This window comes from Rhipicephalus microplus, chromosome 2 (genome assembly GCF_043290135.1).
Source record: "Rhipicephalus microplus isolate Deutch F79 chromosome 2, USDA_Rmic, whole genome shotgun sequence".
Classification (NCBI taxonomy): domain Eukaryota; kingdom Metazoa; phylum Arthropoda; class Arachnida; order Ixodida; family Ixodidae; genus Rhipicephalus; species Rhipicephalus microplus.
The window spans coordinates 133,841,961-133,980,822 of record NC_134701.1 but is presented as its reverse complement, the minus strand read 5'-3'; the positions used below and the strand labels follow the sequence as shown (position 1 = coordinate 133,980,822).

General features: G+C 47.5%; 1 protein-coding gene and 41 non-coding genes across 42 annotated transcripts; all 42 read left to right on the top strand.

The window, feature by feature from the left end:
- The first annotated feature begins 68,865 nt into the window (after positions 1–68,865).
- On the top strand, positions 68,866–68,984 carry TRNAL-CAA (transfer RNA leucine (anticodon CAA)). The gene is made up of 2 exons: positions 68,866–68,903; positions 68,939–68,984. It is a non-coding gene; the product is annotated as a tRNA-Leu (tRNA).
- A 611-nt stretch (positions 68,985–69,595) lies between these two features.
- TRNAL-CAA (transfer RNA leucine (anticodon CAA)) lies at positions 69,596–69,713 on the top strand. The gene is made up of 2 exons: positions 69,596–69,633; positions 69,668–69,713. It is a non-coding gene; the product is annotated as a tRNA-Leu (tRNA).
- Positions 69,714–70,141: 428 nt separating this feature from the next.
- TRNAL-CAA (transfer RNA leucine (anticodon CAA)) lies at positions 70,142–70,260 on the top strand. The gene is made up of 2 exons: positions 70,142–70,179; positions 70,215–70,260. It is a non-coding gene; the product is annotated as a tRNA-Leu (tRNA).
- Positions 70,261–71,056: 796 nt separating this feature from the next.
- Positions 71,057–71,175, top strand: TRNAL-CAA (transfer RNA leucine (anticodon CAA)). The gene is made up of 2 exons: positions 71,057–71,094; positions 71,130–71,175. It is a non-coding gene; the product is annotated as a tRNA-Leu (tRNA).
- A 1,896-nt stretch (positions 71,176–73,071) lies between these two features.
- Positions 73,072–73,190, top strand: TRNAL-CAA (transfer RNA leucine (anticodon CAA)). The gene is made up of 2 exons: positions 73,072–73,109; positions 73,145–73,190. It is a non-coding gene; the product is annotated as a tRNA-Leu (tRNA).
- Positions 73,191–73,986: 796 nt separating this feature from the next.
- Positions 73,987–74,105, top strand: TRNAL-CAA (transfer RNA leucine (anticodon CAA)). Its single transcript has 2 exons — positions 73,987–74,024; positions 74,060–74,105. It is a non-coding gene; the product is annotated as a tRNA-Leu (tRNA).
- A 1,712-nt stretch (positions 74,106–75,817) lies between these two features.
- TRNAL-CAA (transfer RNA leucine (anticodon CAA)) lies at positions 75,818–75,936 on the top strand. Its single transcript has 2 exons — positions 75,818–75,855; positions 75,891–75,936. It is a non-coding gene; the product is annotated as a tRNA-Leu (tRNA).
- Positions 75,937–77,467: 1,531 nt separating this feature from the next.
- TRNAL-CAA (transfer RNA leucine (anticodon CAA)) lies at positions 77,468–77,586 on the top strand. Its single transcript has 2 exons — positions 77,468–77,505; positions 77,541–77,586. It is a non-coding gene; the product is annotated as a tRNA-Leu (tRNA).
- A 64-nt stretch (positions 77,587–77,650) lies between these two features.
- On the top strand, positions 77,651–77,769 carry TRNAL-CAA (transfer RNA leucine (anticodon CAA)). Its single transcript has 2 exons — positions 77,651–77,688; positions 77,724–77,769. It is a non-coding gene; the product is annotated as a tRNA-Leu (tRNA).
- Positions 77,770–78,197: 428 nt separating this feature from the next.
- Positions 78,198–78,316, top strand: TRNAL-UAA (transfer RNA leucine (anticodon UAA)). The gene is made up of 2 exons: positions 78,198–78,235; positions 78,271–78,316. It is a non-coding gene; the product is annotated as a tRNA-Leu (tRNA).
- Positions 78,317–81,498: 3,182 nt separating this feature from the next.
- On the top strand, positions 81,499–81,617 carry TRNAL-CAA (transfer RNA leucine (anticodon CAA)). Its single transcript has 2 exons — positions 81,499–81,536; positions 81,572–81,617. It is a non-coding gene; the product is annotated as a tRNA-Leu (tRNA).
- A 64-nt stretch (positions 81,618–81,681) lies between these two features.
- TRNAL-CAA (transfer RNA leucine (anticodon CAA)) lies at positions 81,682–81,800 on the top strand. Its single transcript has 2 exons — positions 81,682–81,719; positions 81,755–81,800. It is a non-coding gene; the product is annotated as a tRNA-Leu (tRNA).
- A 428-nt stretch (positions 81,801–82,228) lies between these two features.
- Positions 82,229–82,347, top strand: TRNAL-UAA (transfer RNA leucine (anticodon UAA)). The gene is made up of 2 exons: positions 82,229–82,266; positions 82,302–82,347. It is a non-coding gene; the product is annotated as a tRNA-Leu (tRNA).
- A 2,442-nt stretch (positions 82,348–84,789) lies between these two features.
- TRNAL-CAA (transfer RNA leucine (anticodon CAA)) lies at positions 84,790–84,908 on the top strand. The gene is made up of 2 exons: positions 84,790–84,827; positions 84,863–84,908. It is a non-coding gene; the product is annotated as a tRNA-Leu (tRNA).
- Positions 84,909–85,155: 247 nt separating this feature from the next.
- Positions 85,156–85,274, top strand: TRNAL-UAA (transfer RNA leucine (anticodon UAA)). Its single transcript has 2 exons — positions 85,156–85,193; positions 85,229–85,274. It is a non-coding gene; the product is annotated as a tRNA-Leu (tRNA).
- A 64-nt stretch (positions 85,275–85,338) lies between these two features.
- On the top strand, positions 85,339–85,457 carry TRNAL-CAA (transfer RNA leucine (anticodon CAA)). Its single transcript has 2 exons — positions 85,339–85,376; positions 85,412–85,457. It is a non-coding gene; the product is annotated as a tRNA-Leu (tRNA).
- Positions 85,458–85,884: 427 nt separating this feature from the next.
- Positions 85,885–86,003, top strand: TRNAL-CAA (transfer RNA leucine (anticodon CAA)). The gene is made up of 2 exons: positions 85,885–85,922; positions 85,958–86,003. It is a non-coding gene; the product is annotated as a tRNA-Leu (tRNA).
- A 247-nt stretch (positions 86,004–86,250) lies between these two features.
- On the top strand, positions 86,251–86,369 carry TRNAL-UAA (transfer RNA leucine (anticodon UAA)). The gene is made up of 2 exons: positions 86,251–86,288; positions 86,324–86,369. It is a non-coding gene; the product is annotated as a tRNA-Leu (tRNA).
- A 428-nt stretch (positions 86,370–86,797) lies between these two features.
- Positions 86,798–86,916, top strand: TRNAL-CAA (transfer RNA leucine (anticodon CAA)). Its single transcript has 2 exons — positions 86,798–86,835; positions 86,871–86,916. It is a non-coding gene; the product is annotated as a tRNA-Leu (tRNA).
- Positions 86,917–88,609: 1,693 nt separating this feature from the next.
- Positions 88,610–88,728, top strand: TRNAL-CAA (transfer RNA leucine (anticodon CAA)). The gene is made up of 2 exons: positions 88,610–88,647; positions 88,683–88,728. It is a non-coding gene; the product is annotated as a tRNA-Leu (tRNA).
- A 247-nt stretch (positions 88,729–88,975) lies between these two features.
- TRNAL-UAA (transfer RNA leucine (anticodon UAA)) lies at positions 88,976–89,094 on the top strand. Its single transcript has 2 exons — positions 88,976–89,013; positions 89,049–89,094. It is a non-coding gene; the product is annotated as a tRNA-Leu (tRNA).
- Positions 89,095–89,522: 428 nt separating this feature from the next.
- On the top strand, positions 89,523–89,641 carry TRNAL-CAA (transfer RNA leucine (anticodon CAA)). The gene is made up of 2 exons: positions 89,523–89,560; positions 89,596–89,641. It is a non-coding gene; the product is annotated as a tRNA-Leu (tRNA).
- A 780-nt stretch (positions 89,642–90,421) lies between these two features.
- TRNAL-UAA (transfer RNA leucine (anticodon UAA)) lies at positions 90,422–90,722 on the top strand. The gene is made up of 2 exons: positions 90,422–90,459; positions 90,677–90,722. It is a non-coding gene; the product is annotated as a tRNA-Leu (tRNA).
- A 4,259-nt stretch (positions 90,723–94,981) lies between these two features.
- TRNAL-CAA (transfer RNA leucine (anticodon CAA)) lies at positions 94,982–95,100 on the top strand. Its single transcript has 2 exons — positions 94,982–95,019; positions 95,055–95,100. It is a non-coding gene; the product is annotated as a tRNA-Leu (tRNA).
- Positions 95,101–95,528: 428 nt separating this feature from the next.
- On the top strand, positions 95,529–95,647 carry TRNAL-UAA (transfer RNA leucine (anticodon UAA)). The gene is made up of 2 exons: positions 95,529–95,566; positions 95,602–95,647. It is a non-coding gene; the product is annotated as a tRNA-Leu (tRNA).
- A 1,159-nt stretch (positions 95,648–96,806) lies between these two features.
- TRNAL-CAA (transfer RNA leucine (anticodon CAA)) lies at positions 96,807–96,925 on the top strand. Its single transcript has 2 exons — positions 96,807–96,844; positions 96,880–96,925. It is a non-coding gene; the product is annotated as a tRNA-Leu (tRNA).
- Positions 96,926–96,989: 64 nt separating this feature from the next.
- Positions 96,990–97,108, top strand: TRNAL-CAA (transfer RNA leucine (anticodon CAA)). Its single transcript has 2 exons — positions 96,990–97,027; positions 97,063–97,108. It is a non-coding gene; the product is annotated as a tRNA-Leu (tRNA).
- A 5,915-nt stretch (positions 97,109–103,023) lies between these two features.
- TRNAL-CAA (transfer RNA leucine (anticodon CAA)) lies at positions 103,024–103,142 on the top strand. The gene is made up of 2 exons: positions 103,024–103,061; positions 103,097–103,142. It is a non-coding gene; the product is annotated as a tRNA-Leu (tRNA).
- Positions 103,143–103,206: 64 nt separating this feature from the next.
- Positions 103,207–103,325, top strand: TRNAL-CAA (transfer RNA leucine (anticodon CAA)). The gene is made up of 2 exons: positions 103,207–103,244; positions 103,280–103,325. It is a non-coding gene; the product is annotated as a tRNA-Leu (tRNA).
- Positions 103,326–108,330: 5,005 nt separating this feature from the next.
- TRNAL-UAA (transfer RNA leucine (anticodon UAA)) lies at positions 108,331–108,449 on the top strand. Its single transcript has 2 exons — positions 108,331–108,368; positions 108,404–108,449. It is a non-coding gene; the product is annotated as a tRNA-Leu (tRNA).
- A 612-nt stretch (positions 108,450–109,061) lies between these two features.
- TRNAL-UAA (transfer RNA leucine (anticodon UAA)) lies at positions 109,062–109,180 on the top strand. The gene is made up of 2 exons: positions 109,062–109,099; positions 109,135–109,180. It is a non-coding gene; the product is annotated as a tRNA-Leu (tRNA).
- Positions 109,181–110,527: 1,347 nt separating this feature from the next.
- Positions 110,528–110,645, top strand: TRNAL-CAA (transfer RNA leucine (anticodon CAA)). The gene is made up of 2 exons: positions 110,528–110,564; positions 110,600–110,645. It is a non-coding gene; the product is annotated as a tRNA-Leu (tRNA).
- Positions 110,646–111,436: 791 nt separating this feature from the next.
- Positions 111,437–111,555, top strand: TRNAL-UAA (transfer RNA leucine (anticodon UAA)). The gene is made up of 2 exons: positions 111,437–111,474; positions 111,510–111,555. It is a non-coding gene; the product is annotated as a tRNA-Leu (tRNA).
- A 4,172-nt stretch (positions 111,556–115,727) lies between these two features.
- Positions 115,728–115,846, top strand: TRNAL-UAA (transfer RNA leucine (anticodon UAA)). The gene is made up of 2 exons: positions 115,728–115,765; positions 115,801–115,846. It is a non-coding gene; the product is annotated as a tRNA-Leu (tRNA).
- Positions 115,847–117,560: 1,714 nt separating this feature from the next.
- TRNAL-CAA (transfer RNA leucine (anticodon CAA)) lies at positions 117,561–117,679 on the top strand. Its single transcript has 2 exons — positions 117,561–117,598; positions 117,634–117,679. It is a non-coding gene; the product is annotated as a tRNA-Leu (tRNA).
- Positions 117,680–118,661: 982 nt separating this feature from the next.
- TRNAL-CAA (transfer RNA leucine (anticodon CAA)) lies at positions 118,662–118,780 on the top strand. The gene is made up of 2 exons: positions 118,662–118,699; positions 118,735–118,780. It is a non-coding gene; the product is annotated as a tRNA-Leu (tRNA).
- Positions 118,781–121,038: 2,258 nt separating this feature from the next.
- Positions 121,039–121,157, top strand: TRNAL-UAA (transfer RNA leucine (anticodon UAA)). Its single transcript has 2 exons — positions 121,039–121,076; positions 121,112–121,157. It is a non-coding gene; the product is annotated as a tRNA-Leu (tRNA).
- Positions 121,158–126,421: 5,264 nt separating this feature from the next.
- TRNAL-UAA (transfer RNA leucine (anticodon UAA)) lies at positions 126,422–126,540 on the top strand. The gene is made up of 2 exons: positions 126,422–126,459; positions 126,495–126,540. It is a non-coding gene; the product is annotated as a tRNA-Leu (tRNA).
- A 1,708-nt stretch (positions 126,541–128,248) lies between these two features.
- TRNAL-CAA (transfer RNA leucine (anticodon CAA)) lies at positions 128,249–128,367 on the top strand. The gene is made up of 2 exons: positions 128,249–128,286; positions 128,322–128,367. It is a non-coding gene; the product is annotated as a tRNA-Leu (tRNA).
- A 64-nt stretch (positions 128,368–128,431) lies between these two features.
- Positions 128,432–128,550, top strand: TRNAL-CAA (transfer RNA leucine (anticodon CAA)). Its single transcript has 2 exons — positions 128,432–128,469; positions 128,505–128,550. It is a non-coding gene; the product is annotated as a tRNA-Leu (tRNA).
- Positions 128,551–131,539: 2,989 nt separating this feature from the next.
- TRNAL-UAA (transfer RNA leucine (anticodon UAA)) lies at positions 131,540–131,658 on the top strand. Its single transcript has 2 exons — positions 131,540–131,577; positions 131,613–131,658. It is a non-coding gene; the product is annotated as a tRNA-Leu (tRNA).
- Positions 131,659–134,318: 2,660 nt separating this feature from the next.
- On the top strand, positions 134,319–135,780 carry LOC142786299 (uncharacterized). The gene has a single exon (XM_075883926.1). The coding sequence runs from the start codon at positions 134,337–134,339 to the stop codon at positions 135,522–135,524; it is 1,188 nt and encodes a 395-aa protein (XP_075740041.1). The 5' UTR covers positions 134,319–134,336; the 3' UTR covers positions 135,525–135,780.
- The last annotated feature ends 3,082 nt before the right edge of the window (positions 135,781–138,862 follow it).

Genomic DNA, 138,862 nt, shown 5'->3' with positions numbered 1-138,862 from the left:
AACGACAGGAGAAGAAAAAGGCGCCGCCAGGCTCTGCACACGAGGTTCTAGTCATCGGTGATGGCAATGCACCTCGAATCGCGGGCGCTCTTCGACGAATATGGGACAATACTGTGATTGTGAAGCAAAGGTCCGAACGCAAGGCGACCGCCGACAGGCTACAGCGTCTGTTCCGACGACGCAGTGGAGGCGAAAACCACGGAGCAGGGCTGGTGGTCCTACACGCTGGTATACAGGATGCCCTTAATGTGGCCCCATTTACGAAGAAGCTGGTCATATGATCAGCCCCCGAAGTTGCAACTAGACGCAAAGCAATGCGGGCAAAAGCAATGCTACTTAACACTGAGCTTAGGAAGCTATGTGGAGCTCTAAAGGGGACGTTTGTTGACCTATCCGATACACTGGCAGGCGAAAAGCGACTAGCCCAGGACGGGATCCACTACCTGTCAGCTACAACGCGCCAAGTCGCGACCCAACTGGCCCAAGCGATACGCCCTTTTTTAGGACTACAGAGGCCTCGAAGGAGCAGAGACAAGTCCAACCGCACACCTCGGTGGAAGTCAGACCCAAATGTCTCCTCGCCTACCTCGGAGACGCCAGCCACGCCCCCGCCACCGCAACCTCTTGGAATGGCAACCGTGACTCACAATACGTCACACAGGGAGTTCAGAGACAACACCCAGGACCTCCCCCACCCGATGTACTTGATGAACACGGCACTTCTACCGACCCAAAGCACACAACCATGCCCACCGAGGGCGAGCCCAGCTCCGCAGACATAGATACCACACGAGGGCACCACCCACCCTGCAATGGTCCCATGGCGACCACCCAGCCCCGGTGCGCACCCAGAACTCTTCCACATGATGGGGGACATTGTCCGCCAACAGATAGCTGTACAATGGCCACAGATGGTCAAACACGCTATGCTCCCAAACTAAACACAATGAAGAGACGTTGCCGCCGCCACCGGAAAAAAAAAGAGGCCAATGCGAATGTCGGCTTCCTCAATATTCATGGAGGGCGGAAACGTAGCAAATGGGAGGAGCTGTACCAGATGCTCGAAACCGAGAAGATGACACTATTCGCAGTCGCGGAGACTCATCTCCTCGGGCTAACGGAGCCACCGGCACACCCAAATTGGCAATGAGCAGGTAACAACAGAGAGCCCGGCTCCCGCAAAGGAGGCGGATTAGGTGCCTTGTGGCGACACGGCATAGAAAGCAAATGGAAGAAACTGGAGGGCTCCTGCAAGGAACACATGTGGATGACGGGTGCTATCTTGGGCATGCCAGTGCTTTTGCAGTCCTATACTTCAGCGTTGATCCAGGGCAAAATGCTGAAAACAGATGCATCGCCCAATGTATCGCGGAAGACACTCAACGCTGGGGCTCCAACAGAGAGATCCTACTCATGGGAGACATCAATGGACATGTCCACAGCATCGATGGTTTCCAGGACCATAACGGTGCACTTATGCTGTAGCTAACAGAAACGTTCTCCCTTGAAGTCGCCAACCTCCGTCCCGACTGCATAGGCGAGACTACATGGAGCGCCAGAAATAGTCGATCTTGCATCGACTATATCCTCACATCGCCTAATGTAGCGGCACACCTGACAAGAATGAATGTGGATGAGAGTGGGCGCTATAGTTTGGGTAGTGACCACAATCGCTTCGCCCTGACATTCTCTACCTCTGTCCATCCGAATCGTCGGACACAATGCCGCAAGTCAGCTCGACGTTACCTACCGGCAACATCCTTTGAACGAGTGGCGGAGGACTTCGAAGAGAATGCCATACATGCACAGCAAACCACATACGAGGAGTTCGTGGGAGAGCTTTTACGCTCTATGTGTCACTATGACAAGCGAGCACAATCCCGAGGAGGCGCCAGACCAAAGGCCTGGTGGGAGCAGCAGGTGAAAACGGCACCTTAAGCGCGACGTAAGGCCAACAGAGCTCACCGACACGCAGTAAAGCACCTCTCGATTGAGGAATGCCAACAGGCGTGGCAGGAGTTCTTGCGAACCAAGAGAGACATGCAACAGATGGTCCAGCAGAAAATCGCGGAAAGCAATAAAAAACAACTGCGTGCAATTACAGAAGCGGGCAACAACGGGCCGTGCAAATTCTGGACATATATCTCGTCGCTCAACCACGAGGCCCCCATTCCAACTCTCCGACACGCAACAGGTCAAGCTGTCACTGACCTTGCGGAACACCTGACAAGCCACATGCAGCGAATGTATGACAACCCGTCGCCAGAACAACAGGGAGTGTCGTACCAGCCTCGCGGAAAAAGATGTGAGATGGACAATGGCACCACGGCGGAGTGCGAATGGAAGGTGTCCCGTGTGGCAATCGACCGAGCCATGTCCAACATTGGAGCCCACAGCGCCAAAGGACTGGATGAAATTCCACCTGGGCTAGTGAAACGGCTTGGAAGGAATGCAAGAAAGACCTTGGCGTCCATCTTCACCGGCATTATTAATGGTGACCCCATCGCAGAGGACTGGCGCCGCGGCAAGGTGTGCCTGGTGCCCAAGAGGGGAGTCAACAGTGACCAACTGCAACCACTCACGGTCACCAGAATGGAAAACGTCACTTGTGACTTTTATCCCTAAAGCAGGCAAAGCCGTGAATACGGAAAATCTGCGGCCCATATTACTGACTTCGTGCGCGGGCAAGCTTATGGAGACGATGGTACGGGATCGCCTCTCGCCATACCTTGAGGGCAAGGGCTTCTTTGCAGACACCATGTTTGGGTTTAGCCCACACATGTCTGCACAGGACGTCCTTCTCCAGCTCCATAGGGCCGTCATACAGCCCATCACTATGTAACACAATGATAAAGGCATCCTCGCCCTTGATCTGAAGGGGGCTTTCGACAATGTTAAACACAGCAGCATCCTGGCTAACTTGAGTTCCACCGATTGTGGGGCTAAGGCCTTTGCATATGTCGGAGATTTTCTCTCTAAACGCCAGGCACTTCTTCGGATCGAGGACGAGGAATATGGCCCGTACATTACGGGAACACGGGGAACCCCACAGGGAGCAGTGTTATCACCGCTCCTTTTCAACATTGCTATGATGCGCCTTCCAAGCGAATTGGCCAGGGTGGAAGGCACACAACACGCAGTATATGCCGATGATATTACAATCTGGACCACTGAAGGGAGCCTTGGTGAAATGCAGGAACGCCTTCAGTAGGCCGCATCCATAGTCGAGGCGTATGCCAACGATTGTGGACTCCAATGTGCTCCAAAAAAATCAGAGCTTCTGCACGTTAGAGCGAAGCCAAGAGATAAGTCAGCCATACACATCTCCCTGTCTGGGGTTCACATCAGAGAGGTGGAGGAGCTCCGGATTCTGGGCCTGTTCATTCACCACAGACTCAGACCGGACTCCACTATAGCGAAACTCAAGAGTATAGGCGAACAGGTAGGGCGCATGATCCACCGCGTTTCCAACAAGCGGGGTGGTCTGCGGGGCAGGGATGCGCTTCGGCTCGCCCATGCCTTCATGACTAGCCGGATCCTCTACGCCGTCCCATAACTTCGCACTAACAAGCAAGAAGACGAAATAATAGATGTCATCATTCGTAAGGCTACTAAACGAGCTCTGGATCTCCCGGTGGTCACTTCCAACGCCAAACTGAGGGCGTTAGGTGTGCTCAACTCCTACCAGGAGTTGCGGGAGGCCCACCTTATGAATCAATATACGCGGCTCGTGCAGACGTCTCCCGGGCGCCGCCTGCTGAACCGCTTACATATAGTACAGCACACTTGCACTGCAGAGGAGGCGGAGCGTATTCCGGAACTGTGGTGGCATATGCTCTCGGTCTCTCCACTCCCCAGTAACATGGATAAGCACACGCACGAAAGCAGAAGACAGGCACGGGCTCGGACGCTTGAGAGGCAACACGGCTCCCAACCTGGTGTATTCTACGTAGATATAGCAGGGCCTTCTCCCACGGAATTTTACACGGTTTGTGTAGTTCACCGGGAAAAGCATGTCAATGGGCTCTCGTTCCGAGCACAAAATCCAGAGCACGCTGAGGAAGTCGCGATAGCGCTTGCTGCTGCGGACCCCAACTCGAAAGTCATCATCATGGACTCCCGCAAAGCATGTGCTCATTACTTGGTAGGAGAGATATCCCCCCTAGCCGGCCAAATTCTAAAACGGGCTCTCGCTGATCTAGCCCCGAAACGCATCGTATGGGCTCCTGGCCATCAGGGCTTACGAGGTAATGAGGCCGCTGACGCGGCCGCCCGAGCGCTTACCCACCGGGCTCCTCACCTTAGCTCTTATGACTCGGAGGCCAATACACCACTGCTGCGGTTCAAAGAAATTCTGACCTATTATCGCGACACTCACCGCCTTTACCCGGCTCCTGCAAAGGGGCTGAGTAAGGCGGAAGAGCGAACTCTAAGGCTCCTGCAGACAGGTACTCTACTCTGTCTTGCAATCCTAAAACATTTCGATGCGAACACAGATGGGCGGTGCCCACACTGTGGGGAGACGTGTGATATCTCCACATGGTGTGGGCATGTCCGAAAAATTTCCACCTACCCCCTTCCCCTACCGCTTCCCGAGAGGCATGGGAGACTGCCCTCCTCAACTGCTCATCACTAGAGTCTCAACAGGCTCTGGTGAGACGGGCGCGAGTAGGGGCCTCGTCATGCGGTGTCCCGGACTAAGGACGCCGACCATGAAGCGGGGTCATGCTTTGGCCCCGTACCTCTCTCTTTTATAATAAATGTTTTTCAGCATCATCACCGTCACCAGTGTGCTGTATGGACTTTTCATACAGGTCATCAAGAGATGGATGAGTGGGTGGGCGGAAACGCAGGGACCACTTACTGAGCTGCAAAATGGCTTCCGTCGGAATCGGTGAGGAGAGGACAATCTCTTTGTGCTCCTACAGAGCATCAAAATCGCACGCAGGGAATCTCGCGGGCTAATCGCCTGCTTTCCAGACGTGGCCAAGGCGTACGATAGCGTGCCACACGGGCACCTTCTTTCTCGGATGGAAGAACTCAATATGCCGCCTGTGTGGATCGAACTACTGCACAGACTCTACACTGGCAACACACTTGAAACCACCTTTGGTGGAACCCGCACGCGCCCAGTAACAGTACAGCGGGGACTGAAACAAGGCTGCCCTCTCTCCCCATTGCTCTATATGTTATACACAGCGGGTCTCGAACATGCCCTCCTGGATTCAGGTGTGGGGTTCAAGCTCAATGGGTTCTACGACGGCACCCCAACGACTTGGACACTCCCCGGCCTTGTTTTCGCGGATGACCTCGTGCTGCTGGCCGAAAATACGACACAACTGCAGCATCTGAGAAGAGTGGCAGCTTGGGCTAGTTGGTATGGCATGACGATAGTTATAGCGCGAGAACAAAACGACGACACAGAGACTTTCGTGTCCTTCTTGTCTCTGTGTCGTCGTTTTGTTCTCGCGCTATAACTATCGTCATGCAGCATCTGGTCGAGACATCAGCCAACCACCTGGACACCCTAGGCCTGGCCTTCGATCCGAAGAAGTCAGCGGTGCTCCAGTTCTCTGGTGATTGTGCTGAGGCTGCTCTGGTACTACCAAATGGCGAGGAGCTTCTAAGACTGGAGGAATACCGCTATCTAGGCGTGTTAGTGTCCACCTCAGACAAGCTCATAGTGGAGCATGAAACCCACTTGAAACAAGTGGCACAGCAAGCCAGCAGCATACTGCGTCGACAATGCCTGTGGGGCTGCAGCCGATACCACATGGTGCGCGACCTGTGGAAAGCCGTACATGTACCTGGACATACCTACGCTAACTCGGCCATATGTCTCTCAGCCCCAACACGGGATTGGCTGGAACGCCCGCAACGAGAGGTGGGCCGCATAGCCTTGGGATGCCATGGCCGCGTCGCCGTGGAGGCTATCCAGGGGGATGTCGGATGGTCCACGTTCGAGGCTCGAGAGGCCCGCAGCAAAATCTCGTTCGAATGTCGGCTACGGACCACGAATGACAACAGGTGGGCACGCAGGCTCTTTCGATATATTTACATCAAGGGCATCCGCAATCAATGGAGGTCCAGAGTAAAGTTCTTGAGGCGGAAATACGGCCTCCTCGACTATATCGAAAAGGGACCTCAGCGAGAGACTGCAAAGGGCATTCGTGACCGTGTTCGTGAGGCAGAGGGAGAAATGTGGCATTTAGCCATGCTCCCTAAGACTACCCTCAACATTTACCGGGAAAGCAAAAGAGCTATTGCGATGGAGCCAGCGCTGTACGACATCAGCTGTGGTGGTGCCCTCCTCTTCGAGGCTCAGGTGGGCGCGCTGCACACTCTCGACTATCGAAGCCGTTATGATTGCGCCCCTCAGACGCGCACGGCGGTGTGCAGGTCCTGCGGTGGCGAGCGGGAGACTATCGAGCACTTGCTCCTACGATGTTCGAAGTTGACTCCCCCTACGGTAGAGGGCACCACCCTGCCGCAAGCTCTCGGATTTCTTTATGCGGAGGGAAACCACTGTGGCAAAAGTGTGCGCACCACGAAAGCTCGCCTCGAAGTGTGGTGGAGGGACACAAGACTGTCACCCACGGCGGACACACACGTTGCCGGAAGTGTGTGACTTGTGAACTCTGACGTGTGTGTTTTTTAACTCATGTTTTCTTTCGTGTTTTTTTTATTCTTTTTTTACAATATGGCTAGGACACTTCATTGAGTCCGCCCGTTGCAAAGGGTACTTGGCCACATTATCTATTTATCTATCTATCTATCTATCTATCTATCTATCTATCTATCTATCTATCTATCTATCTATCTATCTATCTACTGAAGATCTCAGAAGCGTCTGCATTGGGAGCCCGCGCGAGTAGCCCGTGAAAGGATGTATTTGCTTGTTTTTATTGCGTTCAATGCATTTCGGAGCCTTTATCAGTGTATGCACACCTTTTAGGCGCAATATTGCACGAGTAAACATGCAGTCACGCCGAAATCGCGTCGGGACATTCACTGTTTCAAGAGCCTGCTGACAAAAAAAAAAGAAGAGATGTACAATCAAAATTTGCACGGATCCGCCTAGCTTTTCACTCAAGCAGCGCTTTGAGTGGTGCTACATCATAAGTGGTTACTGGCGTGGTACAAAGAAAAAAGTATCAAAAGCGCGCTCGTATAAGTCCCCATATAAGTCCACATGCGCTAAATTGTTTTATGAGGAACCCGATTATAAGTAAAGATGTCAGAACATTTATATCGGTGACGATTTAGTTTTATCATCCCAGTTTTGTGGAAGATAATAATTATTGATTTCTGAAAGGCTTTCTTGTTTCAACCGCGTGCTTTCGCACTCAATTTGCTTCTTTTATGCAAGCTCCAGGAGGCCGAGCCTGGGAGCTGATCTGAAAGAACGCCTATACCTCCTAGTCAAGAACTATGTGTGAAAAAGGTTATCTTAAACGTATTAAAGAGTTCCAGCTGTATAGTATACATAGCCCGTCTGTTCCTCTGCGCAAATTCACTGTAATGAGTTCAAATTTTGTATCGACAGCTTAAATATTACTGCTATCCTAATATTATATATGCATAACGCCCTTGCATGCGAGAAAATTTATGGCGATGTTTAGTATCATAGGTGTAGTTCTTTTATTATTTGGCAAAAGTGTAGGCAGGCGTTGGGGAAACATTTTAGGCGTTGGTGAAACAAAAACTTTTCACATAAAAGCATTTTTCACATAAAAGTGTACAGATGTTGGTGAAACAAAAGTGAAACATATTGCCGCTTACTCGCATCCCTAGTAAGCGGCAATATGTTTCACCTTTTCCTTGGTCGCCTCCTCTGGCGGCGCGTCTTGTCTAGCCCTAGAGCAGCCGCTTTTTTACGCCATGTATTTTTTTGTCCAACTACGTTAGACTTGAACTAGTTTTGAGACCTCAAACTGTCGCAAGGTGAAATTTACGGTGCGCATTAGTACAAAGGCACGCTATATTCAGCTTCACCAACTGTAAACCTTTGCCACTAGACTACCCAGGATTTTTTTTCTCTTTTTAGGGGGGAGTAACTTTGGTAATTGGTGGTCACTGTGAATACGTGTAAATATTTTAGTATACCGTGAAAAGTTAAATTACGAAAACATTTCGCGGTGTAGGGGGTTAAGATTCCCTGCCTGACCCCTCTCTACTTACGGCCTCCTGGTTCTGCGTGCGTTTGACACGGTGTTTTTTTTTTTTCATCTCACAGCTTTCTGAGCGCCGCTAACTTCCGATAAATCGACTCAGTTATTATCAATATTGTAGACGCCTGCTCAGCGAAAAAGAGTTGAGAGAACTCAGAATAAGACACGCCCTTTCTAAATAATTTTCGATCTCTCACAAGGACATTTATGGAGCTCAAATTCAGTAGATTATCGTGTCATACTTCAAGGGTTATGACATCAGGTGCTAGACATGAATGATGGGAAGGTAATAAGAAATCTGCATCAAAAAAGCGCACCGGAGGCATCGGAGCGCATTGCAGTTCCAGTGCGCAGCGTGCGGCTCTTTCAGTACTAATGGACTGCAGCGCCGCCGCTACGGGCAACGCGGAAGGCATCAGGCGGCGAGGCGTGGTCACGCCACTCAACACTTTTAGTACACTCTAACACGGTATGCAGTGCATGTGGAAAGGAGGAAAAACTGCCAAACACTTGATAATGTTCTGTAAAGGGCTTCACCCTATAGTTCAGGATGATGGCACAGAGTTTTTCAAAGCACTGGGGTCTAGAGACAGGGAGGGCAAAATAGACTTTAAGCGGGTAGAATTAACTAGACGAAGGTTGTCTGATTGGTGGCTAAAGTCAAAGCACGAGTGAAAATTCAACCCTTCACTGCAAAGTACCAGTCCTCAACTTTACTATTTAAAGGCAAAAAAGGGATAATTCTAGTGGTTAGTTCACTAAATATTATGGCTAGGTGGCGTTAGCCGCCGCCCGATCTAAAGGGTACAGCCACATCCATCCATCGTCTATGGCCGCGTGGACGCATGGTCCCAGCGATTTAGTGACGCATGTGCTTGGGGTACCGCTGCCCCAACGTCCTGGGAACGCAAGCCGCTTGGGTATCCAGCACTAAAACTCTTTACTGACCAAGGTACTAGAGAGTTTTAGTGCTGGGTACGCAAGCTCTTGGGGCGTTGCGGGCGCGCGGCGTTGCGTGCCCAACCCATACCCAACTGGAATGCCTTATAGAGGTGCGCACGCAAACGCAAGCCGCACGAAGGTCACACGCGCTCGCAGCGCCATAGCGTCCTAATTGTCCCGTAAGTATTATTTATTATGTTTACGATTTAAAGTGTTAAATTAAACTTACATAGTCACATGAAATAAACTAATTTTAATAAATCATTTTTAAATAATATGACAGTTATCAACACGGAAAAAAACTTTTTCGTATGCGCCACACTTGCGACTGAATCCGGCACCGTCGATGCCGAGCAATCCAGACGACCGGTCGTAGTTCAACAAGCACGACGACAGAGCAACAGTGTAACGTGTAACTTTGTGTAACTTGTAGCTTGAACGTATACTTCTTTACGTTAACGTGTTACTGGATACCAGTTTGCGTTTACCGTCCTACCGGAACGTGCCTCTACCCAACGTTTCTAGAACTAGGTAAGTTGCCAAACTGAGCAATGTTGCGCGGCGCTGCCGCTGCCAGCGACAAATGGGGCGCTACTGTCGCATCCGGATTCACTCACTGCATGCTCGCTTGTGTCACACCCGTAACCTCCGTCGGCTGTGCATGTTGCAGTACGTCGATATTCATGGATGCTTGTTTCTGCGTTAACAGTTTTGTGCTTCAGCGTGCCCTGTTCTGCTTTGTATTTGTTGCGTGTTTTAATCATGCCCAGATGTTGCGTTCCTGGCTGTACGAGTGGCTACAGGAAATGAGAGACACCACGACATTTTTTTTTGTGCCCCGCGTGTACTTGAGCAGTGAGAGGCATGGGACCACGCTATTCCTCGTGCGGATTAGAAAACGCCCAGCACATCACGTGTGTGTGACATGCACTTTCTTGTGGAGGGCATCCTGAAGACTTTCACGCACATCATCAAGAGTAAGAAGGTACAAATCGCCAGAAGAAAGTGGGACCTCGTCGAAGGATGCGTTCCGCTGATATTCCCGAATTCGCCCACTTACTTTTTAAAAGCCGCATAAAGAAGTGAAAGCTGCCCGATAGGAGCGGGGTACTTTCCAGAATATTATCGGCAAAAACGAATAGACTATCTCTGAGCACTGAGCTCGAAGACAGTGAAATTGTCCCGACTTGCCGTCAATGAGTGGCGTCATTTCGCTTCAAGACATAAAAAACGTTTGTTTGCTTGCTGCATGCTGGCGGAAAGTTGTTGAGAATAAGACGTGGTGTTTCTAGTGCTCAAAGAAGAAAAAAGAGCGCTATTTGTGGAGAAATGCGTTGTCGTCGCAGATGACATGACAGTCACCATTAGTCGCCGTCATCATCGCGTAGGCAAGTCGCCCGGCAATACAGATACCATCACCCAATTGGCCGAACTTCACGAGGCTGAAAGTGTGTTCATTCTGTCCCAATGCGTCAGCAGGCAACCTCGTGAGTAATGACACAGTCCCTTAATACCGTTCTGGTCACGAAACTTCTCCGTCACTCTATGGGAGAGCTTGATATGGTGCCAAGAGCGGCCGCTACGCGGCGCAAGCCGTCCTAGGGGGGCCATCGCCCCGCTGCGCCCGGCGGAACGCACTGGCCGCGGCGGCATCCCGAAGGCGTTGTGTGGTGGCAGCTCGCGGTTTCTGCATCAGCGAAACGTGAACTTCATGTGCGAGTGCACCGTGCTCAAGGTGGACGGCATAAAAATTCGAATGAACAATGCCTAAGACGTGCTGTGTGACGGGTTGCAGCTCCGGATACCGAAGCAACAAAGAAAAGGCGTCGCTCTTCTGTTTCCCAAGTAGCGCCGAACTCCGAGAGAAATGGAAGCGAGCTATACCGCGGTTGGAAACTGGCGGTTTCAGCTTCGAAAGTAAGAACGTTCGGGTGTGCGAAAAGCATTTTGATGCTAGCGACGTTGTGAGAACCGACGAGCACATCGTGAACGGGGTGGTCGTGTCGCTTCAGCGAGTGCAGCTCGCTGAAGCGACATTAACAGCTGCACTCTGCTGAGGCAGAGTGCAGCTGTTAATGAAACAAAATACACATTGTACAGTAGATTCACAGATTGTGTAACATTGCTCAGAACAGCTGCAATAGTTTCTAGTGCTTTTCTTCTCCAAAGTGTTGTTCTCAGTGTATTTTGTGTAAATAAATGTTTTCCAACTTTCTCCCCATTACATGCACCATATGTGAATCTCCCAATTATAAGTACACACCTGACTACTAGGCGGCGTATCATTAGCACCAAGTTTAAGATTTATTGCATGTCTTAAATCATAACCGCCCTTCCCCCCCTCCAGCCCAAAAAATAAAAACAAATGTGTGATGAGGTACCTCGGTAGTGGCAGAGGCGGCCAAGCGGCTAGCACTGGCATCAAAAGGAACTTCCAGATTAGGCTGCTGTACTTCCGTTCCCGGAGAAATCATGGGTTGTCGGCCGGTAAATAATAATGCCCTAAACAGTAAACACAAGGAAACGTCAAGCGGTGGGTGTCCCGTGTAAACTGCGTGGAAAGAAGTGATCAATCAAATGCTGGGCACGTTTAGAGCGGTCGCGAAAGCCCTCGGCATCGAAAGTCCCCACGTCAAAAAAGCGATCGGCGCTCACAAACGTGTGCCCAAAACAACTGCGCATTTGGGTATAAACTCAATTGAAAGGTCTGGAATAAAACTTCTGGCTCAACCATTCAGTTCATTTGAATACTTGGGTAGTAGCGCGCGAGAGGCGAGCCGGATATAAACCAATGTGATTGCTCCTGTACTACCCAGTCGTGTTTCATTTCGTTCACCTTCCTCCCCCTATTAGCGACCCTACTAGAATATAAAGCTCACCTACCGCATAAACATAATCGCCCTTTGGCCGGGCGCAAATACAAACATGTTGTCGAGCAGATCAAGCAGTAGCTGCTCGCATCAAGAGCATGGAGCATAAGCATTGTCTTTCAACACTTGCGAGCTATAGCTCGCAAGTACCGCTTCGAGGCATCGTAAGTATGCGTATAATTGGGCTATGAGACAATTATTGACACAATGCGTTATCGCGCGGTGTGAGAACACTTTTAATGCGCTGCTGTTTATAAGGTGGGCCCGCACTTCCAAGTAAACTACGCGTGCGTTTCAAAGTAAACAGCTCTCATTCGTCGTCGACACTGGATCCCGTTTCAACTTATTTATCTGGTGGCATTGATGCGTTCAGAGACGTTTAAAAAAGGTAACAGGAAGAACAGCACGCGCATAATCGCGTCGAAACGTCGGCCGCAGTGCGCATACAAGCCCAGCAGTGGCGGCGGCTTGTGGCCCCCATACGACGGGTGGCGCCTCTAGCGACAGATTTTGTCCCTATATCAACCTTCGGGCGGAGTTTCGTGACCAGAAAAGCATTGAAGGACTCTGGTAATGACTACGAAGTGCTCATCGATGCCCCAAAGTGCGGTCCCTGCTCGAAGCTTTGACAGCAGCTGTGTTAACAGGTTTCATTAGAGGAACTCCAGAAGCAGCAGAGGGAAGACGTGCTCAAGAAAAGGGCCACACGCGCAGCTTTTAGACGGTCTAAGTTGCTAAAGAATGTTACTTACATGAAAAAAAAAAGCTGACTACGTAACCAGACAAAAGCCACGCTATTGCGCCACATAGTTGTAATTTATTTTCAGGCACGAAAAACACAGTCACAAGAGACGATATAAGACATTGTAATTGGGTTTTTCGCGTCTAAAATCAATTGTGAATGTACACCAACTAGCAACTAATGGACATACTCGTATGTTATGCTATATATATATAGCATCGTTTATCGTGGGCAGTTCAGAAAGCCTAAACTATACTGTATTTGCCTTACACCGCTAAATATTACGCAGTATTAAGTTTCTGCAGCAACACAACGAATCCCGATAATATACTGTTGGCAAAACTCTTTCAGAATGGCCGACCCGGCGTCTTGCCACGACGACTACGAGTTTTCGTCTGCTAGCGGAAGCTTGTTGCTCCGCCAGCGCCACCGAACCGGAAGCTGTACCGGCGCCGTGTGACGAGTAGTCTAACGTGGGCAGTTTTGCAACTTACCTATTCTAGAAACGTTGCCTCTACCAACGTTTTGAGCTTATCACACGTAAATATGTATGCCTTTACGTTTTCGCAAACCATAAATGGTGATGCTAACTGAATTCAAACTGCATTTAACTTACGTAGGAATTAATCACCGTTGCTGCAAAATCACGAGACTTTTTTATCGCAAAAAGGTGAAAAATACAATGTTGCTGTTACGATAGTGTCGACATCTTGTAAAGCTTCGTGCAACCACAGTCATGAACATGTTGGCTTACGCGTAATGTTTTTGATGTGAAAATGAATAAAAAGGTTACTAATTTGTAATAAGGCCGCTGCACGGTTTTCGCACCAGACGTACAATGCACACTGTTTCTGCAATAACAATGTTGTCAATGTCTGGCTCACTACGACCGCGCTTGATGGCGCCACCTATTTATCTCGTCGGAGGGCTGGCATACTTTTAGTTTTTACGTTCCCGGCCATTCTAGCTTTGGTAATCTGGCTGAAACAATGTAATCGCTATTTGTGCTCGCACTTTGACTTATGTTAACTAGACGGCTAGAGTATCCGCAGTGCGGATACCGTCAGTTCCTGCGAAGGTGGACCTTACAAGGTGGCCGATCCATGCTGTCCGAGATTTGGTGCCATTGTGCCATGATACTTGTATAGTGGCTATCCACTATAATATTTGTGCTTAAAACTTATAAGTGATAGTGGTGGCGCTGGCCAGCCTAGGCTTTGCTCACCGTGAAGGTGAGTGACATCACGGGTAACATGATGCTCCAGGGCAGCTTATCTCCGCTAGGAGGCCAGTGGTGGCAGCGTTGTTTATGGCCGCGCGGACGCATCACCCCAACGATCTTGCGACGCATCTGTTTGGGGTTTCGCGCATGCGCAATACCGCCGCCCCAACGTCCTGGGTACGCAAGCCACTTGGGTACCCAGCACTAAAACTCCCTACTTACGAGGCACTGGGGATTGTGTGCAGAAGCGACACAGAGCCACCCGCAGGTGATGGAGCGGCTGGTGCAGGCAACTATGCAGCATTCCGCACCACCGAAACAAAGCTAACGCAGTGATGGCTTGCAACGTTTTAACAGTGATTTACGTGGACGAAAATACAAGGTGTGCACACAGAGTATACGAACTGATGCGGGGTGCGTGTGCTTGTGAATGTTTTATTTTTTAGTTTTTAGGTGCATTTGTTTTTTTTTGTCTGGCCAGGACAACCTAATTCTGCCCGTTTGATACGAAAGCATCGTCTCAAATATTCATCATCATCAAGTGGGGAAGAATGAAAATATAACCAAAAGTAAATTATACGTTTCGTCAAATAAATAAAACAAGCTGATGATGACGGTGGCCACAATTATGGTTACGATGAAATTTGTACCCAAGGTAATTTCAATCATTATTGCACTTTCGCCATTTCATAATTTCTACAACATGAAACTCGTTGTATATGTTTTCTTTTGTTTCTTTATTATATCGCACAGAATACAGTACGAAATTATGGTCATTTTGTACTTCGTGTAATTTTATTTCTGCCCGTTCACAGCAGGTTATTATGATTACGGATGCGCTTAGCTCAGAAACAAACTTACAAAGCTGTCAGAAGAAGCTTACGAGAATTTTATTGCAATCACTATCCAGTCTTACAGCACGATGACATCGAGCACGTAGTTGCAACTACATTCCAGAAAGCTGAAAAATGTATCACTCCAACACTCACTCGTAAAATTCAACGTGCTCGTAGCGACATCGCTGTCAAAGGAGTGTAATTTACGAACTATTGCAAACAAAAATACTGCAAATACATTTCCAGTGCCCCGGAATTGTCAACCACCTGAGGTTCCTTTAATGAGAATCTAAGTCAAAGTACACGAGCCTCGAATATTTTCGCCTCCATCGAAAATGCGGCGGCCGCTGCCGGGATTCGGTCTCGCGACCTTCGTGATAGCAGTCGAGTGTCATAACGACTAGATCACCGCGATGGGGCATCAAATAAACGAGAACACACCGGCAAACTCAAGACGCTACTAAGGACTGACAAAGCTGCATTCGCACAACAAGCTCACCAGAACAATCAGCTAAAGGCAACTCTGCATCAAGGTGAAAACAAAAACAAAAAACTGACGCAGGAATGGCAATGAAGTATTGTTCGTCGGCACAAACACCCTCCCAAACTTCGACGTGCTGCACAAAGAGAGACAACAATTGTGAACAATTGTGAAGCAAAAACATTCAAAAGGCGTTCACCTTCGTGAAAGGCTACGAACTGATTAAAAAGCCCCCGGATCTAATTAGCAGCACAGGAAGGGATGATTTGACCTTTGGATTGAGAGCCAATATGTCGGGAAGCTTGTTCGATTTGAACTGTATGCGTCAGGATATATTTTACATATACGCGCACGCAATCTCTGCAGTCATAGCCTAAACAAACGGCAAAGCTCAAACTCATCGTCAAACCACACAGAAAACAGGTACGACGTTAAAACAAAAACCCGCACCTATATTTAATCCAGGATGTCGCCCACCTTCAGATATTTCCTGATGTGCATCCAACAGTCATGATTCAGGTCGACCAATTGCTTCTTACCATCGGCGCGTTTGTCACAAACCACACTGCACTTCACGACTCCTGCCAGACACATGAATTCATCCAAGTCGGAGAAGCTCTTAAGGCTTCTCGCAATCAGCGACACAGCCTCGTTTTCATCGACCAGCGCCAGTTCCTGCACTTTCTTCACCAGTCCGGAGCTGAACTGCACCAGCTCGGCGGCGGCCGCACAGTATTTGTGCCTCTTCCCCAGCACGAAGTTGGCCCCGCGTGTCACTAATGATAAGTTGCGACGCACGACGTCCTCGACGGCGAAGAATTCGATGCAGTATTCCACACACCTGTATGCTTTGATGCTCAGAAGAGTGTAGTTGCTTGCGAAGTCTGCAGACAGCTTCCGGATCAGCCGGTTTGACGACCCGTGGCTGCACGGGAAAGAAGACAGATGGCATAGCGATCTACTTGAATGAAGGATGCCCACCATCATATTAATTTCGGTGTCGTCAAAGCAGATGCCATCAATTGACAGCCTTCGTATGAGCTTGTTGTTGGACAATGCCTTTAACAACGTCCTGTGAGGCCTTTTGAGAGGGTCGGTGATGTCCCGTGCCGTATTGCGGAAGAATGTGAGATCCACCTCCCTAAGCGCCGTCGTGTTCGCGAAGTACTCAGCAATGAAGATGCTCAACTGGCTATCCAACGACTCCGCGGCAATACTGAGACAAAGCAACTTCACGTGGCTGCATGTCGGCAGCAGGTACACTGTGCTGTGCAGTGATTGGGTTTCGAAAGGTACACAGCACGCTACGCTGATGCAGGTAAGCTCAGTGCACTCTAGGAGCTCCGAACCAGTATACAGGTGGCGGGGCTTCACGATGGAAAAACGCTCCGGCACTCCGGTATCCTGCAGGGCACGGCAGATCTTGGTCATATCGTCGTCACTTGTGGCCTGCAAGATGACCTTTTTCAGTGAAGAGTTCTGAGCGAGCGCCTTGAATAAGTGACTATAATCAGCCGGCTTGATGATCCCCGACAACTTCAGGTGAAGCTCTCTCAGCGTCTTGTTATTTTTAAGCGCCACCAACCACAAAGACTCGCTCCGGATGGAATGTAGCTCGGCTTCCACGTTGGAGTAGAGCAGAGACGGACACCTAATACCTGAGCAATCAACCATGCGGAAGCGCCTGAGAGTCTTGTTCACGACTAGCATGTCGGTGATGACGCGATTGCTCTGGACATTCAAAAGCAGACCAATCAGGTTCAGCTCGAATAGGGTGGTGTTATGGGACAGCGCCCCCATTGTCGGACGAAGATCGGCGAATCCAGTGAGAAACGATGAAGTCACAGTCAGCGTACGAAGTGTCTTGTTCCATCTGATGTAGCCAGAGAACATCATGCCACACTGAGACGAGTCTAGACTCAGCAGACTTGCGTTGACAGACAGCGTTGTGATTGTAGTGTTCCGTTTGAGTCCGTGAATGACGATGACCGCGTGTTCACTCTCCAATTCCTGGTCGGTTATGATGAGCGTAGTCAGCGACCGGGTGGTTGTCAGGAAATCCGAAAAGGCCTCCACGGATGCGCGGTCGAAAGGCACGTGACCGAGCTCGAGATCTCGCAGCTGAGTGAGATGCGGCAGCGCCTCAGCGAAGCTCTGCGACTGCCTGATAGCTGAGTGTCGCAGGCTCAACTTCAGCTTTCTAAGGCTCAGACTTTTGCGAAGTGCCTCACGTATGAGTTCGTGATGGTCCTCCATCATGTCGGCATTGATTTCCACCACACAGAAACAGCGGTGATGAGTCAACAAATGTTGCAGGAGCATGATGGCGTTCTTCTGCAGTTCCTTCAGGAATGGGTGGCTCACGTCTCGCAGCTTGACGAGAGACAGCTTGCCTGGGGAAAGTTCCTTCAATTGCATGCCAACCCGCCAGAATAATTCGTTCCACACGGGGAGGTCTCCGAAGATGTTGCATAGATGACCCTCGCGGCTCGAGCACGGGGCCCTGTCGGTAGGCATGAAGCGGAAGAAGCAATATTTCTCCAAGGTCATTTTTTTGCAGTGCTCACTCATTTTTTTTTTCTCGTGAACCACCACGATTGAAGAGGAATGAGAATCTGATGTACACAACGATGAAGGATACTAAGTCTGATGGCACCTAGGAAACATTCGATACCACAGCACAGCACAGTCGAGCCGGCCGCCCGCTGTCAAGGTTTTGCAGCAATGGTGGTGGTCGTTAAAAGAAGGCGCCTAGCCGGATTGTGAGCGCGGTGCAGTGCCTACAGCAATGAATGACAGACGGAAAGGAGAGGTTGAGGAAGAGAGAGCTGGTCTTGCAGTGGGTGGCTCTGAAAAGGCGGTTGCTCCGCGCATGCGCCGCACGGTATCTGCAGGCGCGCTTGAAGCAAGGCATGCATTCGCCCTCGCCACTTCCAATTTCAGCCGTCTCTCTCTTGTTTTTCTCTCCCACAGACTAGTCTTACGAGTTCCGTCCGCCACTGGCCACGCGCTTCTCCCCTTCACGATTTAGAAGTTCTTTTTTTCTTTCTCTTTTTTGTATATAGATACATTTTCTCTCCTTTCTCACTGCCTCTTTTATTCCCATCCCCCGCGAGTGTTTTCACTGAGACCATTATCCTACATTCGTCCCCCATTTCCCTACATTTCTCCTCCAACAATCTTCTTTCTTTCTTTCCTTTTTTTTATTGAAGATTCATCACGACTTCCATACGTTCTGTTCAAACACTACCTGCTTCGCTCCGAATGTAATACCCTGACCATGTTCCAGCCAACGTGCTAAATTCTAGAGCTTACTTCTTCAAAAAAAAGTGCACCGGCGTCACGAGTTTGGCAGACTACTGCACCCGTTGGTGGGTCGGGGGGATGCGGCATTGTCGTGCACTGTGACACAGACAAACAGGCTGCCGTTGTACGTGGAAAAAGCTACGGGTAAAGCTACCGCAGAACTCTCCCCTTCTCACCATCTTGACTTCTCGGTAAACTATGCTCGCACTGCACGTGTTTTTGCTGGGTTTGTGTCTCGCGGTATGCGCGCAAAGCCTTCTTTCGTCGCTGGAGAAATTGTGGTGAAAGGGTAGCGTCGGTTCAGCCGTGTTGGCCGCGCACGCATTCTGCGATTTTTGTCGAGCTTGTCTACGTTGACTGAGAAAAGGGGCGTTTTTTTGTCGTAAAAGTAATGCTTCAGAAAAAATTACTTACAACCTTCTCTTTGTTACAATAGCCCAATAATCTACGTATCTGATCATTTCTGGCTGCTCGACAGAGGAAGAGAAATTATTATGGCAGCAAAGCTGAGAGGTTGACCAGAATCTGCTTTTTGGCCTTCTCTACAGTGTTACAAAATACAATAGCATACCGTTATTTACTTCTAGCTTGCTTCAATCCAGTGCGCAAATCCCGCCACTTCCATAGCGCTAATCGGTTGTCCTGCTTCATTGAATACTTTCTGTGTGGATTCAAAGTATACAATAATTCAATCTTTTTTCAAGGTAGCTTTCTACTTAATTGCCAAGCAATATGATTGGTGCAATTTTATGTCTGCCCTGTTGAGTGGCTGGTAGCACTGCAATGCGCACTGCTTAGTTTCAAGGGAATTTTACTTATGCCAAGGTTTGCATCAGATAATTACAATGTAGGATCACAAGTGCAATGTCACCTTTTACAGCTCTTTTTGGGAGCCCAATGATACGCGCAAAAGTTGCATGTGCATTTGGACCATGCATGTTTTCTGCAGCAGCGTGTTTCATTTCGGATGTGTTGCATGTAGCTCGGGCGAGTTAGTCATCCATCAACTTAGCTACTAGCTTTCTCTGTACGTCAGTGCAGTGTTTCTTTCATATAAGTACCGCGTTAACACAAGCTAAGCTTATTGCAATAATATCAATGTTTGATCACACGCGTTCGCTGATTTGAATATTACTTTGGTTATTTTAACCGCTGACTTGGCCAGCATCATAATAGGCAATACCCACTGGAATCGCGCGTGTTTATGATTACCCCAAGATTTCTCCCGGTTGATAATCGATCTGATTTCGCAAAATCAAGGAACATTTAATTGTCGCCTTGGTTTTTCTTCAAGCTCGTTTCCAAAGCGGCACTTGTATATCGACCACGGCTCTGGCGCATGCAAGTTTTCACTATTTGACGTGGTGAAATCATCATATCATCAAAAGGCACGGCGGGTTTGGGGGCTTTGGATTTATTTCGGCCACCTGTGGTTCTTTGAAGTTCACTTTGGTCTAAGTACATGAGTGTTAGTTCATTTCACTCCCATTGAAATGCAAGTGCCGTATGCGCGAATTGATGCCACGACATCGATCTTAGCAGCGCAGCACCTCTGCCTGCCAAGCGATCACGGCGTGTTGTATGCAGAGCCAATAAAAACGCTCAGTGCAATCTTGCAGCTTAGTTCTGCTTACCTTGAGTGACGACGGGGAATGTGCCATCATCAGTTGAATAAACTTTTAGATGCGAAACGGCGGGAAGCCGGAGTGGTGACGTTTGGTGACGCATCAACGAATTGCACTGCCGCGTCGCCTATCCGACTTGCATCGAACCAGCCAGATATTTCCGGAGCCGCGTCGAACCGTCACATCACACAAAAAATATCGCCAAGAGCGTCAATAGGCAACATATAAGTTCGACTCACACACAATAAGCTCGCTCTTTGCATTCACGCATGTGGTTGCCGGCCTTTGTTAAAGATTGCAATCATTGTTGGTCGGCATAAAAAGGAGATGACTCGTTTGATCGTGGAGGCCGAACTGATTGGCGCTCTTGACGATGTTTATATCAGCAAGCCTTCGATTGCATTGTCACCCAAGGAGCTGGGAGCTTATACGCGATGATACATGATTTTGTCTGTGATGTTTTTTTCTTTTTTCTTTTACGGAGATGACATTGTCACGCATTTATCTGAGTGAGTCGACGAGCTTATCTGTCTGCCTGACGATTATGGCTTAAAAGTGGCTTGGTGTTCGAAAATAAACATGGTGTTAGTAGACAGCACAGCTCTTTCCTCTCAGTCTTTCCCTCCCTTCCTGTTTTCGTGTTACGCCTCGCACTACAAAAGTTATTTCAATTTTTTTATTGAAAAGTACCGTTAAAGCACATTCAACAAGAGGACCAAATCATCCAATGTAAAAAGCCACCCAATGTAAAAAGTTGGTGTGCATCAGCCAATGTCTGAAAAAAAAGAAAATTGTGAACCATTTTAAAAGATTTCATGTTTTGTTCCTCTGATACTTTCAAAGCAAACGTCGTCCAAGTTAGCATAATATCCATCAATACACACAAGTTTGTTTATTACCTGTATGAGGAGTGATTTAGGCATGGCCTAGATTATAGAAACTGTTGGTATTCTTTCTTTTCACCTTTGGTTAGTGCAAACTTGCAGAAGAAGCAGGGGGCCGGGATCTGAAGTCATGTGCTCCTTTGATGCACACACAGTCGTGTTCCTTCAGTCTTTATGCTGATTCCGCACTCTCCTTGCTGGACAGTGGCTCCCAAAAAGGAGAGAGAGAGAAGTTTATTTACAGAAAGACAGAGAGGTCGGCCAGAGCGATAGCTTGCTCTAGCCTGCTACAAAAAGGAGAGCGCCGTCAGTTTCTATTATAGCAATGGTTACTGGCACATTGCCCGCAATTCTTAAGAGCATGCAATGCGCGCCACATGCTGGACATCCCCCTTCTCCACATGACACCAGGTGACTAGAAACAACAATATTATAATTAACATTTGTGTAATAATATCTGGAGCGTTGTGTCCCAAAAGGACATTGTACTTATGAAAGACGCCGTATTGGAAGTCTTCGAAAATTTCGACCATCGGTTGTTATACAACGTGGACTGACTTCAGAGTACATGAGGCTCTACCATTTTGCCTCCATCGTGACCACCACGGCCTGAATCAAACCCATGACCTTCGGACCAGTAGCTCAGCACCATAACCACTACTGCGCCATGGTGGCCCAACTGTTCTTCAGTGACCATACTTAGCATTTCACGTGGAGCTTGAATACGTTTTCCCTAATTGTTTTCTTCAAAGGGTGTGTATTCTTGACAGTTCATATTCCCGGCTGCACCTAACGTTAGTCATATTGGCGTCTAGAAGTTTCCAATCTGCCTGACAGGAAACATTAACAGCATGCTTCAGGCAAGTTGTATTCTGTAAACAGTTTCAACGCAAAACACGAATTCTGGCAAAAGTAAAAGACGTAGCTTTGCCACAATGGCGAAGCTATGTGCGTGAGGAACGTGCCCAACGTTTCTCACGCACAAATGACACACGAAACGTACTCACAGGTACAAATGACCGCAAGTAGGCATCTCTGTTTTCACTTCGATGTGTCTTAAAAGCGAGCCCACTTCGCAAACGGAGATTGTGCAACGAGTGCAGTCACCTTTGTGCGCCCGGTAACTAAATAGAATCATTCCAAGGAAAGCCGAAGTCCCCACCGCGAAATAAGCGAGCGCACGCGTGTGCGTCCCCTCTCCGCGGGCCAAAGTACGCGTGGAAGATAAGAGCACACGCCACCGCGTCGTGACGATATGGCGACGCGCACTCATTGCGTCATCTCGCTGTAATGCTGAAAACACGACAGTTCCCTCGAGATGCCCATAGCAAGCGGTAAGTGGTAGATATAAATAGCTTACCGTTCGAACGTTCAAGGAGGTGATCGTTCATGGCTTACTGACTAACATCTCGCACTCCCAAACTCCCAATTCAGCGGTAGGACGTTTGATTACGCGCACCGGTGTTTTTTTCTGGATCATTTTTCTGTCTAGCGTTTTCGTATATACAGATACGTATACATATAAGGTAAATGACGGTGGCGGTGACGGGAAAAAAACCAGTCGAAACTGTTCATATATCTGCTATCGAAATTAAAAATAATTTCTGCAACGTACCTTTAATCATTCCGGCGTTGACAGTTGTATAACATATTATAACAGCCACACATGTAAGAAACGCCACCCATTTCGTTCAGCGTATGTCGGAGGTGACATTCGGCAGTGTCGAGAGCCTCGTGTGTTTCGATGTGGTTTCTCTGTTCACGAGTGTGCTCGTACCCCTCATGGTCTCAGTTCCCTGGACCGCCCTGGACCGGGATGACAACCTTAGTGAGAGGATGACTAACCTCAGCACGGATGAACTGTGCCATTTGGTAGAATTCTGTCTCAAAGCGACATAGTCTTCTGTCTCAGGTGATTTCTACCAAAAAACAAGTGAAACCCTCATGGGAGCCGCCATTTCAGCTATAGGGGTCAACTTGACGATGGAGCACATCGGTACACGAGCTTTGGGCACCGATTCATTGGTTCGCCGAGCCACCAAAAATATTTTTTTAGATATGTGGATGACGTCTTTTGCGTGATCAAGGATTCTAACATCGACAGTCTTCTGGCAAACTTAAATTTGATCTAGCCGGCAATTCAATTCACCGTGTAACGTGAAAAAAAACAACGTTCTTCCTTTCATGGATGTGCTATTGTAAAGCCAAAAAACGGGAAGTTGGGGTGGACATTTGAGCTTCTCCGTGTACCGAAAACATATGCACACCAGATGGTATCTTCAGTTCACTCCTAACCACCCAACCGCACACAAAACATCAGTGGTCAAGGCACTCCTCAATCACGCAGGGGTCATCTGCAGCTCCAAAAAATGCGAAAAAAAAGAAGCGATCACCGCCGACCTCCTGGACAGTGCTTACCTGAAAAACTTTATTTGTTGAGTACGCCAGCGACTTGGCGACCCCAAAACTGTTCCTTACCTGCCTTCTGCAAAGGGTGACGTTAGCAATGAGGCCGATCCAAAACATTCCTAACGCATATCTGTCCGATACGTGCCGGGAATCCTATTTGGCATTGCTGGCCCCGCATCGCATGAAAGAGGGAAAAGAAAGAGTGCGAGGAGGACGCCAGCGCGAGCATCAGGACTGCTCGCGCGCTATCGGTTCCTCTTTGTAGGGTACGTGCACGCCTATTGGTGACGTGCTGGTGACGCAAGCACACGCCCGCGATGGAATGTGCGAAGTTTTTCCGGCTGTTCCATTGTAGGGAAGCACCCACAACCTGCCACCGCACTCTTTCTCTACCTTTCCCTTCTGCGGCAGCTTGGACTAGTTGGTATGGCATGACGATAGTTATAGCGCGAGAACAAAACGACGACATAGAGACAAGGAGACGTCTCCTTCTTGTCTCTGTGTCGTCGTTTTGTTTTCGCGCTATAACTATCGTCTTTGCTTCTGCCTTTCGGCATCCCTCTTTCTTTCTCCCTGTAAGGGCTGAGACGAACCATGCAACCCGGAAGAGTTGTAGAAGGGTGACTTTTTTGTTTTGTTTAATTCAATCAACCACTACATCATATACGCCACTGGTGGCATGGCCGACGCTAATGTGCGAATTAAAGTTCGAAATTACCAACTAACGTTCAATCACATGCATCCCACTTCTTTCACACACCATACCAGTTCCAACTGCCCTTGCAGAAACGCGATTCCGACTGTAATGGCAGACGCCCAGACGCTCACATCTGAATTACACGCCAACACGTCAAACGTGAAGCGTGTTTCAGTCAACGACGCAGTTCCGAATGACATGGAAGCTTCGCGCACTTTTACGTGCGAAAGAGACGCCAGTTCGGCCAGCCCATCTGACGTGAAGTGCCTCTTCGTCGACCTCTGCATGAATGGATGCGCACGAGTGCCTCGCCAGCTACAGCAAGGCAGCTAATACGACGATCCAGGTCGTATTGTTGGCATTGCTGCTGTCTGTGCTGAAGGCGTCGCGGAGGCTCTTCCCGTTGACAGCCGGAACCTCTTCGCTCATTGAAACCATCACCGTGCTATCGCCATCTTATCGAAATTCACTCGCTCGCGCCCTCGCCGCACGGTAGTTATCCATTCATCCAAGAAACCGAAGGGGCGAGGGTGCTTCGGCACGATGGAACAGCCGTAAACACTTCTCTGTTTCCGTGACTCCCCGACGACGACTGCCGGCGTGTCTTCGGGAGATCGGCGGCTGAGCGAATATTCGCTTCAAATGACCATGAAGCGGGCAATCTTGGGGGAGTTAACAATGCCCTCTCCCAGGCTTCCGTGGCGTCTGAATAGGTAGCTCGAGCACCCAACTGAAGTCTTTTCTTCGCTACCTTATTGTGTAACCCAGACCTCGGCCCTCGTTACCATGGATTATGGCGGGGATTGCGCCGCTTAGCCGCAGAGGGTCTATGGCAGAGCGGAGAGCATGGCTGATAATGAGGTGCAGGTGCGCAAGTTTAGTCGGTGTCGCTGCGTTACCAGCGTGCACGTCACCAACACGTCACTTCCAGAAGCGAACCAATAGCGCGCGAGCCATCCTGTGGCCTGCACTGGCATCCTCCTCGCACTCTTTCTTTTCCCTCTTTCTTGCGATGCGGGGCCAGCGATTCCAAATACGCTGCCGGGAATCGGCGAGCAACTATCCAGGGTGCTGGGAAAAGAGAGCATTCCTATGGCGTACAAGCCTGTCTCAACAATCGGGCAATTCTTGCCGCGACCAAAAAACCGACTGCCGAAAGAAAGGTTCCCTGGGCTGGTCTACAAAACTCCATGCACAGACAGTTCTGCCACCTGCGTCGGTAAGACCAAAAACTTCCCCGAAAGTATACAATAACATCGAAATGATGTGCGTAACCTGAATGCCACACAAAGCTCTCTGGCTGAACACAGCGAAAAGATGGACCACCGCATCAATTTCGACGACGCCCGGGTCATCGACACGGAGGGTAGCCACACAAAATGGCAGTTCTTAGAGTCCTGGCCTATCCAAACAAGGCCTGAAATTGTTAACCAAGAACCAGTTCAGAAAACACTGCAGCAACAAGAACGGTGGAAAGAAGGACGATGGGTAGGGCAACACCACCAAGAAAAATCACGAGCTTCAGAGCCGGCCGAGCAGTCACCCCTGAAGAAGGGACCGAATCGGTCCCGAAATGTCAGGTCAGTTCACAGTCCTTAACTTTTATCTTTGGACTATAGATCTTTTCTGAAACGGCTGCCTGGGCGCCACAATAGTCTTTTTGGGTTGCATATTTGGCGTGATCCCCCCCTCCCAAAAGCACTGTGGATTCTGTGCCTTAGCTTTTGTACTCCCGCGGGCAGCCCATCATAGTGGCGTTTCTTCCTCACCTGTAGTAAGTTGTATAACTTGGCTGAAGAGTTTATGTTATTAGTATACAACCTTTGTCAACTAAGTTCTACGCAAAAAAAAACGGACAAGAAGGAAGAGAGCACACATGGCACCTGTCTATAGGGGAGACCCGCTCAAGTTTGCCCGGCGACGCCAGCGCTTGCCTTTCCCCTGCCAGAAAAAGCACACAACAGTAGAGTCTTCCGACCCTTCCGCTCCCTTTGGCTTCCACGCGTTTGCGAAGCACGCGCTGCGCGTGAAACGTCCCTCGTTCCGCGATGTCACCCCACCAGAAAAGGGGGTGACATTGCTGCGTCGTCAACTGACACAATAGCCATGCAAACACGAATAGGTCGACTCCACCAGTGAAACTTTACCGATTCTTTAACCGATGGTACGAAACAAGCAGACGACAGAAATGGATTAAAGCAGTGCGTCGAAAAAGTGTGGAAACAATTTAAACAATTTTTTTCATAAAAATTAGCACGCGCACATTGCATTCAAAACTACGGGTGTTAATTCCTGCGTCACCGTTCCTCCAATCTATCCAGTTACTGGGAGATGCACGTCGCCATCTTAAAGGTATAAAATTTCAACGCCCGTCTTTAGAGCACTGTTAAAAAATAGCGAAGAAATACTTTATGCTGCTACTATTATTCGATATTGTTGGGGACGTAGTAGTTGAAGCTGTGTGCACATGTGGTATTGGTAATGTGTTTTGATATATTTTTAAATCTACGCAGCGCCGACGGAAGTGTGTGGTTGCCAAAAGCTTGGACAACTATGAAAAAAAGAAAAAAATGCATTAGCCGTTGTTGCACGTCCGTTGGCAGATACAGTGAACTAGTTGTTACTGAGTGTGCAGGGGAAGCCCGAACAACACGGTGCATTTTTGATACGTGACCAAGATAAAATGCCTTTATAGCAATGCGCTCTTCCCCTGCAGATTAGACGCACACAAAAAAGTTTCTCTGAAAGCTGGGCGCTCATCAGGATGGTACGGCACGCTGTTCGTGAACTCAAGGTACCCGCGATGAGAACGGTGATAATACAAGGAAAGACACGCGAGATAGATGTCAATTATTGTTGTGGGTCAGAAAGAAGCCCTAAATAGACCATTTATTTTTGAAGTGCTGTGTATATACCACACGATAACTTGGGTGGGTGCTAGTAAATTAAGGTATCCCAACTAATAGCAGTCACAGCGCAAGAACCGCTTAACCTAAAGCACGAGAAGCGGCCTTACCCATGCATCCAGCAACAAACATAGTGCATAGTACACAGAGTAAACCAAATAAAACAGGTATACAATTATGAACGTACAGAAAGTTTTATTCACCTCTAACATCGTAAACAGCGTCGTCTTTCACTTGCGAAACGCACTTCGCTCTCACGAGGACGGCGTCGTCTGCTACAACTTGCTTCGCTGCCCTTTTACGAAATTGCTGCCACGAAAAAAAAATCCTCAATTGCGGCATCCTATTAAATGCGGACAGAGCGCATACATCACAACCGCGCGCGACGCGAGACTCTCAAAAACACGTGCAAAACCCGTGCAGCGTACGAGCAAAGCAACGCATATTCAAACAGGTTGAATGGGACAGCCGAGAGGCCAACACTCGAGTAACCAGTTTTCTCCCCACATTGACTGACAGCGCCACGCTCCGCAACGCCTCCCTCCGCGTGGGTCTCCTCTATGCTCTCTTCCTTCTTGCTTTTTAGATGCTGCGCCGTGCTCCCTAATGGGCTGCAGAAATTAGGCGTCTCTTCCTTTCTTTAACCACCCCACCACTTTCTTGTCCATCTTCTTGTGCAAAGCGCGGTCAACAATGGAATACCCACTCGCCCTAGAACCTGTTCTGCCAAGCGACCCCTTTCTTTACGCATTCCTCGCCACTGGTCTCACCTTTCCTCACTCTTTCTTTTTTGTCCTTAAAGCACGACAACCCTCGAAGGGAATAATATTTCAAATTCCTCTTATAGAATACCAAACATTTAACCGAAATGAGTGCGTGTATTCATTCTAAATGTCAACACCAAGGAGTTGCTAAGCTCAAGTCACTACATGAATCAACGCTGACTTCAGTTATTCATGTTTCATTAGTAAATATTACATAATGTATCAAAATATTATATACGCAGTGGTAGACCTCGACCTGAACTTTGTTAATATGAAAAGCGGACAAGTATTACCGTTTATGTATAGGTGGAATTCACCTCCGAGCAGCCCTGGGCTCACGCAGCTTACACCTCAGCATTTACGTCAAACGTGCAGGTAATTAGGAAAAGGCACTACTTCCGGCTGCCATGACTAGGGCCTATGTGTTGTCGTTGATTATCACGCAGAGAAACACACAGGGTGAAAATAAAGTTGAGCCCATTTTTGTGCCCACCATCCATTAATAGGCTTGATTGTACCGTATTTGTGTGCAGCCATCGCACAAAATGGAAGGTGACGAGCCTGAGAACGTTATTCGTGGTCGAAGTAGCCGTATAGGCACCCGGAAATTCAGTTTACGAGATTTGATTGTAGCGCCAAAACACACAGCCTAACAAATAGGCGCAGCAATACCGAGTCTTCCAATGCGTAGCCTAGCGAGTAGACGCAGCAAAATCGGACTTGCACGTGTGTATCATTTTCTTTTTTTTTTTAGTTGTGAGCAGGATGTCACGGCTGATCATGTAAGCGCCCAGGAAGCATTCCTTGAAAACGTGCCAAAAAGGACACTGACACTTCAGCGTGTCACTGTGTTCTGGGAGCGTTTCATTTTCTTAGTATCCCTGGCGGTCGGTACCAACAATGCTGAGGCGGCCCAAAAAGCTTCGTCGCACCCTCTAGTCCACTATCGGGTGCCTATACTGGGGGTTGCTGCGAAGCGTCGCGACGAATGATTTAGCCGTCTTCACCAGGCTAACTATAACAGGGCTGTGGGGTGATTTTTTGAGAGTGGCTGCCCTGCGAATGTAAACTCAGTTGAGTTTAGATTCCGAAAGCTTTCAGTAACTCAGACATCTACGAAATACGAAAATAAAAAAATCGCAATAACACGTACAGTAAAAGCATTGAGTTTCAATGCTCTGGCAGAGACATCTGCGAAAAGTACAACACAGCACAGTACTACTCGTATTGATACATGCTGGGTACACTACGAGAAAAAAAGAGAGGCACACGCGTTGGTTTGTAACCAACGCGTGTGCCTCTCCTTGTGTGTTGTAAAGCACATATGGCTTGTAACCTTGGTCTGGTGAATGAATTTATGCTCCATACATTTTTTATTTGATTGATAAAAGCTGTGGGTACGCAAGAATACGTCTTGGCTGGCACCGAGCTTGCACTGGAACGAGTCTATTGTAGTTACGGGGTGCACAAAGGTCACTGCAATAGTTGCACAGCCTCCATTTGCGAAAAGAGCAGAGCTTTTCAGACACAGCGAAGTAACAACCGAGACGCCTACTCGCCTTCATCTGTACCTGTGAGTAAGTTTCGTGCGTCATTTGTGCGTGCGAAACGGGGGGCACGTTTGATTTGCTTGCCATTCTGCGCGTGACCTTCCAATTCGTTGCTATCGCGTTCATTGCTTCACCTTTGCGGCATAGCTATGACTTGTTTTTAGGAGATTGCTCCCTCTGCGGGGGGTCATCTCTCGTCGTTGTGCCGGTGTGTACGCAAGTGCTCATTGCTGCCGCTAGAGGCACAGCTGTGCTCTTCATTTATAGAGTACTCACTAGATGGCGTGCCGCCGCTCAGGCGACGCTCGATCCACTCTCGGTGCGTGCTCTATTTTGGTGAGACACTGCTAGGTGGCCGAGCCTATATGCAGCGCTCACTCTCGGCCCGGGCACGCTTCTTTTCTTTTTTCGCCTGACATCACTCAGTGCGCCTCGTTAGCGCTAGCCACTATGAATACCGCAGAAGCCAAGGTGGCGGAGCGGAGGGCTCGCAATGCTGCTGCAGTGCGGGTTTGCCGTCAGGGCCCCTCTCGAACTTTCCACTACATCCTATAATTGAAGATCCTCTGGCTTTGCACTTTAGGCATCGCAAAGCCATTATACTAAAAGGCAAACGTTCCTCCTAAGTTATGTGACCCATAAATACGCTGTTGAACAAAATGTATATACTACCTCAGTATGTAAATATCTGTATATAATACACTGATATGTAAATAGCAAACATTGTGTATATAACGTGTTTGTACAATCACACAACAACAATTATTATGTCACGTCGTTTTATGATGATGATTGACCTTATGCCCGATTTTCATGATTTACCGGATTCAACCCCTGGAGCAAGCTGCTTCATTATCATTCACTTCGTGGATACACGAGAATTTTTTTGTTTGGGTCACAAAACCTGTTCGTTTTCTTTTTTAATCAACCAGCCTTCTTTCACCCTTCGGTGTTTCACGACTGGAGCCGTTCATTAGTAGGGAAAGTACACCGTTCTAAGCAGTCTGTCACGCGTGCCGCATATACCATGCCACACCACACTTGTCTCAAGACACGTACAAGTATGTGTCACACGTGTATGGAGGGTTTGATGATGAACACGACATAATATTTACATTATTTTTGCATGACCTGACAGGCATATTATTCTAATATTATTATCCGCACGTGCGGATTCTTCGGCACGCCAAGTTCAGGACGCGATCACGACAGCAGCCAGGAGTACAGATAGAAAGACTACAGAAATATAGAAATGCTTAGAGTAGCCGTGGTTCACTAAGAAATACTTCGTATTCAATATAAACACTTAGGGCATGGCATCCCGAAGCAAAGACATGATTAAGCCTCTGTAGTGGAGAGCTCCGAAAATTTTGGGGCCTCGATAGAATATTCCCTCTATCTAAATGCGACTTTCGGGTCAGGAGTCAAGCCCCATAAGCACTGCACCACTAAAGCGGACATGAAGTACACTGGAAGCACTGCTGCTGCTGCTTTTTTATTTTTTGGCTTTTGCAGCTGAAGATTCAATATCGCTAACCGCTTTGGGTGGACATTTTAACCCCTCACTCAAAGTAAAATTGACATGTCTTGATGGCTCGCTCCCCGATAGGGACCAGAGGACGCGATGGAGCTCTTCGGCGCCGCCTCAGTATTGTTGGCACCGACAGCCAGGGATACCAAGAAAATGAAACGCTCCCTCGGCACGCTCAAGTGTTTTCCATTTGAATGCGAATCATTTTTAGTGAACTTTGGCGACTTTGAGCGTATCTATCTATCTATCTATCTATCTATCTATCTATCTATCTATCTTTCTATCTATCTATCTATCTATCTATCTATCTATCTATCTATATATATATATATATATATTGATAGTACACCTTTAGTGGTGAGCAGAAGAGACGTTTACTTTGTGGAAAACGTAGCGGTAGAACCGACCAGCTGTCAAGCGGAGCGAGCGCGAGCAGCAACAACACTCTTCCTTCTCTTCTTCAGCTGGCGTTCCGGCCTGTGCCAAATATCAATGCTACAAATCACTCCCCCCTCAGAAAAGGAGCCATCCTGGCGACCTATGGAACGGGTACGACGGGTGGGTCGTAGTGCGGCTTCAATCGATCTACGTGAACAGTCTCGCGGCCTCGATGCCGTCGGTCTGTTGATGGTTGAACCGGCTCAACAATATAGTTAACCGGTGAGGCCTGACGTAGGACTCGGTAGGGGCCTTCGTACTTCGGCAGTAGCTTGGTGGAAAGACCAGGAACAGATGAGGGAACCCGAAGCCATACCAAGGCGCCAGGCGAGTATGACTGCGAAGACAGGTTTTCGTCGTGACGGTTCTTCTGGTACGCTTGATCTTGGGCGGTTAAGGAACGCGCGAGTTGCCTGCATTCTTCTGCATAGGTGGCGACTTCAGATAGAGTTGTGGATTCCGAAGCGTCTGGATGATACAAGAGAATGGTGTCCATGAATGAGGAAGGTTCGCGCCCGTAAAGGAGGAAGAACGGAGAGAATCCTGTCGTAGACTGAGTGGCGCTGTTGTAAGCGTAAGTTACAAAGGGCAGTATGCGGTCCCAGTTGGTGTGATCAGCGGACACGTACATGGATAGCATGTCGCCCAGTGAGCGGTTAAACCGTTCGGTCATTCCATTCGTTTGCGGATGGTATGCGCTGGTTGTCCGATGCACAACGTTGCATTCGCGAAGAAGGGCTTGTACCGCTTCGGAGAGGAACGTACGGCCGCGGTCACTGAGTAGCTCACGAGGCGCGCCATGGCGTAGAATGAGATTGTGAAGGATAAATAAGCCAACTTCACGTGATGTGGCCTCTGGCAGCGCAGCAGTTTCAGCATAGCGTGTCAAGTGATCAATGGCGACAATCACCCAGCGGTTCCCGTTAGGCGTATAGGGAAGGGGACCGTACAAGTCAATTCCGATGCGGTCGAAAGGGCGGGAGGGGCAAGGCAACGGCTGCAGTTGTCCATTGGCTATGTGTGGTGGGCTTTTTCGGCGTTGACATTTGGAGCACGAACGCACGTACTGTCGGACAAAGCGGTACATTCCGCGCCAATAGTACCGCAGCCGGAGACGTGCATACGTTTTTATCACACCGGCGTGGCCGCATTGAGGATCCGCGTGAAAAGAGTCGCAAATGTCGGCACGTAGGTGGCGAGGAATCACAAGCAACCACTTGCGGCCGTCAGAAAGGTAGTTGCGACGGTACAGGAGTCCATCGCGGATGGTAAAGTGTCGAGCTGTGCGCTGCAGTGAACGATTGGGCGTAACTTGGGACGGCTGAGACAGTAACTCTATCATAGAGGCTATCCAAGCGTCTTGGCGCTGTTCATAGGGCATGTCCGCGTACGAAAGTGCCACAGCATCGAGGCTGGATACAGAAGTACTTCTGTGTTCATGGGGAAGTGGAGAGCGGGAGAGAGCGTCGGCATCTGAATGTTTGCGGCCTGACCTGTAGACGACACGGATATCATAGTCTTGGAGGCGTAACGCCCAACGAGCGAGACGGCCAGATGGGTCTTTTAGTGACGATAACCAGCAGAGGGCGTGGTGATCAGTCACGACGTCAAATGGACGGCCATAGACGTAGGGTCGAAATTTTGTGATTGCCCAGACGATGGCTAGACATTCTTTTTCTGTGACTGAATAATTCTGTTCAGCCCTAGTAAGAGTGCGACTGGCATAAGAAACGACGTACTCGTCGTATCCAGACTTGCGTTGAGCAAGAATAGCGCCAAGTCCGACTCCACTTGCGTCGGTGTGTATTTCTGTAGGGGCATCAGGATCAAAGTGACGGAGAATCGGTGGAGATGTCAGCAATTGACGTAGTTTCGCGAATGCCTTATCGCAATTGGAAGACCACGCCGAAATGCCCTCGGTGTCAGAAAGTAGCCGTGTTAAAGGGGCCATGACAGATGCAAAATTACGGACAAATCGGCGAAAGTATGATCATAAGCCGATAAAGCTCCGGAGTTCCTTAAGTGTCGATGGCTTCGGAAACTGGGCGACAGCACGGAGTTTTCCAGGATCAGGTAGAACGCCGTCCTTGCTGACAACATGCCCTAAGATGGTGAGCTTCCGGGCGGCAAAATGGCACTTTTTCAAATTTAGTTGGAGCCCAGCATGTGTAAGGCAATGCAGGACACTTGCGAGGCGCAGAAGATGGGTATCGAAGTCTTTTGAAAAAACGACGACGTCGTCCAAATAGCAAAGACACGTCTGCCATTTAAGGCCTCGAAGTATGTTGTCCATCAGACGCTCGAAGGTGGCTGGGGCGTTACAAAGGCCGAACGGCATCACGTTAAACTCGTACAAGCCGTCCGGAGTTACAAACGCAGTCTTGGCGCGGTCAGCTTCATCCATGGGTACCTGCCAGTATCCCGATCGAAGATCCAGCGAAGAAAAGAATTCTGCACCTTGCAAACAGTCGAGAGCGTCGTCAATTCTGGGGAGCGGATAAACATCTTTGCGCGTGATCTTGTTAAGGCGCCTGTAATCCACACAGAATCGGATGCCCCCGTCCTTCTTTTTGACCAGTACCACCGGGGAGGCCCACGGACTGTTAGACGGCTGTATAACGCCACGATTGAGCATATCAGACACTTGATCGTCTATAACTTGGCGTTCGGCGTGGGAGACCCGGTATGGACGCTGACGCAATGGTGCGTGGGTGCCAGTGTCAATACGATGGACAATTGCAGATGTTCGGCCCAGACTGGTTTGTTTGAAGTCGAACGATGAGCGGAAGTGGTCGAGAAGTGTCAAGAGTTGAGTTCGTTGGTCAACAGGAAGGTCAGGATCAATCGATGGAAGGAAGACGTCGAGGGAAGAGGTGGCGGATGTGAGAGCGGAACCTCCACCACTTGATAGTACACCTTTAGTGGTGAGCAGAAGAGACGTTTACTTTGTGGAAAACGTAGCGGTAGAACCGACCAGCTGTCAAGCGGAGCGAGCGCGAGCAGCAACAACACTCTTCCTTCTCTTCTTCAGCTGGCGTTCCGGCCTGTGCCAAATATCAATGCTACAATATATATATATATATATATATATATATATAAATATATCTACTTTCCCATGACTTTGATAATGGTATCAATACCAAACTTGTTATGGCATAACATGACTTTATCAGGAACACATTTGACTTGTCATAACATGAAAATATTGATATATTTGTCATGAATTTCATGATTTCCATTTTATGGTCCCGCAGCTCTTGCAGTAGTTTCGTTCCCATGACATGTTGCAAAACTGGCGTGGTATGGCATGATTGCATGGCAAAACAAGTGACACACCCTAACATGGAAATTATGACATGCGTGTCATGGAACAACATGACTACATGCCACACTCATGATGCGCTCGCGGCCGTTTCGCTAGCGTCACATTTACGAAGTTTGGTATTACAGTGCGTGAATGGATGACGAAGGTATGATACTGGTGCAAACATGATAAACGTGATATGCGTGTCATGTAACAAGATGACTACATACTACGCTCATGATGCGCTCGCGGCCGTTTTGCTAGCTTCACATGTACCTAACTCGGTATTACGCGACGCGAACGGACGACATAGGTATCATCTTCATCATCAGCCTGACTACGTCCACTGCAGGACAGAGGCCTCTCCCATGTTCCACCAGTTAACCCGGTCCTGTGCTTGCTGCTGCCAATTTATACCCGCAAACTTCTTAATCTCGTCTGCCCACCTAACCTTCTGTCTCCCCCTAACCCGCTTCCCTTCTCTGGGAATTCAGTTAGTTACCCTTAATGACCAGCGGTTATCCTGTCTACGCGCTACATGCCCGGCCCATGTCCATTTCCTCTTCTTTATTTCAACTATGATATCCTGCACCCCCGTTTGTCCCCTAATCCACTCTGCTTTCTTCTTGTCTCTTAAGGTTACACCTACCATTTTTCTTTCCATTGCTCGCTGCGTCGTCTTCAATTTAAGCTGAACCCTCTTAGTAAGTCTCCAGGTTTCTGCTTCGTAGCTAAGTACCGGCAAGATACAGCTGTTATATACCTTCCTCTTGAGGGATAGTGGCAATCTACCTGTCATAATTTGAGAGTGCTTGCCGAATGTGCTCCACCCCATTCTTATTCTTCTAGTTACTTCAATCTCGTGGTTCGGCTCTGTGGTTATTACGTGCCCTAAGTAGACATAGTATTTTACAACTTCAAGTGCACTATTACCTATCTTGAAGCGCTGCTCTTTTCCGAGGTTGTTGTACATTACTTTCGTTTTCTGCAGATTAATTTCAAGGCCCACGTTTCTGCTCTCCTTGTCTAACTCCGTAATAATGAGTTGCAATTCGTCCCCTGAGTTACTCAGCAATGCAACGTCATCGGCGAAGCGCAGGTTGCTAAGGTATTCTCCATTAACTCTTATCTCTAACTGTTCCCATTCTAGGCTTCTGAAAATCTCCTGTAAGCACGTGGTAAATAGCATTGGGGAGATTGTGTCCCCCTGTCTTACACCCTTCTTGAAACGCCAGAGGAGAGCTACTAGTAGAATTTGCAGAACGCAATAATTTACGGATATTGAATACCTTCTACCTAAAACTAGAAAACCGCAAGTGGACATCGAGGAGCCCTAATGGCGAAAATAAGAACGAAATAGACTTTATATTGAGTGCACACCCAGGAATCGTGCAGGATGTGGAAGTGGTTGGCAAGGTACGATGCAGTGACTATAGAATGGTACGGTCTCGAATTCGCCTAGACTTGAGAAAGGAACGACAGAAACTGATACGCAAGAAGCCAATCAATGAGCTAGCACTGAGAGGGAAAGTACAGGAATTGAGAGTGTCGCTGCAGAACAGGTACTCGGCTCAAGTACAACAGACAAATTGTCAAAATTTCAAGTAGAACAGACAAAATAGAACTGGCAGAGCTTTCGAAGTTGATTAACAGACGTAAACTATGCGATGTAAGAAGGTATAACATGGAGAGAATTGAACACGCTCTGAAAAACAGAGGAAGCGTCAAAGCAGTGAAGAGGAAACTTGTGATAGGCAAAAGTCGGATGTATGCACTAAGGGACAAAGAAGGCAAAATAACTACCAATATGGATAGGATAGTTAAAATAGCGGAGGAGTTTTACAGAGATCTGTACAGTACCCAAGACAACCACGACCTTAATACTATAAGAACTAGCAGTAACCCAGATGACACCCCACCAGTAATGATAGAAGGAGTCGGAAAAGCTTTGGAGAGCATGCAAAGAGGCAAAGCTGCTGGTGAGGATCAGGTAACATCAGATCTACTGAAAGATGGAGGACAGATTGTGTTAGAAAAACTAGTCACCCTGTTTACGAGGTGTCTCCTGACGGGAAGAGTACCAGAGTCTTGGAAGAACGCTAACATCATCTTAACACATAAGAAAGAAGATGACAAGGACTTGAAGAATTACAGGCCGATCAGCTTGTTCTCTGTAGTATACAAGCTATTTACAAAAGTAATTGCTAACAGAGTAAAGAAAACATTAGAATTCAATCAACCAAAGGAACAAGAAGGATTTCGAACAGGCTACTCAACAATTTACCACATTCATACTATCAATCAGGTAATAGAGAAATGCTCAGAGTATAACCAACCACTATACATAGCCTTCATAGATTACGAGAAGGCGTTTGATTCAGTAGAAATATCAGCCATCATGCAGACACTGCGGAATCAGGGCGGAGATAAAGTATATATCAACATTATGGATTCTGGAAGAGATCTACAGGGGATCAACTGCTACCATAGTGCTTCATAAAGAAAGCAACAGAATATATATATATATATATATATATATATATATATATATATATATATATATATATATATATATATATATATATATATATGTGTGTGTGTGTGTGTGTGTGTGTGTGTGCGTGCGTGCTACGTGTGTGTGTGCGTGTGTGTGTGTGTGTGTGTTGTGAAGAGTAGGATGTTGATGATTGCAGGTACAGCGGGTTTTCTCTAGGGTAGCTGGCAACCCGCCGTCGCCCGGATAGCCGATCTTCCCCAGTGAGCAGACGCGTTCGTAAGAGACTGAACGAATGGTTCATTTACAATATAGAAGAAAGATAAGAACTGTACATGGATTCAGGAGATCCCGCAATGTGTAGAACAGCGATTCAGTTCATGATTCAGCACATGATTTCACTCAGGGCTTCGGCTTTTATAGCCCGCCGTCTCCTTTACACCGAGATCCGAAGAAGGCGGCGGTAAGCCCTCTCGCCACAAATCAGGTGACGAAGTCTCAATGGTCCAATGGGAGCACGGGCGCACCACACAATGACGCACTCGGCCCCGCCATGAAGACGCCGCAGGGTGATGACGTAGAGTCTGGAGAGGGAAGGTTGAGCTCCTCCGGGGAGATGGCCGCTAACCCGAACGTCAGCAGCGGTCCATACTGCTTCATCTTCAGGCAGTCCAAACGCTCGATCCTGGGGTCGGCTTCTTCGACGTCTTCCCACGCTTCAGGAGTTACGGTGTTTTTGTGACGCTTCGGTGACGACAATGAGGTTGACTTAATGAGACCCGCCTCAGTGGCACCTCCCCCCCCCCCGCTGTTCGAGCCCGTTCAACAAGAGGCTTGTCTCGTGAAGCTTTCGTCTACAGGACAGCGTATTGCAGACTAGGCGCTGATGGGGTTGAAAGCCTCCCTAGTAGACCGGCTAACGCACCATGGCGTCTGCCCAAACAAATTGCCGGGCCAAATTTAACAGCTCTTCCGCCGCCCGGAAAATCTCGGCTGGCCAGCGCTCCCAACCGCTGGGCACGAAGAGAATGGTTGGTGACGAGGACGATGTCGTGGCTTCTAACCTTGAGCTGCGAGCTTGCAACCAACTACCAAACCACCTGACAATGAATGACAACAGCAAAACGAACCACAAAACACAATACCATGCTTCAGTCAAGCACATTGGACTCGCATAAAACCCTCCAGGCATCTCAAGAAACACAAACAAATTCTATTCTACAATATTGACAAACTTTTGTGCCACCAAAGTTACAACAATTATGGATGTGGAGATGCTTACTAAAGATGGAACAATCTGCCGTGCAAGAAAAGCACACCAAGGCATATACAATTTGGCCCCATATAACCATAATCACACTCTTTGAAAACTAGCTTTTTCCAGACATTCGCACTACTAATTTGTAACTTACATCTGCTAACTTCTCATTAACTTAATGAAACACAACTACTTATTTTCGCACAAACGCAGCCTGAACTCAACACAACGTAACTGTGCGCGTTGTTCATTCTCTAAGTACATACTTGCAAAGCGTAGTCGAAAGTACCTACTTGTAGGACACCCTTACGCCAATGAAAACACTCTCACAAAAAATCAAACTGCGTCTTATAACTACCTGAAACGTATCCCTAACGGTAACGTTGGCTAGAGCGCAACACTAAGCTCAAGAGATCACATGATCCCCGGGACCTCACTAAAATAATAAAATAAAGGGAATAAAGCTTTTGTACTACACGCTCATTTGCTGAGTGTAGCCTCATGTCAGCCCATGTTTTTAAAGAACGCACAGGACTTTGCTGTGCGCCCTAGCATACTCTCATACTCCCATCCAAAGAGCACTAGCATACTAATACATACCTAACCAAGGTCAGTCCCTAAAACCAAGGCACCACTAAACACGCATCTTAACGCAAATGTTCGCAAATAACAAAACGCAATTAAAAATAACTCTAGATGCCACACACTTCAGCAGCACCTAACAAAACTTGCGTAAGTTTTGTGCTAAAAACCCTGTACTGAATGTTTCTCAAACGTGAGCCTTTCGAAAATCGCATTTAGTTTTATTCGACAACCTTTCTTGAAATGCTCATTTACTCTTTAAGACGCTATAAAACTTCGCGATACACCAAGGGGCACAGGACATTCAAACTCCCGCTCCACTCGACAGCGCTACCGCGCTTTCAAAACTAGCGGGCGTACCATACGTCATATACGACTTACGTGCTCTTCTATAAGAGAGAAAAAAGTATCCAAGCAAACTGGTCATGGACATGACACATGCATACTACTCCAAAACAAAAAATAAGCAAACAAACGTGCTTTCGAAAGCATTTCTGTGTCCCTCTTTCTAGCCTACAGCTGTCCCTCGCTCTTCAATCGTACCCGTGGCGGTCGCGGTCTTGGTGGATTTTCAGAACGCGCGACACCACAACGGGCACGTCCTACATGCTGAACAGCGCTGTCATGCCTCATTCGCGACTTCGACGGGCTTCTGTTAGTCTGGCGGAGGGGGCCCGAGCAATGTGTGGGAAAGAGCAGCCATGCCTTCTTTAGGCTAGCTCCCGTGTGGGGCTTACCTTTCTTCTAGGTCCTCTTCGACACTCTTGCCCCTGCAGGGCCCGAAATCTCCACCGCACATTCCAGGTCCGTTCGATTCATCTGCACCAGTCGGAAGTGGTTTGTGGCTGTGCACGTGAAGTTCAGAAATTGGGCAGCGTGAGTTCAGCGGTGCAGCCACAGCACGACACCGAAAACGAACGACGATGTGTCGACAAGGTGCAGGCCTCATTTCTTTTCGCTTAATTTACACCATTCAGCACACACTGACCGATGGCGAATCAAACATGCGGACAGTTTATGAGGTGCAAACGTCTTCAAAAAACACAGCGCGTTTGTAGAGGCATGTACGGCGCCTAAGCCACCTACGCCCAAGTGCTGCGTCGTCTGCTCAGCTGCACGCGCGGCTGCACCAAGCCGGCACCGTCAGCGTAGGAGGTGCAGGAAAATCGTGAACCAGGGCTGCAACTCTTCTGCACCTTTCAGAACTAATGGTAGGGTTCAGAGGTCGTCAATGCTGCACCACTGAAACGAATGGCAAAGTGCAGAACCTCGTGAACTGGTTCACGTGGTGCAGGCGAATCGAACGGACCTTCCGTCACGAGGGTGCGCGCTGTGGACTACTATTTCACCGCTTGTGCCTTACTCATGCCACAGAGGCCTCTTCGTCAAACCAGCCGATAGCCTACCCTCTTTTCTCTCTCCCAGATGCTTGCTTTTTCCTTCTTGCCTTCGCTTGGTCGCGCGCGTACTCTTCACTCTTTTATGGTGGCGCTTGCGACCGACCCTTTTCTCACAACTAGGAAATTGACCTCGGGTTGCGTCAACGCTGTTTTACAGCCCAAGGGTGCTTCTGCACCACCTCCCATACTACTTCGGCTCTTCGATTTTTAGGCTCTGGCGCATTCTCGTGCCGATTCATCTGTGCTAACCCTGCACCCACACGCGCCCTAAAACGTTCGGGGAATAGCACAACGGGAGCACTGACGCCTTCCACGTGATTGCATCCGCGAAGTTCCTGTTTTAGGGGCGAAGCTCCTTAAGACCTCATGATGTCCGCCGTGTCCCATCTGTTCGTAACACCATGTAACCTTCAACTTTAAGCAACAGAGGGCGCTAGTGGTAACCATTTTGCATGTACCTTCAACTTATAAGCAACAGAGGGCGCTGTGGTTAACTGTATATGTGGCTGTACATAAAAAAAGATAGAAAGGCAGCTGCGAAATTTTGGAACCATCTAAACTCCCTAAGAAATGAGACGAGCCTAGAGCAGAGTTTTATATCTACAGCCCAATGTGCCAGGCTAGAAGGGGACGAAGCTATTGAATATATAAGAACAAGGGTGACAGAAAAATTTCAACAAAGAAGTACTTTATGCACCACAATAGACAAGGACGAATCAAGTGGTGCAATGGTTCCATTTTCACAACAAGAGTGGGAAAGGGCTGAGAAAAGGGTTCCTAGTAGTACATCAACAGGCCCAGATGGCATTGCAATTAGGCTGATAAAGACATTAGGTCCGAAGTCTAAGCAGGCTTTGAGAGAGGCAGTGAGCACAATAATAATCGATGGTGATGTTCCCGAAGAATGGAAACTTAGCAGGATGAGCATGATCTATAAAGGAAAGGGGGACAAAGCTGACATAAACAACTACCGTCCTATAACTGTGACATCAGTGGTCTACAGGCTGGCGATGCAGATTATAAAGGAAAGACTGCAGGCGTGGATAGAGGATGAGGGGGTGCTGGGGGAACTGCAGAATGGGTTTCGGAAACACAGGAGGTTGGAAGACAATCTGTTCTCACTGACGCAGTGCATCGAAATAGCAGAAAGGGAACACAGGCCCCTGTGGCTAGCATTTTTGGATATCAAGGGAGCGTACGATAGCGTGGTTCAAGAGGAATTGCGGGGAATACTGGACACACTAGGCGTGGAACATGTAGTCACTAATCTTTTAAAGGGTATCTATAAAGTTAACAAGGTGTTATAAAGTGGGAAAAACAGGTATCCAAGCCTGCAGAGGTAAAACGGGGGCTTAGGCAGGGGTGCCCCCTGTCACCCTTATTATTCATGATGTACCTACAAGGATTAGAGGCAAAATTAGAGGGAAGTGGACTGGGCTTCAACCTCTCTTTAGTCAAACAAGGAAAACTTATTGATCAGGCACTACCAGCAATAATGTACGCAGATGATATAGTGCTAATGGCCAACAACAAGGAAGATTTGCAGAGATTGATGGACATCTGCGGTAATGAGGGAGATAGGTTAGATTTTAGATTCAGTAAGGAAAAATCAGCAGTCATAATTTTCAATGACAATGAAGGTAGTGAGCTTAGAATACAGGATGTCATGCTAGAGATAACAGATAAATACAAATATCTGGGCGTATGGATGAGCAATGGGACCGAGTATCTGAGGGAACACGAAATATACGTGACGACTGAAGGTAACAGGAATGCAGCAGTCATGAAAAATAGGGCACTCTGGAATTACAATAGGTATGATGTTGTGAGAGGAATATGCAAAGGGGTCATGGTTCCTGGGCTGACGTTCGGCAATGCGGTCTTGTGCATGAGATCAGAAGTTCAAGCAAGATTAGAAATTAAGCAACGTGGAATAGGTAGGCTTGCTTTAGGAGCTCACGGGAATACACCAAATCAGGGAGTACAAGGTGATATGGGATGGACATCATTTGAGGGCAGGGAAGTTAGCAGCAAGATAAAATTTGAGAAGTGATTGAGAGAAATGGGGGAAGAGCGTTGGGCTAGGAAGGTTTTCAGCTACTTGTACATGAAGAATGTCGATACAAAATGGAGGAAGCGAACTAGGAAGTTGACTGGTAAATACTTAGAAAACAGCAGGTGGCCAAACCAAAAAGAACTATCGGTTAAGAAGAAAGTGAAGGAAACGGAGACTGACATGTGGAGAATGGGCATGATTAAGAAGTCCGCACTAGAGATCTATCGAACTTTTAAGCAGGAAATTGCCAAGGAAAGGATCTATGATAATACTCGGGGTAGTTCTCTACTTTTTGAGGCCAGGACGGGAGTACTGCGAACCAAGACATATCGGGCCAAATACGAAGGGGGAGACACAGTATGCAGTGCGTGTGGAGAGGAAGAAGAAACTGCCTAACACTTGATAATGTTCTGTAAAGGGCTTCACCCTATGGTTCAGGATGATGGCACAGAGTTTTTCAAAGCACTGGGGTTTAGGGACCGGGAGGGCAAAATAAACTTCAAGCGGGTAAACTTAACCAGAAGGAGGTTATCTGATTGGTGGCTAAAGTCAAGGCACGAGTGAAAATTAAACTCTTCACTGCAAAGTACGAATCCTCAAACTCACTTTCTAAGGGAAAAAAATAAATATAGTTTTTGGTTCATTAGGTATTACGGCTTGGTGGCGCTAGCCACCGCCCGATCTAAAGGGTACAACCATATCCATCCATCCATCCGATGTGATGGCGCTGCTATCAACGCTATATATATATATATATATATATATATATATATATATATATATATATATATATATATATATATATATATATATATATATATATATATATATATATATATATATATATATATATATATATATATATATATATATATATATATATATATATATATATAACCACGTTCCATACCACATTTCTCTTCTCTTATATGGACGAAGACGAACGCAAAAAAGAAGAGCGACGTGCTGAGTATCAGCGTCGCCGTCGACGGGAAGCTACCGCAGAGACAAATAAAAAGGAAGCGGGTGCAAAGCGGTGATGGCGACGACAAAGTTCTACAGCACAGACTAGGGCTAAGGAAGCAAAGGCTAAGCGGGAAAAACGCCAAGCTGAGCGCAGTTCAGACAACTTGAAGCGGATGCAAGGCGGCAATAGCGACAAGAAAATTCTACACCAGAGACGACAACTAATGAAGCTGTGATTATGATGTCAAAACGTAACCCGGAACTCGGAACCTCATATCAGCTATAAACAAGAATCGCCGCTATATCACCATCGGTCTCAGCACTATCTCTTTGAATAAAAAAATATATAAGTATCACAACCACAATCAGTCTCAGTACTATCTCAATTTAATCACAATAATCACCTCCGAAAATAAAAGTTTATCCAATAAAAAAATAAAAGTTTATCCAATAAAAAAATAAAAGTTTATCCAATAAAAAAATAAAAGTTTATCCAATCCAATCACCTCCGAAAGCTTCGCCTCATAAATATCTTCAAGCTGCTTGAAATGCAGTGATTTTTTAATTGACAATCGCACACGTATGAACGCTGCCTCTTGAGCAACATTGGTGGGCGCTGAGGGTGGGGTCGGCCGTTCGGGGTATCAGCTGGTGCTCTTTAGAGTACCCGGTTCGCGGTAGCAGTGGACAGACAGACAAATGTACAGGCAGACAATTATGTACACACAGACAGACAGACAGACAGACAGACAGACAGACAGACAGACAGACAGACCAAAGTTTTTGCCTCGAAGGTCGCCAAGAAATACTATCGTCTTTATTAAATAAAAGAATGGCCTATTCAAAAACCTGTTAAGACGCGGTGCTCAGCACAGCTGCGCAAGTGAACAACTCGCGTCCAAAACAACAACTGACATTTATTATCACCCTTCGTCTCGAAGATAACTTTCTCGTGCGGGCGCATGAACACACTGGCTATGGCGGGCGGCAGACTGCTGCCTACGTTGTGGTATTTCCTAAGGTCTGCGGTAATTCGTCTGGCTGCGAACTGAGATTTCACTTGTATGAACCAAAGTGCGAGGTCCGCAGTCGAAAAAGGGGGCAGCTTACTATCGACTGAGGAGACTGTCGGTGGGGCGTCAGTCGTGGACGTTTAATGAGTATTGCAGCTGGTTCAACACTCCGGTCGCTGTGTCTGTACTCCGGGTCACCAATGTTGAAACGAGGCGCTCGGCAGAGCTGCGCAAGTGAACTACTCGCGTCCCAAACAGCAACTGACTTTTACTATCACCCTTCGTCTCGAAGATAACTTTCTATAGTGCGGACACATGCACTCTCTGCCCCGCACACAGAAGCGCCGCTTTGCGTCGGCACAAACCATACCCTCGGTCGACATGACCAGGGTCATGTTTGATTGATGATTGATTGATTTGTGGGGTTTAACGCCCCAAAACCACCATTTGATTATGAGAGACGCCGTAGTGGAGGACTCCGGAAATTTTGACCACCTGGGGTTCTTTAACGTGCACCCAAATCTGAGTACACGGGCCTACAACATTTCCGCCTCCATCGGAAATGCAGCCGCCGCCGCCGGGAATCGAACCCGCGACCTGCGGGTCAGCAGCCGAGTACCTTAGCCACTAGACCACCGCGGCGGGGCAACCAGGGTCATGGGTCTGCTCATTGAAGCTAAGGACAATGATGGATAAATCCTGTTTAGAGAAGAAAAAATAAATAACAGAAAGGTAGGGAAGTTAACTAGACTAAGTCCAGTTTGCTACCCTTCATGGGGAGAGGGGAAGGATGGATAAAGTGAGATTAGGTTTAAGTTTCAGTTTCAGTTTATTATTCATTTCAAAAAAAGTAGTACAGTAATATAAATTTACAGACGGGGGTCCCAAAGTTAAAAACTGCCAGCATTGTGGGTGCTCCGTTGTGGGCACAGCTGGCAGCATTGTCGGTGAGGTGGTTCCCACCAATCCCACAGTGACCAGGCAATCATTGAAAGTTTTTGTCATCCCCTTTGCTAGTGGCGCGATGACAGATTTCATTGATTTTAGACACTATCTGATGGTAGTTCCCGCCTCATAGACTTCCCATACATTGAAGGGCTGCCTTGGAGAGGCAGAAGATAGCCAATTTACCAGGGAATTGTCACATAACAAATCCAATTGCGGCTAGAAGTGCGGTGAGCTCGGAGCCCGTAGAGGTTGTGACGTCTGAAGTCTTAAACTTTACGGTGATTGACCGCAATGGAATCGAACTTCCCGAGACTGAATCGTCCGTATATATAAGAGTTCCGTTTTCATATGATATACGCAAAATGTCCTATGAGATCTGCTTGAGGGCTGCAAAGGACAGGCTAGCCTTTTTGGTTATCCCCGGGACTTCAAGGAGTACAGGGGGTCTTTGTAGGCACAACTCCGGGCAAAGCGGTATGGTTGCCAGTGAGAATCTCCAGAAGATGGAATGCTGGTTAGCCGTCACAACTCTGGAGAATTATGCCTTCGGTCTTTCGATTGGCAGGCTAGCAAGGTGGTGGTTAGGCAGTCTAGATATATGACCATTGTGCGCCAGGAGTGTGTCGACAGTTATATAGGCCGTAATAAGGTGGTCTTTTGCAATGACCACCTGGTCGTTGCAACCGTGTTAGCAGACCTAGGCAATCCCAAGCATGTGCGAAGAACTTGACCTTGAATGCTTTGCAGGAGCCGAATGATGGTCTTTCCGGCATTTTAGAACACGGATGTGCTATACGAAAAATACCGCAAGAAGAGCGCTCTCTACAGTTCAAGCATGGCTGACACGGAAGTTCTTCAAGTTTTACTGGCGAGAAATTTCATTAGATGGGCGATAGAGCTGAGCCTCTTCAAGTCCACGATGTGACCCCTCAACGAAATATTTCTGTCAATATTGATGTCCAGGAATTGATGACGTCTTGTATACGAAATTCTGATATTCTCGATGGAAACGGTGTTCCAGAACATTTCGTTGCGAGTGAAAGGAACTAAGGCGCCTTTCTCGGGGGAAATTCTTACTCCTCGAGCACGAAGATACTTCGACGTTGTTGTCGCTGCTTTTTGGAGCCTCGCCCGTACCTGGGGTCTCGTGACTGCCGAAGCCCAGATGCAGATGTCATCTGCATACACAGAAAGGTTGAATGATCGAGGCAAAACTCGGGCAAGTCCAATAATCCCGAGGTTAGACAAAGTAAGGCTGAGAACCCCACCGTGTCGCCACGAACGGTGCAGCCTTCTGCAGTGTGCATGAAAAAGGTTCTCTTCGATAAGTAGGTCCAAATCCATTTAAATATTTCTCTACCGATTCCAATAATTTCCAAGGCATCGAGAATAGCGTCGAGCATTACGTTGTCGTAGTCCCTTTCACGTAGAGAAACATAGCAATAGATATGCGCTTGAGGAATTTCTGTTGTGGCACAAAGGTCACAAGGTCGATGACATTGTCTATAAAAGAACGGTCTCATCGAAAACCAGCCGTAGCCTCTGGGTATATATTGTAGCGCTCCATATACCGTTCGAGGCGTGTGTGGGCTATTTTTTTTTCGTTACTTTTCCACGCAGCTAGACAGCGAATAGGTCGGTATGATGCGAGGTCATGCGGCGATTTTCCAGGCTTGAGGATCGGTACCAAGTGGCTCGATTTCCACCTATCAGGAATGACACCATCAGTCCATGACTGGTTGTAGCTTTCCAGTAGCAGGTCCAGGTCCCGTCTTCCAAGATGGCATAACGCAGCATACGTGGTGCCATCCGGCCCAGGTAACGATGAACGCCTGCAAGTATCTAGGGCTGCGTCCAGTTCCTCGAGTCAGAAAAACACGTTTAGTTCAGGAACAGGCGCTGCAGGAGCGTCGCCGAGAACCTCATCACTCATGGTGACCACATCACCCGCAATGCTCACGCAGAAATGTTCGGCAATATCAACTTGCAGGCGGCCTTATTGGAGGACCAGTGTGCTCAATTAATGTCGTTGTTTTAGATCTTGAGACTACTGAACGCAACTGTAGCTCAAGTAATGAGGCTCATAAAAAGGGTATATTCAAACAACACTGTAGCATGAGAGAGGAAAACATGATCAGCTATATACAAGCTTTTATGATAAGCATAGTATACATAGCACTTGAACAGGCAAGTCGCGGGAAATATCAAATTAGACTGCATCATTCGGGAAATATTCACACTAGTCACAGGACTATTAATTGGCACAAGCACGAACGAACTGCTACAACTAGGCCTGCTCAATACCATAGATGAGCTCATTGAGGCGCAACGTACGGCACAATACGAACGTCTCTCTAAGGCACAAGCAGGAAGACATATCCTAGAGCGAATAGGCAAATGCACAAAACATGGCTTAAAGGTGGACATTCCAAGATAGACCAAGGAAATAATGATAATACCCCCTTGCCAAAAAAACATGCACCCTGAACACAATAAGGACACACGAGAGCAAAGGAGATACAGAAAAAGTTCGGTAATTGCAAGGACACACTTTTCGTAGACGCTGCTCGATACAAGCAATGGGTTCGTGGAAGCCGCAATCGAAAGCAACAAACATTGCATGGCGTGCGTGACGATACGCACTAGAAGCACCGAGACAGCGGAAGAGGTAGCCATAGCGCTCACAATATCTCCGACAAGCGCAACCGGGATGGTCAGTCACACTCAAACGGCTGTAAGAAACTTTGCCAACGGCCACATCTCCCTGGAGGCACTACGCATTCTTCTTGTAGGATGTCGAGCACACAAATGAAAGATATGCATTATTTGGACACATGATTACGCCTTCGTGGAGGACAGGAATGACGGGGTTGTACATGACGCAGCTCGAGGGCTTAACGACCAAGCTGCACTCTCATCTATCTATCTATCTATCTATCTATCTATCTATCTATCTATCTATCTATCTATCTATCTATCTATCTATCTATCTATCTATCTATCTATCTATCTATCTATCTATCTATCTATCTATCTATCTATCTATCTATCTATCTATCTATCTATCTATCTATCTATCTATCCATCTATCTATCTATCTATATATCTATCTATCTATCTATCTATCAGTCTACTTCCGAGTGGTCTCGTGACTGCCCCGTTAATTCAGGGTAAAACGAAACTTGTATGGAAAGGTAAGATGGTTTGACGAATATGGGTCGCTGGTCATGAGATAAATATGTCCACATCCCTTCGCGTAAGTTGTCAGACCCTTTCTGCCAAAGATGCGGTGCATACAACAAAAGAGAAAAAAATTACCAGAACCCACGTACCTTAGGAATTGATGTTATGCGAAGCATGCAGAGGAAAAGTGGCTGTGTTGTAATTTTTCTAGAAAGCCTAACGCAACTAAATGACGACAAAGATAAACACGAATGTCTTACGCACAGATAAATGTCAAACTGTCGCATGTTTACTGTTGCGTAACGATGCCCACAGCAACATGGCGGCTAACAATACCAGAAGTGGTAATGTGCTATGTAGCGCTCGTGCTTCTGAGAATGGCAGACCTTTACGCTGCTAGATAAATGAGCTTCCGTGGATGGCGCTTCACTAGAATTGTCGTTAATCTGACGTGACGGCTGTGTGATAAAAGTACGTATGTATGTATATATGAGACCGCATAGCCAGTACTGAATACACAATTGATTTTTCACGAACTCTGTGGTCTACTTAAAAAGTAGTTCCGAGACTTAGCGTAGCTCTGAGGTACAATACTTCATTCCCACGCAGATTACTGGGGTTCGATTCCTGCTGGGACCATGAGATTCATTGTATGCGTTCGTAAGGGCAACGCCAGCGATGAAAGCTTTTAGGGGCGAAAGTTTTTAGGGCTGATCCGGTTGGCGTCCATCACGCTCTAGAAAACCCTAACAGATACTGAACACCTGCACAACGAAAACGAAAACATATATGTAAACAACCGGCTTTATGTGTAATCAACTATATCACTATAACTATACTATAACTATAACTATTCCGATGTCTGTTCCCACCGTTCCTTGGTTCATATAAACTGTAAATCACCTTCAGTGCATTGCGCTTAACTACAGTTGATGTTAACACGGCGTGACGGCTGTATCGTAGAAGTACATACGTACTTTTTATAAAATTGATGAGTCATTGCCGCATCCCCAATTGACGCTTCACGAACATTACGATCGACTTGAAAAGCAGTTGCGAGATCTGGTGTGACTCTGTGGTAGAATACTGGGTTGCCACGCAAAAATGCTGGGTTTCAATTCCGGCAAGGACCCTGACATTTATTATTCACTTTAGTTAGCTCAATGCAGCCGGTGTCAGCTTTTTTAACACTCACGCGTTAAATTTACATATCCGTGTTCTCGTCGTTCTTGTGTAGATATGTGTCAATCACGTGTGACACATACCAACATGACCTAGAAAAACTCAAGGCCCCCCCACGGTGCCTTGACGTCACGCAAGTCAGATCGTCCTGGAAGTTGGCTTCACCTCGCCCAATCGCTAACTGTTAGTGGCGCGGTGTCGCGAAACTAACATTCGCTCGCTCATGTTGCGCACAACAACTAGATAACATGCCTCGTCTACAATTATGCACACAGCTTGGCCGGCAAAACTACCACAGATGGCAGCCTCATGGAGGCGCTATGTTTTCTGAATGATTGGGGGGGATTCATCTAAATTTCTTTCGTCAAGTGATCACTTTTTGACCCTGCTGTGATTGCTATATATTTAATACTTCTGGATGCTATATCCTGGTGTTTCAAAAGCTCTAACAGGTATATTTGAAAAATAGCATAATTTGACGTTACATGAAAGTAAAATATCAGCAGCTGAAAGTGAAAAAACAAACATACTCATGCTCATACATAAAATGACACTCATTTCTGCTCAGCAGAAGTAAAAGCTTGTTTAATACATACAGTGGTGACAGACTGCTCTATCCAGGACACATTAGTAAAACTGCACATGCGACTCAGCGTCTGGAAGAAGTAGGTACATTTCTGTGACAACAGGGCACGAATTGTTTCCTCAAACATGCAGGACACAGATGTGCAAGATTTTCGTGCAGAACAGAAAGATGGAGATTAGCAGCCCACTGACAAATGACAGGACGCGGGGTATTTTCTTTCTTTATTTATTTATTTGTTTATTTTGAACAAACAATGGTTTGTCCAAGGGGACACGGCTAAAGGTGAACATTGCCTGACTGGGCTGTGCCGCCCATACAGCAGCAGCAGCAGAAAGACGACATTTTGTACATAAAAACATACATGAAAAATAATCAACTACACTTGTTTCATATAAATGAGATGTACAATCAAAATTAAAAGCAAAGGCAATAAGAGAAAAAAGAAAAAAAACATCAATTTTATACAATTTAACAGGTTTTTAGCACAAAATGTAGACGCACAAATATAACAATTGATGCACGTGTAACTCTCGAGCAATAAAAAAAAGAACTGAACGACAACCAAGTACAACGTGATAGGGTTCGCGTGCCGCATGCGAAAAAAACAAAACAAAGAAAACATAACATTGATGCGGAATCATAGTCTTCATAGATTAATTTTCGTTTTGTCTTCTGAAAGCAATAATTCTCTTATCGTTTTTTTGAAATTCTTGCTTCATAATTCCAGAATTTAGGAGATCTGTGGTTAGGGCATAGTCGTTGAGGAGGTTAGGAATTAACTTGGCACTGATGAAAGCAAAAACATTACATTGAAAAACCATACTGTCAAAATAAGACTACCTAAAAGGCGCCTCAGCTTTCAACAGTTTCAAGTTTCAAGTTCTGGCTTTGCCTTTGTGGCAGCCAACTTTTCATTTGATATTTTTGTCTTTGTTGCAGACAACTTGTTGTTAGCTGTCTTGCACAAGTTGTTTAGAATGGTGTTTGCTGCAGCACTTAAAATGAAATGCATGACCTGTTGAGGAGCATGCCCATCAGCACACACATCCAGGTCCTCATTATCACTGAGGATGCCATACGCGAGAGCCACTAGTACTCCTCTCTGCTTAGTAAGTCCAAAGAACTGAGAGGCGAAGCGTCGACTCCTTGGCTTGTCGAGCACTATTTCTGTGGTAAGCACAGCATTTATAACAAGTTCACGGGGGCACTTAAACCCACCCCTGGTCATGCTCGTAATAAGGACAGTTTTGGAAATGTCTATCTCTGCATCATCCATTACCAGGTTTTCTTTGCATGATTGGCACAAAAGTTTCTTTGGTGCAGCATGAGCACAGTATTCCGCATCATATGTGACAGCTGGAAGCCTTGCCGCTTTATTCTCAATATCGCTGTCACTAACCGTGACATCGAACTGACTTAGCAATGAGCTGACACTAATGACAGGAATATCGCACAGCATGTCAACTTCTGGCAGATCAAGCACTTTCTGTAACCGCAACTTCATCTCGGACTCGTAAATCTGCCTAATTGACACATGATAGTGGGCACCAGACAACTGTCGGTACCGACCAAAACGATCTTCGAGAGAATATGTCTGAAACTTGCCCAGCAAAACGTGCATACCAAGCTCTTCAAGGCAGTAGATAGCGATCTCGTGGAGTGCGTGAGTTGTATGAAAATAAGGCTAAGTGTGTGGCCCTTGTCAATTGTCCTGCATCATGCTTCAAACTCTCCGAGTAGTCTAGCCACTGCATCATTTTCTCCAAAAACTCTAACTGAGTGCAAGATGCCGAGGTATTAGGCTTTTGCAGGTCACCTAAAAGCCTCTGGCCCTTTCGTGGAGTTTTAACATTAACAGTTTTCCACTATGTTAGCCCCATGTTGATGTACTGAGCTGTGCTATCAGCATGCTGAAGATTGTTATTACGAAGTGCTGCCTCTGTTGATGAATTGAAGATTCTCAAAGTCAACTTAACGCCTTGCCTCTCCATGTTAGACGGATTTAAAGCCTTCAACGAGAGTGTCGGAGCAATCTTCAAAAGCTCGTTTTGTTCAGACTACTGCAGCTCACCTAATGTCTTGAATGATGCTGTTAATATTTATATTTTGGGTGTGGCTTCTATGCTATTTGGATCTGGGAAGTACATGCATCTTCCTGCATTGCGTTGATTTAACCAGTTATTTCGGACACATTTTAACAAGTGAACAGGGTGCACGACAAAAACAAAGGTCGTGAATGGTCAGCTGGATGTCAGTAAACTATCTTTAGTCTCGGGGGGCTTGAAAACAACGCCATTGTTTTCCTGTTGATAGAATTGTTGTCCGAGATCACAGCAATCACTTTGAATCCAGTATGCTCAAGCTTGACAACTAGCATTCGCAAAAAATCATGCAAGCATTTCGCATCAATTGTAGCCACTGGCGAAATATGCACATCTTTGTGATAAGATAACAAACTCTGAGTCATAAAGACATATGCTTTTTTTTGCTGGGCTTGTGGTGTTGACTGCTGCACCTGTTATTGATCCAGCTTTCAAATCAAAGTATGACTGAATGTGGATTTCATCCATCATTAAAATTACTCTCTTTCCATGTTCTTTCATTGCGGCAACAACCTTCTTAGCATATGACAGAAAAGAGGAGTCTTGCTGTTTCATGACTGGGCTGACCTGTTGAGTGGAGCAGACACGTCGTATTGTTTCAGGATGAGGCAACTTTACTTTCAGTGATCCTCTGAGGAATCGGTACGCATGCGGCGAAATGGTGTAGAGGAGACTTGCAAATAGCAGCAGGTCTGGCGAGTAGCGTGCTGCGTTATTAAGGATGAGCTCCACTTGAGATTTAAGGAACTTCATGATTTCCGGATGCCATCCGTGAAGCTGATGCTGCTGATCATTGCATATCAGCTCCTCCAACAGTACCATCACAGACGTAAGCACTTTACGAGCCCACTGGACATTGTTGGAAGCATCAGGAATGCGCAGACGCTCAGCACGATGAAGGATGTCACACAATTGCCGCAAGTCCTGCAACTCCGCAGGCACACTGACACCATCAAGTTCCACAATGCGTGTTTTCCCAAAATACACTTCCCCACACATGCTATCTCGGACTATCACTGATGAACGCACAGAGGCGCCTCAATCAACAGTCAAATCCAGGAATAGAACCTTCGAGTCCATGTTAATCACAGACCAAAACGGTGAAGTGTTAAAGCTTGGCAGAGCATTACGGAATTCAGAAAAGCTTGTAACTTTGTTCTGCTTGTCTTGTTGTCGTTTTTCTTCCAGAGACTTTTCAATGACGATACGGAGTGATTCGTCTTCAAGACGCTTTCTTTTCTCCACCGGAGCCTCCCGAGTGCACGCATTTTGACGAGAGAGGTACTGAGGACAATTCAAAAACACACTCGGTATCGCATCCGGCTTCAGCCGGAAGACTTTCAGCGGCGCTTCAATAGTCTTCCCCGTCTTCAAGTCTGTGTACTTTGACGTTTTAACGTAGTCGCTGGCCAAAAAATGCTTCTCGCAGAGCTGAAACAACAACAACAAAAGGAAATTATGTGGGAACACGTTTCATACAGCCGAAAACAAGACGGTTGGGTTCGGCTTTCGATACAACAAATAAACTGTGAGCACGTTTCAGGCTCCAACAATGCAGGCTGGGCAATTTCGCTGGTGCTGGATACACTCAGCCACAAAAACGTGCATTGCATAAATAACAAGCACCCGTATCCAACCATAAAACAAACCTTACAACTGTGTTCTTCATAGGAGCGAAATCCTTTCGCGGAACCGCTCTTGTCCATGCCGCCCGCCGCACCGGGTCGTTGGGAAACACGTGCACTCGCACGCTCGGCTCTCCTGCGTAGTTCGACTTGCAGTTTGGAGCACAACAGCAGCCGGGCATCCTTCCGGTTCGTTCACACGCACAAACACCACACGGAATAAAGAATATACGTCTTCGAAACGTAAAAAAGACACACGCTCACATGCGAACGAGTGACTCCCACTGCTCCATTAGATTGCTTCGATCCCTGTGGTCAGCTAATGTGAAACGGAGTCCGAGCGAAGTGCGTTGGAATGTGGCTGCTTAATAATGTTTAAGCAATATGGTGTGCCGTTATTTGACAATGCGGTTGGCTGATTAAAACCGAATAGTTAAATACTGCAACCTTTGGCAACGTTCGCGCCTTAATTGCTACAAAACTAAAAAAAAATTGTTTCGGTACAAGCCAGAGTCAATGCGCAAGCCACGGCGAAGCATCTGTAGCTGTTCTTTTCCGGTTGTGCGTTCACGTGATACAGACGTTGGGCGATACTGTCGCCGAGCCATCCGAGTGGTGATCTGAGCTTGGTGACGTAAGCACTTGAGCGAGGAGGTGGCGCGGGGGCCTTCACTTTTTCTAGGTGGTGTTGCACATACCCTCATACCAGTTTCCCCTATGCACTTTACAGTGGCACATTCCCGCAGGCGGGTATGGGCCGCTGTCTAGCGAAAAGTGCTTGAGGACGTACGCGATGGGATTGTGGCGTTATTCATGTCATAACTAGCGATTCATATTCGTCGAATCATCTTACCTTCCCATACTAATATTGGTTTACCCCAAGTTGAAGGGGCGATAACAAAAGCACGCAGACGTGGGGGCATAGATAGATAGATAGATAGATAGATAGATAGATAGATAGATAGATACATAGGCAGACAGGCAGGCAGGCAGGCAGATAGATAGATAGATAGGCAGACAGGCAGATAGATAGATAGATAGATAGATAGATGGATAGATAGGCAGACAGGCAGATAGATAGATAGATAGATAGATAGATAGACAGACAGATAGATAGATAGATAGATAGATAGATAGATAGATAGATAGATAGATAGATAGATAGATAGATAGATAGACAGACAGGCAGGCTGGCAGGCAGATATATAGATAGATAGATAGATAGACAGATAGATAGATAGATAGATAAGCTCAAAGTCGCCGAAGTTCACTAAGAAATGCCTCGCATTCGAAGTAAAACAGAGGTGCTCACACTTGAAACTAATGATACATGCATGTACGTATGTTGCTGCGTTTTAAGGCATACATATGCGGACTGCTCGCACATTTATTGTTTCATTGGAAACGAGGCTGTCGGGCGAAAACTGAAACGTTCTGCTTTTATGTAAACATTCGGGGTCGGCTTTCATTGTAACGCCATGGGCTTGAAATAACAACCACAACAAGACGAGAGACAGAGATGAAAGTGCAATCAAGCTCTTGCAAAGCAGGGTAAGGCAAAAGGGATATATCTTGGTGGACTCCTTGGCATACATGTCTAGCGCCCCGACGTGCGGTACCGATAACGTTTACGTCTTTTTTCAGGATTATGTATTCTTCAAACTTTAGTAAACATGAAATGAAAGCAACACAGTGCTGTTAAAAAGCGAGAACACCGTGAAGCCGTCTTTATAACCCACGCACGCACGGACGGACGGACGGACGGACGGACGGATCCGGCTATGCGCTTTAAACTGGGTGGTGGCTCCCGCCATCTTGCCATAAGGTTAAGTACTATCGCTATGTGGTGAAGGATTGAATTTCACTCGCGCCTTGATTGGAGCCACCAATCAGTTAGCCTTCTCATGGTTATCTCTACCCGTTTAAAATATCGTTTTCTTTCACTGTCCCTAAACCCCAATGCTTTGTGAAATTCCGCGCCATTATCTTCGATTATAGGGTGGAGCCCCTTACAGGAAATTATCAAATATTCAGCCGTTTCCTCCTCCTTTCCGCACGCACTACATACTGTGTCTGTGGGTTCGTATTTGGCTCGGTACGTCTTGGTCCACAGTACTCCCGTTCTGGCCTCGAACAGCAGAGAACTGCCCCGAGAATCATCGTAATCTTTGCTTTTGAAGTTTCCTGCACTTTGGTGTGTCTCCAGTGATGATTTTCAAATCTTCCACATGTCTCTCTCTCGTTCCTTCATCTTCTTCTTAACCGATGTTTCCGTCTGGCTTGGTATTCTGCTGTTGTCTAAATACTGGCTTGACAATTTTCGAGTTTGTTTCCTTCATTTAGTATCAACATTCTTCATGTACAAGTAACTGAAAAATTCCTAGGTCAACGCTCCTCTTCCATTTTTCTCAATTGCTCCTCAAATTTTTTTCTTGCTGCTAGCTTCCATGCCCTCAAATGACGTCCATCGCATGTCTTCCTGCACCCCCTGATTTGGATTGGGGTATTCCCGTGTGTTGCCAAAACAAGTCTACCTACGCCACCTTATTTATTTTCCTATCTTGCTTGAACCTCTGATTTCATGCACAAGGCCACAATGCCGAACGTCGAACCCGGGACCATGACACCTTTCCAAATCCCTCTGCCAACGTCATACCTAATGTCGTTCCACAGTGCCCTATTTTTTCATTACAGCTGCATTCCTATTACCCTCAGTCATTGCGTATCTTTTGTACTCCCTTAGATACTCAGCCACGTTTTTTATCCATGCTTATTTATTTATTCATTCATTAAAAATGCCTGCAGCGCCCATGGGCATAATTGCACGGGGGAAATACACAACGTAAAATACGCTTACACAAATAGAACTATTCAAAAACAAGATGAACACAAAAACGGATCATAAAAAATGCTGCTATGACAGTAGTATTACGTCCATGAAAGATGCTTGATGTTGTCCTTGAAAAGTCTGCAACCTCCTGTGGAAGCCGATTCCACTGGAATATTGTGAGCGGAAAAAAAGAAGTATTGGGAAATGTTTGTTCTGCAAAAAAATTTCATTTTTAGGGGGTGGTCAATTTTATTAGATAAAAATGGGGAGTTTGAATGTAAGATTGTTTATCTATTTTGATCAACTTACGAAATATTTTGAATAGCATTTCTAATTTCAAGTGTTTCCTACGTGATACTAACAAATCCCATGCTAACCATAGTTAGGCGTGGTTACACTGACACTAATGTCATCGTTGCTAGTCCCAAAACGAGCTGCGCGGTTTTGTACAATCTGGAGCATATTAGACAAAGTTTTTGTTTGTGGGTCCCACACCACACAGGCGTACTCTAAGATAGGTCGGAAATTCAAAAAGTAGAGCAGTTTTCTGATTTTGGGAGGAGCTAACCGAAAGTTTTGTTTAACAAAGTTTAACATTCTGCAGGATCTCGCTGGGACATATTCAACGTACTTAGTCCAGGTAAGATTTGATGAAAAGTAAACGCCTAGGTATTTATACTCAGCTACTAGCGTTAGCTGAATGGTATCTAATGTGTAATAAAACAGGTATGGGTCGCATTTACGAGTGAGGGAGACAAACTGGCACTTCTTAGGGTTCAGATTCGTACGCCACTTATCACACCAGCGCATAATGCTGTCTTAATCACGTTGAAAGTAGTGATGGTCAAAGGTGGATTTATTACAGCAGTAAATCTCACAATAATCTCCATACAGACGTGCTTTTCATGACACATTCTGAGCAATATCGTTGATTTACACAAGAAACAGCAAAGGTACCAACACAGACCCCTGTGGAACTCCCGAAGTAACAGCAACATATTCAGGTTGGGAACCATTAATTACGACACGTTTCATCCGGTCTTGTAGGTACCACTCGATGCAATTAAGCAATGCGTGCATAATAAAGAGGGTTCAGAGGTTATGTAGCAGCAGAACATGGGGCACAGAATCAAACGCTTTCTGAAAGTCCAGCAATATGCAGTCCGTCAGCACCCCAAGGTCAAATGAGCAAAAAAGATCATTACTGAATTTGATGAGCTGTGTTGAACATGAAAGACCAGACCAAAATTTATGCTGAGATTCGGTAAAATAATGTTATTCTCTAAATGTTTCTTTTTGGCGATGTAGACTATGTGCTCTAATAATAGTTTTGCTGCACACACTTGTTAGAAAAATTGGTTTGTAGTTGGAGACAATATTTTTTGGCCACATTTACGTATTGGAACCACATTCGCGACATTCTATTTGCAAGGTAAACAAGAAGTACGCAATAATTTCTCAAAGATTATAACAAGGTAGTAGGAAATTACATCAGAGCAAGCCTTTAACACATAGGGTATACCATCAGGGCAATTTGCAGGAGAAGCCTTTATTTTGTCATGCAACATAAGTATATTACCATGTGTTACCACCGGCTCCGGCATAGGTTTAAAGACATTGTCAGGAATACACGGAACATCACTGTGACAAGGGTGCGTAAAAAAGCCTGAAAATAGTGATTGAAAGCAGAAGCTTTATCAGTATCATCAATTAAAAGTACACTACCACTGTTTATGCTCAAGTTGCCAATTTTTTATTTGCTGGTTGGTTTTAAACACTTCCATAGTTCTTTTGGGTTATTTTGTAATTTCGGGCCCATGCTATGAAATATTTTTCATCGGCAATCTTGCATTTTTATATCTTTTCCAAGTGACTTTAACACCATGATCACACCAGGATTGCGTTGCTTTCAATAAGAATTGAGGAGATAATGTCTCTTGTTGATCATTCGCTTGACTTCCGGAGTAACGCAAGGTTTATCACTACGTTATATGGCAGACAAATGTTTACTTGGAACATGTTTGCCTACTATCTGCTTTAGTGTGAAGCAGAATGTATCTCACAGGGTGTTGCAATTTGCGGACTGAGCTAAATGTTTTAATTCCCGCAGAAAAATAGCAAGCTCATTCAATGACAAAGCATACTTTCCTTTATAAAAAAGAGGTCTTTTACTTGCCGATCATGCGCACAAGAAAAGGGGACTATCAAAACGTGGGCCACACCACAGTCATGCTCACTAATCTCGGGAAAAACTGAGTTATCATGCACGAGCAACGGCTGATTTGAAAAGAGCAGATCTAAGACGGAATAACTATTGGGGCCACACCTAGTAGATTCACTAACGAACTGATACATGCCATTAACAATAATTGCCTCATGAACGCCGAATATAGGACAGGTGAATTACCGAGAACAGGTATGTTGTTCACCCACCTAGCGTGGGGCATTTTGAAATGGCCGCCTATAAGATAGTCAATGTTTATTGTAGAAAGAAACTTGGAAAGGGATCTGAAAGACTCAGGCGATACTTAGGTGTGGGGACGGTAAAAAGAACAAATTTTAAGAGACTACCCAATTCTAAAATTGATATTCAGACTCGTAACTCACTCGGAACAAACAAAAAGGGGTTGACATGGGAGACGACTAAGCACGAAAAACAAGAAGGAAGACGCCACCACCACGCGTTGTGATTAGAACGGTGAACGTGAAAACCAGGTGGAAAAACCTCTGCGTCAACAACAGATTCGTCAAGCCAGAATTCCGTGCCTATAATCACGTTAGGTTTCACTGAAAAGGTCAGAGAAGCAAATTCATCGCCCTCATTTTTTCTGCTTTGGCAGTTAACGACCAAAACGGTAAGCTAAGAAACTGGATGAGAGAACGTCTTCTGCCGCAAGAAAAGCAAGACGAACCATTCAGCGAAGCTGAAATACGGTATGCTCTACGGCAACTCAATGGCAGATCGGCGCCAGCCAGGCCCAGATGGCATCGAGAATAAACTATTACGGAATTTAGACGATAAAGCAATTGTAATCATTACAAAGAAGGTAAATGAGACATGGGAAATGGATACCGTGCCATAAGAATGGCGTAGTGCCAAGGTTTCGCTCATCCCGAAACCTAGAAAACCGCTGAGCATCGATAACTTAAGGCCCATATCGCTCACATCTTGCATTGGAAAAGTAGCTGAGCATGCAATACTCAACCGCATCATGGACCACATTGAAAGTAATGGGCTCTTTCGACACAACATTATTGGCTTCCGCAGGGCACTATCCACACAGGATGCCATGTTGATGTTAAGAGAACACATATGTTACGGCCTCCTCCACACGCCCAAAGCCACATTAGCCCTGGACCTTGCCAAGGCCTTTGACACCGTAAAACATGAACACATACAGGGTGAAATATAGCACATGAACCTAGGCGAGAAGTTTTACAACTACATTAAAGGCTTTCTGGCGAACCAAACCGCCACCATACGCATAGGACAGCAATGCGGTGAACCCGAACGACTCGGAAATATCGGCACCCCACAAGGGTCAGTGCTCTCGTCATTGATCTTTAATGTGGCGATGCACAGGTTGTCGGAGAAGCTCGCTCAAATCCCATCCGTGCACCATGCCATATACTCGGATGATATTTCCATATGGGTCCCTTGTGGCCACTCATATGGTGCCTTGGAAGGAGTCCTTCAACAAGCACTGACTACAACTGAAGAATTTCTTAAGCCAACTGGACTGGCACTCTCCCTCACTAAATCTACTCTAAAGCTCTTTCACCCTCGACGTAATTTGGGCGAAAAGGAGCAGCAAGTATTGCTCAAAGCTGAGAACAACCAAACGATGCCGCAAGTATATACGTCAAGGTACTAGGGCTAACGTTAAGCGCCAAGGAGGGCCACAACAAGGAAGCACTCAAGCGCCTTGAAAAAAGCACGAACAATTTTGCAAGAGGCATTGCTAGAATCGCCAACAAGAGAGCAGGCATCCTAGAAGACATCATCATGAAGGCGTATCACGCCTTTCTCGTAAGTCACGTAGCATACGCGTCCCCATTTCTGAAACTTACGAAGACTGAAATCAAAAAGGTCGACTCCATGCTCCGCGAGGGACTGAAAACGGCACTCGGCTTGCCCAATAACACGAGCAACGAGAAACTCGAGCAACTTGGTCTGCACAACACAGCTGAAGACATTTTTGAGGCTCATAGAGTGGCACAGATCACACGCCTGTCGTTGACGCAGGCACGCCATCTCATCCTACGAGACGCAGGCATTTGCCCAATTTTTCAACCAGAGAAAAGAACACAACTTGGTAATGACGTGAGGAAACACATTAGGGTGGAGCTAATCCCCCGCAATGTTCACCCTACTTTCAACAAAGGGCGAAGGAAGGACAGAGCAAGCGCGCTCATAAACAAGGCAAAAAACACAACACGCACGCGCTATTCGTAGATGCCGCCCGCTACTATGGCAGGGAGGCGTTTGCCATAGCGGTCGTTGATATAGACGGAAACCTCATGAACGCGGCAACCGTCCAAACAAGCCATGTCCACGAAGCAGAGAAATCGGCGATCGCGCTAGCCTTGCAAAGCTGCCAAGCCTACTCCAAAATATACACAGACTCTAAGACGGCGGCACGAACGTTCGCGGATAGCCTAGTAGCTAGAAGCACTGGAAAACTCACCGTCAACGCAATAAGAGAGCACGAGAGCAAAGAAACCCTTGTTAAAGAAGAGAAAGCTTAAATATACGTATCCTGGTTCCCAGCCCACATGGGACTGTTACTGGGACTCGACCACTGCAACCCCAACGAAGAGGTCAACAGCCTGGGGCGTGAGCTCACACGCCGTGCCGCGGACAACAACCCCTCGATGAGTGAGCAGTACGAGAATCTCTGCAGCCAGGACAAAGCACTCACATACCAAGAGATCACTTCACATTACCGGGGACAAAGACGTGCCTTCCCAGCACCGCACCCAAAACTTAACAAAGCACAAGCTCTAACTCTCAGAAGATTGCAAACACGTACGTACCTAACACCATCCACCTTACACAGAGTCGACCCCGACGCACCACCCACATGCTCCCTTTGCAACCATCCCTATTGTGATTTTGAGCACATGCTCTGGCTGTGCCCTACCCATAGCACAGCACAACTGAATACCCAAGAGGCTTGGCAGGAAGCCCTCAAGAGCAATCAATACAAGCAGAGACTACAGGCGGTGCAGAGGGCCCGGGACATCGCTACAAGCCTTCGGCTGCCAGCGCCATCCTGGGCGGAGCCTCCGGGTTGAATTAAGGGTCGGAATGGCCCTTTCTCAGCCTCCTCAGGATATGTTTAAATAAAGTCAATCTCTCTCTCTCTCTCTCTCTCTCTGCCGACACACCTACAGCTCTGAGGAAACATTGCTCGGGTACCACCCTTTTTTGCTATTTTTTCCATTCACTCAGGATATCCTGCGTGCTATCATACACGAAGCTCTTTTTATCAGCAAAGAGCTTATAGTATCCAAGTTTCACAGGGCATTTCAGCGCTCTTGCATGTTTCACAAGTTTAGATCGTGCAAGCCTGATGTCCGGGCTGAAATCCTCACGAATAGCGAAGCTAGTGCCCTTAAGCTTATTACCAGGAGATAGAAGGCGTTCCTTATCCTTGAAGTTAAGAAACTTAATGACAGGCTGGGTTTTTCTTTCGTGGAATATGCCAAGCCGATGACAGCGTTCTATATTCACTGCAGTAATCTGTTCACCCAGGTGACTTTGTAAGAAAAATAGCACTTTCTCCTCTGACTCTAACCACGTTTCAGTGTTTGCGTCATCTAAGCCAAAATTAATTAGGTTGTTTTTTCCGGATCGGTTGTTCTCACTATCGAACGACACGCTAAGCTTCACCACGTCTTGACGAAGGGCATCAAGAACGCACTCACTGGCGACGAAGGCGTGATCGGAAGCGATTCTATTGCGGAGGCACGAGTCTCTAAAGCATCAAACCTAGAATTGACAATTTCATGGAATTTCTGGATATCAGCCATATCTTGCGGTAAACGTATTTGATTGTAATTAACTCAGTAAGCATTTGAGTCACTGAATTTAAGTCAGCATCCGCAAAATCAGAATCGCCCGTCTCATCGGGAATGGACAAACCACGCAAACGAGTGCTAGTCTTGTTTAACTCAGGAGGCCCCGAGTTCAACTCTACATCGCCGGAGAAAAGAAGCTTGCTAACGCAGACTATAAACCAGAGCAAAAAGACAGAATATTAGAGATACGTACAAGGCAAATTGTGTGGGCGAGGCAACAGCAGCAGGAAGCGATTATCTGAACGAATGCACTTCACATTTGCAAGGTAACATACCCGCGTAAAAAGCAGAAAACGGTTCAGCATTCCCCTAGCGCTATTGTGAACTCGCCCACAGAATAAGAGAGGCGTCGACGATGTCCTTATGTGCTCTGCCGACGATGTCACTGATTCGGGTAGGTCTACGATTGGAGCAGTCGGGAAGTCGTCATCATAAATGAAGGCGCGTGGAACATCAGCTGACGAGGCAATGATCAGGCCTGAACTATCTCGAGTGAAGTGGATAGAGCCGATGACGCCACTAAGACGTGAGCTGTGCACATGCCGAAACTCAGTCAAAGAAGTGTGCTTTGTTCTATTGTTTTCCGGGCGAAGAAATTCGTATGAGTCAATGACAGGATCGGCATAGCAGGCCAAAAACTGCACAAAAAGCAGAAATGGTTATGGATTATGCTAGCGCTGCTGTGAACTGCATGTCATCAATTAAAATTACACCGCCATCTTTATGCCCGGGATGCCAATTTATTTTTGCTGATTGGTTTTAAAAACACTTTCACATTTCTTTTGGGTTATTTTGTAACTGTAATGCCGAAATATTTGTATTTGTTCACTATTTCTAGCGTGACTTCCTGTAGCTTATGCTCGATGAATTCGTTGTCATTAAAAATTATGATAGCCAATTTTTCCCCACTGAACTTCAAATTCAACTTATCTCCCTCTTGCCGCTGACGTCTATCAATCCCCGCAGATCTTCCTTGTTGTCGTCTGCTAACACTATATCATCTGCATGCATCAATGCTGGTAATGACTGTTCAACGTGCTTTCTTTGCTTGGCAAAAGAGGTGCCGAAGTCGAGTCAACTCCCCTCTAATTTGGCTTCTAGTCACTGTAGATGCAGCATAAATAACAAAGGTGACAAGGGACATTCCTGTCAAACCCCGCGTTGTATCTTTGTAAATTTGGATACTTGTTCTTCTTCTTTTATAACTACATTGTTTTTATAGATGTTTTTTAGAAGATTAGTTATTATATCTTCCACATGTACTGTGTTTAGTATCCTCCACAAGTGTTTCTTGAATCACACTATCGTAAGCTCCCTTGATGTCTAGAATTGCCAGCCACAGTGGCTTGTCTTCTTTTTACGCTAGTTCAATACACTGCATCAATGAAAACAGATTGTCCCCTCACCTCTTTCGTTTACGAAATCCATCTTGTAGTTTTCCCAGCATCGCCTCATTCTTCACTCATGACTGCAGTCTTTCTATATGCATAGGTTGGTAGTTGTTTGTATCAGCTTTGTCCCCGTTTTTGTTATAGGTCTTGTAGTGACAAATACGGGCTCTAAGAATGACGAAGAAGACGTTTGTCATGGCGGAGGCTCGTGCTGCTGCAGTTGCTGCTGAAACCGCTGGTTGCTGTCTTGGTCCTGTTAGGCCCAATAAACAGTTGCTCTACCCCGGCGTGCGTCTAGCAGTACTCTTACATTTGGTGGAGAGTGCTGGTTGTCTCCAACTGGAACTCCGTTCCCGGACTCTACCTCAGCCCCTCGCCTCGTCAATGCCTGACAACATGACCCAGCCCCCTGCAGTGACAATCCCATCTGTCACATCTTCCGGAATGCCACGACAGCGAGATCCAGTGATTTTCAACGCGACCGACGACCAAGACGCTGAAGACTGGCTGTCGCAGTATGAAGCGGTAAGCGCTCACAATGAGTGGGATGACACAGACAAGCTCGCTCACCTCAATTTCTATCTCGCGGGTGTGGCAGAACTGTGTTTTAACAACCACAAAGCGGAAATACACTTTTGGCCTACCTTCAAGACGTGCTTCGCAGAAGTCTTTGACCGACCCGCTGTTCGCAAGCTCCGCGCCGAACAGCGCCTGCGCTGCCGCGCACAGCACTCAGGCGAGACCTTTACCTCGTATATTGAGGATGTTTTAGACCTCTGCCGTCGTATCAATTCAGAAATGTCTGACACTGACAAAATACGGCACATCATGAAAGGTATTGAGGACGATGCCTTTCACATGCTCGTTGCGGAAAACCCGCAAACCGTCGCCCAGCTTATTCAGCACTGTCAGAGTTTCGACGAGCTGCGGAGAGAGCGGATTTCTACTCGACGTCCAAACCTCGACAAGACCTCTACATCTGGGTTAACCATTGGCGCTGTTTCCTCCGAACAAACCACGTTAATGCAGCAAATCCAGCAGTTTGTCCGAGAAGAAGTTTCGTGCTAATTGTCTTTTGTGCCGTACGTCCCGACCAGTGACCACATGCTGACCCCAACGCTCCGCAAGGCAATCGAAGAGCAAGTGTCTGACGCCCTGTCTCCCACATACAATCCTCCGCCTATCTCCGCCCCTATCACTTACGCTGAGGCGGCCAGACGATCGCCGCCGTCGCTACCAACCGTCACGGATCTTGCTAGACAGCCTCGTCCCCTCTACACAGCAAGTCCTCCTACGTCGCCACCCACATCCTGTTCGCCACCCCACACCACCATCAACAAACCCTTGGTGCACTCCAGACAATAGGCAAATTGCTTTTTCTGCCAGCTTCCTGGTCATGTAGCACGCTACTGCCGTCGTCGGGATTACAACCCAACTGCTGGTGAGGCGACTTACGACTCCTATCGTCCAGAGCCACCACAGCCATCTTCGTTCCACCCCACGTCGTATCAGTCGCGGCCACGTCGCCGCGGCTTCGACAGGAATCGGTCGCCCTCACCACGTCGCCGCTCTATTTCTCCGATGCTTCCTCGATCACCACCCGCCCAAACGGAAAACTGACCATCGCAGTTCCCGAGGCAAGGGCTGCACATATATTGAAATCTTCAAGGCCTCCGTTTTTACCTGCTAATGAAATAACTGTGCATATTGATGGCGTACCTGCGAAAGCGCTCGTTGATACTGGTGCTGCCGTGTCTGTGTTAAGTGGTGAATTGTGCCGCAAGTTGAAGAAGCTTACGCTGCCGCTTACCGATGTCTCTCTCCGCACAGCCACTGCGCATCACATCCAACCTTCTGCGGCGTGCACAGCTCGACTGGTCATCCAAAATATTTTGTATGTAGTCGAATTTGTCGTGTTTTCCCCATGTTCACACGATATCATCTTAGGCTGGGACTTCCTCTGCGCTTACCATGCCGTCGTTCACTGTGCGCGTGCCGAACTAGAGTTGTCCACGACGTGTGAACTGCCCCTGTGTGAAGCGCCGACGTCTGAAGGACCTTCTTTCAAGCCGCTATCTTCCCGAGTCACCGTAGCCGCGGACACTCACATCCCTCCTCTATCATGTGTTCATGTGCCACTCTTCTGCGACGACACACCCTCTGTCACCACCCTCTTTATCCCCTCCGACACCTTCGGCTCTCGCAAAAGCTTCCTTCTCCCGTTCGCAGTTGTCACCGGAGAAAACTAACGTGGCTCCATTTATATAACGAACTCGCTTCCTTCCCCGGCCATATTATTCCGTGGCGAACTCCTCGGTCACATTGAGGAATTCGATTCTGTTTCATCCAGTCACCTACCTGATGATTTGTCATCATCTCACTTAAACACCACTACCTCTGATACCACCCCCACTTCATCTACGGAGGATTTTTCCCCATCCATTGACCCTAAACTTCCCGTTGCTCAGCGCACCCAACTCCTGGCTTTACTCGATCGCTTCAAGATGTGATTTGACCATAGCCAACCTTCTTTGGGTCGCACGTCTGCCATCGTTCACAAAATCGACACCGGTAGCCATGCACCTTTGCGCCAGCGCCCATATCGAGTTTCTCACACTGAACGCCGTGCCATTGTTGATCAGGTGAACGATATGCTTCGACGTGGTGTGATAAAACCTTCAAACAGCCCTTGGGCCTCTCCGGTTGCACTGGTGAAAAAAAGGATGGCGGCATCAGATTTTGCGTTGATTACAGGCGTCTTAACAAGATCACCAGAAAAGATGTTTATCCGCTGCCCAGAATCGATGACGCCCTCGATTGCCTGCAAGGAGCAGAGTTCTTTTCTTCTTTAGATCTTCGATCCAGCTACTGGCAGGTCCCTATGAATGAAGCCGACCGCTCCAAGACTGCGTTTGTAACGCCTGACGGATTGTACGAGTTTAACTTCATGCCATTCGGCCTTTGTAATGCGCCTGCCACCTTCGAGCATCTCATGGACAACATCCTTAGAGGCTTTAAATGGAACACATGCCTGTGCTATTTGGACGACGTCGTCGTTTTTTCGAGGGACTCCTACCTCAGCCGTCTAGCAAGCGTCCTGACTTGTCTTTCGAACGCTGGACCGCAGCTGAATTTGAAGAAATGCCACTTCGCTGCCCGCCAGCTTACCATCTTAGGGCATGTTGTTAGCAAGCATGGTGTCCGTCCTGATTTAGCAAAGCTTCGCGCTGTCGCCGACTTTCCCAGGCCGGCTACACTAAAAGAACTCCGCAGCTTCATCGGGCTCTGCTCATATTTTCGCCGTTTTGTGCGCAATTTCGCCCCATAATCGCACCCCTGACGCAGCTACTTGCCGACAACCAAGACCTCTCGGCGTGGTCCCCAGCATGCGACGAAGCATTCACGTTTTTACGCCATCTTCTGACATCACCACCTATCCTACGCCACTTTGATCCAGACGCTCCAACCGAAATCTATACGGACGCTAATGGAGTTGGCCTCGGTGCTATTCTTGCTCAGCGTAAATCTGCCTTCGATGAGTATGTTGTGTCCTACGCTAGTCGCACCCTCACTAAAGCGGAAAAGAACTATTCAGTCATCGAGAAAGAATGCCTTGCCATTGTTTGGGCAATCACAAAATTCTGACCTTACGTATGTGGCCGCCCATTTGACGTCGTGACTGATCACCACGCATTGTGTTGGTTGTCGTGATTAAAAGACCCATCTGGTCGCCTAGCTCGCTGGGCACTACGTCTCCAAGATTACGATATTCGTGTAATTCATCGGTCAGGCTGCAAGCATTCGGACGCCGACGCTCTTTCTCGCTCGCCACTTCCCCACGATTATGTTGCAGCACCTGTTTCCAGCTGCGAATGTTCTTCACTTGAACAGGCCGACATGTCCGCTGAGCAACGCCAGGATCCATGGATAGCGTCTCTCTTAGAGTACCTGTCTCAGACGTCTCCACGTACCGACAACCGTTTACTTCGACGAACTGCTCGCCATTTTACCATCCGTGATGGTCTTCTGTACCGGCGAAACTACCTAACTGATAGCCGCAAATGGTTGCTGGTATTACCTCGCCACCTACGTTCTGACGTCTGTGCCTCCTTCCACATGGATCCGCAATGCACCCACGCAGGTGTAGTGAAGACGTATGCTCGCCTACGAATTCAATATTACTGGCGCGGAATGTACCGCTTTGTTAGGCAGTACGTCCGTTCATGTTCCTTGTGCCAACGCCGGAAGAGCTCGCCTCGCACCAGAAGAAAGTCACTGTCTCCTTTTTCTGGGCTGAAATATCGTGTCAGAATGGCCGAGTGGTCCAAGGCGCCAGACTTAAGGGAAACCTTGCCCAGTGATACGAGTTGAACGAGGCTTTTGGTCCACGTATGTGTGCGTGGGTTCGAATCCCACTTGTGTCAATTTTTTTTACTTTACTACCAGCACAGAGTCAGCGTCTACTTTTGCTGAGGCTGACATATCGTATCAGAATGGCCGAGTGGTCTAAGGCTCCAGACTCAAGGGAAACCTTGCCCAGTGATACGGGTTGAACGAGGCTTCTGGTCCACGTATGTGGGCGTGGGTTCGAATCCCTTTTCTGACAAACTTTTTTTTACTTCACTAACAGAACAATGTCAGTGTCTCCTTTTGCTGGGGCTGAAATATCGTGTCGGAATGGCCGAGTGGTCTAAGGCTCCAGACTCAAGGGAAACCTTGCCCAGGGATACGGGTTCAACGAGGCTTCTGGTCCACGTATGTGGTCGTGGGTTCGAATCCTATTCTCACAAACTTTTTTCTACTTTACTACCAGAACAAAGTCAGTGTCTCCTTTTGCTGGGCTAAAATATTGTGTCAAAATGGCCGAGTGGTCAAAAGCGCCAGACTTAAGGGAAACCGTGCCCAGTGATACAAGTGTAACGAGGCTTCTCGTCCAGCTATGTGTGCGTGGGTTCGAATCTCACTTCCGTCAATTTTTTTACTTGACTACCAGCACAGAGTCAGCGTCTACTTTTGCTGAGGCTGACATATCGTATCAGAAAGGCCAAGTGGTCTAAGGCGCCAGACTCAAGGGAAACCTTGCCCAGTGATACGGGTTGAACGAGGCTTCTGATCAACGTATGTGGGCGTGGGTTCGAATCCCACTTCTGGCAAACTTTTTTTACTTTACTACCAGCACAGAGTCAGCGTCTTCTTTTGCTGGGGCTGACATATCGTATCAGAATGGCCGAGTGGTCTAAGGCGCCAGACTCAAGGTAAACCTTGCGCAGTGATACGGGTGAACGAGGCTTCTGGTCCACATATGAGGGCGTGGGTTCGAATCCCACTTCTGACAAACTTTTTTTATTTTACTACAAGAAGAAAGTCAGTGTCTCCTTTTGCTGGGCTGAAATATTGTGTCAGAATGGCCGAGTGGTCGAAGGCGCTAGACTCAATGGAAACCTTGCCCAGTGATACGGGTTGAACGAGGCTTCTGGTCTACGTATGTGGGCGTGGGTTCAAATCCCACTTCTGAGAAGCTCTTTTTTTTCTTTACTACCAGCACAAAGTCAGTGTCTCTTTTTGCTGGGGCTGAAATATCGTGTAAAATGGCCGAGTGGTCTAAGGCTCCAGACTCAAGGGAAACCTTGCCCAGTGATTCGAGTTGAACGAGGCTTCTGGTCCACGTATGTGGGCGTGGGTTCGAATCCTATTCTCACAAAATTTTTTTACTTTACTACCAGAACAAAGCCAGTGTCTCCTTTTGCTGGGCTGAAATATCGTGTCAGAATGGCCGAGTGGTCTAAGGCGCCAGACTCAAGGGAAACCTTGCCCAGTGATACGGGTTGAACGAGGCTTCTGGTCCACGTATGTGGGCGTGGGTTCGAATCCCTTTTCTGACAAACTTTTTTTTACTTCACTAACAGAACATTGTCAGTGTCTCCTTTTGCTGGGGCTGAAATATCGTGTCGGAATGGCCGAGTGGTCTAAGGCTCCAGACTCAAGGGAAACCTTGCCCAGTGATACGGGTTGAACGAGGCTCCTGGTCCACGTATGTGGGCCTGGGTTCGAATCCTATTCTCACAAACGTTTTTTTTACTCTGCTACCAGAACAAAGTCAGTGTCTCCTTTAGCTGGGCTGAAATATTGTGTCAGAACGGCCGAGTGGTCTCAGGCGCCAGACTCAAGATAAACCTTGCGCAGTGATAGGGGTTGAACGAGGCTTCAGGTGAACGTATGTGTGCGTGGGTTCGAATCCCACTTCTGTCAAACTTTTTTTTATTTTACTACAAGAAGAAAGTCAGGGTCTCCTTTTGCTGGGCTGAAATATTGTGTCAGAATGGCCGAGTGGTCGAAGGCGCTAGACTCAATGGAAACCTTGCCCAGTGATACGGGTTCAACGAGGCTTCTGGTCTACGTATGTGGGCGTGGATTCAAATCCCACTTCTGAGAAGCTCTTTTTTTTCTTTACTACCAGCACAAAGTCAGTGTCTCTTTTTGCTGGGGCTGAAATATCGTGTAAAATGGCCGAGTGGTCTAAGGCTCCAGACTCAAGGGAAACCTTGCCCAGTGATTCGAGTTGAACGAGGCTTCTGGTCCACGTATGTGGGCGTGGGTTCGAATCCTATTCTCACAAAATTTTTTTACTTTACTACCAGAACAAAGCCAGTGTCTCCTTTTGCTGGGCTGAAATATCGTGTCAGAATGGCCGAGTGGTCTAAGGCGCCAGACTCAAGGGAAACCTTGCCCAGTGATACGGGTTGAACGAGGCTTCTGGTCCACGTATGTGGGCGTGGGTTCGAATCCCTTTTCTGACAAACTTTTTTTTTACTTCACTAACAGAACATTGTCAGTGTCTCCTTTTGCTGGGGCTGAAATATCGTGTCGGAATGGCCGAGTGGTCTAAAGCTCCAGACTCAAGGGAAACCTTGCCCAGTGATACGGGTTGAACGAGGCTTCTGGTCCACGTATGTGGTCGTGGGTTCGAGTCCTATTCTCACGAACTTTTTTCTACTTTACTACCAGAACAAAGTCAGTGTCTCCTTTTGCTGGGCTGAAATATTGTGTCAGAATGGCCGTGTGGTCGAAGGCGCTAGACTCAATGGAAACCTTGCCCAGTGATACTGGTTGAACGAGGCTTCTGGTCTACGTATGTGGGCGTGGGTTCAAATCCCACTTCTGAGAAGCTCTTTTTTTTACTTTACTACCAGCACAAATTCAGTGTCTCTTTTTGCTGGGGCTGAAATGTCGTGTCAAAATGGCCGAGTGGTCTAAGGCTCCAGACTCAAGGGAAACATTGCCCAGTGATACGAGTTGAACGAGGCTTCTGGTCCACGTATGAGGGCGTGGGTTTGAATCCTACTTCTGACAAACTTTTTTCATTTTACTACAAGAACAAAGTCAGTGTCTCCTTTTGCTGGGCTGAAATATTGTGTCAAAATGGCCGAGTGGTGGAAGGCGCTAGACTCAATGGAAACCGTGCCCAGTCATACGAGTTGAACGAGGCTTCAGGTCAACGTATGTGTGCGTGGGTGCGAATCCCACTTCTGACAAACTTTTTTTACTTTACTACCAGAACGAAGTCAGTGTCTTCTTCTGCTGAAGCTTATATATCGTGTCAGAACGGCCGAGTTGTCTAAGGCATCAGACTTAAGGGAAACCTTGCTCAGTGATACGGGTTGAACGAGGCTTCTGGTCCACGTATGTGTGCGTGGGTTCGAATCCCACTTCTGACAATTTTTTTTACTTTACTACCAGAAGAAAGTCAGTGTCTCCTTTTGCTGGGCTGAAATATCGTGTCAGAATGGCCGAGTTGTCCAAGGCGCCAGACATAAGGGAAACCTTGCCCAGTGATACGGGTTGAACGAGGCTTCTGGTCTACCTATGTGGGCGTGTGTTCAAATCCCACTTCTGAGAAGCTTTTTTTTTACTTTACTACCAGCAGAAAGTCAGTGTCTCCTTTTGCTGGGGCTGAAAGATCGTGTCAGAATGGCCGAGTGGTCTAAGGCTCCAGACTCAAGGGAAACCTTGCCCAGTGATACGGGTTGAACGAGGCTCCTGGTCCACGTATGTGGGCCTGGGTTCGAATCCTATTCTCACAAACGTTTTTTTTACTCTGCTACCAGAACAAAGTCAGTGTCTCCTTTAGCTCGGCTGAAATATTGTGTCAGAATGGCCGAGTGGTCTCAGGCGCCAGACTCAAGATAAACCTTGCGCAGTGATAGGGGTTGAACGAGGCTTCAGGTGAACGTATGTGTGCGTGGGTTCGAATCCCACTTCTGTCAAACTTTTTTTTATTTTACTACAAGAAGAAAGTCAGTGTCTCCTTTTGCTGGGCTGAAATATTGTGTCAGAATGGCCGAGTGGTCGAAGGCGCTAGACTCAATGGAAACCTTGCCCAGTGATACGGGTTGAACGAGGCTTCTGGTCTACGTATGTGGGCGTGGGTTCAAATCCCACTTCTGAGAAGCTCTTTTTTTTCTTTACTACCAGCACAAAGTCAGTGTCTCTTTTTGCTGGGGCTGAAATATCGTGTAAAATGGCCGAGTGGTCTAAGGCTCCAGACTCAAGGGAAACCTTGCCCAGTGATTCGAGTTGAACGAGGCTTCTGGTCCACGTATGTGGGCGTGGGTTCGAATCCTATTCTCACAAAATTTTTTTACTTTACTACCAGAACAAAGCCAGTGTCTCCTTTTGCTGGGCTGAAATATCGTGTCAGAATGGCCGAGTGGTCTAAGGCGCCAGACTCAAGGGAAACCTTGCCCAGTGATACGGGTTGAACGAGGCTTCTGGTCCACGTATGTGGGCGTGGGTTCGAATCCCTTTTCTGACAAACTTTTTTTTACTTCACTAACAGAACATTGTCAGTGTCTCCTTTTGCTGGGGCTGAAATATCGTGTCGGAATGGCCGAGTGGTCTAAGGCTCCAGACTCAAGGGAAACCTTGCCCAGTGATACGGGTTGAACGAGGCTCCTGGTCCACGTATGTGGGCCTGGGTTCGAATCCTATTCTCACAAACGTTTTTTTTACTCTGCTACCAGAACAAAGTCAGTGTCTCCTTTAGCTGGGCTGAAATATTGTGTCAGAACGGCCGAGTGGTCTCAGGCGCCAGACTCAAGATAAACCTTGCGCAGTGATAGGGGTTGAACGAGGCTTCAGGTGAACGTATGTGTGCGTGGGTTCGAATCCCACTTCTGTCAAACTTTTTTTTATTTTACTACAAGAAGAAAGTCAGGGTCTCCTTTTGCTGGGCTGAAATATTGTGTCAGAATGGCCGAGTGGTCGAAGGCGCTAGACTCAATGGAAACCTTGCCCAGTGATACGGGTTCAACGAGGCTTCTGGTCTACGTATGTGGGCGTGGATTCAAATCCCACTTCTGAGAAGCTCTTTTTTTTCTTTACTACCAGCACAAAGTCAGTGTCTCTTTTTGCTGGGGCTGAAATATCGTGTAAAATGGCCGAGTGGTCTAAGGCTCCAGACTCAAGGGAAACCTTGCCCAGTGATTCGAGTTGAACGAGGCTTCTGGTCCACGTATGTGGGCGTGGGTTCGAATCCTATTCTCACAAAATTTTTTTACTTTACTACCAGAACAAAGCCAGTGTCTCCTTTTGCTGGGCTGAAATATCGTGTCAGAATGGCCGAGTGGTCTAAGGCGCCAGACTCAAGGGAAACCTTGCCCAGTGATACGGGTTGAACGAGGCTTCTGGTCCACGTATGTGGGCGTGGGTTCGAATCCCTTTTCTGACAAACTTTTTTTTTACTTCACTAACAGAACATTGTCAGTGTCTCCTTTTGCTGGGGCTGAAATATCGTGTCGGAATGGCCGAGTGGTCTAAAGCTCCAGACTCAAGGGAAACCTTGCCCAGTGATACGGGTTGAACGAGGCTTCTGGTCCACGTATGTGGTCGTGGGTTCGAGTCCTATTCTCACGAACTTTTTTCTACTTTACTACCAGAACAAAGTCAGTGTCTCCTTTTGCTGGGCTGAAATATTGTGTCAGAATGGCCGTGTGGTCGAAGGCGCTAGACTCAATGGAAACCTTGCCCAGTGATACTGGTTGAACGAGGCTTCTGGTCTACGTATGTGGGCGTGGGTTCAAATCCCACTTCTGAGAAGCTCTTTTTTTTACTTTACTACCAGCACAAATTCAGTGTCTCTTTTTGCTGGGGCTGAAATGTCGTGTCAAAATGGCCGAGTGGTCTAAGGCTCCAGACTCAAGGGAAACATTGCCCAGTGATACGAGTTGAACGAGGCTTCTGGTCCACGTATGAGGGCGTGGGTTTGAATCCTACTTCTGACAAACTTTTTTCATTTTACTACAAGAACAAATACAGTGTCTCCTTTTGCTGGGCTGAAATATTGTGTCAAAATGGCCGAGTGGTGGAAGGCGCTAGACTCAATGGAAACCGTGCCCAGTCATACGAGTTGAACGAGGCTTCAGGTCAACGTATGTGTGCGTGGGTGCGAATCCCACTTCTGACAAACTTTTTTTACTTTACTACCAGAACGAAGTCAGTGTCTTCTTCTGCTGAAGCTTATATATCGTGTCAGAACGGCCGAGTTGTCTAAGGCATCAGATTTAAGGGAAACCTTGCTCAGTGATACGGGTTGAACGAGGCTTCTGGTCCACGTATGTGTGCGTGGGTTCGAATCCCACTTCTGACAATTTTTTTTACTTTACTACCAGCAGAAAGTCAGTGTCTCCTTTTGCTGGGGCTGAAAGATCGTGTCAGAATGGCCGAGTGGTCTAAGGCTCCAGACTCAAGGGAAACCTTGCCCAGTGATACGGGTTGAACGAGGCTCCTGGTCCACGTATGTGGGCCTGGGTTCGAATCCTATTCTCACAAACGTTTTTTTTACTCTGCTACCAGAACAAAGTCAGTGTCTCCTTTAGCTGGGCTGAAATATTGTGTCAGAATGGCCGAGTGGTCTCAGGCGCCAGACTCAAGATAAACCTTGCGCAGTGATAGGGGTTGAACGAGGCTTCAGGTGAACGTATGTGTGCGTGGGTTCGAATCCCACTTCTGTCAAACTTTTTTTTATTTTACTACAAGAAGAAAGTCAGTGTCTCCTTTTGCTGGGCTGAAATATTGTGTCAGAATGGCCGAGTGGTCGAAGGCGCTAGACTCAATGGAAACCTTGCCCAGTGATACGGGTTGAACGAGGCTTCTGGTCTACGTATGTGGGCGTGGGTTCAAATCCCACTTCTGAGAAGCTCTTTTTTTTCTTTACTACCAGCACAAAGTCAGTGTCTCTTTTTGCTGGGGCTGAAATATCGTGTAAAATGGCCGAGTGGTCTAAGGCTCCAGACTCAAGGGAAACCTTGCCCAGTGATTTGAGTTGAACGAGGCTTCTGGTCCACGTATGTGGGCGTGGGTTCGAATCCTATTCTCACAAAATTTTTTTACTTTACTACCAGAACAAAGCCAGTGTCTCCTTTTGCTGGGCTGAAATATCGTGTCAGAATGGCCGAGTGGTCTAAGGCGCCAGACTCAAGGGAAACCTTGCCCAGTGATACGGGTTGAACGAGGCTTCTGGTCCACGTATGTGGGCGTGGGTTCGAATCCCTTTTCTGACAAACTTTTTTTTTACTTCACTAACAGAACATTGTCAGTGTCTCCTTTTGCTGGGGCTGAAATATCGTGTCGGAATGGCCGAGTGGTCTAAAGCTCCAGACTCAAGGGAAACCTTGCCCAGTGATACGGGTTGAACGAGGCTTCTGGTCCACGTATGTGGTCGTGGGTTCGAGTCCTATTCTCACGAACTTTTTTCTACTTTACTACCAGAACAAAGTCAGTGTCTCCTTTTGCTGGGCTGAAATATTGTGTCAGAATGGCCGTGTGGTCGAAGGCGCTAGACTCAATGGAAACCTTGCCCAGTGATACTGGTTGAACGAGGCTTCTGGTCTACGTATGTGGGCGTGGGTTCAAATCCCACTTCTGAGAAGCTCTTTTTTTTACTTTACTACCAGCACAAATTCAGTGTCTCTTTTTGCTGGGGCTGAAATGTCGTGTCAAAATGGCCGAGTGGTCTAAGGCTCCAGACTCAAGGGAAACATTGCCCAGTGATACGAGTTGAACGAGGCTTCTGGTCCACGTATGAGGGCGTGGGTTTGAATCCTACTTCTGACAAACTTTTTTCATTTTACTACAAGAACAAAGTCAGTGTCTCCTTTTGCTGGGCTGAAATATTGTGTCAGAATGGCCGAGTGGTGGAAGGCGCTAGACTCAATGGAAACCGTGCCCAGTCATACGAGTTGAACGAGGCTTCAGGTCAACGTATGTGTGCGTGGGTGCGAATCCCACTTCTGACAAACTTTTTTTACTTTACTACCAGAACGAAGTCAGTGTCTTCTTCTGCTGAAGCTTATATATCGTGTCAGAACGGCCGAGTTGTCTAAGGCATCAGACTTAAGGGAAACCTTGCTCAGTGATACGGGTTGAACGAGGCTTCTGGTCCACGTATGTGTGCGTGGGTTCGAATCCCACTTCTGACAATTTTTTTTACTTTACTACCAGAAGAAAGTCAGTGTCTCCTTTTGCTGGGCTGAAATATCGTGTCAGAATGGCCGAGTTGTCCAAGGCGCCAGACATAAGGGAAACCTTGCCCAGTGATACGGGTTGAACGAGGCTTCTGGTCTACCTATGTGGGCGTGGGTTCAAATCCCACTTCTGAGAAGCTTTTTTTTACTTTACTACCAGCAGAAAGTCAGTGTCTCCTTTTGCTGGGGCTGAAAGATCGTGTCAGAATGGCCGAGTGGTCTAAGGCTCCAGACTCAAGGGAAACCTTGCCCAGTGATACGGGTTGAACGAGGCTCCTGGTCCACGTATGTGGGCCTGGGTTCGAATCCTATTCTCACAAACGTTTTTTTTTACTCTGCTACCAGAACAAAGTCAGTGTCTCCTTTAGCTGGGCTGAAATATTGTGTCAGAATGGCCGAGTGGTCTCAGGCGCCAGACTCAAGATAAACCTTGCGCAGTGATAGGGGTTGAACGAGGCTTCAGGTGAACGTATGTGTGCGTGGGTTCGAATCCCACGTCTGTCAAACTTTTTTTTATTTTACTACAAGAAGAAAGTCAGTGTCTCCTTTTGCTGGGCTGAAATATTGTGTCAGAATGGCCGAGTGGTCTAAGGCGCCAGACTCAAGGTAAACCTTGCGCAGTGATACGGGTTGAACGAGGCTTCTGGTCCACGTATGAGGGCGTGGGTTCGAATCCCACTTCTGACAAACTTTTTTTACTTTACTACCAGCACGAAGTCAGTGTCTTTTTTTGCTGGGGCCGATGTGTCGTGTCAGAATGGCCGAGTGGTCTAAGGCGCCAGACTCAAGGGAAACCTTGCCCAGTGATAGGGTTTGAACGAGGCTTCTGGTCCACGTATGTGGGCGTGGGTTCGAATCCCTCTTCCGACAAGCTTTTTTTACTTCACTAGCAGAACAAAGTCAGTGTCTCCTTTTTCTGGGGCTTACATATCGTATCAGAATGGCCGAGTGGTCTAAGGCGCCAGACTGAAATGAAACCTTGCCCGGTGATGCGAGTTGAACGAGGCTTCTGGTCCACGTATGTGTGCGTGGGTTCGAATCTCACTTCTGTCAATTTTTTTACTTTACTACCAGAACAGAGTAAGCGTCTTCTTTTGCTGAGGCTGACATATCGTATCAGAATGGCCGAGTGGTCTAAGGCGCCAGACTCAAGGGAAACCTTGCGCAGTGATACGGGTTGAACGAGGCTTCTGGTCCACGTATGTGGGCGTGGGTTTGAATCCTACTTCTGGCAAACTTTTTTTATTTTAGTGCAAGAACAAAGCCAGTGTCTCCTTTGGTTAGGACCAAAGTATCGTGTCAGAATGGCCGAGTGGTCGAAGGCGCCAGACCTAAGGGAAACCTTGCCCAGTGGTACGGGTTGAACGAGGCTTCTGGTCCACGTATGTGGGCGTGGGTTCGAATCCCACTTCTGAAAAACTCTTTTTTTTATTTACTACCAGCACAAAGTCAGTGTCTCCTTTTGCTGGGCTGAAATATTGTGTCAGAATGTCCGAGCGGTCGAAGGCGCTAGACTCAAGGGAAACCATGTCCAGTCATACGAGTTGAACGAGGGTTCTGGTCAACGTATGTGTGCGTGGGTGCGAATCCCACTTCTGACAAACTTTTTTTACTTTATTACCAAAACGAAGTCAGTGTCTTCTTCTGCTGAAGCTTACATATCGTGTCAGAACGGCCGAGTTGTCTAAGGAATCAGACTTAAGGGAAACATTGCCCGGTGATACGGGTTAAACGAGGCTTCTGGTCCACGTATGTGGGCATGGGTTCGAATCCCACTTCTGACAATCTTGTTTTTTACTTTACTACCAGCATAAAGTCAGTGTTTTTTTGCTGGGGCTGATATATCGTGTCAGAATTGCAGAGTGGTCGAAGGCGCCAGACTTAAGGGAAACCTTGCTCAGTGATACGGGTTGAACGAGGCTTCTTGTCCAGGTGTGTGGGCGTGGGTTCAAACCCCACTTCAGACAAACTCTTCTTTTTTACTTTACTACGAGCATAAAGTCAGTTTTTTCTTTTGCTGGGGCTGATATATCGTATCAGAATGGCCCAGTGGTCTAAGGCGCCAGACGCAAGGAAAACCTTGCCCAGTGATACAAGTTGAACGAGGCTTCTGGTCCACGTATGTGTGCGTGGGTTCGCATCCCACTGCTGTCAATTTTTTTTACTTTACTTCCAGCACAAAGTCAGCGTCTTCTTTTACTGGGGCTGACATATTGTATCAGAATGGCCGCGTGGTCTAAGGCGCCAGATTCAAGGGAAACCTTTCCCAGTGATACGAGTCGAACGAGGCTTCTGGTCCACGTATGTGGGCGTGGGTTCGAATTCCAATTGTGACAAGTTTTTTTTTACTTTACTACGAGAAGAAAGTCAGTGTCTCCTTTTGCTGGGCTGAAATATCGTGTCAGAATGGCCGAGTTGTCCAAGGCGCCAGACATAAGGGAAACCTTGCCCAGTGATACGTGTTGAACGATGCTTCTGGTCCACGTATGAGGGCGTGGGTTCGAATCCCACTTCTGTCAAACTTTTTTTTATTTTACTACAAGAAGAAAGTCAGTGTCTCCTTTTGCTGGGCTGAAATATTGTGTCAGAATGGCCGAGTGGTCGAAGGCGCTAGACTCAATGGAAACCTTGCCCAGTGATACGGGTTGAACGAGGCTTCTGGTCTACGTATGTGGGCGTGGGTTCAAATCCCACTTCTGAGAAGCTCTTTTTTTTCTTTACTACCAGCACAAAGTCAGTGTCTCTTTTTGCTGGGGCTGAAATATCGTGTAAAATGGCCGAGTGGTCTAAGGCTCCAGACTCAAGGGAAACCTTGCCCAGTGATTCGAGTTGAACGAGGCTTCTGGTCCACGTATGTGGGCGTGGGTTCGAATCCTATTCTCACAAAATTTTTTTACTTTACTACCAGAACAAAGCCAGTGTCTCCTTTTGCTGGGCTGAAATATCGTGTCAGAATGGCCGAGTGGTCTAAGGCGCCAGACTCAAGGGAAACCTTGCCCAGTGATACGGGTTGAACGAGGCTTCTGGTCCACGTATGTGGGCGTGGGTTAGGAATCCCTTTTCTGACAAACTTTTTTTTTACTTCACTAACAGAACATTGTCAGTGTCTCCTTTTGCTGGGGCTGAAATATCGTGTCGGAATGGCCGAGTGGTCTAAAGCTCCAGACTCAAGGGAAACCTTGCCCAGTGATACGGGTTGAACGAGGCTTCTGGTCCACGTATGTGGTCGTGGGTTCGAGTCCTATTCTCACGAACTTTTTTCTACTTTACTACCAGAACAAAGACAGTGTCTCCTTTTGCTGGGCTGAAATATTGTGTCAGAATGGCCGTGTGGTCGAAGGCGCTAGACTCAATAGAAACCTTGCCCAGTGATACTGGTTGAACGAGGCTTCTGGTCTACGTATGTGGGCGTGGGTTCAAATCCCACTTCTGAGAAGCTCTTTTTTTTACTTTACTACCAGCACAAATTCAGTGTCTCTTTTTGCTGGGGCTGAAATGTCGTGTCAAAATGGCCGAGTGGTCTAAGGCTCCAGACTCAAGGGAAACATTGCCCAGTGATACGAGTTGAACGAGGCTTCTGGTCCACGTATGAGGGCGTGGGTTTGAATCCTACTTCTGACAAACTTTTTTCATTTTACTACAAGAACAAAGTCAGTGTCTCCTTTTGCTGGGCTGAAATATTGTGTCAGAATGGCCGAGTGGTGGAAGGCGCTAGACTCAATGGAAACCGTGCCCAGTCATACGAGTTGAACGAGGCTTCAGGTCAACGTATGTGTGCGTGGGTGCGAATCCCACTTCTGACAAACTTTTTTTACTTTACTACCAGAACGAAGTCAGTGTCTTCTTCTGCTGAAGCTTATATATCGTGTCAGAACGGCCGAGTTGTCTAAGGCATCAGACTTAAGGGAAACCTTGCTCAGTGATACGAGTTGAACGAGGCTTCTGGTCCACGTATGTGTGCGTGGGTTCGAATCCCACTTCTGACAATTTTTTTTACTTTACTACCAGAAGAAAGTCAGTGTCTCCTTTTGCTGGGCTGAAATATCGTGTCAGAATGGCCGAGTTGTCCAAGGCGCCAGACATAAGGGAAACCTTGCCCAGTGATACGGGTTGAACGAGGCTTCTGGTCTACCTATGTGGGCGTGGGTTCAAATCCCACTTCTGAGAAGCTTTTTTTTACTTTACTACCAGCAGAAAGTCAGTGTCTCCTTTTGCTGGGGCTGAAAGATCGTGTCAGAATGGCCGAGTGGTCTAAGGCTCCAGACTCAAGGGAAACCTTGCCCAGTGATACGGGTTGAACGAGGCTCCTGGTCCACGTATGTGGGCCTGGGTTCGAATCCTATTCTCACAAACGTTTTTTTTTACTCTGCTACCAGAACAAAGTCAGTGTCTCCTTTAGCTGGGCTGAAATATTGTGTCAGAATGGCCGAGTGGTCTCAGGCGCCAGACTCAAGATAAACCTTGCGCAGTGATAGGGGTTGAACGAGGCTTCAGGTGAACGTATGTGTGCGTGGGTTCGAATCCCACGTCTGTCAAACTTTTTTTTATTTTACTACAAGAAGAAAGTCAGTGTCTCCTTTTGCTGGGCTGAAATATTGTGTCAGAATGGCCGAGTGGTCTAAGGCGCCAGACTCAAGGTAAACCTTGCGCAGTGATACGGGTTGAACGAGGCTTCTGGTCCACGTATGAGGGCGTGGGTTCGAATCCCACTTCTGACAAACTTTTTTTACTTTACTACCAGCACGAAGTCAGTGTCTTTTTTTGCTGGGGCCGATGTGTCGTGTCAGAATGGCCGAGTGGTCTAAGGCGCCAGACTCAAGGGAAACCTTGCCCAGTGATAGGGTTTGAACGAGGCTTCTGGTCCACGTATGTGGGCGTGGGTTCGAATCCCTCTTCCGACAAGCTTTTTTTACTTCACTAGCAGAACAAAGTCAGTGTCTCCTTTTTCTGGGGCTTACATATCGTATCAGAATGGCCGAGTGGTCTAAGGCGCCAGACTGAAATGAAACCTTGCCCGGTGATGCGAGTTGAACGAGGCTTCTGGTCCACGTATGTGTGCGTGGGTTCGAATCTCACTTCTGTCAATTTTTTTACTTTACTACCAGAACAGAGTAAGCGTCTTCTTTTGCTGAGGCTGACATATCGTATCAGAATGGCCGAGTGGTCTAAGGCGCCAGACTCAAGGGAAACCTTGCGCAGTGATACGGGTTGAACGAGGCTTCTGGTCCACGTATGTGGGCGTGGGTTTGAATCCTACTTCTGGCAAACTTTTTTTATTTTAGTGCAAGAACAAAGCCAGTGTCTCCTTTGGTTAGGACCAAAGTATCGTGTCAGAATGGCCGAGTGGTCGAAGGCGCCAGACCTAAGGGAAACCTTGCCCAGTGGTACGGGTTGAACGAGGCTTCTGGTCCACGTATGTGGGCGTGGGTTCGAATCCCACTTCTGAAAAACTCTTTTTTTTATTTACTACCAGCACAAAGTCAGTGTCTCCTTTTGCTGGGCTGAAATATTGTGTCAGAATGTCCGAGCGGTCGAAGGCGCTAGACTCAAGGGAAACCATGTCCAGTCATACGAGTTGAACGAGGGTTCTGGTCAACGTATGTGTGCGTGGGTGCGAATCCCACTTCTGACAAACTTTTTTTACTTTATTACCAAAACGAAGTCAGTGTCTTCTTCTGCTGAAGCTTACATATCGTGTCAGAACGGCCGAGTTGTCTAAGGAATCAGACTTAAGGGAAACATTGCCCGGTGATACGGGTTAAACGAGGCTTCTGGTCCACGTATGTGGGCATGGGTTCGAATCCCACTTCTGACAATCTTGTTTTTTACTTTACTACCAGCATAAAGTCAGTGTTTTTTTGCTGGGGCTGATATATCGTGTCAGAATTGCAGAGTGGTCGAAGGCGCCAGACTTAAGGGAAACCTTGCTCAGTGATACGGGTTGAACGAGGCTTCTGGTCCAGGTGTGTGGGCGTGGGTTCAAACCCCACTTCAGACAAACTCTTCTTTTTTACTTTACTACGAGCATAAAGTCAGTTTTTTCTTTTGCTGGGGCTGATATATCGTATCAGAATGGCCCAGTGGTCTAAGGCGCCAGACGCAAGGAAAACCTTGCCCAGTGATACAAGTTGAACGAGGCTTCTGGTCCACGTATGTGTGCGTGGGTTCGCATCCCACTGCTGTCAATTTTTTTTACTTTACTTCCAGCACAAAGTCAGCGTCTTCTTTTACTGGGGCTGACATATTGTATCAGAATGGCCGCGTGGTCTAAGGCGCCAGATTCAAGGGAAACCTTTCCCAGTGATACGAGTCGAACGAGGCTTCTGGTCCACGTATGTGGGCGTGGGTTCGAATTCCAATTGTGACAAGTTTTTTTTTACTTTACTACGAGAAGAAAGTCAGTGTCTCCTTTTGCTGGGCTGAAATATCGTGTCAGAATGGCCGAGTTGTCCAAGGCGCCAGACATAAGGGAAACCTTGCCCAGTGATACGTGTTGAACGATGCTTCTGGTCCACGTATGAGGGCGTGGGTTTGAATCCTACTTCTGACAAACTTTTTTATTTTACTACAAGAACAAAGTCAGTGTCTCCTTTTGCTGGGCTGAAATATTGTGTCAGAATGGCCGAGTGGTGGAAGGCGCTAGACTCAATGGAAACCGTGCCCAGTCATACGAGTTGAAAGAGGCTTCAGGTCAACGTATGTGTGCGTGGGTGCGAATCCCACTTCTGACAAACTTTTTTTACTTTACTACCAGAACAAAGTCAGTGTCTTCTTTTGCTGGAGCTTATAAATCGTGTCAGAACGGCCGAGTGGTCTAAGGCGCCAGACTCAAGGGAAACCTTGCGCAGTGATACGGGTTGAACGAGGCTTCTGGTCCACGTATGTGGGCGTGGGTTTGAATCCTACTTCTGACAAACTTTTTTTATTTTAGTACAAGAACAAAGCCAGTGTCTTCTTTGGTTAGGACCAAAGTATCGTATCAGAATGGCCGAGTGGTCGAAGGCGCCAGACCTAAGGGAAACCTTGCCCAGTGATGCGGGTTGAATGAGGCTTCTGGTCCACGTATGTGGGCGTCGGTTGGAATCCCACTTCTGACAAACTCTTTTTTTATTTACTACCAGCACAAAGTCAGTGTCTCCTTTTGCTGGGCTGAAATATTGTGTCAGAATGGCCGAGTGGTCGAAGGCGCTAGACACAAGGGAAACCATGTCCAGTCATACGAGTTGAACGAGGCTTCTGGTCAACATATGTGTGCGTGGGTGCGAATCCCACTTCAGAAAAACTTTTTTTACTTTACTACCAGAACAAAGTCAGTGTCGTCTGCTGAAGCTTATATATCGTGTCAGAACAGCCGAATTGTCTAAGGCATCAGACTTAAGGGAAACCTTGCCCAGTGATACGAGTTGAACGAGGCTTCTGGTCCACGTATGTGTGCGTGGGTTCGAATCCAACTTCTGACAATCTTTTTTTTACTTTACTACCAGCATAAAGTCAGTGTCTCCTTTTGCTACGCTGAAATATCGTGTCAGAATGGCCGAGTTGTCCAAGGCGCCAGACATAAGGGAAACCTTGCCCAGTGATACGGGTTGAACGAGGCTTCTGGTCTACCTATGTGGGCGTGGGTTCAAATCCCACTTCTGAGAAGCTTTTTTTACTTTACTACCAGAACAAAGTCAGTGTCTCCTTTTGCTGGGGCTGAAATATCGTGTCAGAATGGCCGAGTGGTCTAAGGCGCCAGACTCAAGGTAAACCTTGCCCAGTGATACGGGTTGAACGAGGCTTCTGGTCCACGTATGTGGGCCTTGGTTCGAATCCTATTCTCACAAACTTTTTTTTTACTTTACTACCAGAACAAAGTCAGTGTCTCCTTTAGCTGGGCTGAAATATTGTGTCAGAACGGCCGAGTGGTCGAAGGCGCGAGACTCAAGGGAAACCTTGCCCAGTGATACGGGTTGAACGAGGCTTCTGGTCCACGTATGTGGGCGTGGGTTCGAATCCCACTTCTGACAAACTTTTTTTTACTTCACTAACAGAACAAAGTCAGTGTCTCCTTTTGCTGGGGCTGATATATCGTGTCAGAATGGCCGAGTGGTCAAAGGCGCCAGACGGAAGGGAAACCTTGCTCGGTGATGCGAGTTGAACGAGATTTGTGGTCGACGTATGTTGGCGTGGGTTCGAATCCTATTCTGACAAACTTCTTTTTACTTTACTACCAGAACAAAGTCAGTGTCTCCTTTTGCTGGGCTGAAATATTGTGTCAGAATGGCCGAGTGGTCAAAGGCGCCAGACTTAAGGGAAACCTTGCCCAGTGATACGAGTGTAACGAGGCTTCTGGTCCACGTATGTGTGCGTGGGTTCGAATCCCACTTCTGACAAACTTTTTTTACTTTACTGCCAGCACAAAGTCAGCCTCTTCTTTTGCTGGGGCTGATATATCGTGTCAGAATGGCCGAGTGGTCTAAGGCGCCAGACTCAAGGGAAACCTTGCCCAGTGATACGGGTTGAACGAGGCTTCTGGTCCACGTATGTGGGCGTGGGTTCGAATCCCAGTTCTGTCAATTTTTTTTACTTTACTACCAGCACAGAGTCAGCGTCTTCTTTTACTGGTGCTTACATATTGTATCAGAATGGCCGCGTGGTCTAAGGCGCCAGATTCAAGGGAAACCTTGCCCAGTGATACGAGTTGAACGAGGCTTCTGGTCCACGTATGTGTGCGTGGGTTCGAATCCCACTTGTGACAATTTTTTTTACTTTACTACCAGAAGAAAGTCAGTGTCTCCTTTTGCTGGGCTGAAATATCGTGTCAGAATGGCCGAGTGGTCGAAGCCGCCAGACTTAAAGGAAACCGTGCCCCGTGATACGAGTGTAACGAGACTTCTAGTCCACGTATGTGTGCGAGGGTTCGAATCCCACTTCTGACAAACTTTTTTTACTTTACTACCAGCACGAAGTCAGTGTCTTCTTTTGCTGGGGCTGATATATCGTGTCAGAATGGCCGAGTGGTCTAAGGCTCCAGACTCAAGGGAAACCTTGCCCAGTGATACGGGTTGAACAAGGCTTCTGGTCCACGTATGTGGGCGTGGGTTCGAATCCCACTTCTGACAAACGTTTTTTTACTTCACTAACAGAACAAAGTCAGTGTCTCCTTTTGCTGGGGCTGATATATCGTGTCAGAATGGCCGAGTGGTCAAAGGCGCCAGACGAAAAGAAAACCTTGCTCGGTGATGCGAGTTGAACGAGGTTTGTGGTCGACATATGTGGGCGTGGGTTCGAATCCTATTCTGACAAACTTTTTTTTACTTTACTACCAGAACAAAGTCAGTGTCTCCTTTTGCTGGGCTGAAATATTGTGTCAGAATGGCTGAGTGGTCAAAGGCGCCAGACTTAAGGGAAACCTTGCCCAGTGATACGAGTGTAACGAGGCTTCTGGTCCACGTGTGTGTGCGTGGGTTCGAATCCCACTTCTGACAAGCTTTTTTTACTTTACTGCCAGCACAATGTCAGTGTCTACTTTTGCTGGGGCTGAAATATCGTGTCGGAATGGCCGAGTGGTCTAAGGCTCCAGACTCAAGGGAAACCTTGCCCAGTGATACGGGTTGAACGAGGCTTCTGGTCCACGTATGTGGGCGTGGGTTCGAATCCTATTCTCACAAAGTTTTTTCTACTTTACTACCAGAACTAAGTCAGTGTCTCCTTTTGCTGGGCTGAAATATTGTGTCAGAATGGCCGAGTGGTCAAAGGCGCCAGACTTAAGGGAAACCGTGCCCAGTGATACCAGTGTAACGAGGCTTCTGGTCCAAGTATGTGTGCGTGGGTTCGAATCTCACTTCCGTCAATTTTTTTTACTTTACTACCAGCACAGAGTTAGCGTCTACTTTTGCTGAGGCTGACATATTGTATCAGAATGGTCAAGTGGTCTAAGGCGCCAGACTCAAGGGAAACCTTGCCCGGTGATACGGGTTTAACGAGGCTTCTGGTCCACGTATGTGGGCGTGGGTTCGAATCCCACTTCTGACAATTTTTTTTTACTTTACTACCAGGATAAAGTCAGTGCTTTTGCTGGGTCTGATATATCGTGTCAGAATTGCCGAGTGGTCTAAGGCGCCAGACGCAAGGAAAACCTTGCCCAGTGATACGAGTTGAACGAGGCATCTGGTCCACGTATGTGTGCGTGGGTTCGAATCCCACTTCTGTCAATTTTTTACTTTACTACCAGCACAGAGTCAGCGTCTTCTTTTACTGGGGCTGACATAATGTATCAGAATGGCCGCGTTGTCTAAGGCGCCAGATTCAAGGGAAACCTTGCCCAGTGATATGAGTTGAACGAGGCTTCTAGTATGTGTGCGTGGGTTCGAATCCCACTTCTGACAATTTTTTTTACTTTACTACCAGAAGAAAGTCAGTGTCTCCTTTTGCTGGGCTGAAATATCGGGTCTGAATGGCCGATTTGTCCAAGGCGCCAGACATAAGGGAAACATTGCCCAGTGATACGGGTTGAACGAGGCTTCTGGTCCACGTATGTGGACGTGGGTTCGAATCCCACTTCTGACAAACTTTTTTTACTTCACTAACAGAACAAAGTCAGTGTCTCCTTTTGCTGGGGCTGAAATATCGTGTCAGAATGGCCGAGTGGTCCAAGGCTCCAGACTTAAGGGAAAACTTGCCCAGTGATACGGGTTGAACGAGGCTTCTGGTCCACGTATGTGGGCGTGGGTTCGAATCCTATTCTCACAAACTTTTTTCTACTTTACTATCAGAACAAAGTCAGTGTCTCCTTTTGCTGGGCTGAAATATTGTGTCAGAATGGCCGAGTGGTCAAAGGCGCCAGACTTAAGGGAAACCGTGCCCAGTGATACGAGTGTAACGAGGCTTCTGGTCCAAGTATGTGTGCGTGGGTTCGAATTTCACTTCCGTCAATTTTTTTTACTTTACTACCAGCACAGAGTCAGCGTCTACTTTTGCTGAGGCTGACATATCGTATCAGAACGGCCAAGTGGTCTAAGGCGCCAGACTCAAGGTAAACCTTGCGCAGTGATATGGGTTGAACGAGGCTTCTGGTCCACATATGAGGGCGTGGGTTCGAATCCCACTTCTGACAAACTTTTTTTATTTTACTACAAGAAGAAAGTCAGTGTCTCCTTTTGCTGGGTTGAAATATTGTGTCAGAATGGCCGAGTTGTCCAAGGCGCCAGACATAAGAGAAACCTTGCCCAGTGATACGGGTTGAGCGAGGCTTCTGGTCTACCTATGTGGGCGTGGGTTCAAATCCCACTTCTGAGAAGCTTTTTTTTACTTTACTACCAGCACAAAGTCAGTGTCTCCTTTTGCTGGGGCTGAAATATCGTGTCAGAATGGCCGAGTGGTCTAAGGCTGCAGACTCAAGGGAAACCTTGCCCAGTAATACGGGTTGAACGAGGCTTCTCGTCCACGTATGTGGGCCTGGGTTCGAATCCTATTCTCACAAACTTTTTTTTACTTTACTACCAGAACAAAGTCAGTGTCTCCTTTAGCTGGGCTGAAATATTGTGTCAGAATGGCCGAGTGGTCGAAGCCGCCAGACTTAAAGGAAACCGTGCCCCGTGATACGAGTGTAACGAGACTTCTAGTCCACGTATGTGTGCGAGGGTTCGAATCCCACTTCTGACAAACTTTTTTTACTTTACTACCAGCACGAAGTCAGTGTCTTCTTTTGCTGGGGCTGATATATCGTGTCAGAATGGCCGAGTGGTCTAAGGCTCCAGACTCAAGGGAAACCTTGCCCAGTGATACGGGTTGAACAAGGCTTCTGGTCCACGTATGTGGGCGTGGGTTCGAATCCCACTTCTGACAAACGTTTTTTTACTTCACTAACAGAACAAAGTCAGTGTCTCCTTTTGCTGGGGCTGATATATCGTGTCAGAATGGCCGAGTGGTCAAAGGCGCCAGACGAAAAGAAAACCTTGCTCGGTGATGCGAGTTGAACGAGGTTTGTGGTCGACATATGTGGGCGTGGGTTCGAATCCTATTCTGACAAACTTTTTTTTACTTTACTACCAGAACAAAGTCAGTGTCTCCTTTTGCTGGGCTGAAATATTGTGTCAGAATGGCTGAGTGGTCAAAGGCGCCAGACTTAAGGGAAACCTTGCCCAGTGATACGAGTGTAACGAGGCTTCTGGTCCACGTGTGTGTGCGTGGGTTCGAATCCCACTTCTGACAAGCTTTTTTTACTTTACTGCCAGCACAATGTCAGTGTCTACTTTTGCTGGGGCTGAAATATCGTGTCGGAATGGCCGAGTGGTCTAAGGCTCCAGACTCAAGGGAAACCTTGCCCAGTGATACGGGTTGAACGAGGCTTCTGGTCCACGTATGTGGGCGTGGGTTCGAATCCTATTCTCACAAAGTTTTTTCTACTTTACTACCAGAACTAAGTCAGTGTCTCCTTTTGCTGGGCTGAAATGTTGTGTCAGAATGGCCGAGTGGTCAAAGGCGCCAGACTTAAGGGAAACCGTGCCCAGTGATACCAGTGTAACGAGGCTTCTGGTCCAAGTATGTGTGCGTGGGTTCGAATCTCACTTCCGTCAATTTTTTTTACTTTACTACCAGCACAGAGTTAGCGTCTACTTTTGCTGAGGCTGACATATTGTATCAGAATGGTCAAGTGGTCTAAGGCGCCAGACTCAAGGGAAACCTTGCCCGGTGATACGGGTTTAACGAGGCTTCTGGTCCACGTATGTGGGCGTGGGTTCGAATCCCACTTCTGACAATTTTTTTTTACTTTACTACCAGGATAAAGTCAGTGCTTTTGCTGGGTCTGATATATCGTGTCAGAATTGCCGAGTGGTCTAAGGCGCCAGACGCAAGGAAAACCTTGCCCAGTGATACGAGTTGAACGAGGCATCTGGTCCACGTATGTGTGCGTGGGTTCGAATCCCACTTCTGTCAATTTTTTACTTTACTACCAGCACAGAGTCAGCGTCTTCTTTTACTGGGGCTGACATAATGTATCAGAATGGCCGCGTTGTCTAAGGCGCCAGATTCAAGGGAAACCTTGCCCAGTGATATGAGTTGAACGAGGCTTCTAGTATGTGTGCGTGGGTTCGAATCCCACTTCTGACAATTTTTTTTACTTTACTACCAGAAGAAAGTCAGTGTCTCCTTTTGCTGGGCTGAAATATCGGGTCTGAATGGCCGATTTGTCCAAGGCGCCAGACATAAGGGAAACATTGCCCAGTGATACGGGTTGAACGAGGCTTCTGGTCCACGTATGTGGACGTGGGTTCGAATCCCACTTCTGACAAACTTTTTTTACTTCACTAACAGAACAAAGTCAGTGTCTCCTTTTGCTGGGGCTGAAATATCGTGTCAGAATGGCCGAGTGGTCCAAGGCTCCAGACTTAAGGGAAAACTTGCCCAGTGATACGGGTTGAACGAGGCTTCTGGTCCACGTATGTGGGCGTGGGTTCGAATCCTATTCTCACAAACTTTTTTCTACTTTACTATCAGAACAAAGTCAGTGTCTCCTTTTGCTGGGCTGAAATATTGTGTCAGAATGGCCGAGTGGTCAAAGGCGCCAGACTTAAGGGAAACCGTGCCCAGTGATACGAGTGTAACGAGGCTTCTGGTCCAAGTATGTGTGCGTGGGTTCGAATTTCACTTCCGTCAATTTTTTTTACTTTACTACCAGCACAGAGTCAGCGTCTACTTTTGCTGAGGCTGACATATCGTATCAGAACGGCCAAGTGGTCTAAGGCGCCAGACTCAAGGTAAACCTTGCGCAGTGATATGGGTTGAACGAGGCTTCTGGTCCACATATGAGGGCGTGGGTTCGAATCCCACTTCTGACAAACTTTTTTTATTTTACTACAAGAAGAAAGTCAGTGTCTCCTTTTGCTGGGTTGAAATATTGTGTCAGAATGGCCGAGTGGTCGAAGGCGCTAGACTCAATGGAAACCTTGCCCAGTGATACGGGTTGAACGAGGCTTCTGGTCCACGTATGTGGGCGTGGGTTCGAATCCTATTCTCACAACTTTTTTTTACTTTACTACCAGAACAAAGCCAGTGTCTCCTTTTGCTGGGCTGAAATATTGTGTCAGAATGGCCGAGAGGTCTAAGGCGCCAGACTCAAGGTAAACCTTGCGCAGTGATACGGGTTGAATGAGGCTTTTGGTCCACGTATGAGGGCGTGGTTTTGAATCCTACTTCTGAAAAACTTTTTTTATTTTACTACAAGAACAAAGTCAGTGTCTCCTTTTGCTGGGCTGAAATATTGTGTCAGAATGGCCGAGTGGTAGAAGGCGCTAGACTCAATGGAAGCCGTGCCCAGTCATGCGAGTTGAACGAGGCTTCAGGTCAACGTATGTGTGCGTGGGTGCGAATCCCCCTTCAGACAAACTTTTTTTACTTTACTACCAGAACAAATTCAGTATCTTCTTTTGCTGGAGCTTATAAATCGTGTCAGAACAGCCGAGATGTCTAAGGCACCAGACTTAAGGGAAACATTGCCGGTGATACGGGTTAAACGAGGCTTCTGGTCCACGTATGTGGGCGTGCGTTCAAATCCCAGTTCTGAGAAGCTCTTTTTTACTTTACTACCAGCACAAAGTCAGTGTCTCCTTTTGCTGGGGCTGAAATATCGTGTCAGAATGGCCGAGAGGTCTAAGGCGCCAGACTCAAGGGAAAACTTGCCCAGTGATACGAGTTGAACGAGGCTTCTGGTCCACGTATGTGTGCGTGGGTTCGAATCCAACTTCTGTCAATTTTTTTTACTTTACTACCAGCACAGAGTCAGCGGCTTCTTTTACTGGGGCTGACATATTGTATCAGAATGGCCGCGTGGTCTAAGGCGCCAGATTCAAGGGAAACCTTTCCCAGTGATATGAGTTGAACGAGGCTTCTGGTCCACGTATGTGTGCGTGGGTTCGAATCCCACTTCTGACAATTTTTTTGCTTTACTACCAGAAGAAAGTCAGTGTCTCCTTTTGCTGGGCTGAAATATCGTGTCAGAATGGCCGAGCTGTCCAAGGCGCCAGACATAAGGGAAACCTTGCCCAGGGATACGGGTTGAACGAGGCTTCTGGTCTACCTATGTGGGCGTGGGTTCGAATCCCACTTCTGACAAACTTTTTTTTACTTTTCTGCCAGCACAGAGTCAGCGTCTTCTTTTGCTGAGGCTGACATATCGTATCAGAATGGCCGAGTGGTCTAAGGCTCCAGACTCAAGGGAAACCTTGCCCAGTGATACGGGTTGAACGAGGCTTCTGGTCCACGTATGTGGGCGTGGGTTCGAATCCTAATCTCACAACTTTTTTTTACTTTACTACCAGAACAAAGCCAGTGTCTCCTTTTGCTGGGCTGAAATATTGTGTCAGAATGACCGAGTGGTCTAAGGCGCCAGACTCAAGGTACACCTTGCGCAGTGATACGGGTTGAATGAGGCTTCTGGTCCACGTATGAGGGCGTGGGTTTGAATCCTACTTCTGACAAACTTTTTTTATTTTTCTACAAGAACAAAGTCAGTGTCTCCTTTTGCTGGGCTGAAATATTGTGTCAGAATGGCCGAGTGGTGGAAGGCGCTAGACTCAATGGAAACCGTGACCAGTCATACGAGTTGAACGAGGCTTCAGGTCAACGTATGTGTGCGTGGGTGCGAATCCCACTTAAGACAAACTTTTTTACTTTACTACCAGAACAAAGTCAGTGTCTTCTTTTGCTGGAGCTTATAAATCGTGTCAGAACGGCCGAGTTGTCTAAGGCACCAGACTTAAGGGAAACATTGCCCGGTGATGCGAGTTGAACGAGGCTTCTGGTCCACGTATGTGTCCGTGGGTTCGAATCTCACTTCTGTCAATTTTTTACTTTACTACCAGAACAGAGTAAGCGTCTTCTTTTGCTGAGGCTGACATATCGTATCAGAATGGCCGAGAGGTCTAAGGCGCCAGACTCAAGGGAAACCTTGCGCAGTGATACGGGTTGAACGAGGCTTCTGGTCCATGTATGTGGGCGTGGGTTTGAATCCTACTTCTGACAAACTTTTTTTATTTTAGTGCAAGAACAAAGCCAGTGTCTCGATTGGTTAGGACCAAAGTATCGTGTCAGAATGGCCGAGTGGTCGAAGGTGCCAGACCTTAGGGAAACATTGCCCAGTGGTACGGGTTGAATGAGGCTTCTGGTCCGCGTATGTGGGCGTGGGTTCGAATCCCACTTCTGACAAACTCTTTTTTTATTTACTACCAGCCCAAAGTCAGTGTCTCCTTTTGCTGGGCTGAAATATTGTGTCAGAATGGCCGAGCGGTCGAAGGCTCTAGACTCAAGGGAAACCATGTCCAGTCATACGAGTTGAACGAGGCTTCTGGTCAATGTATGTGTGCGTGGGTGCGAATCCCCCTTCTGACAAACTTTTTTTACTTTACTACCAGAACGAAGTCAGTGTCTTCTTCTGCTGAAGCTTATATATCGTGTCAGAACGGCCGAGTTGTCTAAGGCATCAGACTTAAGGGAAACATTGCCCGGTGATACGGGTTAAACGAGGCTTTTGGTCCACGTATGTGGGCGTGGGTTCGAATCCCACTTCTGACAATCTTGTTTTTTACTTTACTACCAGCATAAAGTCAGTGTTTTTTTGCTGGGGCTGATATATCGTGTCAGAATTGCCGAGTGGTCGAAGGCGCCAGACTTAAGGGAAACCTTGCTCAGTGATACGGGTTGAACGAGGCTGCTGGTCCAGGTGTGTGGGCGTGAGTTCAAATCCCACTTCAGACAAACTCTTCTTTTTTACTTTACTACGAGCATAAAGTCAGTTTTTTTTGCTGGGGCTGATATATCGTATCAGAATGGCCGAGTGGTCTAAGGCGCCAGACGCAAGGAAAACCTTGCCCAGTGATACGAGTTGAACGAGGCTTCTGGTTCACGTATGTGTGCGTGGATTTGAATCCCACTTCTGTCAATTTTTTTTACTTTACTACCAGCACAGAGTCAGCGTCTTCTTTTGCTGAGGCTGACATATCGTATCAGAATGGCCGAGTGGTCTAAGGCGCCAGACACAAGGTAAACCTTGCGCAGTGATACGGGTTGAACGAGGCTTCTGGTCCACATATGAGGGCGTGGGTTCGAATCCCACTTTTGACAAACTTTTTTTATTTTACTACAAGAAGAAAGTCAGTTTCTCCTTTTGCTTGGCTGAAATATTGTGTCAGAATGGCCGAGTGGTCGAAGGCGCTAGACTCAATGGAAACCTTGCCCAGTGATACGGGTTGAACGAGGCTTCTGGTCTACGTATGTGGGCGTGGGTTCAAATCCCACTTCTGAGAAGCTCTTTTTTTTACTTTACTACAAGAACAAAGTCAGTGTCTCCTTTTGCTGGGCTGAAATATTGTGTCAGAATGGCCGAGTGGTGGAAGGCGCTAGACTCAATGGAAACCGTGCCCAGTCATACGAGTTGAACGAGGCTTCAGGTCAACGTATGTGTGCGTGGGTGCGAATCCCACTTAAGACAAACTTTTTTTTACTTTACAACCAGAACAAAGTCAGTGTCTTCTTTTGCTGGAGCTTATAAGTCGTGTCAGAACGGCCGAGTTGTCTAAGGCACCAGACTCTAGGGAAACATTGCCCGGTAATGCGAGTTGAACGAGGCTTCTGGTCCACGTATGTGTGCGTGGGTTTGAATCTCACTTCTGTCAATTTTTTTACTTTACTACCAGAACAGAGTAAGCGTCTTCTTTTGCTGAGGCTGACATATCGTATCAGAATGGCCGAGTGGTCTAAGGCGCCTGACTCAAGGGAAACCTTGCGCAGTGATACGGGTTGAACGAGGCTTCTGGTCAACGTATGTGTGCGTGGGTGCGAATCCCACTTCAGACAAACTTTTTTTACTTTACTACCAGAACAAAGTCAGTGTCTTCTTTTGCTGGAGCTTATAAATCGTGTCAGAACGGCCGAGTTGTCTAAGGCACCAGACTTAAGAGAAACATTGCCCGGTGATACGGGTTAAACGAGGCTTCTGGTCCACGAATGTGGGCGTGGGTTCGAATCCCACTTCTGACAAACTTTTTTTACTTTACTACCAGCACGAAATCAGTGTCTTTTTTTGCTGGGGCCGATGTGTCGTGTCAGAATGGCCGAGTGGTCTAAGGCGCCAGACTCAAGGGAAACCTTGCCCAGTGATAGGGTTTGAACGAGGCTTCTGGTCCACGTATGTGGGCGTGGGTTCGAATCCCTCTTCCGACAAGCTTTTTTTACTTCACTAGCAGAACAAAGTCAGTGTCTCCTTTTTCTGGGGCTTACATATCGTATCAGAATGGCCGAGTGGTCTAAGGCGCCAGACTGAAATGAAACCTTGCCCGGTGATGCGAGTTGAACGAGGCTTCTGGTCCACGTATGTGTGCGTGGGTTCGAATCTCACTTCTGTCAATTTTTTTACTTTACTACCAGAACAGAGTAAGCGTCTTCTTTTGCTGAGGCTGACATATCGTATCAGAATGGCCGAGTGGTCTAAGGCGCCAGACTCAAAGGAAACCTTGCGCAGTGATACGGGTTGAACGAGGCTTCTGGTCCACGTATGTGGGCGTGGGTTTGAATCCTACTTCTGGCAAACTTTTTTTATTTTAGTGCAAGAACAAAGCCAGTGTCTCCTTTGGTTAGGACCAAAGTATCGTGTCAGAATGGCCGAGTGGTCGAAGGCGCCAGACCTAAGGGAAACCTTGCCCAGTGGTACGGGTTGAATGAGGCTTCAGGTCCACGTATGTGGGCGTGGGTTTGAATCCCACTTCTGACAAACTCTTTTTTTAATTACTACCAGCACAAAGTCAGTGTCTCCTTTTGCTGGGCTGAAATATTGTGTCAGAATGGCCGAGTGGTCGAAGGCGCTAGACTCAAGGGAAACCATGTCCAGTCATACGAGTTGAACGAGGCTTCTGGTCAACATATGTGTGCGTGGGTGCGAATCCCACTTCAGACAAACTTTTTTTACTTTACTACCAGAACAAAGTCAGTGTCGTCTGCTGAAGCTTATATATCGTGTCAGAACAGCCGAATTGTCTAAGGCATCAGACTTAAGGGAAACATTGCCCGGTGATACGGGTTAAACGAGGCTTCTGGTCCACGTATGTGGGCGTGGGTTCGAATCCAACTTCTGACAATCTTTTTTTTACTTTACTACCAGCATAAAGTCAGTGTTTTTTTGCTGGGGCTGATATATCGTGACAGAATGGCCGAGTGGTCGAAGGCGCCAGACTTAAGGGAAACCTTGCTCAGTGATACGGGTTGAACGAGGCTTTTGGTCCAGGTGTGTGGGCGTGGGTTCAAATCCCACTTCAAACAAACTCTTCTTTTTTACTTTACAACGAGCATAAGGTCAGTTTTTTTCTTTTGCTGGGGCTGATATATCGTATCAGAATGGCCGAGTGGTCTAAGGCGCCAGACGCAAGGGAAACCTTGCCCAGTGATACGAGTTGAACGAGGCTTCTGGTCCACGTATGTGTGCGTGGGTTCGAATCCCACTTCTGTCAATTTTTTTTACTTTACTACCAGTACATAGTCAGCGTCTTCTTTTACTGGGGCTGACATATTGTATCAGAATGGCCGCGTGGTCTAAGGCGCCAGATTCAAGGGAAACCTTGCAAAGTGATACGAGTTGAACGAGGCTTCTGGTCCACGTATGTGTGCGTGGGTTCGAATCCTTTTCTGACAAACTTTTTTTACTTCACTAACAGAACAAAGTCAGTGTCTCCTTTTGCTGGGGCTGATATATTGTATCAGAATGGCCGAGTGGTCTAAGGCGCCAGACTGAAGGGAAACCTTGCGCGGTGATGCGAGTTGAACGAGGCTTATGGTCTACCTATGTGGGCGTGGGTTCAAATCCCACTTCTGAAAAGCTTCTTTTTACTTTACTACCAGCACAAAGTCAGTGTCTCCTTTTGCTGGGGCTGATATGTATCAGAATGGCCAAGTGGTCTAAGGCGCCAGACTCAAGGGAAACCTTGCCCTGTGATACGGGTTGAACGAGGCTTCTGGTCCACGTATGTGGGCGTGGGTTCGAATCCCACTTCTGACAAACTTTTTTTACTTTACTACCAGCACAGAGTCAGCGTCTTCTTTTGCTGAGGCTGACATATCGTATCAAAATGGCCGAGTGGTCTAAGGCGCCAGACACAAGGTAAACCTTGCGCAGTGATACGGGTTGAACGAGGCTTCTGGTCCACATATGAGGGCGTGGGTTCGAATCCCACTTTTGACAATTTTTTTTTATTTTACTACAAGAACAAAGTCAGTGTCTCCTTTCGCTGGGCTGAAATATTGTGTCAGAATGGCCGAGTGGTCAAAGGCGCTAGACTCAATGGAAACCTTGCCCAGTGATACGGGTTGAACGAGGCTTCTGGTCTACGTATGTGGGTGTGGGTTCAAATCCCACTTCTGAGAAGCTCTTTTTTTAGTTTACCACCAGCACAAGGTCAGTGTCTCTTTTTGCTGGGGCTGAAGTATCGTGTCAGAATGGCCGAGTGGTCTAAGGCTCCAGACTCAAAGGAAACCTTGCCCAGTGATTCGGGTTGAACGAGGCTTCTGGTCCACGTATGTGGGCGTGGGTTCGAATCCTATTCTCACAACTTTTTTTTTTACTTTACTACCAGAACAAAGCCAGTGTCTCCTTTTGCTGGGCTGAAATATTGTGTCAGAATGACCGAGTGGTCTAAGGCGCCAGACTCAAGGTACACCTTGCGCAGTGATACGGGTTGAATGAGGCTTCTGGTCCACGTATGAGGGCGTGGGTTTGAATCCTACTTCTGGCAAACTTTTTTTATTTTACTACAAGAACAAAGTCAGTGTCTCTATTTGCTGGGCTGAAATATTGTGTCAGAATGGCCGAGTGGTGGAAGGCGCTAGACTCAATGGAAACCGTGCCCAGTCGTACGAGTTGAACGAGGCTTCAGGTCAACGTATGGGTGCGTGGGTGCGAATCCCACTTAAGACAAACTTTTTTTACTTTACTACCAGAACAAAGTCAGTGTCTTCTTTTGCTGGCGCTTATAAATCGAGTCAGAACGGCCGAGTTGTCTAAGGCACCAGACTTAAGGGAAACATTGCTCGGTGATGCGAGTTGAACGAGGCTTCTGGTCCACGTATGTGTGCGTGGGTTCGAATCTCACTTCTGCCAATTTTTTTACTTTACTACCAGAACAGAGTAAGCGTCTTCTTTTGCTGAGGCTGACATATCGTATCAGAATGGCCGAGAGGTCTAAGGCGCCAGACTCTAGGGAAACCTTGCGCAGTGATACGGGTTGAACGAGGCTTCTGGTCCACGTATGTGGGCGTGGGTTTGAATCCTACTTCTGACAAACTTTTTTTTATTTTAGTGCAAGAACAAAGCCAGTGTCTCCTTTGGTTAGGACCAAAGTATCGTAACAGAATGGCCGAGTGGTCGAAGGCGCCAGACCTAAGGGAAACCTTGCCCAGTGGTACGGGTTGAATGAGGCTTCTGGTCCACGTATGTGGGCGTGGGTTCGAATCCCACTTCTGACAAACTCTTTTTTTTATTTACTACCAGAACAAAGTCAGTGTCTCCTTTTGCTGGGCTAAAATATTGTGTCAGAATGGCCGAGCGGTCGAAGGCGCTAGACTCAAGGGAAACCATGTCCAGTCATACGAGTTTAACGAGGGTTCTGGTCAACGTATGTGTGCGTGGGTGCGAATCCCACTTCTGACAAACTTTTTTTACTTTACTACCAAAACGAAGTCAGTGTCTTCTTCTGCTGAAGCTTATATATCGTGTCAGAACGGCCGAGTTGTCTAAGGCATCAGACTTAAGGGAAACATTGCCCGGTGATACGGATTAAACGAGGCTTCTGGTCCACGTATGTGGGCGTGGGTTCGAATCCCACTTCTGACAATCTTGTTTTTTACTTTACTACCGGCATATAGTCAGTGTTTTTTTGCTGGGGCTGATATATCGTGTCAGAATTGCAGAGTGGTCGAAGGCGCCAGACTTAAGGGAAACCTTGCTCAGTGATACGGGTTGAACGAGGCTTCTGGTCCAGGTGTGTGGGCGTGGGTTCAAACCCCACTTCAGACAAACTCTTCTTTTTTACTTTACTACGAGCATAAAGTCAGTTTTTTCTTTTGCTGGGGCTGATATATCGTATCAGAATGGCCGAGTGGTCTAAGGCGCCAGACGCAAGGAAAACCTTGCCCAGTGATACAAGTTGAACGAGGCTTCTGGTCCACGTATGTGTGCGTGGGTTCGAATCCCACTTCTGTCAATTTTTTTTACTTTACTACCAGCACAAAGTCAGCGTCTTCTTTTACTGGGGCTGACATATTGTATCAGAATGGCCGCGTGGTCTAAGGCGCCAGATTCAAGGGAAACCTTTCCCAGTGATACGAGTCGAACGAGGCTTCTGGTCCACGTATGTGGGCGTGGGTTCGAATCCCAATTGTGACAAGTTTTTTTTACTTTACTACGAGAAGAAAGTCAGTGTCTCCTTTTGCTGGGCTGAAATATCGTGTCAGAATGGCCGAGTTGTCCAAGGCGCCAGACATAAGGGAAACTTTGCCCAGTGATACGGGTTGAACGAGGCTTCTGGTCCACGTATGAGGGCGTGGGTTTGAATCCTACTTCTGGCAAACTTTTTTTATTTTACTACAAGAACAAAGTCAGTGTCTCTATTTGCTGGGCTGAAATATTGTGTCAGAATGGCCGAGTGGTGGAAGGCGCTAGACTCAATGGAAACCGTGCCCAGTCGTACGAGTTGAACGAGGCTTCAGGTCAACGTATGTGTGCGTGGGTGCGAATCCCACTTAAGACAAACTTTTTTTACTTTACTACCAGAACAAAGTCAGTGTCTTCTTTTGCTGGCGCTTATAAATCGAGTCAGAACGGCCGAGTTGTCTAAGGCACCAGACTTAAGGGAAACATTGCTCGGTGATGCGAGTTGAACGAGGCTTCTGGTCCACGTATGTGTGCGTGGGTTCGAATCTCACTTCTGTCAATTTTTTTACTTTACTACCAGAACAGAGTAAGCGTCTTCTTTTGCTGAGGCTGACATATCGTATCAGAATGGCCGAGAGGTCTAAGGCGCCAGACTCTAGGGAAACCTTGCGCAGTGATACGGGTTGAACGAGGCTTCTGGTCCACGTATGTGGGCGTGGGTTTGAATCCTACTTCTGACAAACTTTTTTTTATTTTAGTGCAAGAACAAAGCCAGTGTCTCCTTTGGTTAGGACCAAAGTATCGTAACAGAATGGCCGAGTGGTCGAAGGCGCCAGACCTAAGGGAAACCTTGCCCAGTGGTACGGGTTGAATGAGGCTTCTGGTCCACGTATGTGGGCGTGGGTTCGAATCCCACTTCTGACAAACTCTTTTTTTATTTACTACCAGAACAAAGTCAGTGTCTCCTTTTGCTGGGCTAAAATATTGTGTCAGAATGGCCGAGCGGTCGAAGGCGCTAGACTCAAGGGAAACCATGTCCAGTCATACGAGTTTAACGAGGGTTCTGGTCAACGTATGTGTGCGTGGGTGCGAATCCCACTTCTGACAAACTTTTTTTACTTTACTACCAAAACGAAGTCAGTGTCTTCTTCTGCTGAAGCTTATATATCGTGTCAGAACGGCCGAGTTGTCTAAGGCATCAGACTTAAGGGAAACATTGCCCGGTGATACGGGTTAAACGAGGCTTCTGGTCCACGTATGTGGGCGTGGGTTCGAATCCCACTTCTGACAATCTTGTTTTTTACTTTACTACCGGCATAAAGTCAGTGTTTTTTTGCTGGGGCTGATATATCGTGTCAGAATTGCAGAGTGGTCGAAGGCGCCAGACTTAAGGGAAACCTTGCACAGTGATACGGGTTGAACGAGGCTTCTGGTCCAGGTGTGTGGGCGTGGGTTCAAACCCCACTTCAGACAAACTCTTCTTTTTTACTTTACTACGAGCATAAAGTCAGTTTTTTCTTTTGCTGGGGCTGATATATCGTATCAGAATGGCCGAGTGGTCTAAGGCGCCAGACGTAAGGAAAACCTTGCCCAGTGATACAAGTTGAACGAGGCTTCTGGTCCACGTATGTGTGCGTGGGTTCGAATCCCACTTCTGTCAATTTTTTTTACTTTACTACCAGCACAAAGTCAGCGTCTTCTTTTACTGGGGCTGACATATTGTATCAGAATGGCCGCGTGGTCTAAGGCGCCAGATTCAAGGGAAACCTTTCCCAGTGATACGAGTCGAACGAGGCTTCTGGTCCACGTATGTGGGCGTGGGTTCGAATCCCAATTGTGACAAGTTTTTTTTTACTTTACTACGAGAAGAAAGTCAGTGTCTCCTTTTGCTGGGCTGAAATATCGTGTCAGAATGGCCGAGTTGTCCAAGGCGCCAGACATAAGGGAAACTTTGCCCAGTGATACGGGTTGAACGAGGCTTCTGGTCCACGTATGAGGGCGTGGGTTTGAATCCTACTTCTGACAAACTTTTTTATTTTACTACAAGAACAAAGTCAGTGTCTCCTTTTGCTGGGCTGAAATATTGTGTCAGAATGGCCGAGTGGTGGAAGGCGCTAGACTCAATGGAAACCGTGCCCAGTCATACGAGTTGAAAGAGGCTTCAGGTCAACGTATGTGTGCGTGGGTGCGAATCCCACTTCTGACAAACTTTTTTTACTTTACTACCAGAACAAAGTCAGTGTCTTCTTTTGCTGGAGCTTATAAATCGTGTCAGAACGGCCGAGTGGTCTAAGGCGCCAGACTCAAGGGAAACCTTGCGCAGTGATACGGGTTGAACGAGGCTTCTGGTCCACGTATGTGGGCGTGGGTTCGAATCCTAATCTCACAACTTTTTTTTACTTTACTACCAGAACAAAGCCAGTGTCTCCTTTTGCTGGGCTGAAATATTGTGTCAGAATGACCGAGTGGTCTAAGGCGCCAGACTCAAGGTACACCTTGCGCAGTGATACGGGTTGAATGAGGCTTCTGGTCCACGTATGAGGGCGTGGGTTTGAATCCTACTTCTGACAAACTTTTTTTATTTTTCTACAAGAACAAAGTCAGTGTCTCCTTTTGCTGGGCTGAAATATTGTGTCAGAATGGCCGAGCGGTCGAAGGCTCTAGACTCAAGGGAAACCATGTCCAGTCATACGAGTTGAACGAGGCTTCTGGTCAATGTATGTGTGCGTGGGTGCGAATCCCCCTTCTGACAAACTTTTTTTACTTTACTACCAGAACGAAGTCAGTGTCTTCTTCTGCTGAAGCTTATATATCGTGTCAGAACGGCCGAGTTGTCTAAGGCATCAGACTTAAGGGAAACATTGCCCGGTGATACGGGTTAAACGAGGCTTTTGGTCCACGTATGTGGGCGTGGGTTCGAATCCCACTTCTGACAATCTTGTTTTTTACTTTACTACCAGCATAAAGTCAGTGTTTTTTTGCTGGGGCTGATATATCGTGTCAGAATTGCCGAGTGGTCGAAGGCGCCAGACTTAAGGGAAACCTTGCTCAGTGATACGGGTTGAACGAGGCTGCTGGTCCAGGTGTGTGGGCGTGAGTTCAAATCCCACTTCAGACAAACTCTTCTTTTTTACTTTACTACGAGCATAAAGTCAGTTTTTTTTGCTGGGGCTGATATATCGTATCAGAATGGCCGAGTGGTCTAAGGCGCCAGACGCAAGGAAAACCTTGCCCAGTGATACGAGTTGAACGAGGCTTCTGGTTCACGTATGTGTGCGTGGGTTCGAATCCCACTTCTGTCAATTTTTTTTACTTTACTACCAGTACATAGTCAGCGTCTTCTTTTACTGGGGCTGACATATTGTATCAGAATGGCCGCGTGGTCTAAGGCGCCAGATTCAAGGGAAACCTTGCAAAGTGATACGAGTTGAACGAGGCTTCTGGTCCACGTATGTGTGCGTGGGTTCGAATCCTTTTCTGACAAACTTTTTTTACTTCACTAACAGAACAAAGTCAGTGTCTCCTTTTGCTGGGGCTGATATATTGTATCAGAATGGCCGAGTGGTCTAAGGCGCCAGACTGAAGGGAAACCTTGCGCGGTGATGCGAGTTGAACGAGGCTTATGGTCTACCTATGTGGGCGTGGGTTCAAATCCCACTTCTGAAAAGCTTCTTTTTACTTTACTACCAGCACAAAGTCAGTGTCTCCTTTTGCTGGGGCTGATATGTATCAGAATGGCCAAGTGGTCTAAGGCGCCAGACTCAAGGGAAACCTTGCCCTGTGATACGGGTTGAACGAGGCTTCTGGTCCACGTATGTGGGCGTGGGTTCGAATCCCACTTCTGACAAACTTTTTTTACTTTACTACCAGCACAGAGTCAGCGTCTTCTTTTGCTGAGGCTGACATATCGTATCAAAATGGCCGAGTGGTCTAAGGCGCCAGACACAAGGTAAACCTTGCGCAGTGATACGGGTTGAACGAGGCTTCTGGTCCACATATGAGGGCGTGGGTTCGAATCCCACTTTTGACAATTTTTTTTTATTTTACTACAAGAACAAAGTCAGTGTCTCCTTTCGCTGGGCTGAAATATTGTGTCAGAATGGCCGAGTGGTCAAAGGCGCTAGACTCAATGGAATCCTTGCCCAGTGATACGGGTTGAACGAGGCTTCTGGTCTACGTATGTGGGTGTGGGTTCAAATCCCACTTCTGAGAAGCTCTTTTTTTAGTTTACCACCAGCACAAGGTCAGTGTCTCTTTTTGCTGGGGCTGAAGTATCGTGTCAGAATGGCCGAGTGGTCTAAGGCTCCAGACTCAAAGGAAACCTTGCCCAGTGATTCGGGTTGAACGAGGCTTCTGGTCCACGTATGTGGGCGTGGGTTCGAATCCTATTCTCACAACTTTTTTTTTTACTTTACTACCAGAACAAAGCCAGTGTCTCCTTTTGCTGGGCTGAAATATTGTGTCAGAATGACCGAGTGGTCTAAGGCGCCAGACTCAAGGTACACCTTGCGCAGTGATACGGGTTGAATGAGGCTTCTGGTCCACGTATGAGGGCGTGGGTTTGAATCCTACTTCTGGCAAACTTTTTTTATTTTACTACAAGAACAAAGTCAGTGTCTCTATTTGCTGGGCTGAAATATTGTGTCAGAATGGCCGAGTGGTGGAAGGCGCTAGACTCAATGGAAACCGTGCCCAGTCGTACGAGTTGAACGAGGCTTCAGGTCAACGTATGGGTGCGTGGGTGCGAATCCCACTTAAGACAAACTTTTTTTACTTTACTACCAGAACAAAGTCAGTGTCTTCTTTTGCTGGCGCTTATAAATCGAGTCAGAACGGCCGAGTTGTCTAAGGCACCAGACTTAAGGGAAACATTGCTCGGTGATGCGAGTTGAACGAGGCTTCTGGTCCACGTATGTGTGCGTGGGTTCGAATCTCACTTCTGCCAATTTTTTTACTTTACTACCAGAACAGAGTAAGCGTCTTCTTTTGCTGAGGCTGACATATCGTATCAGAATGGCCGAGAGGTCTAAGGCGCCAGACTCTAGGGAAACCTTGCGTAGTGATACGGGTTGAACGAGGCTTCTGGTCCACGTATGTGGGCGTGGGTTTGAATCCTACTTCTGACAAACTTTTTTTTATTTTAGTGCAAGAACAAAGCCAGTGTCTCCTTTGGTTAGGACCAAAGTATCGTAACAGAATGGCCGAGTGGTCGAAGGCGCCAGACCTAAGGGAAACCTTGCCCAGTGGTACGGGTTGAATGAGGCTTCTGGTCCACGTATGTGGGCGTGGGTTCGAATCCCACTTCTGACAAACTCTTTTTTTTATTTACTACCAGAACAAAGTCAGTGTCTCCTTTTGCTGGGCTAAAATATTGTGTCAGAATGGCCGAGCGGTCGAAGGCGCTAGACTCAAGGGAAACCATGTCCAGTCATACGAGTTTAACGAGGGTTCTGGTCAACGTATGTGTGCGTGGGTGCGAATCCCACTTCTGACAAACTTTTTTTACTTTACTACCAAAACGAAGTCAGTGTCTTCTTCTGCTGAAGCTTATATATCGTGTCAGAACGGCCGAGTTGTCTAAGGCATCAGACTTAAGGGAAACATTGCCCGGTGATACGGGTTAAACGAGGCTTCTGGTCCACGTATGTGGGCGTGGGTTCGAATCCCACTTCTGACAATCTTGTTTTTTACTTTACTACCGGCATATAGTCAGTGTTTTTTTGCTGGGGCTGATATATCGTGTCAGAATTGCAGAGTGGTCGAAGGCGCCAGACTTAAGGGAAACCTTGCTCAGTGATACGGGTTGAACGAGGCTTCCGGTCCAGGTGTGTGGGCGTGGGTTCAAACCCCACTTCAGACAAACTCTTCTTTTTTACTTTACTACGAGCATAAAGTCAGTTTTTTCTTTTGCTGGGGCTGATATATCGTATCAGAATGGCCGAGTGGTCTAAGGCGCCAGACGCAAGGAAAACCTTGCCCAGTGATACAAGTTGAACGAGGCTTCTGGTCCACGTATGTGTGCGTGGGTTCGAATCCCACTTCTGTCAATTTTTTTTACTTTACTACCAGCACAAAGTCAGCGTCTTCTTTTACTGGGGCTGACATATTGTATCAGAATGGCCGCGTGGTCTAAGGCGCCAGATTCAAGGGAAACCTTTCCCAGTGATACGAGTCGAACGAGGCTTCTGGTCCACGTATGTGGGCGTGGGTTCGAATCCCAATTGTGACAAGTTTTTTTTACTTTACTACGAGAAGAAAGTCAGTGTCTCCTTTTGCTGGGCTGAAATATCGTGTCAGAATGGCCGAGTTGTCCAAGGCGCCAGACATAAGGGAAACTTTGCCCAGTGATACGGGTTGAACGAGGCTTCTGGTCCACGTATGAGGGCGTGGGTTTGAATCCTACTTCTGGCAAACTTTTTTTATTTTACTACAAGAACAAAGTCAGTGTCTCTATTTGCTGGGCTGAAATATTGTGTCAGAATGGCCGAGTGGTGGAAGGCGCTAGACTCAATGGAAACCGTGCCCAGTCGTACGAGTTGAACGAGGCTTCAGGTCAACGTATGTGTGCGTGGGTGCGAATCCCACTTAAGACAAACTTTTTTTACTTTACTACCAGAACAAAGTCAGTGTCTTCTTTTGCTGGCGCTTATAAATCGAGTCAGAACGGCCGAGTTGTCTAAGGCACCAGACTTAAGGGAAACATTGCTCGGTGATGCGAGTTGAACGAGGCTTCTGGTCCACGTATGTGTGCGTGGGTTCGAATCTCACTTCTGTCAATTTTTTTACTTTACTACCAGAACAGAGTAAGCGTCTTCTTTTGCTGAGGCTGACATATCGTATCAGAATGGCCGAGAGGTCTAAGGCGCCAGACTCTAGGGAAACCTTGCGCAGTGATACGGGTTGAACGAGGCTTCTGGTCCACGTATGTGGTCGTGGGTTTGAATCCTACTTCTGACAAACTTTTTTTTATTTTAGTGCAAGAACAAAGCCAGTGTCTCCTTTGGTTAGGACCAAAGTATCGTAACAGAATGGCCGAGTGGTCGAAGGCGCCAGACCTAAGGGAAACCTTGCCCAGTGGTACGGGTTGAATGAGGCTTCTGGTCCACGTATGTGGGCGTGGGTTCGAATCCCACTTCTGACAAACTCTTTTTTTATTTACTACCAGAACAAAGTCAGTGTCTCCTTTGCTGGGCTAAAATATTGTGTCAGAATGGCCGAGCGGTCGAAGGCGCTAGACTCAAGGGAAACCATGTCCAGTCATACGAGTTTAACGAGGGTTCTGGTCAACGTATGTGTGCGTGGGTGCGAATCCCACTTCTGACAAACTTTTTTTACTTTACTACCAAAACGAAGTCAGTGTCTTCTTCTGCTGAAGCTTATATATCGTGTCAGAACGGCCGAGTTGTCTAAGGCATCAGACTTAAGGGAAACATTGCCCGGTGATACGGGTTAAACGAGGCTTCTGGTCCACGTATGTGGGCGTGGGTTCGAATCCCACTTCTGACAATCTTGTTTTTTACTTTACTACCGGCATAAAGTCAGTGTTTTTTTGCTGGGGCTGATATATCGTGTCAGAATTGCAGAGTGGTCGAAGGCGCCAGACTTAAGGGAAACCTTGCACAGTGATACGGGTTGAACGAGGCTTCTGGTCCAGGTGTGTGGGCGTGGGTTCAAACCCCACTTCAGACAAACTCTTCTTTTTTACTTTACTACGAGCATAAAGTCAGTTTTTTCTTTTGCTGGGGCTGATATATCGTATCAGAATGGCCGAGTGGTCTAAGGCGCCAGACGTAAGGAAAACCTTGCCCAGTGATACAAGTTGAACGAGGCTTCTGGTCCACGTATGTGTGCGTGGGTTCGAATCCCACTTCTGTCAATTTTTTTTACTTTACTACCAGCACAAAGTCAGCGTCTTCTTTTACTGGGGCTGACATATTGTATCAGAATGGCCGCGTGGTCTAAGGCGCCAGATTCAAGGGAAACCTTTCCCAGTGATACGAGTCGAACGAGGCTTCTGGTCCACGTATGTGGGCGTGGGTTCGAATCCCAATTGTGACAAGTTTTTTTTTACTTTACTACGAGAAGAAAGTCAGTGTCTCCTTTTGCTGGGCTGAAATATCGTGTCAGAATGGCCGAGTTGTCCAAGGCGCCAGACATAAGGGAAACTTTGCCCAGTGATACGGGTTGAACGAGGCTTCTGGTCCACGTATGAGGGCGTGGGTTTGAATCCTACTTCTGACAAACTTTTTTATTTTACTACAAGAACAAAGTCAGTGTCTCCTTTTGCTGGGCTGAAATATTGTGTCAGAATGGCCGAGTGGTGGAAGGCGCTAGACTCAATGGAAACCGTGCCCAGTCATACGAGTTGAAAGAGGCTTCAGGTCAACGTATGTGTGCGTGGGTGCGAATCCCACTTCTGACAAACTTTTTTTACTTTACTACCAGAACAAAGTCAGTGTCTTCTTTTGCTGGAGCTTATAAATCGTGTCAGAACGGCCGAGTGGTCTAAGGCGCCAGACTCAAGGGAAACCTTGCGCAGTGATACGGGTTGAACGAGGCTTCTGGTCCACGTATGTGGGCGTGGGTTTGAATCCTACTTCTGACAAACTTTTTTTATTTTAGTACAAGAACAAAGCCAGTGTCTTCTTTGGTTAGGACCAAAGTATCGTGTCAGAATGGCCGAGTGGTCGAAGGCGCCAGACCTAAGGGAAACCTTGCCCAGTGATGCGGGTTGAATGAGGCTTCTGGTCCACGTATGTGGGCGTCGGTTGGAATCCCACTTCTGACAAACTCTTTTTTTTATTTACTACCAGCACAAAGTCAGTGTCTGCTTTTGCTGGGCTGAAATATTGTGTCAGAATGGCCGAGTGGTCGAAGGCGCTAGACTCAAGGGAAACCATGTCCAGTCATACGAGTTGAACGAGGCTTCTGGTCAACATATGTGTGCGTGGGTGCGAATCCCACTTCAGACAAACTTTTTTTACTTTACTACCAGAACAAAGTCAGTGTCTCCTTTTGCTGGGCTGAAATATTGTGTCAGAATGGCCGAGTGGTCGAAGGCGCCAGACTTAAGGGAAACCTTGCCCAGTGATACGAGTGTAACGAGGCTTCTGGTCCACGTATGTGTGCGTGGGTTCGAATCCCACTTCTGACAAACTTTTTTTACTTTACTACCAGCACAGAGTCAGCGTCTTCTTTTACTGGGGCTGACATATTGTATCAGAATGGCCGCGTGGTCTAAGGCGCCAGATTCAAGGGAAACCTTGCCCAGTGATACGAGTTGAACGAGGCTTCTGGTCCACGTATGTGTGCGTGGGTTCGAATCCCACTTCTGACAATTTTTTTTTACTTTACTACCAGAAGAATGTCAGTGTCTCCTTTTGCTTGGCTGAAATATCGTGTCAGAATGGCGGAGTTGTCGAAGGCGCCAGACATAAGGGAAACCTTGCCCAGTGATACGAGTTGAACGAGGCTTCTAGTCTACCTATGTGGGCGTGGGTTCAAATCCCACTTCTGAGAAGCTTTTTTTTACTTTACTACCAGCACAAAGTCAGTGTCTCCTTTTGCTGGGGCTCAAATATCGTGTCAGAATGGCCGAGTGGTCTAAGGTGCCAGACGGAAGGGAAACCTTGCTCGGTGATGCGAGTTGAACGAGGTTTGTGGTCGACGTATGTGGGCGTGGGTTCGAATCCTATTCTGACAAACTTTTTTTTACTTTACTACCAGAACGAAGTCAGTGTCTCCTTTTGCTGGGCTGAAATATTGTGTCAGAATGGCCGAGTGGTCGAAGGCGCCAGACTTAAGGGAAACCTTGCCCAGTGATACGAGTGTAACGAGGCTTCTGGTCCACGTATGTGTGCGTGGGTTCGAATCCCACTTCTGACAAACTTTTTTTACTTTACTGCAAGCACGAAGTCAGTCTCTTCTCTTGCTGGGGCTGATATATCGTGTCAGAATGGCCGAGTGGTCTAAGGCGCCAGACTCAAGGGAAACCTTGCCCAGTGATACGGGTTGAACGAGGCTTCTGGTCCACGTATGTGTGCGTGGGTTCGAATCTCACTTCTGTCAATTTTTTTACTTTACTACCAGAACAGAGTAAGCGTCTTCTTTTGCTGAGGCTGACATATCGTATCAGAATGGCCGAGAGGTCTAAGGCGCCAGACTCTAGGGAAACCTTGCGCAGTGATACGGGTTGAACGAGGCTTCTGGTCCACGTATGTGGGCGTGGGTTTGAATCCTACTTCTGACAAACTTTTTTTATTTTAGTGCAAGAACAAAGCCAGTGTCTCCTTTGGTTAGGACCAAAGTATCGTAACAGAATGGCCGAGTGGTCGAAGGCGCCAGACCTAAGGGAAACCTTGCCCAGTGGTACGGGTTGAATGAGGCTTCTGTTCCACGTATGTGGGAGTGGGTTCGAATCCCACTTCTGACAAACTCTTTTTTTATTTACTACCAGAACAAAGTCAGTGTCTCCTTTTGCTGGGCAAAAATATTGTGTCAGAACGGCCGAGCGGTCGAAGGCGCTAGACTCAAGGGAAACCATGTCCAGTCATACGAGTTCAACGAGGGTTCTGGTCAACGTATGTGTGCGTGGGTGCGAATCCCACTTCTGACAAACTTTTTTTACTTTACTACCAAAACGAAGTCAGTGTCTTCTTCTGCTGAAGCTTATATATCGTGTCAGAACGGCCGAGTTGTCTAAGGCATCAGACTTAAGGGAAACATTGCCCGGTGATACGGGTTAAACGAGGCTTCTGGTCCACGTATGTGGGCGTGGGTTCGAATCCCACTTCTGACAATCTTGTTTTTTACTTTACTATCGGCATAAAGTCAGTGTTTTTTGCTGGGGCTGATATACCGTGTCAGAATTGCAGAGTGGTCGAAGGCGCCAGACTTAAGGGAAACCTTGCTCAGTGATACGGGTTGAACGAGGCTTCTGGTCCAGGTGTGTGGGCGTGGGTTCAAACCCCACTTCAGACAAACTCTTCTTTTTTACTTTACTACGAGCATAAAGTCAGTTTTTTCTTTTGCTGGGGCTGATATATCGTATCAGAATGGCCGAGTGGTCTAAGGCGCCAGACTCTAGGGAAACCTTGCGCAGTGATACGGGTTGAACGAGGCTTCTGGTCCACGTATGTGGGCGTGGGTTTGAATCCTACTTCTGACAAACTTTTTTTATTTTAGTGCAAGAACAAAGCCAGTGTCTCCTTTGGTTAGGACCAAAGTATCGTAACAGAATGGCCGAGTGGTCGAAGGCGCCAGATTCAAGGGAAACCTTTCCCAGTGATACGAGTCGAACGAGGCTTCTGGTCCACGTATGTGGGCGTGGGTTCGAATCCCACTTCTAACAATTTTTTTTACTTTACTATCAGAACAAAGTCAGTGTCTTCTTTTGCTGGGGCTGCTATATCGTGTCAGAATGGCCGAGTGGTCTAAGGCGCCAGACGCAAGGGAAACCTTGCCCAGTGATACGAGTTGAACGAGGCTTCTGGTCCACGTATGTGTGCGTGGGTTCGAATCCCACTTCTGTCAATTTTTTTACTTTACTACCAGCACAGAGTCAGCGTCTTCTTTTACTGGGGCTGACATATTGTATCAGAATGGCCGCGTGGTCTAAGGCGCCAGATTCAAGGGAAACCTTGCCCAGTGATACGAGTTGAACGAGGCTTCTGGTCCACGTATGTGTGCGTGGGTTCGAGTCCCACTTCTGACAATTTTTTTTACTTTACTACCAGAAGAATGTCAGTGTCTCCTTTTGCTTGGCTGAAATATCTTGTCAGAATGGCGGAGTTGTCGAAGGCGCCAGACATAAGGGAAACCTTGCCCAGTGATACGAGTTGAACGAGGCTTCTAGTCTACCTATGTGGGCGTGGGTTCAAATCCCACTTCTGAGAAGCTTTTTTTTAGTTTACGACCAGCACAAAGTCAGTGTCTCCTTTTGCTTGGGCTCAAATATCGTGTCAGAATGGCCGAGTGGTCTAAGGCGCCAGACGGAAGGGAAACCTTGCTCGGTGATGCGAGTTGAACGAGGTTTGTGGTCGACGTATGTGGGCGTGGGTTCGAATCCTATTCTGACAAACTTTTTTTTACTTTACTACCAGAACAAAGTCAGTGTCTCCTTTTGCTGGGCTGAAATATTGTGTCAGAATGGCCGAGTGGTCGAAGGCGCCAGACTTAAGGGAAACCTTGCCCAGTGATACGAGTGTAACGAGGCTTCTGGTCCACGTATGTGTGCGCGGGTTCGAATCCCACTTCTGACAAACTTTTTTTACTTTACTGCAAGCACGAAGTCAGTCTCTTCTCTTGCTGGGGCTGATATATCGTGTCAGAATGGCCGAGTGGTCTAAGGCGCCAGACTCAAGGGAAACCTTGCCCAGTGATACGGGTTGAACGAGGCTTCTGGTCCACGTATGTGGGCGTGGGTTCGAATCCTTTTCTGACAAACTTTTTTACTTCACTAACAGAACAAAGTCAGTGTCTCCTTTTGCTGGGGCTGATATATCGTATCAGAATGGCCGAGTGGTCTAAGGCGCCAGACTGAAGAGAAACCTTGCGCGGTGATGCGAGTTGAACGAGGCTTCTGGTCCACGTATGTGTGCGTGGGTTCGAATCTCACTTCCGTCAATTTTTTTACTTTACTACCAGCACAAAGTCAGTGTCTCCTTTTGCTGGGGCTGAAATATCGTGTCAGAATGGCCGAGTGGTCTAAGGCTCCAGACTCAAGGGAAACCTTGCCGAGTGATACGGGTTGAAAGAGGCTTCTGGTCCACGTATGTGGGCGTGGGTTCGAACCCTATTCTCACAAACTTTTTTCTACTTTACTACCAGAAAAAGTCAGTGTCTCCTTTTGCTGGGCTGAAATATTGTGTCAGAATGGCCGAGTGGTCAAAGGCGCCCGACTTAAGAGAAACCATACCCAGTGATACGAGTGTAACGAGGCTTCTGGTCCAAGTATGTGTGCGTGGGTTCGATTCTCACTTCCATCAATTTTTTTTTACTTTACTGCCAGCACAGAGTCAGCGTCTTCTTTTACTGGGGCTGACATATTGTATCAGAATGGCCGCGTGGTCTAAGGCGCTAGATTCAAGGGAAACCTTTCCCAGTGATACGAGTTGAACGAGGCTTCTGGTCCACGTATGTGTGCGTGGGTTCGAATCCCACTTCTGACAATTTTTTTTTACTTTACTACCAGAAGAAAGTCAGTGTCTCCTTTTGCTGGGCTGAAATATCGTGTCAGAATGGCCGAGTTGTCCAAGGCGCCAGACATAAGGGAACCTTGCCCAGGGATACGGGTTGAACGAGGCTTCTGGTCTACCTATGTGGGCGTGGGTTCAAATCCCACTTCTGAGAAGCTTTTTTTTACTTTACTACCAGCACAAAGTCAGTGTCTCCTTTTGCTGGGGCTGATATGTATCAGAATGGCCACGTGGTCTAAGGCGCCAGACTCAAGGGAAACCTTGCCCAGTGATACGGGTTGAACGAGGCTTCTGGTCTACGTATGTGGGCGTGGGTTCAAATCCCTTTTCTGAGAAGCTCTTTTTTTTTAGTTTACTACCAGCACAAAGTCAGTGTCTCTTTTTGCTGGGGCTGAAATATCGTGTCAGAATGGCCGAGTGGTCAAGGCTTCAGACTCAAAGGAAACCTTGCCCAGTGATACGGGTTGAACGAGGCTTCTGGTCCACGTATGTGGGCGTGGGTTCGAATCCTATTCTCACAACTTTTTTTTACTTTACTACCAAAACAAAGCCAGTGTCTCCTTTTGCTGGGCTGAAATATTGTGTCAGAATGACCGAGTGGTGTAAGGCGCCAGACTCAAGGTACACCTTGCGCAGTGATACGGGTTGAATGAGGCTTCTGGTCCACGTATGAGGGCGTGGGTTTGAATCCTACTTCTGACAAACTTTTTTTAAATTTACTAAAAGAACAAAGTCCATGTCTCCTTTTGCTGGGCTGATATATTGTGTCAGAATGGCCGAGTGGTGGAAGGCACTAGACTCATTGGAAACCGTGCCCAGTCATACGAGTTGAACGAGGCTTCAGGTCAACGTATGTGTGCGTGGGTGCGAATCCCACTTAAGACAAACTTTTTTTACTTTACTACCAGAACAAAGTCAGTGTCTTCTTTTGCTGAGGCTGACATATCGTATCAGAATGGCCGAGAGGTCTAAGGTGCCAGACTCAAGGGAAACCTTGCGCAGTGATACGGGTTGAACGAGGCTTCTGGTCCACGTATGTGGGCGTGAGTTTGAATCCTACTTCTGACAAACTTTTTTTTTATTTTAGTGCAAGAACAAAGCCAGTGTCTCCTTTGGTTAGGACCGAAGTATCGTGTCAGAATGGTCGAGTGGTCGAAGGCGCCAGACCTTAGGGAAACCTTGCCGAGTGATACGGGTTGAACGAGGCTTCTGGTCCACGTATGTGGGCGTGGGTTCGAACCCTATTCTCACAAACTTTTTTCTACTTTACTACCAGAAAAAGTCAGTGTCTCCTTTTGCTGGGCTGAAATATTGTGTCAAAATGGCCGAGTGGTGGAAGGCACTAGACTCATTGGAAACCGTGCCCAGTCATACGAGTTGAACGAGGCTTCAGGTCAACGTATGTGTGCGTGGGTGCGAATCCCACTTAAGACAAACTTTTTTTACTTTACTACCAGAACAAAGTCAGTGTCTTCTTTTGCTGAGGCTGACATATCGTATCAGAATGGTCGAGTGGTCGAAGGCGCCAGACCTTAGGGAAACCTTGCCCAGTGGTACGGGTTGAATTAGGCTTCTGGTCCATGTATGTGGGCGTGGGTTCGAATCCCACTTCTGACAAACTCTTTTTTTACTTTACTACCAGAACGAAGTCAGTGTCTTCTTCTGCTGAAGCTTATATATCGTGTCAGAACGGCCGAGTTGTCTAAGGCATCAGACTTAAGGGAAACATTGCCCGGTGATACGGGTTAAACGAGCCTTCTGGTCCACGTATGTGGGCGTGGGTTCGAATCCCACTTCTGACAATCTTGTTTTTACTTTACTACCAGAATAAAGTCAGTGTTTTTTTGCTGGGGCTGATATATCGTGTCAGAATTGCCGAGTGGTCGAAGGCGCCAGACTTAAGGTAAACCTTGCTCAGTGATACGGGTTGAACGAGGCTTCTGGTCCAGGTGTGTGGGCGTGAGTTCAAATCCCACTTCAGACAAACTCTTCTTTTTTACTTTACTACGAGCATAAAGTAAGTTTTTTTAGATGCGGAAGCATCTTATACTCGCGCCTTGTAGTGCGCCGTCCGCGCCGTCCGCGCCGTCCGCACCGCTTCTCGAACATTCGACAGCTGACGAGCGCGCATGCGCCGTCGCGCCGTCGCCCACCATCTGTGCCGCGCGCGCTTCTCCTTCGAGAACATTCGACAGCTGACAGCACATGCGCCGTCGCGCCGTCGCCATCTGTGCCACGCGCGCGCTTCTCCTTCGAGAACATTCAACAGCTGACAGTGCATGCGCCGTCGCGCTGTATATATACTCAAGGTCGGCGCTCGCTCGCTCAGTTGCCGCTCGTCGGTTGGTTTGTACGGCGCGTCGACGTCCAAGGTCGCGGTGAAATGAATTCCAACGAATCCACAAACACAATGATCGACGTCCCTTCGACCAGCGCCGTCCTTTCGCATACGTGTGTACGTGTTCACTCATTTAACACCCCATCCTACAACCACGTTAACCAATTTAGCCATCGACCCAACTAAGTCGCAATTTAACACCCCATTTCACAACCACGTTAACCAATTTAGCCATCGACCCAAGTAAGTCGCACTTTAACACCCCGTTAACCAATTATATGCTCCGCATCCTCCTCAGTGTTCCCCCGAGGGAAGCTGCGGGCAATTTTTTTTGCTGGGGCTGATATATCGTATCAGAATGGCCGAGTGGTCTAAGGCGCCAGACGCAAGGAAAAGCTTGCCCAGTGATACGAGTTGAACGAGGCTTCTGGTCCACGTATGTGTGCGTGGGTTCGAATCCCACTTCTGACAAACTTTTTTTACTTTACTACCAGCACGAAGTCAGTGTCTTCTTTTGCTGGGGCTGATATATCGTGTCAGAATGGCCGAGTGGTCTAAGGCGCCAGACGCAAGGGAAACCATGCCCAGTGATACGAGTTGAACGAGGCTTCTGGTCCACGTATGTGTGCGTGGGTTCGAATCCCACTTCTGTCAATTTTTTTACTTTACTACCAGCACAGAGTCAGCGTCTTCTTTTACTGGGGCTGATATATGGTGTCAGAATGGCCGAGTGGTGTAAGGCGCCAGACGGAAGGGAAACCTTGCTCGGTGATGCGAGTTGAACGAGGTTTGTGGTCGACGTATGTGGGCGTGGGTTCGAATCCTATTCTGACAAACTTTTTTTTACTTTACTACCAGAACAAAGTCAGTGTCTCCTTTTGCTGGGCTGAAATATTGTGTCAGAATGGCCGAGTGGTCGAAGGCGCCAGACTTAAGGGAAACCTTGCCCAGTGATACGAGTGTAACGAGGCTTCTGGTCCACGTTTGTGTGCGTGGGTTCGAATCCCACTTCTGACAAACTTTTTTTACTTTAGCGCAAGCACGAAGTCAGTCTCTTCTTTTGCTGGGGCTGATATATCATGTCACAATGGCCGAGTGGTCTAAGGCTCCAGACTCAAGGGAAACCTTGCCCAGTGATGCGGGTTGAACGAGGCTTCTGGTCCACGTATGTGGGCGTGGGTTCGAACCCTATTCTCACAAACGTTTTTCTACTTTACTACCAGAAAAAGTCAGTGTCTCCTTTTGCTGGGCTGAAATATTGTGTCAGAATGGCCGAGTGGTCAAAGGCGCCCGACTTAAAGGAAACCGTGCCCAGTGATACGAGTGTAACGAGGCTTCTGGTCCAAGTATGTGTGCGTGGGTTCGATTCCCACTTCCGTCAATTTTTTTTACTTTACTGCCAGCACAGAGTCAGCGTCTTCTTTTACTGGGGCTGACATATTGTATCAGAATGGCCGCGTGGTCTGAGGCGCTAGATTCAAGGGAAACCTTTCCCAGTGATACGAGTTGAACGAGGCTTCTGGTCCACGTATGTGTGCGTGGGTTCGAATAACACTTCTGACAATTTTTTTTTACTTTACTACCAGCACAGAGTCAGCGTCTTCTTTTACTGGGGCTGACATATTGTATCAGAATGGCCGCGTGGTCTAAGGCGCCAGATTCAAGGGAAACCTTGCCCAGTGATACGAGTTGAACGAGGTTTCTGGTCCACGTATGTGTGCGTGGGTTCGAATCCCACTTCTGACAATTTTTTTTTACTTTACTACCAGAAGGAAGTCAGTGTCTCCTCTCCTTTTGCTTGGCTGAAATATTGTGTCAGAATGGCCGAGTTGTCCAAGGCGCCAGACATAAGGGAAACCTTGCCCAGTGATACGAGTTGAACGAGGCTTCTGGTCTACCTATGTGGGCGTGGGTTCAAATCCCACTTCTGAGAAGCTTTTTTTTACTTTACTACCAGCACAGAGTCAGCGTCTTCTTTTGCTGAGGCTGACATATCGTATCAGAATGGCCGAGTGGTCTAAGGCGCCAGACACAAGGTAAACCTTGCGCAGTGATACGGGTTGAACGAGGCTTCTGGTCCAAATATGAGGGCGTTGGTTCGAATCCCACTTTTGACAAACTTTTTTTTATTTTACTACAAGAAGAAAGTCAGTGTCTCCTTTCGCTGGGCTGAAATATTGTGTCAGAATGGCCGAGTGGTCGAAGGCGCTAGACTCAATGGAAACCTTGCCCAGTGATACGGGTTGAACGAGGCTTCTGGTCTACGTATGTGGGCGTGGGTTAAATCACACTTCTGAGAAGCTCTTTTTTTTACTTTACTACCAGCACAAAGTCAGTGTCTCTTTTTGCTGGGGCTGAAATATCGTGTCAGAATGGCCGAGTGGTCTAAGGCTCCAGACTCAAAGGAAACCTTGCCCAGTGATACGGGTTGAACGAGGCTTCTGGTCCACGTATGTGGGCGTGGGTTCGAATCCTATTCTCACAACTTTTTTTTTACTTTACTACCAGAACAAAGCCAGTGTCTCCTTTTGCTGGGCTGAAATATTGTGTCAGAATGACCGAGTGGTCTAAGGCGCCAGATTCAAGGGAAACCTTGCCCAGTGATACGAGTTGAACGAGGCTTCTGGTCCACGTATGTGGGCGTGGGTTGGAATCCCACTTCTGACAAACTTTTTTTACTTTACTACCAGCACAGAGTCAGCGTCTTCTTTTGCTGAGGCTGACATATCGTATCAGAATGGCCGAGTGGTCTAAGGCGCCAGACACAAGGTAAACCTTGCGCAGTGATATGGGTTGAACGAGGCTTCTGGTCCACATATGAGGGCGTGGGTTCGAATCCCACTTCTGACAAACTTTTTTTACTTTACTACCAGCACAGAGTCAGCGTCTTCTTTTGCTGAGGCTGACATATCGTATCAGAATGGCCGAGTGGTCTAAGGCGCCAGACACAAGGTAAACCTTGCGCAGTGATACGGGTTGAACGAGACTTCTGGTCCACGTATGTGTGCGTGGGTTCGAATCCCACTTCTGACAATTTTTTTTTACTTTACTACCAGAAGAAACTCAGTGTCTCCTTTTGCTTGGCTGAAATATTGTGTCAGAATGGCCGAGTTGTCCAAGGCGCCAGACATAAGGGAAACCTTGCCCAGTGATACGAGTTGAACGAGGCTTCTGGTCTACCTATGTGGGCATGGGTTCAAATCCCACTTCTGAGAAGCTTTTTTTTTACTTTACTACCAGCACAGAGTCAGCGTCTTCTTTTGTTGAGGCTGACATATCGTATCAGAATGGCCGAGTGGTCTAAGGCGCCAGACACAAGGTAAACCTTGCGCAGTGATACGGGTTGAACGAGGCTTCTGGTCCAAATATGAGGGCGTGGGTTCGAATCCCACTTTTGAGTAACATTTTTTATTTTACTACAAGAAGAAAGTCAGTGTCTCCTTTCGCTGGGCTGAAATATTGTGTCAGAATGGCCGAGTGGTCGAAGGCGCTAGACTCAATGGAAACCTTGCCCAGTGATACGGGTTGAACGAGGCTTCTGGTCTACGTATGTGGGCGTGGGTTCCAATCACACTTCTGAGAAGCTCTTTTTTTTACTTTACTATCAGCACCAAGTCAGTGTCTCTTTTTGCTGGGGCTGAAATATCGTGTCAGAATGGCCGAGTGGTCTAAGGCTCCAGGCTCAAAGGAAACCTTGCCCAGTGATACGGGTTGAACGAGGCTTCTGGTCCACGTATGTGGGCGTGGGTTCGAATCCTATTCTCACAACTTTTTTTTTTACTTTACTACCAGAACAAAGCCAGTGTCTCCTTTTGCTGGGCTGAAATATTGTGTCAGAATGACCGAGTGGTCTAAGGCGCCAGACTCAAGGTACACCTTGCGCAGTGATACGGGTTGAATGAGGCTTCTGGTCCACGTATGAGGGCGTGGGTTTGAATCCCACTTCTGACAAACTCTTTTTTTTATTTACTACCAGCCCAAAGTCAGTGTCTCCTTTTGCTGGGCTGAAATATTGTGTCAGAATGGCCGAGCGGTCGAAGGCGCTAGACTCAAGGGAAACCATGTCCAGTCATACGAGTTGAACGAGGCTTCTGGTCAACGTATGTGTGCGTGGGTGCGAATCCCACTTCTGACAAACTTTTTTTACTTTACTACCAGAACGAAGTCAGTGTCTTCTTCTGCTGAAGCTTATATATCGTGTCAGAACGGCCGAGTTGTCTAAGGCATCAGACTTAAGGGAAACATTGTCCGGTGATACAGGTTAAACGAGCCTTCTGGTCTACCTATGTGGGCGTGGGTTCAAATCCCACTTCTGAGAAGCTTTTTTTTTACTTTACTACCAGCACAAAGTCAGTGTCTCCTTTTGCTGGGGCTGATATGTATCAGAATGGCCGAGTGGTCTAAGGCGCCAGACTCAAGGGAAACCTTGCCCAGTGATAGGGGTTGAACGAGGCTTCTGGTCCACGTATGTGAGCGTGGGTTCGAATCCCTCTTCTGACAAACTTTTTTTTACTTTACTACCAGCACGAAGTCAGTGTCTTCTTTTGCTGGGGCTGATATCTCGTATCAGAATTGCCGATTGGTCTAAGGCGCCAGACGCAAGGAAAACCTTGCCCAGTGATACGAGTTGAACGAGGCTTCTGGTCCACGTATGTGTGCGTGGGTTCGAATCCCACTTCTGTCAATTTTTTTTTACTTTACTACCAGCACAAAGTCAGCGTCTTCTTTTACTGGGGCTGACATATAGTATCAGAATGGCCGCGTGGTCTAAGGCGCCAGACTTAAGGGAAACATTTCCCGGTGATACGGGTTAAACGAGGCTGCTGGTTCACGTATGTGGGCGTGGGTTCGAATCCCACTTCTGACAAACTTTTTTTACTTTACTACCAGCACGAAGTCAGTGTCTTCTTTTGCTGGGGCTGATATATCGTGTCAGAATGGCCGAGTGGTCTAAGGCGCCAGACGCAAGGGAAACCTTGCCCAGTGATACGAGTTGAACGAGGCTTCTGGTCCACGTATGTGTGCGTGGGTTCGAATCCCACTTCTGTCAATTTTTTTTACTTTACTACCAGCACAGAGTCAGCGTCTTCTTTTACTGGGGCTGACATATCGTATCAGAATGGCCGAGTGGTCTAAGGCGCCAGACACAAGGTAAACCTTGCGCAGTGATACGTGTTGAACGAGGCTTCTGGTCCACATATGAGGGCGTGGGTTCGAATCCCACTTTTGACAAACTTTTTTATTTTACTACAAGAAGAAAGTCAGTGTCTCCTTTTGCTGGGCTGAAATATTGTGTCAGAATGGCCGAGTGGTCGAAGGCGCTAGACTCAATGGAAACCTTGCCCAGTGATACGGGTTGAACTAGGCTTCTGGTCTACGTATGTGGGCGTGGGTTCAAATCCCACTTCTGAGAAGCTCTTTTTTTTACTTTACTACCAGCACAAAGTCAGTGCCTCTTTTTGATGGGGCTGAAATATCGTGTCAGAATGGCCGAGTGGTCTAAGGCTCCAGACTCAAGGGAAACCTTGCCCAGTGATACGGGTTGAACGAGGCTTCTGGTCCACGTATGTGGGCGTGGGTTCGAATCCTATTCTCACAACTTTTTTTTTTCTTTACTACCAGAACAAAGCCAGTGTCTCCTTTTGCTGGGCTGAAATATTGTGTCAGAATGACCGAGTGGTCTAAGGTGCCAGACTCAAGGTAAACCTTGCGCAGTGAGACAGGTTGAATGAGGCTTCTGGTCCGCGTATGACGGCGTGGGTTTGAATCCTACTTCTGACAATTTTTTTTACTTTACTACCAGAAGAATGTCAGTGTCTCCTTTTGCTTGGCTGAAATATCGTGTCAGAATGGCGGAGTTGTCGAAGGCGCCAGACATAAGGGAAACCTTGCCCAGTGATACGAGTTGAACGAGGCTTCTAGTCTACCTATGTGGGCGTGGGTTCAAATCCCACTTCTGAGAAGCTTTTTTTTAGTTTACGACCAGCACAAAGTCAGTGTCTCCTTTTGCCGGGGCTCAAATATCGTGTCAGAATGGCCGAGTGGTCTAAGGCGCCAGACGGAAGGGAAACCTTGCTCGGTGATGCGAGTTGAACGAGGTTTGTGGTCGACGTATGTGGGCGTGGGTTCGAATCCTATTCTGACAAACTTTTTTTTACTTTACTACCAGAACAAAGTCAGTGTCTCCTTTTGCTGGGCTGAAATATTGTGTCAGAATGGCCGAGTGGTCGAAGGCGCCAGACTTAAGGGAAACCTTGCCCAGTGATACGAGTGTAACGAGGCTTCTGGTCCACGTATGTGTGCGCGGGTTCGAATCCCACTTCTGACAAACTTTTCTTACTTTACTGCAAGCACGAAGTCAGTCTCTTCTCTTGCTGGGGCTGATATATCGTGTCAGAATGGCCGAGTGGTCTAAGGCGCCAGACTCAAGGGAAACCTTGCCCAGTGATACGGGTTGAACGAGGCTTCTGGTCCACGTATGTGGGCGTGGGTTCGAATCCTTTTCTGACAAACTTTTTTACTTCACTAACAGAACAAAGTCAGTGTCTCCTTTTGCTGGGGCTGATATATCGTATCAGAATGGCCGAGTGGTCTAAGGCGCCAGACTGAAGAGAAACCTTGCGCGGTGATGCGAGTTGAACGAGGCTTCTGGTCCACGTATGTGTGCGTGGGTTCGAATCTCACTTCCGTCAATTTTTTTACTTTACTACCAGCACAAAGTCAGTGTCTCCTTTTGCTGGGGCTGAAATATCGTGTCAGAATGGCCGAGTGGTCTAAGGCTCCAGACTCAAGGGAAACCTTGCCGAGTGATACGGGTTGAACGAGGCTTCTGGTCCACGTATGTGGGCGTGGGTTCGAACCCTATTCTCACAAACTTTTTTCTACTTTACTACCAGAAAAAGTCAGTGTCTCCTTTTGCTGGGCTGAAATATTGTGTCAGAATGGTCGAGTGGTCAAAGGCGCCCGACTTAAGAGAAACCATACCCAGTGATACGAGTGTAACGAGGCTTCTGGTCCAAGTATGTGTGCGTGGGTTCGATTCTCACTTCCATCAATTTTTTTTTACTTTACTGCCAGCACAGAGTCAGCGTCTTCTTTTACTGGGGCTGACATATTGTATCAGAATGGCCGCGTGGTCTAAGGCGCTAGATTCAAGGGAAACCTTTCCCAGTGATACGAGTTGAACGAGGCTTCTGGTCCACGTATGTGTGCGTGGGTTCGAATCCCACTTCTGACAATTTTTTTTACTTTACTACCAGAAGAAAGTCAGTGTCTCCTTTTGCTGGGCTGAAATATCGTGTCAGAATGGCCGAGTTGTCCAAGGCGCCAGACATAAGGGAACCTTGCCCAGGGATACGGGTTGAACGAGGCTTCTGGTCTACCTATGTGGGCGTGGGTTCAAATCCCACTTCTGAGAAGCTTTTTTTTACTTTACTACCAGCACAAAGTCAGTGTCTCCTTTTGCTGGGGCTGATATGTATCAGAATGGCCACGTGGTCTAAGGCGCCAGACTCAAGGGAAACCTTGCCCAGTGATACGGGTTGAACGAGGCTTCTGGTCTACGTATGTGGGCGTGGGTTCAAATCCCTTTTCTGAGAAGCTCTTTTTTTTAGTTTACTACCAGCACAAAGTCAGTGTCTCTTTTTGCTGGGGCTGAAATATCGTGTCAGAATGGCCGAGTGGTCAAGGCTTCAGACTCAAAGGAAACCTTGCCCAGTGATACGGGTTGAACGAGGCTTCTGGTCCACGTATGTGGGCGTGGGTTCGAATCCTATTCTCACAACTTTTTTTTACTTTACTACCAAAACAAAGCCAGTGTCTCCTTTTGCTGGGCTGAAATATTGTGTCAGAATGACCGAGTGGTGTAAGGCGCCAGACTCAAGGTACACCTTGCGCAGTGATACGGGTTGAATGAGGCTTCTGGTCCACGTATGAGGGCGTGGGTTTGAATCCTACTTCTGACAAACTTTTTTTAAATTTACTAAAACAACAAAGTACATGTCTCCTTTTGCTGGGCTGATATATTGTGTCAGAATGGCCGAGTGGTGGAAGGCACTAGACTCATTGGAAACCGTGCCCAGTCATACGAGTTGAACGAGGCTTCAGGTCAACGTATGTGTGCGTGGGTGCGAATCCCACTTAAGACAAACTTTTTTTACTTTACTACCAGAACAAAGTCAGTGTCTTCTTTTGCTGAGGCTGACATATCGTATCAGAATGGCCGAGAGGTCTAAGGTGCCAGACTCAAGGGAAACCTTGCGCAGTGATACGGGTTGAACGAGGCTTCTGGTCCACGTATGTGGGCGTGAGTTTGAATCCTACTTCTGACAAACTTTTTTTTTATTTTAGTGCAAGAACAAAGCCAGTGTCTCCTTTGGTTAGGACCGAAGTATCGTGTCAGAATGGTCGAGTGGTCGAAGGCGCCAGACCTTAGGGAAACCTTGCCGAGTGATACGGGTTGAACGAGGCTTCTGGTCCACGTATGTGGGCGTGGGTTCGAACCCTATTCTCACAAACTTTTTTCTACTTTACTACCAGAAAAAGTCAGTGTCTCCTTTTGCTGGGCTGAAATATTGTGTCAGAATGGCCGAGTGGTCAAAGGCGCCTGACTTATGAGAAACCGTACCCAGTGATACGAGTGTAACGAGGCTTCTGGTCCAAGTATGTGTGCGTGGGTTCGATTCTCACTTCCATCAATTTTTTTTACTTTACTGCCAGCACAGAGTCAGCGTCTTCTTTTACTGGGGCTGACATATTGTATCAGAATGGCCGCGTGGTCTAAGGCGCTAGATTCAAGGGAAACCTTTCCCAGTGATACGAGTTGAACGAGGCTTCTGGTCCACGTATGTGTGCGTGGGTTCGAATCCCACTTCTGACAATTTTTTTTACTTTACTACCAGAAGAAAGTCAGTGTCTCCTTTTGCTGGGCCGAAATATCGTGTCAGAATGGCCGAGTTGTCCAAGGCGCCAGACATAAGGGAACCTTGCCCAGGGATACGGGTTGAACGAGGCTTCTGGTCTACCTTTGTGGGCGTGGGTTCAAATCCCACTTCTGAGAAGCTTTTTTTTACTTAACTACCAGCACAAAGTCAGTGTCTCCTTTTGCTGGGGCTGATATGTATCAGAATGGCCACGTGGTCTAAGGCGCCAGATTCAAGGGAAACCTTGCCCAGTGATACGGGTTGAACGAGGCTTCTGGTCTACGTATGTGGGCGTGGGTTCAAATATCACTTCTGAGAAGCTCTTTTTTTTTACTTCACTACCAGCAAAAAGTCAGTGTCTCTTTTTGCAGGGGCTGAAATATCGTGTCAGAATGGCCGAGTGGTCAAGGCTTCAGACTCAAAGGAAACCTTGCCCAGTGATACGGGTTGAACGAGGCTTCTGGTCCACGTATGTGGGCGTGGGTTCGAATCCTATTCTCACAACTTTTTTTTTACTTTACTACCAAAACAAAGCCAGTGTCTCCTTTTGCTGGGCTGAAATATTGTGTCAGAATGACCGAGTGGTGTAAGGCGCCAGACTCAAGGTACACCTTGCGCAGTGATACGGGTTGAATGAGGCTTCTGGTCCACGTATGAGGGCGTGGGTTTGAATCCTACTTCTGACAAACTTTTTTTTAATTTACTAAAAGAACAAAGTCCATGTCTCCTTTTGCTGGGCTGATATATTGTGTCAGAATGGCCGAGTGGTGGAAGGCACTAGACTCATTGGAAACCGTGCCCAGTCATACGAGTTGAACGAGGCTTCAGGTCAACGTATGTGTGCGTGGGTGCGAATCCCACTTAAGACAAACTTTTTTTACTTTACTACCAGAACAAAGTCAGTGTCTTCTTTTGCTGAGGCTGACATATCGTATCAGAATGGTCGAGTGGTCGAAGGCGCCAGACCTTAGGGAAACCTTGCCCAGTGGTACGGGTTGAATTAGGCTTCTGGTCCATGTATGTGGGCGTGGGTTCGAATCCCACTTCTGACAAACTCTTTTTTTACTTTACTACCAGAACGAAGTCAGTGTCTTCTTCTGCTGAAGCTTATATATCGTGTCAGAACGGCCGAGTTGTCTAAGGCATCAGACTTAAGGGAAACATTGCCCGGTGATACGGGTTAAACGAGCCTTCTGGTCCACGTATGTGGGCGTGGGTTCGAATCCCACTTCTGACAATCTTGTTTTTACTTTACTACCAGAATAAAGTCAGTGTTTTTTTGCTGGGGCTGATATATCGTGTCAGAATTGCCGAGTGGTCGAAGGCGCCAGACTTAAGGTAAACCTTGCTCAGTGATACGGGTTGAACGAGGCTTCTGGTCCAGGTGTGTGGGCGTGAGTTCAAATCCCACTTCAGACAAACTCTTCTTTTTTACTTTACTACGAGCATAAAGTAAGTTTTTTTAGATGCGGAAGCATCTTATACTCGCGCCTTGTAGTGCGCCGTCCGCGCCGTCCGCGCCGTCCGCACCGCTTCTCGAACATTCGACAGCTGACGCGCGCGCATGCGCCGTCGCGCCGTCGCCCACCATCTGTGCCGCGCGCGCTTCTCCTTCGAGAACATTCGACAGCTGACAGCACATGCGCCGTCGCGCCGTCGCCATCTGTGCCACGCGCGCGCTTCTCCTTCGAGAACATTCAACAGCTGACAGTGCATGCGCCGTCGCGCTGTATATATACTCAAGGTCGGCGCTCGCTCGCTCAGTTGCCGCTCGTCGGTTGGTTTGTACGGCGCGTCGACGTCCAAGGTCGCGGTGAAATGAATTCCAACGAATCCACAAACACAATGATCGACGTCCCTTCGACCAGCGCCGTCCTTTCGCATACGTGTGTACGTGTTCACTCATTTAACACCCCATCCTACAACCACGTTAACCAATTTAGCCATCGACCCAAGTAAGTCGCAATTTAACACCCCATTTCACAACCACGTTAACCAATTTAGCCATCGACCCAAGTAAGTCGCACTTTAACACCCCGTTAACCAATTATATGCTCCGCATCCTCCTCAGTGTTCCCCCGAGGGAAGCTGCGGGCAATTTTTTTTGCTGGGGCTGATATATCGTATCAGAATGGCCGAGTGGTCTAAGGCGCCAGACGCAAGGAAAAGCTTGCCCAGTGATACGAGTTGAACGAGGCTTCTGGTCCACGTATGTGTGCGTGGGTTCGAATCCCACTTCTGACAAACTTTTTTTACTTTACTACCAGCACGAAGTCAGTGTCTTCTTTTGCTGGGGCTGATATATCGTGTCAGAATGGCCGAGTGGTCTAAGGCGCCAGACGCAAGGGAAACCATGCCCAGTGATACGAGTTGAACGAGGCTTCTGGTCCACGTATGTGTGCGTGGGTTCGAATCCCACTTCTGTCAATTTTTTTACTTTACTACCAGCACAGAGTCAGCGTCTTCTTTTACTGGGGCTGATATATGGTGTCAGAATGGCCGAGTGGTGTAAGGCGCCAGACGGAAGGGAAACCTTGCTCGGTGATGCGAGTTGAACGAGGTTTGTGGTCGACGTATGTGGGCGTGGGTTCGAATCCTATTCTGACAAACTTTTTTTTACTTTACTAGCAGAACAAAGTCAGTGTCTCCTTTTGCTGGGCTGAAATATTGTGTCAGAATGGCCGAGTGGTCGAAGGCGCCAGACTTAAGGGAAACCTTGCCCAGTGATACGAGTGTAACGAGGCTTCTGGTCCACGTATGTGTGCGTGGGTTCGAATCCCACTTCTGACAAACTTTTTTTACTTTAGCGCAAGCACGAAGTCAGTCTCTTCTTTTGCTGGGGCTGATATATCATGTCACAATGGCCGAGTGGTCTAAGGCGCCAGACTCAAGGGAAACCTTGCCCAGTGATACGGGTTGAACGAGGCTTCTGGTCCACGTATGTGGGCGTGGGTTCGAATCCTTTTCTGACAAACTTTCTTTACTTCACTAACAGAACAAAGTCAGTGTCTCCTTTTGCTGGGGCTGATATATCGTATCAGAATGGCCGAGTGGTCTAAGGCTCCAGACTCAAGGGAAACCTTGCCCAGTGATACGGGTTGAACGAGGCTTCTGGTCCACGTATGTGGGCGTGGGTTCGAACCCTATTCTCACAAACGTTTTTCTACTTTACTACCAGAAAAAGTCAGTGTCTCCTTTTGCTGGGCTGAAATATTGTGTCAGAATGGCCGAGTGGTCAAAGGCGCCCGACTTAAAGGAAACCGTGCCCAGTGATACGAGTGTAACGAGGCTTCTGGTCCAAGTATGTGTGCGTGGGTTCGATTCTCACTTCCGTCAATTTTTTTTACTTTACTGCCAGCACAGAGTCAGCGTCTTCTTTTACTGGGGCTGACATATTGTATCAGAATGGCCGCGTGGTCTGAGGCGCTAGATTCAAGGGAAACCTTTCCCAGTGATACGAGTTGAACGAGGCTTCTGGTCCACGTATGTGTGCGTGGGTTCGAATAACACTTCTGACAATTTTTTTTACTTTACTACCAGCACAGAGTCAGCGTCTTCTTTTACTGGGGCTGACATATTGTATCAGAATGGCCGCGTGGTCTAAGGCGCCAGATTCAAGGGAAACCTTGCCCAGTGATACGAGTTGAACGAGGTTTCTGGTCCACGTATGTGTGCGTGGGTTCGAATCCCACTTCTGACAATTTTTTTTTACTTTACTACCAGAAGGAAGTCAGTGTCTCCTTTTGCTTGGCTGAAATATTGTGTCAGAATGGCCGAGTTGTCCAAGGCGCCAGACATAAGGGAAACCTTGCCCAGTGATACGAGTTGAACGAGGCTTCTGGTCTACCTAAGTGGGCGTGGGTTCAAATCCCACTTCTGAGAAGCTTTTTTTTACTTTACTACCAGCACAGAGTCAGCGTCTTCTTTTGCTGAGGCTGACATATCGTATCAGAATGGCCGAGTGGTCTAAGGCGCCAGACACAAGGTAAACCTTGCGCAGTGATACGGGTTGAACGAGGCTTCTGGTCCAAATATGAGGGCGTTGGTTCGAATCCCGCTTTTGACAAACTTTTTTTTATTTTACTACAAGAAGAAAGTCAGTGTCTCCTTTCGCTGGGCTGAAATATTGTGTCAGAATGGCCGAGTGGTCGAAGGCGCTAGACTCAATGGAAACCTTGCCCAGTGATACGGGTTGAACGAGGCTTCTGGTCTACGTATGTGGGCGTGGGTTAAATCACACTTCTGAGAAGCTCTTTTTTTTACTTTACTACCAGCACAAAGTCAGTGTCTCTTTTTGCTGGGGCTGAAATATCGTGTCAGAATGGCCGAGTGGTCTAAGGCTCCAGACTCAAAGGAAACCTTGCCCAGTGATACGGGTTGAACGAGGCTTCTTGTCCACGTATGTGGGCGTGGGTTCGAATCCTATTCTCACAACTTTTTTTTTTACTTTACTACCAGAACAAAGCCAGTGTCTCCTTTTGCTGGGCTGAAATATTGTGTCAGAATGACCGAGTGGTCTAAGGCGCCAGATTCAAGGGAAACCTTGCCCAGTGATACGAGTTGAACGAGGCTTCTGGTCCACGTATGTGGGCGTGGGTTCGAATCCCACTTCTGACAAACTTTTTTTACTTTACTACCAGCACAGAGTCAGCGTCTTCTTTTGCTGAGGCTGACATATCGTATCAGAATGGCCGAGTGGTCTAAGGCGCCAGACACAAGGTAAACCTTGCGCAGTGATATGGGTTGAATGAGGCTTCTGGTCCACATATGAGGGCGTGGGTTCGAATCCCACTTCTGACAAACTTTTTTTACTTTACTACCAGCACAGAGTCAGCGTCTTCTTTTGCTGAGGCTGACATATCGTATCAGAATGGCCGAGTGGTCTAAGGCGCCAGACACAAGGTAAACCTTGCGCAGTGATACGGGTTGAACGAGACTTCTGGTCCACGTATGTGTGCGTGGGTTCGAATCCCACTTCTGACAATTTTTTTTTACTTTACTACCAGAAGAAACTCAGTGTCTCCTTTTGCTTGGCTGAAATATTGTGTCAGAATGGCCGAGTTGTCCAAGGCGCCAGACATAAGGGAAACCTTGCCCAGTGATACGAGTTGAACGAGGCTTCTGGTCTACCTATGTGGGCATGGGTTCAAATCCCACTTCTGAGAAGCTTTTTTTTACTTTACTACCAGCACAGAGTCAGCGTCTTCTTTTGTTGAGGCTGACATATCGTATCAGAATGGCCGAGTGGTCTAAGGCGCCAGACACAAGGTAAACCTTGCGCAGTGATACGGGTTGAACGAGGCTTCTGGTCCAAATATGAGGGCGTGGGTTCGAATCCCACTTTTGATAAACATTTTTTATTTTACTACAAGAAGAAAGTCAGTGTCTCCTTTCGCTGGGCTGAAATATTGTGTCAGAATGGCCGAGTGGTCGAAGGCGCTAGACTCAATGGAAACCTTGCCCAGTGATACGGGTTGAACGAGGCTTCTGGTCTACGTATGTGGGCGTGGGTTCCAATCACACTTCTGAGAAGCTCTTTTTTTTACTTTACTATCAGCACAAAGTCAGTGTCTCTTTTTGCTGGGGCTGAAATATCGTGTCAGAATGGCCGAGTGGTCTAAGGCTCCAGACTCAAAGGAAACCTTGCCCAGTGATACGGGTTGAACGAGGCTTCTGGTCCACGTATGTGGGCGTGGGTTCGAATCCTATTCTCACAACTTTTTTTTTTACTTTACTACCAGAACAAAGCCAGTGTCTCCTTTTGCTGGGCTGAAATATTGTGTCAGAAAGACCGAGTGGTCTAAGGCGCCAGACTCAAGGTACACCTTGCGCAGTGATACGGGTTGAATGAGGCTTCTGGTCCACGTATGAGGGCGTGGGTTTGAATCCTACTTCTGACAAACTTTTTTTATTTTACTACAAGAACAAAGTCAGTGTCTCCTTTTGCTGGGGCTGATATATCGTATCAAAATGGCCGAGTGGTCTAAGGCGCCAGACTGAAGGGAAACCTTGCGCGGTGATGCGAGTTAAACGAGGCTTCTGGTCCACGTATGTGTGCGTGGGTTCGAATCTCACTTCCGTCAATTTTTTTACTTTACTACCAGCACAAAGTCAGTGTCTCCTTTTGCTGGGGCTGACATATTGTATCAGAAGGGCCGCGTGGTCTAAGGCGCCAGACTCAAGGGAAACCTTTCCCAGTGATACGAATCGAACGAGGCTTCCGGTCCACGTATGTGGGCGTGGGTTCGAATCCCACTTCTGACAATTTTTTTTACTTTACTACCAGAACAAAGTCAGTGTCTTTTTTTGCTGGAGCTTATAAATCGTGTCAGAACGGCCGAGTTGTCTAAGGCACCAGACTTAAGGGAAACATTTCCCGGTGATACGGGCTAAACGAGGCTTCTGGTTCACGTATGTGGGCGTGGGTTCGAGTCCCACTTCTGACAAACTTTTTTTACTTTACTACCAGCACGAAGTCAGTGTCTTCTTTTGCTGGGGCTGATATATCGTGTCAGAATGGCCGAGTGGTCTAAGGCGCCAGACTCAAGGGAAACCTTGCCCAGTGATAGGGGTTGAACGAGGTTTCTGGTCCACGTATGTGAGCGTGTGTTCGAATCCCTCTTCTGACAAACTTTTTTTTACTTTACTACCAGCACGAAGTCAGTGTCTTCTTTTCCTGGGGCTGATATCTCGTATCAGAATGGCCGAGTGGTCTAAGGCGCCAGACGCAAGGAAAACCTTGCCCAGTGATACGAGTTGAACGAGGCTTCTGGTCCACGTATGTGTGCGTGGGTTCGAATCCCACTTCTGTCAATTTTTTTTTACTTTACTACCAGCGCAAAGTCAGCGTCTTCTTTTACTGGGGCTTAAATTTTGTATCAGAATGGCCGCGTGGTCTAAGGCGCCAGACTTAAGGGAAACATTTCCCGGTGATACGGGTTAAACGAGGCTTCTGGTTCACGTATGTGGGCGTGGGTTCGAATCCCACTTCTGACAAACTTTTTTTACTTTACTACCAGCACAAAGTCATGTTCTTCTTTTTGCTGGGGCTGATATGTCGTGTCAGAATGGCCGAGTGGTCTAAGGCGCCAGACGCAAAGGAAACCTTGCCCAGTGATACGAGTTGAACGAGGCTTCTGGTCCACGTATGTGTGCGTGGGTTCGAATCCCACTTCTGTCAATTTTTTTACTTTACTACCAGCACAGAGTCAGCGTCTTCTTTTACTGGGGCTGACATTTTGTATCAGAATGGCCGCGTGGTCTAAGGCGCCAGATTCAAGGGAAACCTTGCCCAGTGATACGAGTTGAACGAGGCTTCTGGTCCACGTATGTGTGCGTGGGTTCGAATCCCACTTCTGACAATTTTTTTTACTTTACTACCAGAAGAAAGTCAGTGTCTCCTTTTGCTTGGCTGAAATATCGTGTCAGAATGGCCGAGTTGTCTAAGGCGCCAGACTTGAGGGAAACCTTGCCCAGTGATACGAGTTGAACGAGGCTTCTGGTCTACCTATGTGGGCCTGGGTTCAAATCGCACTTCTGAGAAGCTTTTTTTTACTTTACTACCAGCACAAAGTCAGTGTCTCCTTTTGCTGGGGCTCAAATATCGTGTCAGAATGGCCGAGTGGTCTAAGGCGCCAGACGGAAGGGAAACCTTGCTCGGTGATGCGAGTTGAACGAGGTTTGTGGTCGACGTATGTGGGCGTGGGTTCGAATCCTATTCTGACAAACTTTTTTTTACTTTACTACCAGAACAAAGTCAGTGTCTCCTTTTGCTGGGCTGAAATATTGTGTCAGAATGGCCGAGTGGTCGAAGGCGCCAGACTTAAGGGAAACCTTGCCCAGTGATACGATTGTAACGAGGCTTCTGGTCCACGTATGTGGGCGTGGGTTCCAATCCCACTTCTGACAAACTTTTTTTTCTTTACTGCAAGCACGAAGTCAGTCTTTTCTTTTGCTGGGGCTGATATATCGTGTCAGAATGGCCGAGTGGTCTAAGGCGCCAGACTCAAGGGAAACCTTGCCCAGTGATACGGGTTGAACGAGGCTTCTAGTCCACGTATGTGGGCGTGGGTTCCAATCCTTTTCTGACAAACTTTTTTTTACTTCACTAGCAGAACAAAGTCAGTGTCTCCTTTTGCTGGGGCTGATATATCGTATCAGAATGGCCGAGTGGTCTAAGGCTCCAGACTCAAGGGAAACCTTGCCCAGTGATACGGGTTGAACGAGGCTTCTGGTCCACGTATGTGGGCGTGGGTTCGAACCCTATTCTCACAAACTTTTTTCTACTTTACAACCAGAAAAAGTCAGTGTCTCCTTTTGCTGGGGCTGATATATCGTGTCGGAATGGCCGAGTGGTCTAAGGCGCCAGACGCAAGGGAAACCTTGCCCAGTGATACGAGTTGAACGAGGCTTCTGGTCCACTTATGTGTGCGTGGGTTCGAATCCCACTTCTGTCAATTTTTTTACTTTACTACCAGCACAGAGTCAGCGTCTTCTTTTACTGGGGCTGACATATTGTATCAGAATGGCCGCGTGGTCTAAGGCGCAAGATTCAAGGGAAACCTTGCCCAGTGATACGAGTTGAACGAGGCTTCAGGTCAACGTATGTGTGTGTGGGTGCGAATCCCACTTAAGACAAACTTTTTCTCCTTTACTACCAGAACAAAGTCAGTGTCTTCTTTTGCTGGAGCTTATAAATCGTGTCAGAACGGCCGAGTTGTCTAAGGCACCAGACTTAAGGGAAACATTGCCCGGTGATGCGAGTTGAACGAGGCTTCTGGTCCTCGTATGTGTGCGTGGGTTCGAATCTCACTTCTGTCAATTTTTTTACTTTACTACCAGAACAGAGTAAGCGTCTTCTTTTGCTGAGGCTGACATATCGTATCAGAATGGCCGAGAGGTCTAAGGCGCCAGACTCAAGGGAAACCTTGCGCAGTGATACGGGTTGAACGAGGCTTCTGGTCCACGTATGTGGGCATGGGTTTGAATCCTACTTCTGACAAACTTTTTTTATTTTAGTGCAAGAACAAAGCCAGTGTCTCCTTTGGTTAGGACCAAAGTATCGTGTCAGAATGGCCGAGTGGTCGAAGGCGCCAGACCTTAGGGAAACCTTGCCCAGTGGTACGGGTTGAATTAGGCTTCTGGTCCACGTATGTGGGCGTGGGTTCGAATCCCACTTCTGACAAACTCTTTTTTTATTTACTACCAGCCCAAAGTCAGTGTCTCCTTTTGCTGGGCTGAAATATTGTGTCAGAATGGCCGAGCGGTCAAAGGCGCTAGACTCAAGGGAAACCATGTCCAGTCATACGAGTTGAACGAGGCTTCTGGTCAACGTATGTGTGCGTGGGTGCGAATCCCACTTCTGACAAACTTTTTTTACTTTACTACCAGAACGAAGTCAGTGTCTTCTTCTGCTGAAGCTTATATATCGTGTCAGAACGGCCGAGTTGTCTAAGGCATCAGACTTAAGGGAAACATTGTCCGGTGATACGGGTTAAACGAGCCTTCTGGTCTACCTATGTGGGCGTGGGTTCAAATCCCACTTCTGAGAAGCTTTTTTTTACTTTACTACCAGCACAAAGTCAGTGTCTCCTTTTGCTGGGCTGAAATATTGTGTCAGAATGACCGAGTGGTCTAAGGCGCCAGACTCAAGGTACACCTTGCGCAGTGATACGGGTTGAATGAGGCTTCTGGTCCACGTATGAGGGCGTGGGTTTGAATCCTACTTCTGACAAACTTTTTTTATTTTTCTACAAGAACAAAGTCAGTGTCTCCTTTTGCTGGGCTGAAATATTGTGTCAGAATGGCCGAGCGGTCGAAGGCTCTAGACTCAAGGGAAACCATGTCCAGTCATACGAGTTGAACGAGGCTTCTGGTCAATGTATGTGTGCGTGGGTGCGAATCCCCCTTCTGACAAACTTTTTTTACTTTACTACCAGAACGAAGTCAGTGTCTTCTTCTGCTGAAGCTTATATATCGTGTCAGAACGGCCGAGTTGTCTAAGGCATCAGACTTAAGGGAAACATTGCCCGGTGATACGGGTTAAACGAGGCTTTTGGTCCACGTATGTGGGCGTGGGTTCGAATCCCACTTCTGACAATCTTGTTTTTTACTTTACTACCAGCATAAAGTCAGTGTTTTTTTGCTGGGGCTGATATATCGTGTCAGAATTGCCGAGTGGTCGAAGGCGCCAGACTTAAGGGAAACCTTGCTCAGTGATACGGGTTGAACGAGGCTGCTGGTCCAGGTGTGTGGGCGTGAGTTCAAATCCCACTTCAGACAAACTCTTCTTTTTTACTTTACTACGAGCATAAAGTCAGTTTTTTTTGCTGGGGCTGATATATCGTATCAGAATGGCCGAGTGGTCTAAGGCGCCAGACGCAAGGAAAACCTTGCCCAGTGATACGAGTTGAACGAGGCTTCTGGTTCACGTATGTGTGCGTGGATTTGAATCCCACTTCTGTCAATTTTTTTTACTTTACTACCAGCACAGAGTCAGCGTCTTCTTTTGCTGAGGCTGACATATCGTATCAGAATGGCCGAGTGGATTCCACTTCCGGCCACGACAGTGAACGGACGTGTTTATCATGTGCTCCCGCGTAGGGGCGGTTTCAGCGGCCCGTGTGGGCCGCGGTATCAGGTGTACCGAAAAGCCAGGCGAAGATTTCCAGGTTGTTCTGCCTCAGCTGCCTTCAGGTGATTCCGTTTTGCACACGGTTTTTTTGCACGGAAACTTGAAAGCCAGGCCATATCGAGTGGAGCATGTCCGAGACAGCCTTGCTCGTCTTTCGCTGCTGCCGGAAGTGGTTGCCCTAGGGGCATACCAAATGAATCATGTATGGGCAGTGACGTTCAAGGATGATGAGGGTAAAAAGAAGATGCTGGCGGCGGAGTCTTTTGATCTAAAGGACCATCGCTGTATGGTGGTTGACCCCCGTGATCGAGGTGTGCGGCTGAAGTTGTACTGGCTTCTTCATGGCGTGCCGGACGAGGCTGTGCGAGTCGCCTTAACGCCCTACGGAAAAGTGACCGAGATAAGCAGAGATAAATGGAAGGTGCAGGGTTGCAATGATAAAGGTTCAACCACGCGGTCGGTCACGCTGAGGCTACACGCGGGCGTGTCCGTGGACGACCTGCCACACCAACTGCGAGTTGCGGAGGATATGGCGCTCGTCGTAATTCCTGGCAGAGCACCGCTATGCCTCCGATGCCGGGCTATCGGACACATTCGACGGGATTGCCGCGTGCCGCGCTGTGGGGTCTGTCGTCGCTATGGCCACGATGACGCCCACTGTGTGAGGTCGTACGCCAGCATTGCGGGCCCAGGCCAAACAGACGAAGTGTCTGAACACCTGATGGATGCCGTGGATGCCGAAGAAGCGAGCAGGGAAGACGGTTATACGGAAGGCCCTGCCACGCCCCCTGAACAGTCTTCTGGGGCCGCACTGGAATCTACCAATAAAGGCGACAAGCACTCTGGTGCGCCAGGAACGAATTTAGACACGGCAGCAGTAGAGAACGACGCTACAGCAGCGAGCAAGTCATCTTCAGCTGCGCGAGAGGGTGGCCCGGAAGCAACGGACGCCGAGATGACCAAGACCGGTGCTATCGCTTTTAAGCGAGCTCGTGAAACACCTGACCGTACCGGAAATGTTGACACGTCGGCCATCAATGAACCTCCAACAAAGACGGCGACTGGTCGTCGGCCTACCTTTAAACCACGACCAAACCTGTCTCCTGACCGTAGGGGCACTCAAACGTCGGCCCCGCCGTAGCGGAGGAGACGTTCCGAGGCTTTCTACGCTGAGCACACGCAACCACTGTTGCGACGTGAGTATGACACCTGACGAAACAACCTTCAAGAAATGGCGACTAACTTTAAAACTGGTATTTGCATCGCGACGTTGAACTCAAGAGGCCTGTGTTCGCGCAGGAGACAATGCCAGATTAGTCGCATTTTGTTAGAAAACGACATAGACCTCCTGGCTGTACAAGAAACTAAAATGGAAAGTGAAGAACAAACGGAGCAAATGGTTCAAGTTTTTCGCTCTAGGTACAATGTCTGCGTTTGTCATGCTGTTGGGCGGTCAGGAGGCTGTGTCGTTTTCATACGTAGTAGTATCGCGGTTGTTGAAAATGTGTCTACCTGCGATAGCGGTAGGCTGGTTGTGTGCGACTTCAGTGTTTCTGGAATGCCTTGGCGCGTTGTGTGTGTTTATGCACCGAATAGATCGCACGAACGGGATTTTTTTTTCAGAGCGATTGAAGGATTCTTGAAAACGGAAAGAAATGTTGTGGTTCTAGGGGACTTCAATTGTGTCTGTAGAGCTGAGGATAAGACAACGAGCTTCAATGTGCGCGATAGAAGCGCTGAGCTGTTGAATAAAATAGTGAACGAGACAGGGCTGGAAGATGTCGGTTATGTAATGACGCGAGAGGGTGAAGTAGGATATACGCACTTTCAAGGTCATTCGCACGCGAGATTAGACAGAATATATTTGTCGGCAAAGTTGGTGCCACTATGCTCATCTTATCAAATTCAACATCTTAGTTTTAGTGATCATTGTCTGGTCAAGGTCAACATTGGCGAAAAACGTAAGGCTGCGAAGTTTAATTGGTTTCTATGGAAATTTAATGAAAAGCTGCTGCAAGATGAAATATTTGTCAAAAAAACCAAAGAATGTCTTTCAAATGCTCTTCGTTTGGAGACCAATAACTTCATAGCTGTGTGGGAGCAAATGAAGTGTGATATAAAGATGATAGCGATTGAAAGAGCCTGTGTATTACGTAATCGGGAAAGGCAACAAGAGAGGCAGTTACAAAGCGAACTAGACTACATGTTAAGCGTAGAAAATGAAGTGCCGGGAAAATTTAAGAAAGAAATAAAGGAGGCGAAAGCAAAGCTCGAATTCATCGACGACGAAAAGTACCGCGGAGCAATGATAAGGGCTCGCACTGAACGGCTGTGGATGGGTGAAACGCCCACTAAGCGGGTGCTCAGTGAAGAAAAGAAACATGCAGCAAACAAAGAGATAAATGAAATTCGATACCGCAATTACATTACCCGGGACCGCGAACAGATAAAGCACGCCTTTGTCGAGTTTTATACGCAACTCCTTAGCCATACAATCAATGACCCCGAACGATTCAAAGAGGACTTTCTGACCCTTATGCCGAGATTGGAAGACTCTGAGCGGGAGCTACTGGAAGTAGAAATCACTGTGGCAGAAATTGAATCAGCTATAGATAACCTGGGTAACGGCAAGTCACCAGGGCCGGATGGGCTTGGTGCTGCCATATACAAATTTTTTAAGACAGAAATGGCACTGGCATTACACCGAGTGATCAGAGAATGCTACGACAAGCAGCAAACACCTCATTCATTTAGGACAGCACACGTAGTATTAATCCCCAAAACTGATGACCCCGCAAAGCTACTTTCAGTGGAATCCTACCGACCTATCAGTTTGAGCAACACTGACTATAAAATATACACGAAGGTCCTAGCAAGACGGCTCCAAAGTGTTGTCACATCCCTTGTCGGCCCGCATCAGACATGTGGGATTAAGGGCAGAACCATATTCACAAATATACACGTAACCAGAAGTATTCTAGAATGCTGTGATGCAAATAATGACCGCGTGGCTATGATTCAGCTAGACCTGCACAAAGCGTTCGATAAAGTCGTACATGAAATTTTTTTTTTATTGCTGGAACATGTGAATGTAGGAACTGTCATTACAGAAGGCGTTAGAATGGTGTATCATGACTGCAGGGCTAATTTAGTAATCAACAAAGAAGTAAGTGCTTCAATTCCTGTGCGCTCGAGCGTGAAGCAAGGTTGTGCCTTGTCGCCACTCCTTTTCGCGCTTTACTTAGAGCCCTTCTGTTTACGAATACTTGCATCACCAAGTATAAGAGGGTATACGTTTCTGACCAGTGGAATTAGAATTTTAGCCTATGCTGATGACGTCGCAGTGTTTTGCAGTGACAAAGAAAGTGTGCAAGAAGTTGTACGAATAGCTAGGGAATTCTGTGCAGCAACGGGCAGCGCAATTAGTTGGCCAAAATGTCTAGGCGTTTGGCATGGCCAGTGGCAAAGCACACCCGAAGTTTACTGTAACATGAATTGGAAAATCATGCCCGGAAAGTACCTCGGTGTGCCTTTGGATCACTACCGCAATGCTACGGAGTATTGGTCTGAGGAACGTCAACGCATTAAAAATTGTACTGATAAGTGGGGAGGTCGCAATTTATCAATGTTTGCAAAAGCGTCCGTGTGCAATGTATTTCTGATTGCAAAAGTGTTTTATGTATTACAAGTGTTAACCATGACCCGCACTTCGGTCCAGAAAATGCACCGAGTATTCGCGACCTTTATATGGGGGTCGCAGTGGGAGCGCACGAGCCGGTGCAATTTATTTCATAGGGTAAAATATGGTGGTCTGGGGCTTTTGCATTTGTTTTTTAAGCAGTTGGTGAGCAGATTCATGTTCGCTCGAGATCAAACTGACAATTTCTTGAGAACTGTGATCCAAGCAAGACTGCAGACCCCCTTATCCGATTTCGTCGTGTCATCTTTTTCCTTCGAAGCTGGACCACTCAGTCCTTATTTGCGAGAAGTAGTTACAGCTACACGCCTGCTCAAGGAAAGATTTTCGTACGAATACTTGTCCGACGTGACTAAAAAGAAACTGTATCGTGACCTTCTTGATGTCTTCCTGCCAGTGCCCGTCTACCGAGCTTCGTGCAGGCTAGGTTCTGAGCGTGACGTGTTTAAACGTGTTAAGAGAATGCCGGTCAGACCCTCTGTCAAAACATTCTTCTTTCAAGTGCATACCGGCACTCTCCCTGTACTGCCATGGCTAAAAAGTAAAGGGCTTTTTGTACCGTGGTCCGTCAACTGTCTAATCTGCGGCAAACCAGAAACGATAAATCATATCTTTCTCGACTGCCATGATGCTGTGTTCTTGTGGGACGTACTACAACGGACTATAAAAAAAGAACTACCTATCAACGCTTTTGGAATCCGTTTTCTTCCGTGTGCAGCTGCAGGGGAAGTGCCGAGTGACATGTTAATGTTGCTTTGCATGCATAGTGTGTGGAGGACAAG

Excerpts from the sequence above, each read along its gene's own strand:
- LOC142786299 (XM_075883926.1), top strand. The coding sequence starts at position 134,337 with ATGTGCTCCCGCGTAGGGGCGGTTTCAGCGGCCCGTGTGGGCCGCGGT.